A 121,896-nucleotide genomic window follows, 5' to 3' on the forward strand; every position below is an offset into this window, starting at 1 on the left:
ACCAGATTTCCTAATTTCTATCTCTGTATGATAAATAGAATTATTACCATCTACAGTACTTCACTGTCTGAGCAAAGTCTGATTATACCATTGGAGAAACTAATTCAGTTGCCTTTGAAATGACTTCCCCTCCTGTCTTCCATTTGCCATGTAGAAAAAAACTGACCCATAGTATTATGGGAGTGGATCAAAGGTACTCTGAGTTCACTGTTAATCTCTGGGACTGTATATGCAGGTATCTATATTTTTTTTCTCTCTTGTGTTCAGCCCATTTTGTTACCCTTTGGATAAGTTCAATCATAATGCCCTTAAATTATGATTGGATAGCCTGTACTTCAAATAATTTTTCATGGCATCGTAAGACCTTCAAAGGCCTCCATTGTTCATTGAATATTAAAAATTTTCACCCAGGACCTCAAGCCATACACAGCACATGGTGGCAAGAGGTCAGGTTTTGGAGCCAGACTGCCCAAATCCTCTACTCAAAGGTGTGGGAACTCTATGCTAGTTTTCTTATCTGCAGAACTAGGATAGGACCTACCTCACTGGGTTGTTGCCAGGATTAAATGAGTTAATACATGGAAAGTGCTTGGCCTACAGTGAGCACTCAATACATACTATTATCATCTGGTCCTGGCCATGGAGTGTGGTAAACTCCATGATGGCAGGGATTTGTGTCTACCATAAGAGAGTAGTCCCAGGAGGAAGTAATCTTTCCCTAGACAATACTCTCATGGTACATTGTGTGAACTACTCTTCAGCACTTAGCAGTCTTATCTCTTCTAATTTTGTGAGCAACTTGAGGAAGTTACCATACCATTTATTGCTCAAGACTAGAATATTACCTGGTAGTGTGTTTGCTGAATCTACGTATACATGATTCCTAAAAATGGACAGAAGACTTAATAACCTATTAGAGCATTGCCATTGTTGTGGCAATCTTTCTAGGATTACCTCTGTGTGGAAGGCACAGTCCCGTCTGCGGTGGGGCAAGGGATAGGGAAGAGGCCCCATGAGTATGGTTAGCCTGTACACACAGTTTCCCAGTTATGGGCTATGCCCTCAACTTCTACCAGTCACTTCACATAGTGTGGGATTTGGACCTAGGTTTGAGGCACTTAATTAGGAATAGCAGTAATAATACCTATAACATATCCTATAGGACTTGGAGTGATCAAATAAGGTAACATGTACAAATGTTTTGATAATTATTATAGAATATTCTTCATTATTGTTGAAAACAAACAGCATACTTACATAAAAATGGGAAGGGGTAGGTTACTTGCTGTGTATACTAACGAGAGCAGGCAGAGAGGTTCATGCACCTATGCAAGTACCCTGAGTAGACTAAGTTTGAAGGACCATTTTGAATTATCCAATAACAACATATTGTTGTTGCCATCTAAACAAGATGATGAGAAAGATCGTATTCATGTTGAAAAACAATATTGCTTTTAAAGAATGTCAATAGTTTACCCGTTATCCCTATAACATTTTGTTTTGGTCCGTATAACCAGTGTCAGAGGCTGTATAAATTACAGTATTTTCATTTTACCCTTGATAGCAAAAGTTTCAGAGTCTTCAAGCCCCACAGTAAGTGATGGCAGTGGGATGTCAGCTTGATGGGGAAGAACCTGCTTTTGAAATCTGCCATATTTAGCACGGTACAACGATGAAACTGTTGGAAATGTTCAGGCCTTGAGAACTTTGATGATTTTAGAAGACTGATCGGGATTCGGTCAATAGCTAATTTTTAGTTCAAATCAATGTTAAATTTCCTAAACAACATTCCAGATGTAGCCAGGGCTTTCCACTCCATTCCAGATCAAAGATGTGCCCTCAAAGGGGAGTTCGGAGCTGTTTAACATACACATGTCCCATGAGGCATCAGCTGTTTTTCGATTGGACAGTACATGGGCTCATGCTGTGTAAGGTTTCGATTGTAAAAGACAACTAAATCTCAAGTCCATATTCTACTCTGGCCAGTCTTGTTGAGGTTGTATTATAGGGCTCAAGAGACTTGTTGGTGTCCAGAAGAAACACTTCAGCAGATGGCCTCCTTCAGAAGATACTGCACATGTAGCTTTGCACAGTGTGACTTCAAGCTACTCAGTAGGCTGGCAGTTCATGAATATGATTCTTTGTATCTTTCATAAAATCTAAGGTCCTGATTCATGGTCACCCCAGTGATTGGAATCTCATACAGCTGTGATATTCTGATCATCATTCAGATCTTCATCACTGAGCCAATGAGATGCCTCTGTTGAACCCTGGCTATAGATACGCTTACCTCTTAATTGGTAGAAAGTGGTGCTTAAAAACAAGTTGCTACAAAGCTCACTTAAGGAGAAATGATCTTCAGCCCAGTTTCCTAGTCCATTTATCACTATGTTGGCTTTGGTAGCTCATAGAGATACTACTGAAATGCAGCAGTGCGTTTTCCTCAGATTCTGCCACTTAATCCACAGCTTTGAGAAAATGAATTTCTCTTCTAACTGGCTACAAAGAGCATCATTTTAATCCTGTGTAAATCCACTATACACAAGAACTTGATTTGTAACTGATAAAAACATCCTTAACTGGAACTGAGGTGTGATTTCTAATAATATCCTACAATGAAAATTATACTCAAAGGGTGATGTTTAGGGGCCTCTCTGGTGGCGCAGTGCTTGAGTCTGCCTGCCGATGCAGGGGACGTGGGTTCGTGCCCCGGTCTGGGAAGATCCGCTGAGCCTGCGCGTCCGGAGCCTGTGCTCCGCAACGGGAGAGGCCACAACAGTGAGAGGCCCGCGTACCAAGAGGAAAAAAAAAAAAAAAAAAAAGGTGATGTTTAGCTCACAGACTACTTTATAGGGACTCTGTGAAGGTCATAGGAACTATAGTCTCAACATAAAATATACTTGAGACATAAGGAAATATGGGTAAAGTTGTGTCCTAACCCTAAGAAATAATTTAACAGCCTTAAAAGTCACGTTAAGTAACAGGACATCTTCCTGATTTAGATGCTATTTTTTTCTTTTGTTGTTTCTTAGAGAGGTTTCCTTTAGTAAGAATTAAGCACTGTCCATTCATTTACTTTGCATATAAACCAGTATCAACTTCACAAAGTTACAGTAACTCTAGTATTTAATAGTTTCACTTAAAAAAAAAAAATTCCAAGTGCCAGGTTAGCTGCTTAGGAATTTTACATAATTAGACTCTTTGCTCAGATTATCTCCAAATAGCACACACACAGATCCAGTTTTGTTTCGAACTTCTAACAGGGTCCTCACAGCTTAGATATCAAGTCACCTAGTTCAGGAATTTTGTTTTTGGTTAAAATATGGCAGATTAAAAAATTCAGAGTATCTTTTCAATATCATCTTATTTGCTAGTGTCTTGATTCTGCAACTGTTTTCATTTGTGGTAGTATTAAGTTTGCCAGCTTAAGGCTATGTTTATGGTTAGAAAAATATTAATTTTACTTATATCAGAGCCTTTTGTATCCAAATATTGGAAAAAATATTCCATGTTTGATTTGGAAAAACTGTAGTACTAAATGTCACAGAATTCTCATCTGATATCTAATTCAGTAAATTTTTAATTGAAGAAGACTGTTCAAGTTTTTCAGGATTACTTAAATAAAGCAATTAAATGCCAACAGTTTAAAGCAGGATAGGGACAACATGGAGATACCCTGCCAAAGACATGGTTGATTCCAGAAGCAACAGTGCACATGCAACCCTGAAGCCCAGGGGAAAGCAGTATGTGAATTTACCCATAAATACCAAATAAAGCCAGATTTTCAATATAATTGACAGTTGCCAAGACCAGGGATGGTCTAGTTGCCATTACAGGAGGTAAGAAAATGTGATGGGGGTCCCTTGGGGCTGCTCTTCTTTTACAAGCTCAGCTGACAAGATGGAAATCAAGGGAGATTAAATGCAACTCACTGGTCTGCAGACCACCCCCTGCAGTTATCACCAATGTTTCCTTTTGTTACCAGTCCTTGTTCTCTCTAGAGGCTATTTCTCCTGAGTATTTTACTGACTCAGACTGACTAAATCAGTTACCTAAAAGGTTGTACAATTCTGGTTCACAGGCTCCAGAATGACTTCAAGTCATCCAACATAAAGCACACCACCTCTTAGAGCAACTCCCTAGTAAGAGGTGCAATGTCTATAGATACAAGGTATGGTTTTGAGCTAAAATCTACAACCACTACATTTTGCACAAGGGGGACGATAAATTTCAAGCTCCACAAAATTAGTGTTCTACTATCATAAAGAAATTATACATAATAAAACACTGTTTTCAGATTTGCCTCACCAAAAATGATGTGTCAATAATTGAAGATATTATATACACAAACACAGAAGTAAACCATTTTCAAAGACAATCAAATCTACCTCTTATTCAAAGTTTAGGACCTACCATTTAAATTTGTGTTTTTATTTATAAAATAATAACTGATAATTTTCACTAATATAAGTATTATATTTTGGAGATCATTAAGAGAATATTTTGGAGAAATAAAACCAAAGGCTATTTTGAAAGAAACCGCAGTTTCTTCTGTGCTGTTACATGAAGTAAAATCATTTAAGAATGAAGCTGATACAATTCAGCTTACACACACACACTATTATTGATGAGGATGGTCTACAGGAAGAGTACAGAACATAAAGTTCAAAGAATTATATCCATACTACAAAAGTTCCAAATGCCAAACCAACCTTAAGTTTAATCTGTCTACCAGTTACCACTGTAATCACCTTTTATTACTAATACTTGTTCTATTGGAAGACCATTAAGAAGCCAAAAAAGTTTTAAATATATTAATCGTTAAAAACAACAAAGAACAGTTTAAAGAAAGAATATATTTGAACCATATAAACAAAAAGGTATTACAATAAGAAAAAATAATGTAACAATTTATGTAAGTACCTAACATATGAGCATGCTCTTAACATCTAAAACAAAAAATAAAAAGGTAACATTGGTACTATATATATATATTTGACAAGTGTGCATTAAAGAATTCTCTAATATAAAACATTTAAAATGTGGAGAATACTTTTTCAAGATACAGAAAACAATTGTTAAGATAGGCACACCCACAACTCTTTTAAAACCGTGCTTATGGAAGATAAAATTGATCCGAGCATTCCTTCTCAGATGTGCAGAAGCTCTGAAATTGTAAATCATTTGATATTGCCTCCCACTTTTGCACTGTTTGAATTTCAACATTGATTGGTATGAATTACACAATTAAGTAGTTTTTCAGTGTTTCTGCCAAGGTTCCATATAGAATGCATCTATTTAGTATGAATACTTAAAACAGCAACATCGTTTGTATAAAAGTCACTTCCTTATATTTTTTCCTTTTTTTAAAAAGGCACTATATTTAGAAAATAGTAATTATAACAAATAGTGCTCTGGAAAATCTGAAACTCCAAATCAATGTGCTCCATCAACCATAAGTAGATCTAAGAAGCACTAACTAAAAAGAACACGACTGTAAAAAGCTGATAAATTTAAAGATTATAAAATTGGTTTATTGTAAAAGCAATTCAAGAATACCCAGTTAAAATCTTATCCCAATGCCACCCAATACAACCAAGAAGCAGTTAAACACGTTACATTAGGAATAAGGACATAAAACAAGGAAGAGCACGTCAAGGCTGTGATTCAAACTCAGAAAGAGAAAGGCTTAGGTCTCCTTCAGGTGAGTACAGAGGGTACGATAAGATCAAAGCACCATGTCTGTTAGGTACCACGGTGCTGCTTCAACACTGAGGTATAACTGGGTAAATTAAAGGTGAGAGGAAATGAAGAACTCCGTAGTTTTGTTTTGTGGGTGTACTTGAGTGATTAAAATTTTAGGAACAACTGACTTTAATGACAGCAAGATGCAAGACAAGTCTTTATTGAAGAAAAAGAAGCTTATAAAGTTCTCTATCAAGGTCCCACTAAGTCTTCACAACTCCCCTCCCACCTTCCCACCCTCTCCCCTAATCTAAAGCTACTCTGCTGATATATAAAATGCGATCTTAATTTGTGGCTTAATGGCAAATTGTAAGCACTCCTTCCAAGTAGCTTTGATCTTCTGCACATAAAAAAGCCAACATGCTGTATCATCCATCCATAAACTCAATTATGCATTCTAGGCAGAATTTCATTATTCCTCTAAAAAAATCAATACATCTGCACAGTGGCCATTTCCCCCCAGACTTAATTCAAGATTTAATCTTTCTTCTGTTTTCTTAATAATAGCCTTAGAGTCAATTATTATGAATGATCAACCTATGAATCATTATATACAACACAGTGATTGCATTTTGAGCACTGAAATTACTTAATATAAAACTTCTTACTTCCAACTTTTGCACTCCTCTAAATTGAAGGGTCAAAATGCTTAGATTCTGTAATCAGAAAGAAAAAAAAAAACAATACTTGTCTTCCTAAGCTGAGGCTTTTCATAGCAGTTTTAGCCAGGAAAAGAGATTTTATGTCTTATAAACCCTTGAAAATAAGGGCTTACTCTAGAAACACTGAAAGACCCTTAATCATAGAGGTGCTAGCTGATACCACTATAATTCACAACCAAGTATTACTTCATAGCTTATACTGAAGGTTTGATTCATGCTCATTTTGTTCCTTTAAAAATACTCTTTGGAAAACATTATTACTCCTGTAGACACATACTCTAGTTATATCTCTTCCAGTAAAAATAAAAGTATAATCATGATTATCTCTATTTCTTTGCTAAATTCAACTACCAATATACATTAATCTGATCACTTTACCAGCTAACTTATGACCTTACAGTATTCTATACACTATCCAGGGTCAATTCTCAGCATACAGAAGCAGAAGCAAGTCTTAGAAGAACGATTTTGTAGGTAATATTTCAATGTAGTCCTTAATGTGTTCATTACAAAAGAGAACTAGAGTACTAGAATTTACTTCCAAAACTAAGGCAAAGGTAAACTTTCAAAGCTAAAGGAAGGTAAACCACTATATAAAGCTTACTTCTGTCATGTACACTATGAACCTAACTCAGTGATTTCCCATCAAGACGTAAATTAGTCTGAGGGACTAACCAGGGGATAATAAAGCCATTTCTTGTTTGCTTCTTTCAAATTCATCAGATAATATCCATTGTGTGCCCAGAGGGCATACAGGACTCCGCTAGGCACTACCCATAATAACAGCCCTTTCTAGAACACTAAACTACCACCAACATTTGGAGACTGCCCCAACCAGATTTAAACTACCTGTGAAATATAAACTACTAGTCATGTATTCTAAATGCATACATTCAAAGCTACCATTTTAAAATAAATTGGAAAGTAGGGAAAACTTAAAAAAAAAAAAGATACATTCTGCTATCACACTATCATAAACATTATAAGTGTGTGTGTGGGTATATATAGAGAGAGCAGATTACCAAGATTTAAATAAGATGGTAAAAAAAACCAGGACATGTAGATTTACCAAAGGAACTACAATAACTGTCCCAAGCTACAAGTATAAACAGATTCACTATAATGGTAATTTGCCTAAGTTCTGAGAAACAACAACAACAACAACAAAAAAAAAAAAAAAAAGAAAAAAAGAAACCCCCAAACAATAAAAACCCCAACCAAGACAAAAAACAAACAAAAAAGAAACCAAAAACAACAACAACAAAAAACCACAATAAAACCCACCAAAACCTATACTAGAGTATGTGGCAATAATTAATATATTTCTATGGAAATTATCTCAAGCCTTATAAGCTCCTAAAATAAAATCAAGGTCACTATGTGACTAATGATAGCACTAGGAGGAAAAAAACCCACTGAAAGTAAAACAGTCTTCAGCCTTGGTTTCAGCTATCTCTTCAAATCAGCATAAGTACTTAATATCAGATACAACATTTTTGGCTTGTCAGACCAGTAAGTCATGTTTTTCCACTGGCCAAAGGCAGCTGAAGAAACAATTGCTTGAACAAACTAAATGCTGTGACGTGAAGCATTTGACTTCCAAGTCTGAGTATTTAGTTAAAATGACTGGTGAACGTCTAACTGGGCAAAAGGAATGGCATCCATCATCCAAACAGGCTCACTTCCCCCAGCCCCCAAAACAAACAGTAGTTATAATAGCAAAAGAAACAAAAAAAGTTTTTTTTGATTCTTTAGAGCCAAACATGGAAGAGGTCAGCAATATATTAACAGCAGCAATGGACAAGGAAGAGCAAAATAGTGGATGAAAGAATCTTGCTGGACGTTTGTTCATCTTTTTCTGTATTAGCCAGAAGATCACAACCGGCTTATCTGGAAATTTCAGGTATATCTCCTTAGATCCTTCACAGATTTAGAATTCAGTCTACCTGAGGGCTCTATAACCATGTAAGAAAGCTTTCTTTATCTAGCTTGGTGGCGGCCAAAACAGACTCCATGTCATTAAGGATGTCAGAACTCAAAGCTTCTTGTAGACTTGGCATCAACTCCTCTCCTTCTATGTTCATTCCATCTCCTTCCAGTGTTCCAAGGTCCACATTTGTCCCAGGAATGGCTTCAAGATAGTCTGGGAAACGGTTCTGCTGTGAGGGTAGGGTGCTTTGGTTGATAGTGTCACCTAGATGGAACAGGGAGAAAGAGAACAGGTCCTTTTTGAAAAGCTAACATCAGAGCCGTATCATGTGAGTATACATAAATGCACAGGGAAAGAAACGCATTCCTGACCGACCTCCTCCACTGGCCCACAGTTTACTTAAGGTCAAACAACTCACAGATAGCAAAGTAACAACGCAAGTTTCCTTTTGCTTCAAAATTGTTCAGATATTGAACAAGCTTGATTGCTTACTACTGTGTGCTGAGCAGTGAAGGGGGTCCTGAAAAGAAATTCCTTAAAAAATTATATACAGCAAGAGAGAAAGAACAAGTATGACACAACAGCATCACTACTTGACTCTCTTCCAGGTATGCACCACCATAATAAGATAAAATATAAAAATGAATGGTATAGACCTGTCTTTCTCTGAAGTACACACTGGGGAACAGAATAAAAGAACTGCACAAAACTATTCCACCCTTAGGAGATTCACATTCACAACAGTAAAAACAAGCCTCCCAAAAAGTCCTTGGATAGGTAAGTCTTCCTAGCTTTGCTTCTAGGTTTCCCAAACTTACCTTGCCAAGAAACCTTTTTGTCCATGACAATGTTAACATTCCTTAACACTTCAATGGAACATGCTTTCAGAAAAACTAATATAAACCATTAAGTGTTAAAGAGAGAAATGGGGGGACAGAGGAGTCAGGAAAGGTGTTATGAATGAGATGGGTTTGAAGCAACGCCTATGGATGATTTAAGATTTAGATGAAGAGAGGGCGCTGTGGATTCCCAGAAGCATCAAAGCCATAAGCTGGATGAGCACAGGTACAGAAGACTTGCCAAACACTTTTAGAAGCTGCTGGCTAAAGAACTAGCTAGCTGGAGAACTGCTTCATTTCCCCGCCAATTCGTGCCCTCTGAGAGCTGCCAAGGCCAGGGTCACCGGGTAAGCCACAGGAAAAAGGGTTCTATAATTACCCTGTGACGCAGGTACTTCTTAGCTTCTGCAAGATCCCTGAAACTATTCTAACAATAATGGAGGTAAGCCCCACCACCTAGCCTTTCCTACCTGGCTTCCTGAGCCCCATATCACTTAAGTTGGACCAAAGACCCTCACAAAAAAGAGGGAAGCAGACAATGAATCACATATAGAGACATATGAATCACATATAGAGATCTTCTCCAAAATTAAGAACACAAATCCAGGGGCTTCCCTGGTGGTGCAGTGGTTAAGAATCCGCCTGACAATGCAGGGGACACGGGTTCGAGCCCTGGCTCGGGAAGATCCCACATGCCACGGAGCAACTAAACCCGTGCACCACAACTACTGAGCCTGCACTCTAGAGCCTGCGAGCCACAACTACTGAAGCCCGTGTTCCGCAACAAGAAAAGCCACCACAATCAGAAGCCTGTGCACTGCAACGAAGAGTAGCCCCCGCTCGCTGCAACTAGAGAAAGCCCGCGAGCAGCAATAAAGATCCAACACAGCCAAATAAAATAAAATAAAATAAATTTATTTTAAAAAAAAGAAAAAAGAATACAAATCCATATAACAGAGACTTCTAATAGGGTCCTCAACTGCTCTGTCAATTAACTCAATGTTTTAAATGCTAAAATATAAAATAAGTCATGTCAAATAGAGCTGAGATATTCATGACATTTAAAAACTGGGAAGAGACTGAAATTACAAGATGCCAACAAAACAAACAAAAAAACCCCACAAAGCAAACTTAATTTGAATTGAAGTTTACAGGATCTCAATTGGTTTTCTTCTGAATAATTGTTTGCTCACAATAGTTTATTGCTCACAATAGTTTAATTTGCTCACAATAGTTTAATTAGACCTGGTAATACAATGACTACTTCTCACTGAAAGCTAGAGGAATAAAGAATACCAACCTGTATCCATTTCATCAACACTGTTCAAGAAGTCGTCTGGGGTCCGAGGGACACTGTAGCTGCTCATGCTTAGTCCGCTGTCTGTGCTCTCATCTCGAGAGTGATAGGTGCCACTACAAAGAATGAGAGTTAAAGACCAACACAAAAAATTTAAGAAATGATTTCAAGGTAAAAATATAAACACCTGCTGAGTACCAACATGATTCTCAAAGAGGATTAGTGAAAATTCTTGCCCTGCAGCATCTGAAACAAGCACCCTCCCTTCAGGGCCCATACAAAGCTCTTTTGCTATGAGGTGAAACAGACAAGTTAATCCTAATTGAAACCGGCAACTTTAGGGGGCCAAAATTTTCCTAAGGTTCTGGGGCTTGGTGGCAATAAGGGAAAAGAAAGATATTTCCAGTTTTCCTAGGTGACAGAAAATTCTCTGTGTAGATATTCTCTAGTATCATTTGAATCTAGGGGCTCCACATGGCTCATTTGTTTCAAGGTCTCAATTCCCCAAGTGGCAGTGGTCACAGGCATAGGTCAAAACACAACCTCCAGGTGGGTGGTGAGACAGGTCTGCACTAGATTCGTGCTAAATTCCTAGCTCTCATGCAGAGAGTTTAAGCCAGAAAAATCAAACCAAAATAAAGAACCAGAATTTCTTTTTCGACTGGGCCAAAACATGAGTCACTGCCGATAAGAACTGAACTCCCTAGCTTGATCTCGTTGTTTCTGTTTGGGAAAGGCGGGGAGCTGCAAACAAACACCTTAGCATGAGATAGGAGTCCTGAGAGTCCCAGATGAAGGAAAGATTAAAAACAAAAAACAAAAAAACTACAAGGCACATACCTTGAGAAAAACAGAAAACTATGAGCCAAGACAGATTTTTACTTTAGGCTAAATGAAAAGTATCACAGATTTACATACAAGTATGGTAAATATCCTTAGACTATTACTTTCATAAATACGACACTCTCCTAACCTAGTAGCACGCAGACACCAGGTGGCATCGCCTGTAGAATTGGGGGTTCTGCTAATTGTAGAAAAACTATGGCAAAGTGTGAAATAAAGACAATTGTTCATAATGGTCTCTGACTACAGGGCAAACTCTAACTTTCTCCACAGCTTGGACACTTAAACAGCTGTTTAGCTTACACAAAAGTTAAACAAAAAATAACTAAGCTTTAAAAACAAGATTTAATAGTTGCTCAAGGTCGAAAGCTCAGTCCCCTAAATTTCTTTCCTAAATTACTCAATGCACTTGCCTTGTTCTCCCTCCCCTTCACTCTGTATATTGCAACCACTAGTTTAATGCTTCTGTCAGATTTTGGCAAGATTCAAAAGCCTCACACAGATCCAAGAACACACAAATTTGCCTCTGAGACCATTTGTATACAATGCAGCTACTTCGGAGAAGGTCTCAGGATGTGGTTTGTTTTTATTTTGCCTGTCTTGATCTGGGACAAGGGCCTGGTCCTAGTCATCACTCTATTCCCACTGCTGAGAACGGAGCACGTATCAAGACACTCAAGACTCTGTTACAGAATAGCTGAATGTACACAGTTGTTCAGAGTTCTTTCCAAGCCCCAGGGGAAGCACATGGGCACTCCTGAGGACCGAGTTCACAAGGCCATTTCCCTGGTTAGGGACTGCTCCCTGCAGCCCCCCAACCTCCCTTCAATAAACATTCACTGAGCATCTGCTACTACGTGATAGGGATTAGAATAGTCTGAGGATACAACAAAAATCTACAACTGATGCTTTCTGAGAGGCTCACAACTTCAGGGAGGGAGGTGCACAAATACGTTAATGAATCATATACAAGGGCTACGTGAGCAAAGTGCTTTCAGAACAAAGAGGAGTAAGTTTGAAACGTACAGGGGAAAGGTTTCATGGAAGGGAATGTGGGAGCTGGCCTTGAAAGACCTCAGAGTAAAAGGGAGATGAGGGGATGTTCCACCACTACTAAGAGTCAACTCCATGGCAAGTTAGGGGAACAAGTGTTTAGGGCTTAAGGAATATGTATAAATCGAATGATGGGCAGTGGGGAAACCATCAAGAGTTTCTGAAAAGAAAAATGTTATAGTCAGATGTGTGTTTTAGAACCTGGGGGTACTACAGAGAGTAGACATGGAATTTTGCCCTGAGACTAACAACACGGGTAATGTTCCACTCTGTGATCTTTACCAGAAAATAGAATCTTAAACTGTAGCTCAGCTCTTATCAAAAGTTTTAAGAAACAATCTGCACAAATGACTATCAGGAGGAAATGCAGTCTATCCATTTTTTCCCAAATGGTCTAATTTTATCCCTGGATCAATACAGGCCTTCAATAAGACGGGTACTGGAATTATATTGATCTGAAATTTCCTCTGTGGAAAAGAAAGTTCTGTGGCTATGGACCTTTCCTAATTAACCTCAGTTTAAGCTTACAACTACAGTCTTATATAAATATACTCAATTTTTGGCAGAACTTTAAACTGCATATATCAGAAGAGTAAATACAAACTTAAATACCCTTTAGATGGCCTTTGAAACCAAACTTACCAATTAGGGCACCAGCACTAACTAACCTTAAGACAGAGCAAATGACAGAAAATTCTATTGTACTAAATATTTTGGTATGACAAGGTATTTTGTTTTTATCTTAGGATCAGGATGTTTTCAATTCAATTGGTGAGAATTGAAAGGGTAGCATTATAGCCTTCTTAAACAAAAATACCTTTAAATGTTTTAAAAAGTACACTGTTTAAAATTGGTTAAAAAAAAACAAAAGCAAAGACCAGAAAGCATTTGTTCCTTACTTTAAAAGCTGAAACTCCATAAATATTTGACAATCTAGAAGAAAGAATTGTAGTCAAATCTTAATTTTAAACGGCCTTCTAGGCAAAGAATATGTTCTGTCTCAGCTTGCAGTTTTCAACATAGCCCTCCCTACATATAATAACATCTTTGCAATATGCCTGAAACCCAAGATTTGTGGTAACTCACTAAAAATCATCCTTAAACTATGTTATTTTCAATACTCTTTAATATTAATACATTATTTGAAAGAGGCACAACCTTACTTTTTTATCTCCTTGACCTATAGCCCTTAAGAACATGAGGCCTTACAGTGCTCCTGCAGTGAAACTTCTCAGGCTGAACACTTACGTGGAAAATTCCTTCTAATGATCCTTACAATGCAGCCCTAAGTAGGTTTAAGACGCAGTTCATTTGCTTTTATAGAAAGGCATTCACATGTTCCTTCATGATTCTGCAAGTAACTGTTTTTCAACAGTATAGGCACAAGCAAACACGTGACTGTGAATAAGTATCCCCTCTACAAGTCTGAACAGCTCATTTCCTCTCACATGAGCCAGCTTTTAATCCTCAAGTTTTATTGTACTAGCCATTTATGGAGAGATTCATTTACAGCTATGGTTTTTGGCCCACAAAGATGTTCAAACAGCTTATTACAAGTACTAAGGAGAATCACCTTAAAACTATGATCTTTTTCAGATGTTGGCCAGTAGCAACTCTTACCAACCTGTTAAGAAAGGGATCTGAGCTATTGGTCGTCATTGTTCTCAATTCCTGAGACATCCCAGGAGAAGATACTGGATTTTGAGTCCCACCATCCTGCTCCAGTGTTGGTAACTGGCTACGGAGAGCTAATTCCTAGAAAAAAAATCAACACAAATGAACAGAATCAATCTATTGATTAACAAAGTTATCGTTAGGTTTAAAGTAATAAACTTGTACATATAAAGCTGAAGTATTAACATCTAAAAGTTAATGAGTTTCCCAATCAGAAGGACCAGGTTCTTCTATCCATTTCAAGTGATTAAACATTAAATTATATAAACTGAAAGTTTAATTAGTCTTATTAACCCCAAAACATATATACTTAACTACTTAGCTTCCTTTTGGTATTTTCCTTTTCTGGCAGACACTCCTAAATCCCTCCTTTGGGGTAGGATGGCAAGTCTGATCTTTATAAAAGAGAATTCTTCTTACCGTTTATTTTTACTCACCAACCCTCATATGGTTTTATATGTTTGGCACCAGTAATAAAAATAAAGTCAAAAGAACAAAATTTGGTGATTTACCAAGACACCAACACTCCTCACTGCCCTCCTGCATTGTTTTACACTTTGGTATCAAGTAACTCATTCTGACTTCAGGTTTTTCAATCTTGAACTGTCTTCGGGGGCATCCAACAATTTCTCAGCAAGATTCTACCTGGAAACTGAGCAAAAGCTATGGGCCATTACTACCCTGATCATTTCAGAAGGGCTGCCTCAACGTGCTTCCAAACATTCCAGGCCTCAGCTTTATATTTGCCTGGGGCTTCAAGGCTAGTTCACCTCACTCTGGCCAACTCTTACACCTTCATACCTCACCCCCTGCAGCCTTCCTGAGCCAAGCCTGCTCACTGAGGCACACACCATCTCCAGCATCCTCACTCCCAGTCACCACTGGGTCCAGAAGCAGTGGAGATATTCTCTGAGCTCTGCACCACCACTTCTAGACTATGCAACAACCACTTCTTTTTACTCAGGTTTCTGCCTCCTAGATACCCCATCCTTTAAATGGGTTTCTTAACCGGAGGATCATGACAGAATGCAGAGGGTATGTGAACTTGGATGGAGAAAAAAATTTACATCTTTATTTTCATTAACCTATAACTAAAATCTAGCATTTTCTTCAATTATAAATATAGGCAACAAACAGTAGTATTTACTATACCTTTGACTTTTCATCAATAGAAAACATTTTCATATCATGCTCTAGTTGTTGCAAATGTATCATAATACCATTTATATTCATTACTATTTCAATATTATATTAATTTTAAGACATGCCACTGTATCTTATTACTTATACATTACATAGATGATTCACTCAACATGAGTTCCTTGAATTTCTGTATTCCAGTGATCTTCATCCCTACCCTACCTCAATCACCCACTTACACAGCCAAGACCTTGTTATTCCAAAACCAAACCTACCTCTACAATCTTTACTCATGTTTGGGACAATGATCATTGTTTCACTTCATTGCAACTGCATCTATCACCCGGGAACTGTCAACATCCATGCACAAAATCTATACAGTAATGTAATGCTGAAATTCCTGGCTCTCTAAATTACAATGATATTGACCACTTTACCATTGTATTTCAGTCATTAACTTCCTCGGTCACACCCTGAGCTGGTTTAGAAACTTCTTCCCCAGAAATCTTACATGTACTCATCCCGCTTTCTGGAACCGTATTTTTTCTTTCCATCCAGTTTCTTCTGCCTCCTACTATTCCAATCTATTGGCTCTCCTTCCCTACAAGTTTAAATGCAGGGCTGATCATTTTAAATACACATGATTACCTTTCAGATTCCTGATACACACATAATTTTATTTCAACACAGCAAATTCCAACCATGAATCAATATTAAAAATGTGCTTGCTTCATTTCTATACTGAGACTGCTAAGAAATGCTACAGAAAAATCATATAACTATCCAGACTGTTATAAACTAATAGTCTTTGGCCTTGGCTGGGCCCTCCTTAGTACCACTCATTGTTTTTTTGTTTTTTCTTGGGTCCTTGGTTACTTTTTTCTCACATTCTCATGATTACTACTCCAAATCTGGCACACTCTCTCAAGACCCTGTTGACTTAAGTGCTTTTCCTTTTTCAAGCTCTCTCGCATTTAAATAAGAACACTGAGGTCATCAGGAACAATCTGTTGTTTTCTGGATCCTCCTGTCATCTCTTCCTGCTCCCCCAAAGCCATCTTCATTCATCACCTTTATAACTTTTCTTCCAGTCTCAGAAAATGGATTCCCTCCCGCTGTCTCCTGTTCTAGGCCAACCCACACTCCTAGCAGCTTCTGGGGATCCATTTTACTTGTTTTCTCTATCTTCTATCTTTGATGTGCCCCTTGCCCCCATTTTCACCTTACAAAGTGAGAAGTGACTTTAAAACAAAGTGCACTCCCTGCAGGTCTTTAATATGAAATGTTTTCTCTTGGTACCATGTCTTTCCATATACTCTTGACTAGAACACTTTTCTTTCTTATTATTTAAGACACCTTAACCTTTAACCTTCTCTATGTTAATTCTCCAGAATGATCCCATTTCCATCTTCGGATTGGATTAGATTAGACAGATAGATAATATGTCTTTCACACCCTGAGCATATGTATGTAACATGATCTTAGCACTTAACACATGATATTGTAATTATTTCTTCTCTGTCCCTTAAGGGCACAAAATGAATAAATGAATGACTATTCTGGAGCATAAAACAAGAGCTTCTAAATACTTTGAAGAATTTATGTTGCTATTAAAATATAAGGATGTTAAAAACAATAAATTTTATTTTACTTTAAAATATTTATTTATTTGGTTGGTTGGTTGGTTGGTTGCGCTGGGTCTTAGTTGCAGCATGCGTGTGGGATCTAGTTCCCTGACCAGGGATCAAACTCAGGCCCCCTGCATTGGGAGCACGGAGTCCTATCCACCAAGGAAGCCCCCAAAGCAATAAATTTTAAAATGAATAAAATTATAGGCTCTGGATGAGGCTGATGCCTAGGGAATGTATGCTCATGTTTCTGTGTACCTAGTTTTGAACCTTGCAGCACAAAGCAAATACATCATTACTGAAATAACTTAATAAATTGGCTATAATTTTCATATTGTTTTTACAACTTTTATTTTACCCCTTTTGATGGTTTCCACTTTTTCAAGGTTTTATGAAGTTAAAGCTAATTGTTATGTGCAAAATCTCCATGTTCTCGCTACTTGGAATTCTGCCACATTGCTTGTTTGAAGCTATCAGATTTTTACTTTTTGCTGCGTTTAACAACTGAATTTCTACTGTCAGCAGACAGTAAAGAACCAACTATCCACATTTACAGTGAAAGGTAATTTAGAGATGTGAATAAGAAGGCCAATGTTTACAAGTTGCCTAAGAAGACAGCCAACCCCCTGAAAGGCTATGGAAATACTTCTCATCAAATCCATATTTGAGCCAGGACTAAGAGTAACTAACCTAGAGATTCATGTAAACTGAACTTGAAAGGAATAAGGGGAAAAAAGTGCCACTTTATTTACTGGTGGTGGTGGTAGGACGGTGTTAGCATTATCAACCAAATAGTGAAGAATACGGCATGAAAACAAACGTAATGTGGTAAGGCCAATGATATAAATAACATATACATAGATTATAGAACCCATATACCAGGTATGGATATTCAGCTCAGGTTTGAAACTTCTAGTTACAGGAAAAACAAACAAACAAAACCCCAACACCAACCAACCAGGGTTGATTAGAAGTAATTTTTGAAGTATTATTGAGGTATAATTGATATATAATAACTTACACATACATCATCCAAAAATGGGTATATATTCTTACATAGCTCAGTATTTGCTAGAAACAAAATTACTTTAACTAAACTTGACTACTTGGTAGCCCCCTCCCCAGGGCATTCGTTCGTTCGTCCTTCCTTCCTTCCTTCCTTCCTTTCTTCTTCCTCCCTCCCTCCCTTCCTCCCTCCCTTTCTCCATCTCTTTCTTTTCTTTCCTTCTTTCTTTCCTTCCTTCCTTTCTTTTCTTATTAGTCATCCATTTTATACACATCAGTGTATATATGTCAATCCCAATTAATTCTTTTGTTAATATTTTCATCTGTGAACATAATTTATTTCACTGGGTTCAATAAGATGAAACATTTCTGTTGATATTTTAAGGAAATTGTCAAAAATTGGGGAGGAAAACCATATGTATTTTGTAGGAAAACAGGCCAACTTCCCCCTCCCCTTAACATATATCAATAAGTTCAGAGTTCAACTGAATATAAAAACAATAACATCCACTTCCACATAAACACACACACATGCATGCATGCACACACACCCCCACATAGAGATGTGGAAATCTGCGAAAGTATCCTACTCCATGCTTTACCTAGTCAGACTTTGAAGGAGAGTGAATGTGGAGTCAGAACTAACTGAAAGAGCTCCTCCCTAAGCTGTCCTGCTGCCAGTGAGGAATAGTTAAATCATGGGTTTCATTGTGAGTAAGCTTTGTAATTCCTTGTATCCTTAGCCAAGGATTGTAAATGTGAAAGTGAACACACTGCATAAAATTAATAATTTTAGAAGTAAAATATTTAAAATTTGTTTCAGAGTTGTACAGAGTTTTGGCCAGTGATTTTAGAGAAAAATAATTAATATGGATAAGTATGAAATGAATTTAAATAATCTGAATTTTTTAATCAAAAATATTTCATATAAACTTTCTCCATTATATGCATTTAAAAATAATTCCTGGGCTTCCCTGGTGGCGCAGTGGGTGAGTGTCCGTCTGCCGATGCAGGGGACACGGGGTCGTGCCCTGGTTCGGGAAGATCCCACATGCCGCGGAGCGGCTAGGCCCGTGAGCCATGGCCGGTGAGCCTGCGCTCCGCAACGGAAAAGGCCACAACGGTGAGAGGCCCATGTACCACCAAAAAAAAAAAAAAAAAAAATCCTCTATATATCTACATGTACCTATGTAGAATAAACCCATTCTGTTGCAATAAATTAATTTTGTCAAAACACATTTTGGATGAATATGAACATCATTTTGTAATTGAGTAAATCTGGCATAGCTGTTTTAAAAATCAGCCTTGGGACATAATTGTCTACAAAAACTGATTTCAGTTGAAACACTTCATGTTGAAAGTTATGTCTATCTCTAAGGAGTTTTTTATCCTGAACAAATGTCTAATATTAGAATACTGAGCTAAAAATACAAGTTCGTTAAGCTTCTCTTTTTCCCAAAGGTAGTCAGAATAAACAGTTTGACAGACTTTCAAAAATGGAGAAGTAAGCAAGTTATAGGAAATTCAGCCAAAATTTATCATGCTTCTGTATTTCAAAGGTCAAACAGTTCTTTTAGAGTATTTGACTTTTTCTAAAGGAAGCCAATATTTTTAGCTCATTTTCTTCTGTAATAATACAAAAATGTGGTGGCTTTTCCCATTGAGCTTGTAAATCTTAGCTAATCTGGGACGCATGTGGAGTCAGAGCTATCTGCAACTGTAAGTAAAACTGATGGTCCCAGCTTGGTCTGGAGGGAACTTTCCAGGATGGTTTATAAAGGAAAACATGATTTGCCTGGTTCACATAGTGGACTTTTATGGACTCAGGATCCAGCCATGAGCCATTGGTCCTTTTTGTATTTCTCTTCTCTCATTTAAATAGGAGTATCATTTCTCATAGGGTAAAAAAGATACTTTAAGATAATATATATCTGGTAGTAAAGTATTTTGGCTCCATATAAAACTGATGCTTTGGTTCACATCATTTAGAAAAATAAGGAGAAAGGCAGTAGAAGAAGTCAGTAGTCTGGAAACATTTAGAATATCTCTAGGTTATTAAATTCTTTAGAGTATCCAAGAGACATGGAAGCATATGTCTACACAAGTCAAAATTTAGAAACAAGTCAAATATCTATCAGTAGGTGAACAGATAAACAATTGTAGTATATCCCTACAATGGAATACTACTTAGCAATAAAAAGGAACGAACTATAAATACAACATGAATGAATCTCAAAATAATCATGCTAAGGTGAAAAAGTTATGATTCCATTTATAGAAAATTCTGTAAAGCTAATGTCAACTTTACTTTCTTAAAGCAATTTTATCTTCAGCAAATACTATGTAAGAGTGTTTCATTTCTGGATAATATACGGCACACAAATGAAGGTCCCCCCTCTCCAACCTAATCAATTTATTTAAGGTAGGTTAGTTTAGCGAACTAGAAATCCAAATTTAGAAATGAAGAATAACTCTGAAAATACACATCTTTTAAACAGTTTGTCTTAGTAACAGCAGTTTATGTCAACAATTTTAAAAACAAACAAACAAAAAGCCATTTCTTCCAACTGTTCAAGATAGGTCTTGCCATACCCCATTTTCCAACACAGCTTTAAACATTCACAGAATATTTAATTATGTTGGAAGTTATTAAAACATTTAGCCAATGTTTAGAATGCTTTTTGTTTTTTAATATTTGTGCCATTTGCCAAAGTATCTTCAACTTCAGAACAACCTTTTTGACTAAAAACATGTGTATCTATGATTCAAATTCATAGAATGATTCACAGAATCATTAGAATCTATGATTTATTCAATATTAGGACTTCAAAAAGAAGAGAGATAAACTTGGAAAAGGTATTAATTGGATTCTGAAAAAGCTTTTCTAGTATCTGCTAACATAAAAGAGTTTGGAGGGAAAAAAAAGCCAAAACTTGCTATTATTAAATTCAGAAAAAAAAAAAACTGTGGTGATTATTTTCACATGGCTCTGAACAGGGGTCCTGTACTATTTTGCTCTATTTGACTAAAACTATGGACATCTGAATCTCTTCACCATTTCGGGCTAACGGTGTAGTACAATATCCTCAACATTAATACTGTGGGTTTTATCCAGCATTAACCCAGTAACTGACCCTGGTGTGTATTTATTACTGTCCATAGGAATGGCGACTACACAATATTCATTAGTTGCAAAAAATTTATAGCTATAATTTCTATGAAGAGTAAAGCAATTATTTGCTCAGAGATAAGCTATCTATACACAGCAGTCTTGTTTCTATTTTCTGGGTCGTTTCAAGCATTCTGATGAGGGCACTTGGGGATGCGTTTTGACCTAGGCCTTATGAAGGAAATGGAGAATCTTTATCAGTAAAAGGGAAGGGGAAAAGTCAGGTACTCCTTATGGGGAAAAGCTCATGAGTGGAATCATGGCAACAAGACAGAGGAGTGCACTTGGCTGAAGGAAGGTAATTGGCTTAACCAGAATTGAGAGAGAGAAAGAAGGCTACTGACCACAGACCACAAATCAGCTAGGTTGCAGAGTTTAGGCTTGATCTCATAGGTATTAGGGAACCGCAGGTACTAAGAACCACATTCTTAAGCATAAGAGAAGGTAAAAACATTCACACTCAGGGGGAACTATCTTTCCTCAAAGTGTTAGTTTCAAAAGACTTTGAAACAGAAGCTGGGATGCATTCCTAACCCACTCTCTCAAAGGTCTCCCTCCAGTCACAGAGGAGAAACTGATGTATTAGTAAGAGTTATACAGAGAAAATTGAGCATTCCATACATGTTCAATCTCATGGAGCAAAGACGATGTTTATACTTTTAAAAAGTTTTTTTTTTCTTCTGAGACCAGAAATTGCTTTAGAAAGAAAAATAGTGAATAATCAAAATGAAATTTAAAAATTTAAAGCTCTATGAGGACAAATTTTTCCAAAATTCTGCCAACAAACCCTAACAAATTAAGGCAATAGTTTCCATTTTTAACTAAGAAAATATACTAACCCCTTTAAAGTTGTCTCAATTTTTCAGAATTTTGTATTAACCTCACCCATACTGACAGTAGTTTATAAGACCAGGAAATTCTACAACAGACAGGTTTTGTTAATCCTATGCAGAAGTACTTAAGGATAGCTTTTGAAACAAGTAATTTGTGAACATTCTGAAGTCTGGTACCTTCCCACAGCAAATGTGGTATATAATTACAAAACAATGCCACTGGTTTCATGTTGCTTGTTAACTTATCTGCACTGATTTCTATTAGAAAAGTAAAAACAAACAACAAACAGAACCCAACCCCCCCACAGCACTGAACAGGAGTGCCTTGCGCTCAAGTATTGAATGGATCCATCCCTTTTTCTTCATTATTCCTGTTTTTTGAGACTGGAAAGCTCTTTCTGGCTTTCTTGATTATCCTGGTAACCTTATTTAGAGGCATCTTCACTTAAGATATGACCCTTCTTTGTGGAATCTTTCCTGGCACCTACCTTAAGATAATCTAGAAAATATGTAGGATGAGAAAAACACAGATACTTGCTTGATACAAATACAACCATATTCTGGGTATTTGAGCAACTCCAAATTTAGCCCTATACTGGAATTTCATACATTTTCACAATTGTGCCAGGTAAATACATTGACAACTGAATCTTATATGACAAGGCAGTATTTTATTATCCACATATGCAAAGTTAAATTTAAAAAACCTTTTATAAAACCTATCTCTTTCAGGTTTTCTGCTCTGGCTTAGACAAATCTAAGGAATCAACTCTGTAATTTTAATACCATACAAATTTAATAGAAATTCAATTTACAAACCTTAACTTTTCTGAAGCTTTACTACTAAAAGAAGTATCTAAAAACTCCTGATAATTTTAATGAGCAACTGTTTACACTTATACTGATGTAAGAAATAAAGACCTGAAGGTATTTAATTACTTATCAAATTTAAAGTTTAAGATCTTAGTAGGAAAAAATAAAAAGGAAACAATTTCAAAACACTTTAACATGGAGAACCTTTTGCTTGATTCCGAATCTCATTTGAATTAATTTTTGCTCCTATGTTTCTACTTCATTTATTACAAATAAAAGAAACACTTCAGAGAAAAAGCAAGGAAAAATGTCTTCACTTTATATAAAGATCCAATGCTACAATGCTCTTCCCAGTCAAATGTGGTATTAGAGGTCCTCATTGTAAGAATGTCTGCTCTGCTTTAGCAAAGATGACGTTCATTAGTTATTCCCTGGATTTCCTGATTAAAGGAGGCATTTATGAGAGAGACAATGAATAGAGTTTTTCCTCTCACAAAGTAAACTGGTCTCTATGAAGATTCTATCTGGTGCTCCAAATGGACCAGTTAACAGTATCTAAAATGAGTGGAGTTCTGCCAATTCCCACACTTCCACAGCTCATTCTAACACAATGCACTTGTTAGCCTAGTGCAGAAGAGCTCCACAGAATATGAGGTGTTTCATGGTTGCTTCTGGCAATCTGAGAAAAGTGCAATAATCCCCCAGCTCCTAATTCCTTCAAATCTGTGAACCCTGAACAAACAGAATCTCTTTGGTTTCAAGAATGAGATTCTTTCCATGAGTCAGATAAGTGCCTATGTTATAGAAGGAAAAAATGGCCACAATCTTTCCATCTAAATAAGGTACCTTCACAACCAGTGTTCCTTTGGGTTCACCAGGGAGGAATGCTGATAAAAGCCAACAAAGAAACCCAAAACAGTACTCAGGTAGATCCTTTGCTCTTCTGATAATTTTAATATTCTTTCTTTGGAGTGTTCACTAAAAGAAACTTTTCCTTTCCTCGTAGTATGATTATAATTCTTAATAAGATTTCCTAAAGTAGCCTACCCAAGTAAATAACCTGTACTACCTTTGTTACTGTTCAAATTATTAACCTCTATAAATCATTGTAAGTACTATTTTAGGCTATGCAAATAAAAAATCAGGCACACTTCAAGGCTGACAGGGTGTATATACTACATATCAAATGTGGGGGAAAAAAAGACCTCGACGGAGTTTTGAATACTACTCTGGGAGGAGTGGGGAGGGAGCAGATAGTGTAAACTTTCTGGGAACAGCAATGTTAACTTAAGTATCATGGTAGAAAGATGCCTCAAAGTTACTCTGGGCTAATCTTCAGTGAGGACAGGCCCCTGGAGCACAAGTTTTTCTCTTTCCTAATTTAATATCTGTTTTCAATGCTAAAACATCAGATAAGAGCCTACCTGACATTTTGGAGAATTTGCTGTGCTGGGATTGATATTCCGCATTGCCTAAGAGTGAAAAATAAGATGGATAAAAATTACTTTAAGCCACATGGTTTGGCTGTGTAGGCTGACTTACAAATTGTATCCAGACATATCACCATAGCACAGAATTCCCAAGCTAGCCCAAGAAGAAGCAGACTGAGGACAGGAGCCAACGGAGTCGCCACATAACAAATGGAAACCTCAGAAGTGTTAAACAGCATTGAGGATAGGACAGTAAGACTTTAGGTGTCAGGGTTCAAATAAAACTGGATATTGGTCAGGTAGGTTCTTTACTTCTGAATATTAGATGAAGCAGGAAAAATATAATTTGATGCTTCAGTGAGAAGAGAAACTATCAATGGAAGAAGTTCACAGGAAGCCAAAAGGCTTAAGATATACTGAATTTATACTGATTGCTAAAAAACAAAACCAAAAAATCTTAGAAAACACACCATTAGTATAAGAATAGAGCAGATCTGTCACTTCAACAAAAGAAAAGACAACACAGTAGGTGGTAAAGAAGAAATAAAGAAGTTACCTTTAAAGGAAACTATTCTGTCTAGGACCCATCACCCAGAGTAAGAGTGAGAATAAGATTTAGAAAAATTCTTTAGAATGAAGAATTTTATAAGTAGCAGCATTTTGCCCATTGGGCGGGAAGGGGGTGGGGGAGAGCTGATCTACGGCAACAACAAAATGATGGATGGCCCATTCCCAGACTTTAACCTTTCTTATTAATAAGGTTTCTTTTTTTTTGGTAGTCTTTAATTCATATGTGAAATTATATACGCATACGCCATCTAGTACTCAGTAACAACAAAATGAAAACAGTCTGCGTAAAACATACCCTTAAATTGCTTTATTTCTTCTAAGAGCTATATAACTATAATTTTGATGGTGCTACCTTGTTCCGATGATAAAGTTTTATTTAAATGAAAAATATCTTTCCTTTATAGTAATATGTTAAAAAGTCCATCAGAGATACATTAATCTTGTTAATGTGCTTCCTTTCTCTACCTTCTTAAAGGCGGATGAGGGAATATTTCTTTCAAGACCACTTCTTGACATCATATGCTGGCATCATCTTTCTTACTCACTTTGGTGCCAACCACACTAGAATTACACTGGCAGGTTACTGATAGCACAAACAGTTTAAAGGTGTGCCTGTCTGGGATTCTATGGCTTAGTTTAATTCTTAGGTACTAGTTCTTCAAATCCCAAATCTGAGTTCAAAGACTGTATCAAGTTCATGTATTTCCATTAACACGTGACACTATTAAAATATAACACTCATGAAAAAAAGTACCTTGTTCAAATGTCTGCATCCTGACTACAAAAATGGAGAGTATAATGATATTTTTAATGCCTATACTTAGTATGCTATGACTTAGGTGAGGAAAAATAGTACAGATATGTATATTTCACGTTCGCAAACAGAGAGAATGTCTCTGGGGGAAAAAAAAAAAATACAAGAAACTGATAGCTACTTACAACCAGAAAAGAGAACTAGAGAAATGGAAAAGGAGATTTCATTTTCACTGTACGTTTACCTTTTGTACACTTTCAAAATCACATCATGTTTATTATCCAAAATATTTACATAAAAATTTAAAAATATACTGCTTTGAGAAGATCACACTCCCAAAATCTGAACTTAGATTTTATCACTCTGAAATAAGATAAAGTAAAAATTCATTTTGAGATGAGGGATTATATATTCTTATAGCACATAAAGACCAACAGTATTTCTGAAAGAAAACTGATAAAAATGGTCGTAAAGTTTTCCAGCTCTCTAACGTTAGAAACTACCCATCCCAACATGAAAAAATATCCATAAGTAGATAATTTTAAAGCACTGTGGGATCTTCTAAACTTGGGATAGCCTGTATTGTTTTAAATAAAACATCTTAGATTCAGCAATACTGAAACATTTATCATTTGAGAAATATCATATTGTGTATTCCCCTAGACAAATAATTCATTTAAAGTAAAAGATGTTTCTCCCCAAGTGATGTCCCAGAGTTTCCCCCTTAGTGAAATCCTCAGATATATAGTAGTCTGCAATTCCATGTACAGACATACCTCATCTTATTGCACTTTGCAGACACTGCAATTTTTGTTTTTAAACATACTGAAGGTTTGTGGCAACCCTGTGTCTAGCAAGTCTATCAGAGCCATTTTTCCAACAACATTTGCTCACTTCATGCCTCGGTGTCACATTTTGGTAATTCTCACAATATTTCAGTCTTTTTCATTGTTATTATATTTGTTATGGTGATCTGTGATCAGTGATCTTTGATGTTACTATTACAAAAAGATGACTCACTGAAGGCTCACATGATGGTTAATATTGTTTAACAATCAAGTATTTTAAAATTAAGGTATTTAATTTTACATTAAATTTATTTAAATTTACATTAAATTTTACAATAAACAATTTACATTGTTTATTTTAAGACAATGCTATTGCACACTTAATAGACTACAGTACGGTGTAAACATTAACTTTCATATGCAACGGGAAACCAAAAAATTCATGTGATTCACTTTATTGTAATACTTGCTTTATTGTGGTGGTCTGGAACTGACCGGCAATATCTCCGAGGTATGCCTGTATATTTGAGGAAAAGCACCCTTGCTTCCTTCGATTTTTGCTTGACTGCAATGAATACGACCAAAACATCTCTTTGTGATACAGGTTTACAAGTTATAGCCTATGTGATCAAAGGCCAGTTAAGAAACTAGAAACTAAGATGAAAGCTGGACAGAATGTTTCTGTGTCACTCTAGTTTCAGAGAAACAACATTCTTCTGTAACTAATAAATGTCAAAATGAAACACACCCAACTTTATGTAGGAAAACAAAACCCCAAGAGTGGAAGGCTGGTCTCTAACCTGTGGCCTCACCTGCCGAAGCAGTTCTTGCTGCTTCAGTCGCAGTCTCTCTTTCTCCATCTGCAACTGCTGCAGCCGCATCTGTTGCTGCTGGTTGGAATTGCCACCACCCATGACTCCTCCCTGAGGGCTCTGGGGGGCCAGGGGTGGTGGCTGTTTCACTGGAGCACTCTGACTGATTCTCTGGTTCATGGCTGAAATGAAACAGAAGATCTATCCTAAAAAACTAGCAAGAAAAAGGATATTTAGTTATTCAAAAGCAACTGGGGATATTCAACATAGCCTTTTCTGTAGTAACACTAGAAATAACCTAAAAATCCACCAATAGTACAATGGTTACATTAATTTATTATTATTGTAGTCATCCTCGTCATTATCCTAGGATGCAAGGCAGCCATAAGAGAAAAGAAACAAGTAACTCTAATAGGCAGTGACATGGAACAGTCTAAGACATACTAAGTTAAAAGCATAGTACAGAATAGATAGTATTAAAAAAAAAGGGGACAGGTGGAACATATATCACATGCATATCCAGAGAATCTGAACTGAAGGACAGCCAAGAAGCAATTAACATCTGTTGGTTCTGGACCTGGGGAACTAGATGACTAGAGGACCGAGTTCAAGAGAGACATTTTTTATAACTTTTCAAGTTTGAATAATGTGAATATATTGCTTATTATAAAATATAATATATATTTAATTTAAAATAAATCTCTCAAAGTAACTGAGACAAAGCATCCTAAGCATTAAAGCTCATCAAGATTATTAATCTTTAAATATAACTCTAATAAATCAAGTAGATTAAATGATCTGATGCATGCTCATAATAAATTAAGCCTACAAGAATCTGGATGGGACTTCCCTGATGGTGCAGTGGTTAAGAATCCGCCTGCCAATGCAGGGAACACAGGTTCGAGCCCTGGTCCGGGAAGATCCCACATGCCGCAGAGCAACTAAGCCCGTGTGCCACAACTACTGAGCCTGCGCTCTAGAGCCCATGAGCCACAACTACTGAGCCCGTGAGCCACAACTGCTGAAGCCACGTGCCTAGAGCCCATGCTCTGCAACAAGAGAAGCCACTGCAAGGAGATGTCCGTGCACCACAACGAAGAGTAGCCCCCGCTCGCTGCAACTAGAGAAAGCCTGAGCACAGCAACGAGGACCCAATGCAGCAATCAATCAATCAATAAATTAAAAAAAAAAAAAAAAAAGAATCGGCCTGACAATGCAGGAACATGGGTTTGATCCCTGGTCCGGGAAGATTCCACATGCTGTGGAGTAACTAAGCCCGTGCTCCACAACTACTGAGCCTGCGCTCTAGAGCCCGCGAGCCACAACTACTGAATCTCGTGTGTCTCGAGCCTGTGTTCTGCAACAAGAGAAGCCACCGCAATGAGAAGCCTGTGCACTGCAATGAAGTGTAGCCCCTGCTCACTGCAACTAGAGAAAGCCTGCACACAGCAAGGAAGACCCAATGCAGCCAAAAATAAATAAATAAACAAACAAATAAATTTATTTAAAAAAAAGAATCTGGATGGCATAGATTGGTCTCATTCAACAGCTCAGGTAGTCATTGTTATTTTTTTAGTTGAACATAGAATATACCATTTGACAATTAGAAACAGACTGGATTCCTACACTAGTGAATTTCTCTCACTGATACAACATTGACCAAACTGTGGATTGTGGTAACCTTGGTGAACAGATGGAAGTTTTATTATGTGAAAATGGCAATAAGAATGATGTATCACCTTTTCAGACACATATTCAACATTTTAAGGTGAAATTTCAGGTCACTGTTTCTACTAAATGTTTAATACACACTGACCAAAGAAAACCTCTGGCCCAAATGACTTCACAAACACTCGAGGAAGAAATAATACTAATCTTATAAAACCTTTTCCAGAGAACAGCAAAGAAGGAAACTCCACAACACCTTTGAGACCAGCATAACCCTAATACCTTACAAGGACATTAAAACAAAGAAAAATTACAGATCACGTTCTCTAATGAACCTTGCTACCAAAATCTGAAATGACATTCACTGACAGCTCTCATGACATACTGGCTCCCAGCCAAGTGGCAAACTCCTTCTGGTGATTTTTCACGTGTCCTCTGTTGAAGGCACAGAGGCTGCTTGGTAAATGCCAACTCTTCTTGGAGGCTACTTGACCAAACCTCCCCAGCCTTCCCCAGAGTCTGCCATGTGCATTAAGAATCATCTTCCTTCAGGGCACTGCCCTGGGACATTTGTTTACTGACATTTCTCACATGACTGTAATTTTTTATTTACAAATTTGCATCTGCTCTTAGACTGGAGTGCCACAGGAGTGGGGAGAGTATCCTAATTGTGTATATATTCTCAGTGCCTAGTCCAGCATCTTTGCACAAAACTTGTGCTGAAAAAAAACACTGTAATGTTTCTAAGTCAGTTAAGTATTCACTGACGCAGATATTTAACTATTTAATATACGATAATATAGAAATCCTACCAATTTCCCCTTAGACTGACCAACTCTTCCATGAGACTGCATAACATTGATATAGAACCAAGGATATTAGAAGAAAGGAAAATTACAGACCAACTCTCTCCTAGCATGCCTTAGTTCAAGTCAACCTACTGAGATAGTTATATAAGGTGATGGTATTTTTGTTCTTACTCTTCCCCTCAATTTTTTCTGTATTTCTTTTTCTAATTTCTTGACTTGAACTTACTTAGTTTAAGTCTTTTCTTAGAGCACTTAAGTCAATAAATTTACCTTTAAGTACAGTATTTCCTGCATGTCATACAGTTGAAATAGTACGTAAAATTCATGATTGTTCTACCCCAAATATCTGTAATTTCTATTGTGATTTCCATTTAACTCATGAGTTACTAAGGAGTACACTTTTATGCTCTCAAGCATACATTTAAATTTTTAAAAATAATTTCCATAAACAAATAGAGAAGCAGAAAAAATAATACAGATGATGAATCCTCATGTAGTCATCATCCGGGTTCCCAATGATCAATACATAACCAATTTTGTTTTACATCTATTCTCATCGACTTTTCCCTCAATTATTTTCAAGCAAATAATACAGCATTTCATCCATAAATAATCACAATATGTATCATTCGGGTTTTTGCTTAGATTCTTAGATCTTATAACTATATTTTCTGTCTAATGCTGAAAAATTTGCTTCCAATAACATTAATATGTACTATCCTTCTATACATATGCAAGTATTTCAAAATAACATACGACCGATTATTAAAGTTATGATCAATAAAATGATTATTAAAAGTCTGGTCCTTAAGATATTTCATTAGGTGTATCCAGCCAAATCACTGTGGTTAAGTGTCATCTGAAATAATTCTTTTCTGTGTGACTCGGCCAACTCAATATACAGGCTCACTTGTGGCGATATGCTTCTGAATTTCAGACACTGGCTTTACTTGCCACTCCCCACTGCTCCTAGCAGTTTGTTTATTCCGTTTATAAAAATCAAAGCAAACACACAGATATGGTAGCATACTTCTTAGATATACGGTGGCATACTCTTAATACTTAACTTCATTTTGCCTTTTTGCTAATAACATATCCTTGAGACTACTCCAAAGCAGTATATAGAGGTTCCCCCCCGCCATTTTCTTTTAAAAATAGCATAGTATTTCATTCAACTAATTTCCTATTAGGTACCACAGTTTTAATTATAACCTATATGTTTAATAGCTGGTAGAGCAAGCCATATTTTTTTTGAAGCTAACTTTTTATTATTGGGATCTAATTTTATTGCTTTGTGGTTAAAAGAATCTGGTCTGTATACTGATTCTTGAAATTTGTGACTTGACATGTGGTCAGTCGTTGGTTTTGTACCAGGTCAGGGGCAGACGGCTACACGCCTGGCTTTCACCATTGAGAGTGTTTCATGTATCTCTGTCTTTGTTCTTAACACTTTGAGTTCCTGATATCCTGACTGGCTGACTGGTCCCTAGCCCTGCCCTTGCTCACTGCTTTGTGTGGTTTTGTTTTCTGACCAGCAGAGACTTTTTCTAAATTTATGATCCCAGTTAAGTCTTTCTGGTTATCTCTTTTAAATGTTTTGTCTGGCATAGCAGAGAAGGGATGTCAAAAAAAACATGACTCGCTGCTTCATATTGTTCAAAGCCTTATTAATCTCTTTTATGACCAAAAACAAAAACACCCCACATTTATAAAATGTCTTTACAAAGAATAAATGGCTAAAACCTTAATAATTACGGTTTATAGTTAGTATTTTACAGGGGAATGGGTAGAAAAAAAGCCAAAAAATTTTAATGGCTAAGATTTGCCAATCAATAACCTCATTTAATACAATTGCTTATACTTTCCTGTCACCAACATTATTAGATGCACAATTGACAGGCCTCATAGTATGATATAAAAAATATGGCCTTTAGAGTCAAACAAACCATGATTAGAGTTGGGCACACCAGTTCGTGGTTCATCTAATCCTCAGTTTCCTCAGCTATACCTGCAGACATTAACATCACCCTTTTGGATCACTGTGGGGCTTATAAGTAATATGTAAAGCATCTATTATAGTCCTGGAATACAACAGATGCTCCAAAAATGTTAGCCTCCTCCCTTTTCCGAATAGTTCTTTCTAAACTTTAAGATTACCAGTCCTGCAGATAATCATCTTGGCTTGAATTCCCATACCTTCCCTCCCCCGTCCTTCCACTTCACCATGCCACTCACTGTTTCTAAGTATTCTATGATTCATAAAGATATGCATATTTATCTTTCCTGTAAGATCTAAACAGAAAAAAATAGGTGGGGGAGTTTGAGCCTTAGCTTAACCTCCCTAGGGATCCTTCTCTTTTGGTGAACATGTTCTTGGCATTCCCATAGGGCACTCCCTCAACATATTTATTTTCCCAAAGAGATGTTTTCTTACGTTGTGCTATGTCAAGTTCAATCATATGAGTTAAATATGAATTGGGGGACTGATCTGAGTATCTATCACATATGGTGACCATCTCACAAACTGAGGCCTAGTGCAAACAACTACTGGGGAAAAAATGTTTTCCATTCCAAGCAGTTAAATAAATTAAAAAATTTAAAAAACTGCTAGGAAATAACCCATTAGTAAGTGTTGAAATGATAAAATATGATTGATTTCAAAACAGATTCTACAGCTATACAGTGTTAAATATTTCATCTATTAAGAAACATTTTTAAAAAAGCTCTTGAGCTTTCCATACTGATTTTTATTAAGTAATATAGCATTTAACAAGTTAATGTAAATATTCCTTGTGAAAACTAATTGGACAATAACAGTATTGTATGAAAATAAACAGGTAAATATCCTCTGCTTCCCACCAGTTTCTCAGAATTAGATACCATTAGCAGTAATCATTAATGACAGTGACCACTGCTGATGGCACACTCAATTGGTTGGGAAAGTCTTTTTCAAATCTAAGCTTATCTGACTATTAAAAACCACAGAAAGGGAAAAATAAGCGTATCAAAAGATGGAGTAAGAACTCCACAGAATTAAACAGAAATTTGCACAAATTATGCAATAGAAATAGTCTCTCTGGCTAATAATGGTGAGCACTTTTGGTTGTGTTTACCTAAATGCTGTTACCTATGGATACAAGCAGTGCTACAAGCTTCCATATAAAGAGCTCACTTAAATGACCAATTCAAACAACCGAGTTTATCTACAGAAGCTGGGATTTCTTCTCTTCAGAAGCATCCTGTTCTTTACCTTCTGACTATCTCAAGCATTTCAACAAAGCACAGAGCAGTGCACCCACATGGGGTGCAGCAGAGACCTCACAAGCAGGCAAGAAACAAAACAAGCTTTGTTTCTTGGGGGAAGGGGGCAGGGCAGCTAAAAAAGAAAAGAACTGCATTACCACCTTCTTCCCCTCCATGACCAACTACCAAAATCTCAATGTTTCCAGTTTTAACAAAATTTCTAAAAGGTAAAGGAGAAAACAAATCCCTAAAATATGACAAATTTTTTTTTAAAATGCTACATTTTAAATTCAGCCTTTGCTGCCTGAACTATGAAATAGTAACTGTTTCAAGTTTTTCTTAACCGATCAGTCCTGACAGCTTTATGGTAGCAAATCATACACTCAGCAATTACTGAAAAAGAAGAGACGACCTTCTCAAAAACAAAGGAGGTCATCACCACGGGTTCTTTCCAGATTTTATTCTGAACATCTGAATTTTCAAACTTCACACAAATTTTAGATTTGCATAATTTGTATCTTCAACCTTGGAATATTACAAAGTACTACAGATGTGGTAATCAATCGTAGACTTCGAGATAATAAATTCAATCCTAGTAACCTCATTAAGTGTAAATTTAAAATCAGAAAATTATTTTGAGCTTTTAAAATAATAACTCACATCAAATCTCCCACAACACAAGAAAGCACCTTTTTACTTTGTCTAATATTTTATCAAGTTTCAGATATTACATGGTTACATGTTAGAATGGCTATAGTAGTTTGCTTATAACATTTAGAAACAAATTTTAGGTTTTTCCCCCATACCTACAAGGGTACTTAAGACTGTAAAATTAAAAGAAATGAATGTTTTCTAAAAACACAAACTAACAGGCCAACTCTGTCAGTCTTAAAACAGTAAAAACAAAACACAAAACACCCACTGCTAACTAAGTCTTTCAATATGACCTAGGGGATTGAATTGTCTACAAAAAGTTGCTACTAACTGGCACAAAAATTTATGTATTTAAATACAAAATGATGGTTTTTTCAGTGAAAATTACTTACTATTTGATTCACACTGAAAATCTGTCTCTTACAAAAGGAGCAAAAGGCCAGGGTCCTTATCTCATGACTGAATATAGCTTTTTATTATCAATATGCAAAAGACATCTCCCAACACTCAATTACGCTACACCTAAATGATAACACCATGCCCAGGAATGACTTTTTTAAAAAAGTTATACTGAGATATTTCACCCCTTTAGTAATTTTAATATATTCATAGAATTGTATAACCATCACCACTATCTAATTTCAGAACACTTTCATCATCCCCAAAAGAAACCCTGTATCCTTTAGCAGTACACATCCTATTGCCCCTCCCCCAGTCCCTGGTAACCATTAATCTACTTTGTTTCTTTGGATTTGTCATATATATGGAATATATATGACATGTCATATATATGGAATCAATTTTGTGACTGGCTTGTTTCACTTAATATATTTTCCAGATTCATCCATGTTACAGTATGTACCAGCATTTTATTCCTTTTTATTGCCAAATAATATTCCACTGTACAGATATACTACATTTTGTTAGTCTGTTAATCAACTGATGGATATCTGTGTTATTTTCACTTTTTGTTTATTATGAATCACGTGGCTACAAACATACAAATGTGCAGGTTTTTGTGTGGACATGTGGTTTCCTTTTTTGGGCACTATATATCTAGGAATGGAATTGCTAGGTCATATGGTAACTATATGTTTAACTTTTTGAGGAACTGCCAAACTGTTTTCTAAAGTGGCTGCATCATTTTTCAATCACATCAGAAATGTATGAGGGGATCCAACTGCTCCATATTCTGGTCAACACTTGTTAATGCCTGTCTTTCATTTTAGCCATCTTACTGAGAATAAAGTGGCATCTCATTGTGGTTTTGCTTTGTATGATGTGGTTACAGTTAACCTCCCCTAAAACTCTACCCCAGGTCTTACCATAAGCAAAATAATCTCTCCCTCCCACACTCTGTACTTCTCTCCCTTACCAAACATCAACTTCCAGGCCCCCCAACCTGGGTTAAAGTATTTTAATCTTTAAACTGTTCAAAAATACCAATAACACCTTTTTTTTAGGTCAATTCGACACTGTCTTCCTTCAACCACCTATCAAAAGTCTGGCATGAAAATTTATTATAATGGTATTTTTCAAACAATACAATTGAGAATGGAGCTTAAAAAACATTCAACAGAACATTTTCTCCTCATCACCTCATTAAGCAGTTTGGGGCAGGACACAGGAGTTGCTAAATGAGGTGAGGAGAAGGGAGAAAGCGGTCTAACTAGCCTTCGGCTCTCTCTGTCCCCCGGATATAACTGTGTTTTTTCCCTCTACTATGAAAATAAAGTTTAAAGGCTAGTTTGGAGAGAAAGTACAGATAATGAAACTATTAGTCTAAAGAGAAGGGGAATAACATTTTAAAATCTACCTGCCATCATGAATTCATGTTAATGAGCAAATAGTTCCATTAACAGCTTTATTCCTAATTACATATAATGTATTACTATTAATCCTCTTTCGCTAGGGGAATTTATAATTTAGAAGAGATGAATCCGAGTTCTGACTGATAAGCACAAAAACTGGCCCTTTTACATAGTGTAGAGCTTGACTGGCTTTTTCTTACCTTTTAATGTCCCTCACAGCACCTTATTTATGATCCCTCATTGTACTTAACACATTTTGTAATAATTATTTATTTTGTAGCTGACAACCCCATGCATGCCTGCTAGCATAGTACCTGGTACATAACTGGCATTCATCAGTTGAATGAGTAAATAAATACTCAAATAGTTTCTATCCCTAGTTAGTAGGATGCTAATTAGTAATACACAGGAGAATCTCCAAGCTGAAGCAAGTCCAGAATGAGTTCTGAAGCAACCTCAGCAACCAAGGTAGCAGAACAACAGGAGTATAAAACAAAGCAAAGAATATGAACCACTCCTCTTCTAAATCATTCCAATTTATTTCAGCAGAAATCTATTTATTTGACTTTTCCCTCAAGAAGTCTATAATCTCTTTTTCTGTTTCTTATAACTGAGTCTCTGGGTTGTCACAAAAAGCGACATCACCAAATGGCTCTCTTCTCCAGCACATTTTATGAGATATTTGCTATTAATGCAGAGTTGATACAAATATGACTTGAAACATAGTTTTCTTTTAAAAATGAATTAAGTTTTCTTGTGTTTGATGTGAGGGGCTTTAGTAACACAAATAAACCATTAATTTAAATTATCATTCAGTGACTTTAAGTTTTAAAATTCTATATGAAAAACTCATTATGTAAACAAAGAAAAATATTTCTTCACTGTATAATTATTTGTATCATTGAACCATCATCAAGTAGAAACTACATATTAATTTAACTTCATTAACGTATGTCTATTCACCCTTGGCAAGTAGGAGAGACTGCTTACCATGATTGATAAACTATTTTGACACCATCCTCCTGACTGTAACATAAAAAAAAAAAAAACCTAAAACTGCAAACCTCTAATACTGAACTAATTTTGATATTCTATAACCTTACGTATTAAAATGTTCATTTCGGCTAGTGTTTGTTTTTTAAGTAAAACAAAAAAAAAATGTAGTGAGGGCAACAATTAGTAACAATCTCCAACAGTATGTTTTAAATAGGACTTCACTAAGCACATGGCCTAGAAGTATACTTCAAATCAGCTTACATCAGGCTCCTAACATGGTAACTTTATGAGAGTTCTAAATTTTAGAAACAAAGCATACTAAAAATGCATCATCTTTAAGGCAGTTTAAACTCCTATATATGTCAGAGCTGATAGCGCGGACAAAACTTAACTATTCCATCTAGCGCTGCCCATCCCCCATCAGATTTGTTTGCCTGGGCATACCCACCATGTGATAAGGCTTATCTTTAAAGGTTGAAAGATTTCCTGGTCTCCTCTTCAAAAGTAATTCCCAGCTGTGACCAGAGGGCCAAAAGCTAAACTTAAGTGGTGCAATAAATAGTTCAAAAATATCTCTGAAAGCTCAGTGCACTCAAATCCATAAAGCTATTGAGAAGTAACCTTAAGCAAGGATCCAAAACAGTCACTGAAGAATTCATAATCTAGCATATTATATTAAATTAATTAAGGACTGGAAATATTCTTAAAAGCATCTAGTATATGAGTCCAATTAAGTCAAGAGAAGTCAGGTATCTTTCTGAATGAGTTGGTTACACTGTTGATACCAGAAGAACTTGGGTCTCTTGATTCCCAATTGAATAGGTAAATTTTTCTATGACACAATTTAATTCATTTGAATTCACATGTAGAAAAGAGGATGCTAGCTAACTTCTACTAATGGATTTTTGAAGGGCGTATAAAATGTCAGGTCAGAGCAATGTCATAACTATTTTTCTCACTGGATAATGTGCATTTAAAAACTACATTGAGTATCACATTTAAAGAGGCATCCAGAGAAGGGAAGTCTTAATGCATAAAAAAAAAACAAAACTCAGAACTCTTAATGCATAAAAAAACTGGAGAAACCACAGTTAAAAGAGAACACTCTGGGATTAGAAATGTATTCACAAATTTGAAGGGAAGTAAATTTCTGAGTAATAAAGGGACACATATTTTCTGGTCATTAGGACCTTCCTTAAATAGAATGGACTGCCTTGTAACGGGGTAAGCTCCTAGTCAAGGGAAAGGGAAAGGTCAAAGGTGAGGTTGGAAGGTAATCTCTTAAGGATATGGTAGAGGTGAGGCATGATAATTCATCTAGATGGCTTCACTTCTGTAATTAGAAACTCATTACCTTTGGGTAATTTCCTTAAGATGAGTCACAATACAGTATATAAGTAAATGCTTCAACCATTGTCATCTTCCTCCCTCTGAAATTTCCATGTGTTAGTATTGGTGACCTAGGTGTGCTTTTGAAAAGATTAACTGCATGTAATCTAAATTTCTTTAAAATTCTGGGTGTCAAAAGATCAAGTCCAGATTCTAGTTCTGTCACTCAACTATATAACCGTGGGTAGTCACAATTTCCCTAGATCTCAGAGAAACTCAGATTTGGGGCAAAATCCCTACCTCTACCAGTTATTTTATTTTATTTTTTTATTGCGGTACGCGGGCCTCTCACTGTTGTGGCCTCTCCCGTTGCGGAGCACAGGCTCCGGATGCGCAGGCTCAGCAGCCATGGCTCACGGGCCCAGCCGCTCTGCGGCATGTGGGATCTTCCTGGACCGGGGCACGAACCCGTGTCCCCTGCATCGGCAGGCGGACTCTCAACCACTGCGCCACCAGGGAAGCCCTCTACCAGTTATTTTTCAAAAAATATATGTTGGTGGCTTGGGGAGTCACAAGGACTGGGTGGCACTACGGCATTTAGTGGGCAACCGTCAGGGATGTTGAACGTTCTTCAGTGCCCAGGATACACCCTCCCTCCTCCTTTGAGAAATGTTGATTAGAAGAATTACAAATTCCTTTTCAGGGCCAAATTTTATGAGGTTTATTTGTTTTAAGAAGTTTTAGTTAGCAACAGCTCTATTTACCTAAAACACACTGAAACATCTTTTCCTCCCTACCCTAAGTAGTTAATAATATAATTCACAACCAAATACTGACATTTTAGGATCACCAGGCGAGATTTAAAAGAGGGTAAGGAGGGCTTCCCTGGTGGCGCAGTGGTTGAGAGTCCGCCTGCTGAGGCAGGGCACACGGGTTCGTGCCCCGGTTCAGGAAGATCCCACATGTCGCCGAGCGGCTGGGCCCGTGAGCCGTGGCCGCTGAACCTGTGGGAGAGGCCACAACAGTAAGAGGCCCGCGTACCGCAAAAAAAAAAAAAAAAAAAGAGGGTAAGGAAAACAAAACAAAAAACCAAAGAACTTGTTTTTAATGCACGAATATAAAGAGACTTGCTTCAATAAAATTCAAATGATTTGATGTTGGTATTCTAGCTACCCAAGACTCCATTAATGGAGTTACAGATTTAGTTTCTACAGCCTTTAGTGCTTTTTCCTACCTCTACCAGAACAGGCTTAGGTACATTTAGGTACATTTTCATCAAAAGTAAAATATTACTTATAACAGCTATCAGAAATATTTAGTCTTCAAGGAAAAAGGTTAATGAATGTCTAAACAGTTAAAAAATTTAACAGACCTTTAATTATTGATGCAAAATATTTAACTTTGATAAGAAAGATGTGAACAACTTTTGGCTTTTGACTTAATAGCAAGTTTTGGGAAACTTTGAAACCAAGGACCAAAATCAACACCTAGGTTTTAATTAGCTGTGACATTTCCATGCACAGAATTTCTATGCACAGAATTATTGATAGTAATTATAAAGGATATTCTGAATTCGCCAACTAGGTTGTTTATTACCTCCTTTAAGTCTCAAAAGATACACCTTTTAATCCAAATCTCTAGTTCCAGTTCTAGTTCTGTTTATTTTATTTACACCCAACGTGTTTTTAATCCCAGTGGTCCCATCAGCACTTATTTCCAGAAACACAGATTCTAACACTACTTATTATGTCCTTTTATATAAACAGGGACAACAACATTACATAAAAGATCAGTTCATTGACCATTAATATTCTGGAATAGAGTTTTCATTCTGAAAAACAGGAATTATAATTTTTGTGTATGTTTTCATTAGGGCTTTTACTGGAAAATATTCAAATGGCTATTATTATATAAAACAATAAATAATTTTACAACATACAAGAAAATATTTAAACCTGAGACTCTTCATGTTTGCAAGTATAAAATCTCTAGGAAAAAGAGTGTTAATAAGAAATAATTTAATGACCTGCATAATACTCAAGCATCAACTTTCTTTAATACAGTGTGAAAACATTCCTAATATGATTCCTTAAAAACAAACAAAAGCCCTCCTTTTTTCGAAGTCAGTAAATATCAGCTAATTCTTATTGGCACTGGATGTCACTTCATGATTTGTTACAAATTACTAATCAATGCTGTAAAATAATATGTCAACGATATATAGTTTTTAGGGAGGGGCAAGATAAGGGTATGGGATTAAGAGATACAAACTACTATGTATAAAACAAATAAACAACAAGAATACATTGTACAGCACAGGGAAATAGTCATTATCATATAACTTTAAATGGAGTATAAGCTTTAAAAATGTTGAATCACTGCTATACACCTGAAACTAATATTGTAAGTCAACGTAAAATAAAAACTTCAATAAAAATTTTTAAAAGATACATAGTTTTTAAATGTTAAAGAATAAAAAATCAGATAAAAAAGAAACAATGCATAACTAATTATTTAATTTCCTGAATTTATGTTACATGGATAATTTATTAACTTCATGTGGGATGTGAATTATTCTAAATATAATTATTCTAAAGCAGCTGATAAAGAACAGAAATATAAAAGAGGCTGGTGTTTGAAGGAGGTGAGTGATAAAGTCAAGCTTATCAGATGTAAGGTGTATCTTCTACTCTAAAATGTCAAAAGACATAGGTCAACTTGACTTAAGGTAAAAAATGGTAAATACTTTCATATAGATTTGGGGAATATAGGAAAACAAATTTCACAACCATGAAAGCAATAACCTATCATTTGTTGGTGTCTGCATGGTTCAAAGGGTCAGAAAGGGGATAGTCTATATTTTTTTGGCAGATAAAATGCAATCCACCATAGAACTTCAGATTTCAAGGAAAACTCCTTCAAATTCAGCAGCTAACAGCTTGTCTCTATTTGCTGTCACTCTGGATCAGAGAAACCCACACTTTTTTTTTTCCCTTTCCTGCTCCCCTTCAGTTACACTTGAGCTCTCTGACTGAAAAGGTCTGGAACAGATTAAAAGTCGGGCCACAAAATAAAAAGCTTTGGCATGTTGTCAAGCCTGTCTGGAATACACATACACAGTGGGCCCAAAAAGGGAAACTAAACGCAGTAAGAGTATTTTATGAAAACTTTTCTTGGCATAGCTAACTGTACGCTGTGTGTACATACGTGTTGAAGGTGGGAGGGAGATTATCATTATTTTTTTTTGGTACTTTCTCCCATTTAAAAAAAAAGACCAAGCTGTGTGTGTAATTAATGAATCTACTTAAGCTCACAGCCAAGTTGTTTTATTTCACTTTTTATTAACTGAAAATACTTAAAAAAAAAAAAAAAAGCTTTGTTCCAATTGCTGATTTCTACAGTTAGCTAAGGGTTAATCATCATTTTTCATAATCTCGTGTAGAGGGAAAAAAAATCCCACAGTACCATTTTTTAAAATTTCCAAAACATGGACAAGCAGAATTCATTTCATTAAAGATGATTTAAGGAAACATGTCTGTTATCGTTCTAGTCCATACAAATGGCAACATTTATTAAATTCTCTACCTTACTTGGTTTCCTGTTTCAACCACAAGGGCTTATTCAAGCATTAAATAGAATCTGAAGTTGCAAATTATTAACATGCCACATTACTTTTTTAACACTCAAATAGGTCTTGAAACTCAAAAGGCTAGCATTTAAGCCAAACCGGATACCTGTCAAAATGACAGTCTCTGCCCTGATCCCACCTTTGACTTGACTTGAATAGGGGATTCAATCAGTTCATAAGGCTGGCCAATCAGTAAGCTTGGGGCAAACCCAAATGTTGGGGGTTTAAAAAGGTATACATATAGATATAGGAGAACTGCTCAGAATGTTCCTGACGGGGAAGTTATTTTACCCAACCAGCTCTGGGTAGAGTTTTTCTTTCTCTTTTTCCCCCAGGACTGTGTTTTGATGGCATTCACAGAGTTAATTCCTCTTTCCCATAAGGGCCCCACAGTTGTTGTTAGGTCAACCCCTGTAAAGCTTCAAAGGTTCCGAGTTCCCTCAGTCTGACCTACTCAGTGATCTGCACATTGTTTTCATTTAGCTGCATCCAGTCCAAGACGAAAGCTTTAAAACCACAATGATCTGCTCCTTTTTAAATACATTTTTCCATGGCTTTGGAAAAATGTCTCAGAAACCCAACTGAAGAAACTGAAAACAGTGAAAAAAAATGTGTAAAAAGGCCCTAAAAAAAATGTATACTATTATCAAAATATGCACATTTGGGAGGCGAATATTTCTTTGTGCAAATGGTGATTTTTGTCATTTGATTTGGAGGGAAATATGGCTTATTTTGGGTTTGTTTCCTAAATGAAAAACAAAGGAAAAACCCCCTTTACTTAAAAAAGGGGGGGGGCAGAAGCGAAGAGAAGGAAAAAAAGGCTTTCATTGGTCTATCTCTAGGGTGACGGGGTACCCACCCCCCCTAGGATAGAAAACATTATAATACCCAGGCACAGGATGGTACTCGTTACTCTCTTAAGTTAAGCATAAGCAGACACCACGTTACTGACAAAAGTTGATATCCCAGGTTTTAGATGAAGCGACAGACTGATTATTTCTGTAGCTAGAAAGATCATTTTAAACACGATCACTGCGTTTTCCCAAAATGTGAACGGAACAGCGAGTCTGGTTAGTAAACCACCACAACATTCCTCCAACCCCATCCCAAGAAGTCCAAGCTAAAAGGCTGATTTAGACCTGAATTTCTCAAGTTTAAAGTGAAAGGTATAAAAACAGTACTTGGATAAGTTGGATGGGCAGTCATTTTTTAAAATTATGAAGCAGTGCAATTTAATTTAAATGTACCTTCCCAAATTCACATACCAAAAAACAGTCATCAAAAATATCTAAAAAGATTTTGAGATGAACCTTTACCAAAACGAGGGTCAAGCCTGGGGTCTAGCCAAGAGGTGGTCTTGTTCTTATGGTTTATATAGTATATTTCTCCATCCTGAGTCATGGCTTGTTCCCATCCATCAGGAAGAGGACCTATAAATACAGAAAAAAAATCACGGTTGGTTTTTAACTTGGTGCATCTAAAAAAAAGTGAGAGGGGTGCTAATTTAAAAAGAAAACACATCCTGACATAAAACAACTCATTAATGCAGAATTAACAATGTGCTCAGAGAAGAAAGGTAAACCTGTATACTTGATTCTTCTCCACTAAAAGGAAATTACCCAATAATAAAATCTATACCCCCAAAGACACAGATGTAAAAAAGGTCAGATTTTTAGAAAATGCTCTGGAAGTCATGACCCAAATAACTGTTATTAGTGTTAATATAAGACATGGAGTGCTGCAGCTCAGGGACCATCCCCCAATCCAGTCAGTTTTGGGACAGTATCTTCCTAGAGACCCCAAAAGGTTCTTTAATAAGGAATATATGTAAGTGTTCTCAGAGTACCTACAGTATCATAAACATTCTGCTTAATATAAAGCACAGTTTAGCTAAGACTGCCAAGTACCATTTATTTCCATTATTTATGTGACTGACTCACACCAAGAAAACTATAGTAGAGAAAACATGGTTCCAAAAAGCTTATTCTTAAGCAGACTGGAAGTTGCTAGGAGGTGGGGATTGTGGCTAGAAGTTTAAGTTTGTCAGAGACTTGGGAAGGGGGCAGAGTAAACACCACAACTGCCGGAAGGCAAATTTCTCAGGAAGAAAAAGAGAAAAGGTACAAATTTCAAAGCTACGGAGTGAGGAAGTAATACCTGGGAGATAGGGCTAAAGAATATAGAAAGTATAAGAAGATTATTCTATCTTTATGAGGGAAGGGAGGCTAGATAGTTGCTTTTAAGAGGTAATAGCAATGAAAAGAGAGGCCCAGTATAAACCACTAAATTCAGGCATATTTCCTCCTTGTCTCTCCCACTCCCCGGCTTCCACTTGCCACTCCCACCAGGAATCAGAAAAGGCAAAGGTAAATTGGGAGAGTCTGAGCAAATGCCTAAAATTTTCCATCTGTGGACCAACACGAATTGACTGCTTACTGTGTGCCAGTCCCTGTGCTAAGTATATTAGGTACATTAACTCGTTTAATCCTTACAATGACCAAGGACATAAGCAGTAGTACTATCTCCATTCTAATGGGGAAACTGAGGCACAGAGTGGTTTAGTCGGTACATCACAAAGCTAGTGTCAGAGATGATAAACTTAGCAGCCTAATTCCTGAGACATTTTTCTCATAACAACACTTCTTTTTATTCACCTCCCACATCCAAGATCAGAGACTAAGTATGTTTCCTGTGCAAAAATGGAACAAGTTCCTTCTTTCTATACTGGCAGTCCAACAGCCTTAAGAGTAATGCTGAAAGAGTAACTTTGGTTAAACAGACCACTCACACAGGCCCATGGGACCCAAGGCCCTAATTCTAGGCCAGTTTCATTTGTATTAGGAACAGACCAATTTGCTCCTATAGTATTATCAAAGATCTACTTTGATGGGGTCAAAATCCTGTTAGGGAATGCAGGCATGTGGAACCAGAGTGTTCTGTACTCCTAGACAGGCCACAGGGGGAAGACCCTTCTCCAATCCTGAATATGGAACTCTGCACACAATGCTAACCATGTCCAGAGTTGAACTTTGCTGCAGAAATCCTGTGTTTACTAAAAAGTGAATGGGAAGCAGATCTGTTTAACACATGTAAATCAAACAAACCACTTTTCTCAGCAGCCTTCAGTGTCACTTTGGGTTCTATTTCCCCACTAGGAAGACAGAACCTCCAGAACTGAATATTAAGGGTTTGTTACTGACTTTAATTGCGAAGATGGCTCAATTGTAAAATGCTTCTGAAAAACAAGTAATTAAAATTCTAACTTCCTAAGATATCATGATGATGAACAAGTCAACAAAAGTCACTGGATGCCTTTGGAAGCATCAACCCAATGGCCCTAACAGACCTCATTATAGCCTCCAAACCTGCCTCCTGAGTAAATGGATTCCCTACTTTTTTTTTTTTTTAAACAATATCACTCTCTACCTTTGTTGTCTGAGTTAGAACCAAGAACAGTATCTTGGATACAAATCAACTTTCCCTTTCTGCTCCACCCACTCCATGCTGTAGACTCCACTTAACACTCTGACTGATCTGCTGCAGCCCGTCTCTAAGAATTCAACCATCAATAATTTTCAGCTCTTTTTCTTAACCACTACAGATCTTTGTTCCTGGTGTCTGACTTCTTGTTTCCTCTCCTCATTCCAGTGTCTCCTATCCAGCAGCCACCAGGGTTTTCTTCTTAAAATACTACCCAATCAACATTTATATGTTACTCACTGATTTTAAAAACGTTTCCCTTGCTCTCTACCATCAAAAGGAAAATGCCAGCTGGACTCATTTCTTAATAAGTCTTCCTCACACACCCAACCCTCACTCTACTTCCCCAAGTTTTCACAAAATCATGCCATCTCCTTGTATATACTATTCATGTTATCACAGACAGCCTTCTGCCCCATCTCTTATAAACTCTTATTCACCTTAAAAGAGAAAGCTCAGATGTCACCCCTTTGATTCAGCCTTCCCTGATTACCCCACATAAAATCATTAACTTCCTCTTCTACTCTGTATTAATGTTTTAACAGATAGAGCTGTATTTATTTGCTTACATGTCTGCCTTCCTGACAATGACCAGGCCACTTATCTTTTAACTCGTGTCCAGTATCTGAGTAATTGCTCACTAGATATTTAATGGAAGAATGAACATCCTGCCTTCTAATACTTTGAACTTTCTATAAACAAGCTTAAAATCATATAGTACATATATGGGGTTGGCCAAAAAGTTCGTTTGGGTTTTCCCATAAGATGTATACGGAAGATAAATATCACAAATATATCAAAAGTTTCAAATTGTCTATGCATTCACACACTGACATGAGCCACAAACATTCCTTCACAGCGACTGTACTCATTAGCCTATCACAGAACCAGATTTTGTCATAAACTATAAAACTTTTAATACAAAATTGTATTTATATATTTATAATTCATATACATGCCCTATCTGTGATTTTAAAAAATAAAAGCTACACACTGTACAGACACTCTTAACTCATAGCTGTAGGCAACATTTTTGGATGGAATTTCTCCCCCAATAAAATCAACGGCATATTTTATGTACATGAAGGCTAAACTGCATAAAGACAGTTCAGTTTCCCAGATATGCATCTCCTTTTAGGGCAGGTTTATAAATTTTAAAAGGTGGGCTTCCCTGGTGGCTCAGTGGTTAAGAAATCTGCCTGCCAATGCAGGGGACAGGGGTTCGAGCCCTGGTCTGGGAAGATCCCATATGCTGTGGAGCAACTAAGCCTGTGGGCCACAACTACTGAGCCTGTGCTCTAGAACCCGCGAGCCAAAACTACTGAGCCTACGTGCCACAACTACTGAAGCCTATGTACCTAGAGCCTGTGCTCCGCAACAAGAGAAGCTACCGCAATGAGAAGCCCCATGCACCACAACAAAGAGTAGCCCCGCTCACCACAACTAGAGAAAGCCCATGCACAGCAACGAAGACACAACGCAGCCAAAAAAAAAAAAAAAAAAAAAAAAAAAAATTAAAAAGGCAAGACAAATGTACACCTCAGAATCACTTTCTTAGCTACAAGAGTTGTCATGTAATTTCTGTGAAGTTTCTGATACATGCATTTATGTAATACTGGTATTGAAGGCAGTAAAGCAATATATACTTTTAATGTCGTGGCCTAATAAAGGCTTCATTGTCATTCCAATCTGATTCTTGATATAGTGATTCGTAACTTCTCTAAAAATTAAAATTTCAATGGGACACTGTGTTAAAGAGACTCTAAATAGATTTCTTAAAATATTTCCCTGAAATATCCTTTTACATAAGACAAATTTCACTAACATTAGATTAAGTAAAAAGGGAAAAAAAAGAATTAAATATGGCACAAGATGTTAAGGAAAAACCCAAAACAACTTTTTTTCAATTAATAAGCTTATAAGCAGAATATGTGAATGACGTTATTAATGCAGTGTTTTTTGCACCTTAAAGCTTTTGTTCATAAGTGTATTTCACTTTTACAGTTCATCTGAAATTTTTAAAAAATGTTTAAGATTTGTAGAAATGCATAATGGAAAAGTGAAAGTTTCTTGTAATCTATTCCCTGGGGGAAAAACTGAACAACTTTAGTTTTGTGATATGTTCTGGATTTTTTTCTTGTGCACAGTTTGTGACACACATGCATAACCACTGATGTCATGCTCTACCTGAACCATACTTGCTATATTCACTTAATATATATTACAGACATCTTTTCTTAACACAACACATAAGTCTCTCTCATTCTTTTTAATGGCTTCACAGATCTTACTGCACAGATATATTAGAATTCATTTATCCCTTTTCCCAGTGTTACATATCAGTTCTTTGTAAATTTTTTTGCTCTTATAAATAATAGTGCAATGCACAACCTCTGGGGGGCAGCAATGGCAGCAACACCTCTACCACTAACTAGCTCCATTAGTACCATCACACACCATGTTCTTAGCCATATCATACAGATGAAACACAGTTACATTCAGACAGATCACTTGCCCAAGGTAAACAATAAAGTAAACTTCCCTAAGGTAAAGATTTAAACCCAGGCAGTCTGACTTCAGAGCTTCTGCTTTTAAACCATACAACACACTGCTTCCCAAAGATATAAATACATTCCCCAAAACTTATGCAGGTGTTTCCATACATTAAATTTGCAAACAATCAAAAACAAAGCTCTAACTAATTTTAGACATGAGGATATAAAGGAGAGACAAGCCCGGTATACAAATAAAGAGCATAGTGATTTCTGCCTATTTTCTCATCATATTTCTAATTAAAGAATTAAATAATGTACATATGAAATACAATAATTACTATATAATTAATTTTATAAGCACTCAAATTGATACCAAATATACATACTAAACACAAAAGAATGCTTTTATATTCACTTATGTTGTTCATTTAACATTGGATAAAAATTTAATGTTGTGTGTAAAGAGACTGTCTAAAATAGGATGTCCGGGCTTCCCTGGTGGCGCAGTGGTTGAGAGTCTGCCTGCCAATGCAGGGGACACGGGTTCGTGCCCCGGTCCGGGAAGATCCCACATGCTGTGGAGCGGCTGGGCCCGTGAGCCACAACTACTGAGCCTGCGCGTCTGGAGCTTGTGCTCCGCAACAAGAGAGGCCGCGGCAGTGAGAGGCCCGCGCACCGCGATGAAGAGTGGCCCCCGCTCGCCGCAACTAGAGAAAGCCCACGCACAGAAAAGAAGACCCAGCACAGCCAAAAATAAATAAATAAATGAAATTTAAAAAAAATTAAAAAAGAAAATAAAATAGGATGTCCGCTTTATAAAAAAAGAAAGCTACTACTGATAAAGGCAAAGGAGTAGAGGAGGAAAGATTACCTTTAAACAGCTTTGCACCACAATCGAATTCTTAGTAATAGAAAAAAGAAAACTGAAAAGAAACAAATCTTCAATCTTAAATGTGAACTAAATAAACAACAATCGATCTGGGCTTTATTCACCCACAAAAAGAATTTTCAGTTAAATGCTCTCTCTTTAGAAGAAATTTGGTGACCTGATAATGCAAGGTTTCTATGTCATTATGGTTAAACTAAGCTAACTGCCGAATAACCATAAGAAGGTGAGAAAGCAAGAGTGATATATTTTCTGAATCATCAAGCTGCACAGGCTACTGAAAGTTTGATGCAAGCATCTGTTTGGTCTAGAGTTGGAATGGAGTAAGGTCAGTAAGTCTAAGGGGAAATCTAGGCTTCTCACAAAACTAGATTTATAATAAGAGGAGACTACAGGGACAGATCAAAATAAATGTAGAATACCTTTGAGTTCAATTTACATCTTGATTTTAGTGTCATAAATATTCTAACTTCTCCAAGAAGGAGTATATAAAATGAAGCAAACAGAAGTAGCAATATTTTATTTACTTAAGATAAATACAAGCTGAGCCCCACCCCTAGAATTTCTGACTCAGTAGGTTTGGGGCTGGGCCTGAAAATTCCCAGATGATGCTGATGCTGCTGGTCCAAGGAACATACTTTTGACAAACACTGACCTAAAAATAACTACTTAGAATTCTTTGGCTGGTATAGAACTGTTTCTTGAATTTATGTAACTTGTATAAAACTATAATTATTCACTGTTAGGCATCATGGGCAGTTCAGAGGCCGAACTATCAAGCACTGCATGTCTGAGAATGGCACACAGCCACATCTGCTAGAATAAGATGAGGCAAATGGCTCAACATCTATCAGGATAAATAAAGTCATAAGAAGGGCGATGCTTCTTTTTTTAAAAAACTGAAATGGCTCAAGCAACTATCATGGAGAAGTAGACCAAAATACATTATCTTGTTTGTCCTCTAATGACCAGATGGAAATGAAGAGTAGGACTCTGGAGGCAAGTAAACTGATGTGATCCATGGGAACTACTACTCGTAACTTAGCTTTAAACCATTTTTAGCTGAGAACTCTTCACTTTCTCAATTCAAATGAAGAGTCATCTCTCTGTGCTGGCAAAATATTTTCTTTATTAACTAATGCCATAAAATTTATCACATAGTATTATTTGTTTATATGCATTTTCTTCCAGGCTAGACTGTGAAATACCTAACACAGGAGTGTATATTTTGCATTTTTCTATTTTACTGTCGAGTAGGATGCCTACTACTCAGCAAGGGCAGGAATTTACATGTTGGCTGACATTAATGTAATCAAAACAAAATTCAATTAAAATTCTTTATTTATGCTTGTCAGAGAAAAATATCCCGTTTCATCCTCTCCACGTAAGTTCAATTTCTCCATTATTTGGTATCACTTAAATTGAAGGCACAGGGATATAGCAAATTCTTTTATTCAGTTAAGTATTTATTGAGTCCCTACTATATTCAGGCTCTAATCTAGACCCCTGGACATACAGAGATAAGCAAAACAGTTCCTGTTTCATGGAATTTATGTTCTAGCCAGGAAGACAGGCAGATATGTATAGTACAATGTTGGCTAACAATAAGTGCAGTGAAAAAAAAAACAAAAAACAAAATGAGTGCAAAAAAAACAACAACAAAAAACAAACCAGCATGAGTGCAAAACCAAAACAACCAAAACAACAAAAACATAAACCTGGAAATGGTGTTTTTAAAATGTGGACTAAGAAGGGCCAAACTGAGAAAGTGACCTTAAAGCTGAGACTCGTACACAATGCAAGCCAGCGTGTGGTGATGTGGGGCATGAGCATTCCAGTCGGGGAAACAGCGAGGAGGCCAGTATGAAGGGGGTAGAATAAGCAAGGAATGAGGTACGGTGATTCACTTTGTTTTTATGATCCAGACTTGATCAGAAAACCTCTCAGCATTTTAACCAGTAAATAGTTGAATGGGTTATACCTAAAGGGGACCACCAATACTAAAGGATAATAACAACGTCTCCAAACTCATGGACAACCTCTAAACATGTGAGAGTGGGCAATAAACATTTTCATCCCAGATTATGCTTACATACACTAAAGGCAGGCCCTTTGACATGGGAAAGATATGGGAGTTTTCCAAGGCTGGGCTATCATGCCTAACCACCACATCAAAGTCTTTTGGAAAAAGGAGGAGATAAAAAATAAGCCCTGGATCAAGAAGGTAAACAGAAAGAGGTCATCATTTTAATAAGATGTAAAGAGGGTGAGAAATTTGAATTAGGACAAGCAAGAGAGAGCGGTAGGCTATAATTAAAGTAATTCATAAATTAGAATTACTAACCCTTGGGGGAAATAAATTTTTATGTAGGATTTACTACTATTGGTTGAATGATAACTACTATAACAAATACTAACTTCCTGCAATGTTTTGAAAACAAATAAAATACTCTATGTCATAATACTGAAGGTGACTCAACATCAACTTCCTGCTCTTGCCTAAGGACCTTCTTGCATTAGTAATGACTAACAAACCATTTGCAATGTCTAATCAAGCCAGAAAGTCTTGATTATGCCACAAGATGAACAACCTCTCCCTCTCACCTGCCCCACAATTCAGGAATAAAGATGTCACCCAGGACACTGAAAGTTTACTAAACACACCCCTATCATGGTTCAAAGTACAGGGCTATCAAGAAGTCGTTTCCTTAGAATGTAAGAGGAGTAGCTGGAGAAGTAGATGCAATACATCTTTCAAAGGAATCTAACTTTGAAGAATTTGTTTTGAAATTCTGGTCTCTTACACTTATGATGAATCACAAACTGTATTATTATACGTAAAGCATTGTTCTAAGTTTTTTGCAAGCAAATTAACTCATTTAACAGTCCCATGGCATAGGTCCTATTATTATTCCCACTTTACAAATGAGGAAACTATTGCCTCAGATCACTTAGCCCAGACTAGTAACTGGCAGAGCCTGGATTCAAACCCAGATAGTTCTAGCTCTCCAGAACTCATGCTCTTAAGTACTACACTGCAAATACGACAAACATTAATGAAAAGTAGTGTTTTTTAAAATTTCTTTTCCTAGAACTTTCATGAAATCCCATTGCTTCAGTCATATTCACATAGATGGCTCCTACATCTTTAATGCTTCTCACAAGGTCAACACTAGTCTTTCTTCTCCACCAACTGGACACCAACACTTCAAAAAACATGTCCTCATATTTTGAGTTGACGTTACTTTAAAATTCAATTGCCCCTGTTCCTCAAATCAAACTTTACTGTAGACTTTCGTATTTCCATGACTAAACTTTAGCAGTAGCCTACCAATTGGTTTTTTCTTTTTTTTTTTTCGGTACGCGGGCCTCTCACTGTTGTGGCCTCTCCCGTTGCGGAGCACAGGCTCCGAATGCGCAGGCTCAGCGGCCATGGCTCACGGGCCCAGCCGCTCCGCGGCATGTGGGATCTTCCCGGACCGGGGCACGAACCCGTGTCCCCTGCATCGGCAGGCGGACTCAACCACTGCGCCACCAGGGAAGCCCTACCCATTGGTTTTAATCAACTGCAACATTAAACATTATATGTACCTTAAGAGCATCTTGCCTCACACCTTCTCTGGGGAAGTAGCTCTATGACTCAGGGCTCCCTAAAGCCCACAGGAAAAATTCTCAAATCTTAATTGGGTTATTCAAGGTCCTCTGTTGTCACGCATTACATAGCACAGTGCACAGGTTCTGAAAGCATCACCACTACCATTCATACCTCTCCTCACCCAGTCTTCTTTCAGTCCTTCAAACTCTTCCTCCTCTCCTCTCTCCAGGACCACCCTGCAGGCACCTTTCTCCCTGCCCTCCTTGCTTAGCTAACGCCTTACTCGTCCCTCCCCAATGTGAATGCCCCTTCCTCAAGAGGGCTTTGCTTGCATATACAGTAGTTTCCTCTACTATTGCACCCGGTGCTCTCTCTTTGGTAAGATGATCCTATCACATTAGTAATTTAGTAATCCATTCAAAGTTAGTCCTCCTGCTGCATGGCCTGTCTTTCCAGTACTTAGCAGGGTCATGCACTTTTCACCTCCACACATATCCCCAATGTACACACCCCAGCCTGTCTCCTCCTAGCCTCCACTATTTTTACCCACTGAAATTCCACTCCATTTTCATGCTGTATCTTTGCAAAGCTTTTCTCAATTCCTATCCCACTAGTAAGAGTCCTCCCCACCTGTGAACTGAAATTGCACTTGTTTTTGATTTCGTGGATGCTCACTGAAGATTGTCTTGTATTTGTTCTTTTACACTGAGTTTAATTCAGAATTTATCATTCTGCCCTAGAATACAGAAAAAGAGTTTTCCTTTTTTTTTTTTGAGTGGGTATGTTCAATTTTGCAAGGTTGCTCAGGACAAGGATGGCATCATTCATCAGAAACTACCACCAGGTTAGACTGTGATTCTTTGATCTTGCAGACGTGTGGTTTTTAAAGTATTTGAGAACTAAAATATATGCACCCCTGACTCTTCTGCAGTTTTGCTTCTAAGGGAGTCTTTCATAACCACTAACATCTGAAATTCATATGCTTGACCTCATAAGTCCTAAACAATCCTTAACAAAATTCTGTCCACACTACTAAAATTTTTAGGTAGACTCAATGGAAAAGGTTGTCGTGTATAATAAACCCTATAATATCACTGTCACTAACTTTTTTTGTGGCTTCAATAAGCAAAACACGGGACAAGCGTGTATAAATGCATTTGTTGAAGAAAAAGCAGGTTATAAAATCAAGGTTTGGTAAAAACAAATGATTTCTCTTCTGGCTTCCAAAGTAACTGTTTTATTTTCAGGGTGAAAACTGATTTAAAGTGTGCAGCTCTAAGTTATGAGTTCAGGTTTTGTCATTTTTGTGTACTGACCTAGAGGCTGGAAACTAAAAAGATTATAAATATACCGATGAAAATCTGCTTCAGGCAAATAAATGCAAGAGTGGTAGCCAAGCCATTTCTTTTTTTTCCCCCTCGAGTTCAGGTGTTCTCCTATGTCATAAGTAGCTAGAAGATTCTTCTGCCCAACTACTAGAACATACTGATGAGCCCAAACCCCCTGTAGATCACAATGCAGTGTAAGAGGAAACTCTGGCCCATACATCTGCAGGCTTAGATTGGAATTCTGGCAATGTTACTTATCTGTATTCTACTCACTAGCATATACTGTGTCCCCAAGCACCATGCTCATGTCCTGTTTTAGCAGATGCCTCACTGAACTCTACTCATTTGCCTACATCCTGACATTTCTCCCCATCAAGCTCTAAGTCTTGAAGGAATCACCTTGATTTTTTTGCTCTTTATATCCGTAGAGCTTAGCACTACCACCAAATACAACCGAAGTTTGTTGAGCTGAAATGATTAAGAACTTATCTGTGAAAAGAAGGATTGATTGATCTTGGTCAAGTCAGTCTCTCCGATCTTTAGTTTGTGCTTTTATAGATGACAGACTTTTTTTATAAGTTGGTAACGTTTTGCAGCTTTTTTTTTTTTTTTTTTTTGCAGCACGTGGGCCTCTCCCGTTGCGGAGCACAGGCTCCGGATGCGCAGGCTCAGCAGCCATGGCTCACGGGCCCAGCCGCTCTGCGGCATGTGGGATCTTCCCGGACCGGGGCACAAACCCGCGTCCCCTGCATCGGCAGGCGGACTCTCAACCACTGTGCCACCAGGGAAGCCCCTGCAGCATTTTTATATTAAATGAGCTCTCATATGAAATGGTGGAGTCATCCATTTGTATTAGGCACTTAGTAAAGGTTTTTTCCCAACTGAAAATAGAAATATTAATAAAATAAAACAAGGAATAACAAAGTGGATCTTTAATAACATTTCTATGGTTTTAAGTTCACCATTCTAGAGTCTTCTATCTGTGTAGTCCATGAACCAGCATTATAGCACCTCCTGCAAATCTGTTAGAAATGCAGAATTTTACATCTCACCCCTGACCTATGGAATCAGAATCTGCATTGAAAAAAAATCCCCAGGCGATTCCTTTATACGTTACAAATTGAGAACCACTGATTTAAAATATGGAAAACTAACAATGCTTACTTTAAAACTCTTTTATAGAACTACCTACCACTAACCCAAATTTTACCAGTATAGCAAAAGTACCATTTGATGTTACTTGGTTAAAAAAACAAAAACCAATCATCTTTGATGCATTATAAATGAAATTAAACTCTAGAGACAGCATACTTTAAAGAAAACTGTGAAAGGTTTGGATTCAGACAGACCTGGTTTCAAATCCTGAATCCAAGATTTAATTATTAGCCTTCTAACCTTGGGCAAGTTACTAATCTGCTTGATGCTCACTTTCTTTATCCAGAAAATGGAGACAAAGATCTTCTCAATTAATTGTTGAAAGGATTAAAGGAGAAAGTGCTTGACAAAGGGAAGGGCTTATAGTAGGTACTTATAAAAAAAAAAGTCGTTCCCTACTCTTTCCTGGAAGTTTTGCCATTTTGTTCTAACAATATATTTAACTTATGAAAACTTGTGTATAATAATATTGAGATAGGTTTATGAGAAAATAAACCTGGATCTCAAAGAGGAAATGACTGAATAACAACAATAGGGAACCCATAGAAGGTTTTCCCTTAGATAGTGGAAGAACCCTAGAGAGGAGTCATTTTTAATGGGCTCCCAAATTTTTCAGGATAAAGCTCAAACTTCTTAGTTGATCACACAAAGGCCTTCTTTAGATGTCTTTAGTCTCATCTCCCCACCATTCCATCACTACTTATATGGTGCTGGGGGGTGTCAGGCTCAGTAATCTCTCACATGATGCTATCTTTATCTTCCCTTTTCTTCCGTAAACTTAACTCCCACTCATCTACTAAAATTCAGGTTCTAAATTCAACCACTTCTCACCACTTCCCTTCCACCACCTTCGTTCACTGTTTCCCCTGAGTTATTGCAATTGCCCCCTAACTAATCTCCGTACTTTTAAAAAACTTACTCAGATCGTATCACTCCTCTGTTCAAAACCTACAAGTCCCTATATAACAGGGCTTCCGTGCTACCTTTCAGTGACTGTTCCAGTTGCAATGGCCTTCTTCTTACTGTGCCTCAAATGTGCCTCAGCAACTCTAAATCAGCTGTTGTGTTATGCATGGAACATTCCTCCCCTTTTCCTCAGATATCTTCATGGCTCTCAGTTCATTCAGATCTTTGCTCAAAAATCATCAATTATAGAGGCCTACACTGGAGAAACTATCTAAAATGATCATTTCCCTCCTCCATCCCCCAGTCAGTCACTCTCTGGCCCTTAACTGGTTTACTTTTCTTTTCTCTTTCCATTTGTAACTACCTGACACATTGTGTACTTGTTTCTATTCTGTACTCTCACGATTTAGAATCGTGTCCTGCACATATTTTCAATTTTTGTTGAGGGAACGAACAAACCTCTGGCTCCTTAAAGATGTCTGCTCTACCCTCCCGACCACTTATTCACTTGTTCCTCCTCCACTTTCTCGGCACTTGGTGCATGTCTCCCATAACATTTATTGTTATAATTATATGGGAAAAAAATTGTTTTACCTTGACTCCATAATCTGAGGCCATTACAATGATGTCTAGTACAAAGTAGAGCATTTGATATTTGTTGAATGAATGATGTGGAAAGAGAACAATTCAATTGTCTCAAGGTGAATAATAAGACTGTTAAAAATCATCTGTCTCTTTGTCTGTTATAGCTAGATGAACTTCCTAGAGGAAAAGGCCAAGTATAAGTTCAGAGAACTTTCTAATATGCAACTCTTCAGATTTTCTTCAGCGTAACTTGAGTGTTTTAGATTTTAACTTAATAGCTTACAGAGTTTTAGTATGTAAATTTATAAAAGATTAGCTTTCTATAAAGTTCATTTAGACTTCAGACATGTTCAAATAAAGCAATGACCTTTTGGTAAAATTTTAACCTAAAGTTTTATCACCTCTTTACCTTATTGACATCAAAAGAAAATATTATTTTGGAAAACTCTATTGTTGCAGGATTTTTTTCATTTCACTGATGCTGCCTATATATGGTAGTCTATGGATATCATTTTTAAAGAATTAGCATCTTAATCTTTCACACAAATATTTCTCTTATGAGTCATAAAATTATTGTAGCAAGAGAGTAGCCAGAAGGATTTAGAAATCAGTAGGAAAGACAAAAATAATATTCTAACACTTATCAAGAGAAAAAACAGGCATTTATTTGGTTCTTAAATGTAAATAATTTAATCTCTTTCTCATCCTTTCTACTCCAAAGCTGAGCAAAGTTTCCAAATAATCACTACAAATAATCACTGGAGAAAAGTTGAACATGGACACCTATATTTTTAAACACCACTATCTAATAACTCATTATACTAAGAAAGCTGGTGGCAAGGATACGTATCAAATTTTTTTCTTTATACTCTTTACAATATTATCCTACTCTTCTAAGTTAGTCTCTTGGTTAACATAACAGAAATAAGCTTACATCCTTTTCTTCTTCATTAGGTTCAGTATTTACAATAAAATCTCAGTAACTTTCAGAATTCAAATGAACTTTACTTTCCCAAATGATTACTTAAGAGACTTCTAATAGATTTTTTAAAATATTTGTTATTCATGCTCTAAGATCAGGTCAAGGGACATCAACAACCTTGAGTTTCTATATATCTCCCTTTGCTTTAGAAGAAAACCCCTAAAGTAAAGCAAAGACAGAAAGGAATTACCTTGTCTGAAATAATAGGGCATATAACTAAATGTATGAATACGGTACTGCCTAACACACTTGAGATTTAGATAATTATTTGGGATATCACAATTCCCAAGTGGACACAATCTTAGGAAAATGTTGACACTATAAAAAATGCTGTTCTGAAGGTACTGAAAAACCAAGTAACTATATGTCCACTTTTCAACATGATTATTTTGGGCTTCTTTAATAAAGGAATGAAGAAATGAGTACTACTTTAAAAATAGTTCTATATCGTACATGCCAATAGCTTAAGTAATACATAAACACACGCCTCGATTCCAGAATAACTGAATTTAAAGTTCTGCTGATATATTTGGGGTGAAGGGTGTCTTGCTCTGGGAGTCATTTTAGAAGTGTAGCTGGGTAGAATCAGAATAAAGAATGATAATTTATCAGCCAACATCTATTGTTCCATTTGCTAAATGTTGCTGCCTTGCCCAGGTATTCTGAGTTTTAATATTATTTAGAAAATACTTTTAAGTTAAAAATCATGACTGGAATCAGTTAATATCAAGAGTGATCCAGGGGGACTTCCCTGGTGGCGCAGTGGTAAAGAGTCCACCTGCCAATGCAGGGGACATGGGTTTGATCCCTGGTCCAGGAAGATCCCACATGCCGCGTCACAACTAAGCCTGTGCGCCACAACTACTGAGCCTGCACTCTAGAGCCCGTGAGCCACAATTACTGAGCCTGCGTGCTGCAACTATTGAAGCCCATGCACCTAGAGCTCGTGCTCCACAACGAGAAGCTACCACAATGAGAAGCCCACGCACCGCAACTGAAGACCAGCCCCCGCTCGCCGCAACTAGAGAAAGCCCGTGTGCAGCAACAAAGATCCAATGCAGCCCCCCCCTCCAAAAAAAAAAGACTGATCCCCAGTATAGAGGGAGCGAAAAGCTCTCGCCATCAGAGTAAAGTAGAGGCCATTAGCTGCTCGGACACAAGTGGCATGTTTCATCAAGCAGCAAAGTCATGAAGCCATCAAGATTTTAAAATACCATGTGTAGGGCATCACGGGGTTTAACAAAGACTTCAGAAGAACTCCTATATACTGAAGATATGATAATTGCAAGCTATGTCATCTGCAACTTGCTTGGACATTCTCACTGAATTATTTTTTCTATTTCACAAATAAATATTTTTACCTTCATAATCCCTATATATTGTTTACTGATAACTTTTATTAAAATGAAATGGACTGGTCCATATTTTTAAACAGGAAAAATGGTTCTTGTTTCCATATTACTAACCATTTTTTCAGGAACTTAACAAGTAAATCAAGATACAAACTAAATAAAACAAACAGTTTCTTAAGGATTATATTCATTTGGATTATGCTTTTGCTTTTTACTATTTTCCCTTTTCCTGTGGCCATCTTTTCTTAATTTACCAAAATTTGCAGATGAGAAAAAAGCAAGCACTAATTCTGGTTTCAAAAAGATTATTTGGGATAAGAGATTGAGAGTAATAAAGTATACTGCCTCCGTCTCATACTTCATTCATTGCTTTGACTTTGGGCTTTATTACAGTTTTATTCCTGTTTGGTATACTTAAGTGTTGTTCCATATATTACAATTTCAGACTGACAAACAATTTCCATCTTACAATAATAAAAAACTTTAAGAATCAGAAAAGGTTTGACCCATGAGAAGAAAACCATATTTATATTTAACACTCTTATCAACACTCTCACGCTTGGAGAATCTATGTGAAACTAAAAGCCAGAAGACAACGCATGACTTGCGTAAGAACCAATGATGCATATTTGATGATAAAAAGCTTACAGAGATAAACATAACCCTAAAAAATAGTGTGGTAACAGATTTAAAAACTTATTTTAAATGAAGTAACAGTAATTACCAGGCAATGTAAACTGATTACACTGTAAAATATCAGATCAGATCACATTTACTTTTATATATTCAATATATTATACCAAGCACGGTATATTGTTAATACTAATTTCTATGTACCCATCACTTTATATAGATTGTGTCATTTAATCTTCACAATAGCCCTATAAATTTAGTGTTACTATTATTATTGTCACCCCGTTTTCCAAGTGAAGAAATGAGGCACAGGTAGATATACTCACTTATCTAAGATCTCATAGTCAGTTAAGTGACAGAGCTGGGATTCAAACCCATGTCCACCTGACCCCAGAGCCCTTGATCTTAACCCCTATTCTAAATTCCTTCTCAGTTCACTCCAAAGGTGAAAAGTAGAACTTAGAAGTTTGTGAACTACAACACATGAAGTAAGAATTATCAACTCCTAAAACCTGTGGTCCGCTGTGCAACTTCCCATACATCCTTACCTCTTCTGTGCTTTTTAAAGTTAAGAAACTCATATCAACTTTCTACCTGTTATTTTCACATTTCACATCTGTCCTATGTCATATTTTCCTTGGTTACAATCTCTCTTTCCCATTTGGTCTTTGGTCCTCTGACACAGATTACACAAAGCAGAAGTAATACGGCAGGCAAATATCAAGGAAGCTCTGTACTACCCACTCTGCTTGCTTCTGAATATTTTCCCCACTGCAATGGAGGTGCTTAGCAAATTCTTCCAACACACATCACCTTCCATGATCAAGAGGGCATTTTCTCCACCCATCTTGATATATTTCCTAGGAATTCCATGCAGGTTTTCATAATGGGGAAATCAGAAAGTGCTGCATTGGTAGATCTGGGCATTAGTCAAAAATAAATGCCAGACTTAAAACATGAAAATAATGAATCCCTTAAAATGTATCTGTAACAAGACATCTGACTTTGGATTGTTAGCAAAGGTAAATTTTAAAAAAGCAGACAACTGGTCTCATTGATTTTGTATAATTTAAATCAAGGTTTACACAATTTTTAATGGTCTTAAACAGTCACCAGTCCTTTGGCACCAAGTTATTTCTGGATTATCACAGAGTATATTTTCTTGACTTTAATGCTGCTTTAAGATTCAGCAATCTTGTGGGTCACTGTTAACAAGCTACTAATAAAAAACTTAACATCTTCATATAAATAGAGCTGGTTAAAGGAGAATTACCACTTTTCTCTCCCCAAGTCCTTATCTTCTAATGTCTAAAACAAAAACCACTACTGTTTACCCAACTCTTAGTATGCAGAACTATTTTATATAGATCCCAAGCATGCATCAAAAGGCTACTAATGTGCTATAAGCATAATACATTTTTAATATAACTTGTAAAGGGCAACATCAAGTAATTTAACAGAACAGGGTTTGTGTATACTTTTATATGTGTGTATATAGTATTATATATTTTAATGTAAAGTAAAATAGAACTATTATCTTACTAAATTATTCAAATTTCCTTTAATAATTTTCTTTTCCTCACTTTTCAAATTCCTTTCACAAAGTTCACTGTCTTGTCAATTAAATGGACAGTTAAAGAATATAAATTTCTTCCTAGGATCAAGTAAGGAACCCTTTCCAGGTGCAGCTTTGTTTTAAGTGATTTCTCAATTACATATATTTAGAAATTTGGCCAATTACAAATCACACATCTCCAGTCTAGCAATGAAATTCATCATTTCAACCTCATATTTTGAAAAAGGACTTATAAAAAGCAAAAGTAAACTAATCATTTTTGCTAAACCAAATCTGAGTGAAATAAATTGGATTTCATAAAATCTTAGAACTGGAGGAAATCTTAAAATATTATTCAGTTCCATTAAAAATTATGCAGAAAACTGGAGAGTCTGGAGAAAATACAGTATTTTAAAGGAAAGTGGCCTGATTAGAAATAATTAGAACAGAACACAAAGCTGGACTCAAATATTTGAATGAGGAGAGTTTTTTAAAAAGACTAACACTAGAAAGTTCTTGTTAAAATAATTAATGATAAAAATGTAAATCAAGCTGCATTTAGCTTGATTAACCCAGTAAAGTGCTTCAAAAGAGCTGTGTACCTTCCTCTTTTATTCAAAGGCTTCAGATTACCAGGTTCAGAAGGCATTCCCTTTAGGGTGAAAATTGTCTGTAGACACGCTGCTTAACTGGAAACAGGCTTGCTGCTTTGTTACAGTAAATACCCTGGAAATTTATTTATATACCCTCACAATTCTTGCTCACTGGCTCCAGGCTCTAAAAACTCAGAAGATTATTTTCCAAGCACAGAGGAGCATCAATTTTGCTGCTTTTCTCAAGGAGAAATCCTTGACTGAGAGATAAGATCATTTTCTCTTAAAGCTATTTGAGAAATCATGCTGTGTAACCTCAGTGGAGAATGCACAGCCGCCAAACTCCATGGGTTTGTTACAGATGGATAAGGACAAGACCCTGGGTTGAACCCTTATTAAAATGACATTATGGCTATAACTTTATGTGAACATGAGGTTATCAAGATTATAGTTCCCATGACATTCATTCCCAAGCATTTCAACACCATGTAGAAGTCTTCTATTTGTTTTTAAATAGTCACTCAATGTTTCTCAGATGTGAAGTGAGACTAATAACAGCACCTAACTTAAATGACCATTATGAGAATTGAATGAGATTGTACAAAATGGCCTCATCAGGAAGCCTGACATATAAACAGGGCTTCCTATTATTATTTAATACCTTCTACTACCATTTAAACATGCTCAAGTCTCTTTCGGGGTGGCTTTTCCCATTTCAGGTCCTCCCTCCAACTCTCTCTGTCTCATACAATGCTACCCACCCACTACAATCGTGCTTCTTGCCACTTTACTCAAACTGTTCCTGCCAGTCACCTCTTTTATTAATATACAGCAGTAAGCATGTCTATTAATTTGTATGCAGTATATAAAAACACATTTCATATTTTATAAAACGCAGAGCTGAAATAAAAGATACACAAATATTCTAAAATCCATTAAAACCAATTTGATATATACTTTTGGTTTTAAACATAAATCTGAACACAAATTCTCCCCATTTCCTTAGACCATTACTATTAGAAAATTTAATAGGAAAAACATAAACAAACCAATGTTCTAAAAGAATCATAATCAACCTTTTAGATGCAAAATGCCTAATCTTTCAAAATAAAATTTATATTAATGAGTTGTTTGTTACTAATTTCCCAGGTATAGTTTTTGATGGATTATGACAAAATAAAAAATGTGCGTCATCTTCTTCGGATTATAAATACGAAGCAGCTTTCAGAACTTTTATTTGGAAATTTGATAATTAAAAAAATGGTTGTCAAGTAAAAATATCAGTCAATAAATACTTGCATAATTTTTTGCTTTTGAAAAATTTTAACTCAAGTGTCACACATAAAACAGGTTCTGAGGATAAGTAAATGTACTGATATTAAAATTAGCTAAAATGGAAGATAAAATGGAAGATTATATAAACTCTTCAAGAGTTTATATAAAGAAACTTTATGATAAGAGAAGCTCAGTCACGAATCTTGCCTTGACTTTCATTTTCTTGAATCCTTTCAAGTGTTCAACCCACCAAAGGCAAGAACATAGAGTTAATGCAACAGCAAAAACATTCTCACACATTGTCACCATCTTTAGGGGCAGAAGGACATTTCAAATTTTGTGACCTTTCCTGGTCAAGGAATCCTTGTGACAATGAACTGTACCACCCTCTCCAACTCTACCAGTCCCTTTCCAAAGGCTGCTGTTTAAGAAAATCTACAGTGCAGCTTCCAATAATATCATGTTGATCAGTTTATTGGGTAGGGAAGATGGATGGGCTGTGAAGGAGGAAGCCATTAAGGCCACTAGGGCTGCCAATTACAGCTGCCATCTGTGCCCTGACCCAGGACACTCAGTAAAGGGGATAAAGTGTGTTTGTGTGTGTTTGGGTGGGGTAGGGGAATGGTCAGAAATCCAGCCCAAATGCTCAATCCTTGATGCCAGGCATAGGGCTGCATCTTCCCAGAGGAAGGGGTACCTTTTCCTAACATGCACAAAGATGCATAATGGGTAGCTATGGCCTTGGGCCCATGTAACAAAGAAGAAGCCAGACAATTATCTAACTGACCTAGGGAAGAAGGAACTAAAGATTTACTTAGTATCTACTCCGTACTAGAACTGTAATATAAATGCTTTATATGTATTATATGATTTCCTTTAATATCTTCCTCTCTATAATAAGGGGCATGACCACTACCCATTATATAGATGAGAAAAACGGCAGATTTAAGTAAACTGCCAAATAGGAGACAGAAAAAAAATTTATACTCAGGTTTATCTTCTGTGAAAAAGGTGGAAATGTGTTAAATAACATGTACCAGCCCTAAGAAAGATGCTTTGAGCTTTATAAGTTGCTACCTTCCAGTTATTCTCAAGGTAGAACAAACATCCACTTTAAGAGGTGAGTTAAGAACACCACAGCTTGGCTTCCCATCCAAACCACAAAAGGAAGAGGGAGGAAACTTCAACTCTAAGAGACACAAGAAAGCGGCACAATAAAACACAAGCATGTCAAAGTTAACCAAACTAGGAATTTGAGATATTCACTTCAGAACTGAAACTTTAAAATCTGCTGGCTTTCGGCAGGTTATTTGAAATAAGATAAGTTTCCCTTATGAAAGTGGATAGAAAATAACCATCATCCATGCTCCAGTTTCCTTAAAAGAATAACTACTATTTTCCACAGAAAGTTTTATCAATGCACGAGCATTACTTGGTGTGCTCTAATTACAGCATTTCACTCACCTGAGGCTGAATTCATCATGTTCTGCTGCACTGGTGGACTGGTAGGGGATGTAACGTTCATCTGGGAGAGCATGGCCTTCCTGGGGTCCTGCCATGTTGTTGTTTGATCTATGTGACTGAGACAAAACATCCACTGCATTAGACAACAAATACGAGGCCCTAAAAACAACAACCTCACTTATCAACATAGGGTAGCTCTATGAAGCAGTAGGCAAAGGATTCTAAATTAGCTCTGTAAAAGCATACAGTCTTGTCACCTCACTGCTCTCACCCTTCCTCTGCAACCTTCTGTCATCCTTATATCTCTGAACTTTCCCCTCTTAGATCTTGCAAGTGCAAAATTTGAAAAAGTTATGTCTGGAGTTTTAAGTGAAGGGAAACCATTTTCACCTAGCAGACAATTATTATCTGCTTCTAATTTAAAGATAAAATGTGATTTATAAATTAATCATCTATAACAGTAGTCATATGAGCAAAACCCAAAATTCATAAGGGAATCACCCACTTTTTTCCTCCTAGAGCTATAATTGCCAATTAACATATAATTTTAAGACCTAAAACCCTTTACACTGAACAAATAAAACATGAAAAGATGAAGTCTTATTATAGTACATATTCCAAAGCCAAAACAGAATTACAAACTTGATTGTTTCCTGTGACTGCTGAATGCCTTTGTTATTTGCTAAACAAAACATTTAAACAGTTTCTACATACTGTTAACGTACTGCAAAATATCTTACACACATGCATATAGATGTCTTCATCTATAAAAATGGGGAAGAAAACAGCTAAAAATTATATGAAATATGTGACTACAAGGCATCTTGCACAGTATTTGGCATATGAGCATTCAAAAAATATAGTTTTCTTCCTCCAGCAAAGAGTAATTGTTTCGCTGAAACAAAAACTAAAAATATTATACCCATGAAACCACCTGAAAATTTATCTTGAAGAAATAGCCAGGGAAGTATTCAAAGATTTATGCAACGTTCTCTTCTGTATAATTAATAAAAGCAAAAATCTAAAAGTAGATAACAACATCTAACCAGAGGGACTAATTAAATCTTGTTACATATAACGTACTATATTGCAGCTATTGAAAATATTTTAGAATAATATTTAATAGCATAGAAAATATTCATAATACAGCTTTTAAAAGTAGATTGTAAAACAATTGAGGCTAATTGTTTAAACGTGTGTGTACTGAAAACACATGGGAAGGATAGACATCAAAATGTTTTAAGTGTTTAGATGGCAAAATTACAGAACTGTTTAATAATAGGAAAACCTAGAAAGACAATCATGAACTCATTATCTTTGAAATGGGGGAGGGAGGGCATTAGAAATAAGTTATTAAAAAAAACCCTCAAGGGCTTCCCTGGTGGCGCAGTGGTTGAGAGTCCGCCTGCCGATGCAGGGGACGCGGGTTCGTGCCCCGGTCTGGGAAGATCCCACATGCCGCAGAGCGGCTGGGCCCGTTGAGCCATGGCTGCTGACCTGCGCGTCCGGAGCCTGTGCTCCGCAATGGGAGAGGCCACAACAGTGAGAGGCCCACATACCGCAAAAAAAAAACCCCACAAAACCCTCAAATCGTTTTCTCTATGGCTATTTAAATTTCAAATCTGATTTCTCTCTTCCTGACTCATCCCATGATAAATACCCATGTAAATAGTAAAGGAAATGACATCCTGTCGTTAATTTTCCTGAAATGGAACCAGAATGCTCTCTCATCAATAATGTTACCATATCAATAACACAGTAAGAAAGGATCTTAGACTCTGGCTAGAATGGACCTTAAATATTATCTACTAGAGATGGGAGAATTCTTTTTCCTAAGCAAGCAGAAAGAAGATGAAAACAGGGGGGTAAAAAATGTGGAAGATTTGTACACTTGGGAATGACAATTGAAGGCTATCACAGACCAACTAAAAATGCTAAGAGAGAATATTTATTTAGTAGAGTATATAGTCTCTCAAATATCACCTTATCAGCACTTCTTTACCAGTCATATATGCTTTTTAGCAGTTGCACTAGCACTGCTCAGGTCTAGACAATACAGGCAAAACCTTGTACAAGTGTATATGTAAACACCTCATTCTAAAAGATCACATCCTTATCAAGCTCAGTTAAGAGTTTATTCCTTTTCCATCCTCCATGTGAGCCACTGAACAAATTAAACCCTAAAATGTTTCCTATTCAGTGCTTCTCATGCTTACAGATATAAAGCAATACACGATAATTAATACAGTCATACTGAAGGAAAGAAACTTGAAACCTGTAAGACAACCAAAATTTAGGGAAATGTTTCTGTTTCTCACTGCCTGTTACAATGTTAAGAAACCAGGAAAAATGGCCAGTGATTCATTATTATTGGCTCTTAAATATGAATGAAATTGTGTGCCACCTGCCTACTCCTTGTCTCCAGTACTTCTTTTTTTTTTTTTTCCGGTACGCGGGCCTCTCACTGTCGTGGCCTCTCCCGTTGCGGAGCACAGGCTCCGGACGCGCAGGCTCAGCGGCCACGGCTCACGGGCCCAGCCGCTCTGCGGCATGTGGGATCTTCCCAGACTGGGGCACGAACCCATGTCCCCTGCATCGGCAGGCGGACTCTCAACCACTGCGCCACCAGGTAAGCCCTCCAGTACTTCTTAAAATCTGTTACCTTTATGAGGGGTAAAAGAGAAGAGAGAAGCAAGTTCTGGATTCTGACTGTTGAAGGTTTTCTAAATATCTAAAAGGTTTCTCTGAAAACTAACCAATTATGTAAATCATATTAATCCATTTATAACTAGCTTGCAGTCCACTTGAGGGTTTAGGACCCTATTCTGATGACTAAATGACCATATTCCAATAACAAGCACATGAATCTTCCCAAATAGTGGAGCCAATCTGTAAGTCTGTTCTTAAGGCGTCTTTCTCCTTTAAATAAATTAGTGTTTTGAATATAATGCAGAGAATGTATAGTTTTACTGCTCTCATAAAAGTGATTATTTTGCTGAAATACTACTAAGTGTACAAATGCTAAAATTTCTCCTCCTGAAAAGGCTTCTGTTGAACCTCAGTAAGATAGTTTAGAGCCCTATAAAGCTACCCTATGTTACTTCAGCTAATGTCTCACTTACTCAAAAAAGATATACATTTTTTTAAGGAATAAATATGCCATTATTTAAACTGTCCCAACTCTAAAAGCATGCAACCATCTAGATGCTAAAGGGAATGTGAAATAAAATTAGCTTTAGAGTTTTTGTCTTCACTTTTTCTATAAGATTAAATCATGAATACTGTTTTATCCTAAAAAGTCAATTTGCAGAAGTATACCCCAAAATATCCAGTCTTCCTTATCATAAGAATGAAAATCTTTATAAAAACATTTCATAGGACAAAGAACTATTTTTGCTTAGACAAAATAAATAGTTTGCTAGGCCTACTCTTCCCCCAGATATTTGCACGGGACCTTCCCTCATCTCCTGGTCTTTGCTCAAATGTCTTACTCTTAGTGAGGCCTTCCGTAGCCATATCATCTAAAATCCACCCTATTTAAACTTCTACTCCCTCTTCTTTGCTTTATTTTTGTTTGATAATCCTTTATCATTATCTGACACATAATTTACTTATTTTGTTTGTCTATTTCCTCAAACTAACAAGCTCCAGAGAAAAAGGGACTTTTATCCATTTTATTAACTACTGTATCTTCAATGGTTAATAAAGTGCTTGATAAATATTTGTCAATGAATTAATGAAAAGAAAGCTGTTTTCTTTTTGCCCTAAGAACATCAAACTTTCTCCCAAAGTCCTTGTCGCCTTACTGACTTTATCAATACCCACCTTCTTTTCCAAAAATGTAATTGCAGGTAAGGATTCTAGACCCACTAGAAATAGTAATAAGGAGATTATTGGTGACACTGGCAAGAGCAGCTTCAGTGGCATGATGGGGGTACAGTGCATAGGAGGTAAGAAAACAGACAGATTTAGTTGTGTACAAAACCACAAATGGATGGATATGAATTTTTGTTTTTTTCCGGAGGAAGAAACTCAACTGTTTAAATGTGAATGAAAACAGAGTAGCTGAAGATGTGCTAAAGGATCAATGAAGAGTTATAGTCATCCATTAGAGAGTGAGAAGGAACAGAATGTAGACACTGCTTCCACTGTAAGGAGGTGAGGAAGAAAGGATAGGGTAGAAGCAAATAATTTCACTGGTTGGTCAAAGTTGATCGCATTCTGGTGTGAGGACTTCTACTCTCTTATCGAGAGATATAGCATTAAGAGGATTAAGGAGGCTGGCATTATTGGTACCTCCACTATGAAAAAGTGAGGGACTTGCACAAGGTCACATATCCAGTACACAACAAGACTACATCTGGTACCCAGGAATTCTGAAAACAATTTCTGTACTAGACATACACATGAAAAGGACAATATTCAAAAATGTAAATTCTTTGTAATATACATTGAATAACAAATAATTGCATAAATACTAAAGAGGGAGTATAATAAAAAGGCATGGTATTGAAGATTCAATAAAAGAATTTACAAAATTTACAAAATATTACAAAACAGAGTTTCTATTACTACTAGAATATAAGCTCCTTGAAGAAGGTGTACCTGGGAGAGTGCCTGGTACATAGTAGGGCTCAATAAATAGTAAACGCAATGAATATTAGAGCAGTGTGCATTATTTAAGAATGTAGGTGATTAAGAGTTCACATAAATGCTAATCAGAGAATGGGCTGAAAAGAATTTTCACTTAAACTACAGATTCTAAAAAAGGTCAAATTATAAATAACAGAATCAAAATATACAAACCAAGGAGAGAAAATTAAGCAAAACTCATAAACAGTATTTTCAGAGTTAAAAATATGAGTGGTTATATATAACATAGAAAATAATTTAAAATTTAGTTTATCTTGCTCCTAAGAATAGTCTAGCTGCTGAACTTACTACAGGAAAATAGATAAGTGTGAAATTCTCCAGCCCCTTCAAGATATGTAAATAAATTATTCTTTCCTATTACTTTGGAAAAGAAAAGGTGATTGGATTTATGACCAAGATAAACCCTATGATCTTACTCTGGAGCAGCTAAGACTGGGAAACAATGAACCTTTCAAAGTTTAGACTGATGAAACATAAGCAGCTGTACTTTGACCAAGGTCCACGTCCAGCAGCAGTCTCTCCTGCGTATACAGAGCCACCTCTCCTGTTGGCTTTTGTCTTTTACTTTATACTACAGAATCTGGCCTTACGTATTAGATGACTTAGCAGAATCCATGTAGAACCAAAAAAGGGGCAAAAATCTAAAGTGAATCATTAGTAAACTGACGTTTTGCATAATCCCACAAAAGTTAATTGAGGCTACAGTATATAGAAATATTTGAAGCGCTTTATATCCTCCTGTGAGATGTGAACCTTATGAAACTCAAACGTGGGCAGGGAATATAAGGAATTCTGATCTTATAAAGAATAACAATATTACTGTCACATCTTCAAATTATGGGGAAATCCATAAGATCATGAAATGCTACCTGAAGAAGCTACAATGGGGAGACCCAAAGATCTCATCTCTCCAGGACCGATGTTCAACAGGAAGATGATACCATGCTATTGTTTCATGAGTCTCTCACAGAGATTGAACAAAATAATCACTTACTACAATTTATTTTTATTTTTTAAAAATTTATTTATTTGTTTTTGGCCACACTGGGTCTTCACTGCTGTGCGTGGGCTTTCTCTAGTTGCAGCGAACAGGGGCTACTCTTCGTTGCGGTGCGCAGGCTTCTCATTGCGGTGCCTTCTCTTGTTATGGAGCACGGGCTCTAGGCGCTCAGGCTTCAGTAGTCGTGGCTCGCGGGCTCTAGAGAACAGGCTCAGCAGTTGTGGCGCACGGGCTTAGTTGCTCCGTGGCATGTGGGATCTTCCCCGACCAGGGCTCGAACCTGTGTCCCCTTCATTGGCAGGAGGACTCTTAACCACTGCGCCACCAGGGAAGTCCCTTCCTACAATTTGTTAAGATTAAGTGATATGCCCAAGAGCAGCGGAATAGTATGCAGCAGAAATGGGATTTAAACTCAGGAATGAGAACTGATGCAAAAATCTGCACTCTTTGTACTATATCAGACTTCCTTTTGCTGTGAGAGTATTTTGGATGTTGTTTAGATTTCTTAAGACTAACCTCTACATCACTACTTACCTGCCTCTAATCCCTACAATAATGAAGTACAAGGAGACAAAAATCTCTGCAACAACACTCAGTAGACCAAACACCCAGTCACACATAGCCAGGATTAAAATAAATGTTTTTTACCTTCTGGCTCAGTGTTCTTTTCACTTTACCTTATTGGTCTCTAAAGAGGAAAAGATTTTCTAAAATGATAATCTGCCATTTGCAGAATAAAATTTTTTCAGGGAATGTAATTCAAAAAGAGAATCAGAATCCTTTTAAATGCTTCCTTGTTTAATTCGCCAACTATTAAGACTATTCCAAGACCAGCAAATGAGCTCTACCATCAGAACAGAAAGTTGCCTTTATTATAAAAATGCACAATCATTAGAGGTGTTAATGATCAGTTACCTGATGGCACTCGTAAAGAGACAAATTGGTTATGGGGATATTATGCCTACCATTTCTACTCACTTAAATTGGTGGACTGCAGCTCTAAAGTTACACTGGTTTTTCTCCTTCCTACTTTGTTTCTTACTTTAGAAACAAGAATATTGGCACCGGTATAAATTAATATACAGATATGATAATCTGCAAGTTGCTTCCCTATCTAGGCATTGTCTTCCTGTTATAATGTAGTGTCTAATCTCCTAAGAAAGTAATTCCTCAGAATCTAATAAAAGTAACTCTCCCTACTATTAACTTCAACAGATATTGTCACAATGGCACATAAACATTTTAAGAAAGGAGTGAACCCACTTTGGAAGTGGGTCATGGAGAGATGGCTTAGATAATGTATTACTAAAAAAAAAAAAAAAATCCTTTATGCAAATCAAGTGTTATCAACGCTATAATCAACAGCTATATAAGCTTAATATGAGTATCTGATTCTTTTGAAATATCTGCTACATTTCTTAAGACTACTGTTCTTCCTCAGGTAATCTTTTCCCCAGCTGGCCCATAAAACACCTAATTTCTACCTTACCTTTTCAAGACCCAGATCCCTCCTTTCAGAAGTCTTTGGAATAGTAAGAAAGCAGACATAGATTCAAATCCCAGTCTCAAATTTGCCAACGATAAACTGGGTTGTACAGGCAGGTCGTTTAGACAAATGGTTTCATCTTCGTTAAAATAAGACTGATTTATTTACTTACTTCCCAGGGTTTTGAGAATTAAATTCAATAGCATACACAAAAGCAACTAGTACTGTGGCTCCCAGTACACAAAAGGCTCTCAAATATTTCTCCAGACTTCATTCCTGTGCTAGTCCAATAGTATTTAAAATAGGAAAAACTTCATGGTAGACAGGTTAAGTCAAGAACATGTTTAAGAACGAGATGACTTCAGTTAAGTGAGAATGACAGGTCTGGGGCTTTAAGAGCTCTGAAAAAGAGTCTGGTTTCCCCTGATAGACGATGAAGAGATGCAGCAGACACTATAGGTTTCAGGGTAGGAAACAATGTTTCCGGACCATTAGTTCAACTTGCACAAGGCCATCAGCTTAGAATAAGAAGGAACCATGCAGGTACGACCATACTGGCTCCCAGGAAAAGAGCAGCAAAATAATTTGGGAGTAAAAGAATAATCTCATTCATATAACCAAATGTCTTAAAATATTCATTGTGAAAAATCACTCCATACAAATTTTTTTTTTTATTTAAGCCATAAAATGGTCAACTCTATCCACCTAAACCAAGGCAAAGAAAAAGCTACACTTCTTATGAACCAGGCAAAGCACATCCCAACAAATGCTAAGGTGCTCTTCAAATTCTTTGTTGTATGTTTCATCTATCAAATACTAAATGCATAACCCTTACTTAAGGGATACAGAGCAACGTAATGGGAAATGAGTTTTGTAGTGATAGAAACTACTGATGACTATCTCTACCCTCAAAATTTAGGATAACCTTATGCTACTCATTAGTGAACGTATTAGAGAATTAAAGTAATGTAGTTTTAGTAAAATAATTTTAGTGATTAACATTGATACTGACAAAGTTTACACACCTCAAGGAATGGATAATTAACAATTTCCCTTACATCCCTACTCCTTAAAGAGTGTGGGCCTTGAGCCAGCAGAACTGACAAAACCTGTGAGGAAGCCTGTTAAAAATGTCAGGGTCTCCTCAGGCTCCACCCAACACACTGATTAAGAATCTGTAGCTTAACAAGATCCATAGGAGATCTGTATGCACATTAAAAGTTTGAGAAACACTGCCTTAGACACTACTTGATCACCTATGCTGTGTTTTAAGTATGACTAATGCCTGGAGGGTAAATATTCTGTATATGTATATGAAGAACTACATGGTGTAGATATTACAGTTAAAGCAAAACCAATAACCTGTGGTAAAAATTCAAAGTTTAATTTGCATCATTACTGCAGAAGGGTACACTGAAATCTACTAGCCACTGACTGTAGCACTGTAAGTGTATTCATTTACATCACAAGGAAACAGCATTCTCACTGTTACATCACTGGTGATAGTTCTCTACTCTTTCATGCCTACTCTGAATTTAAAACAAAACAAAAAGCACTGCAGCTTTTCAAAAACTGATTTGGTGTTGTACTGATAATTTTTATTTAAAGCAACAGTTCTCAATTTAGAAATTGGGGGAAGGGCATTTTTCGTTATCACAGTCTTACAAATATACAATGGGGAGAGGGTACTGGATGCTAGGTTTCCTGCAATGCAGTAGATGGTCTTCCACAACTTTGAATGTCATGCCACACATTCTAAAAAGCCAAATTTTACACAGAACTCCATTTTATACATAGACAAAGTATGTTTTGCACAATTTTAGTTACATACCAAATTTTTCTGGAAGGCAATCAATTACACTTAGTTTTGTTTGGAAATCTGTTAACAGTATATACTTTTTGGATAACCACATTATCACAGCAATGCCCTCTTGGTATTTTAGTTACCAACTCAACACACTTGATCTTTATTCAAAACTGTCATGTTCATGGCAATTTTAGGTACAGATGCAGGCACTTGACTACTTTATTATAGCTTCAAATATAGAATACCCAAAGCATTTATAAATTAATATACATGTTATTTTTATCATAAATTACTTTATTTCTCCTCCATATTGCATAATTCTGATATAATGTTGACTTTTAAAAATTATGTATGTAGTTAAATTGTTACATATGAATTTCATTTTAGGATACTTTCCCAAATATTTATTACTAAAAGAGGCTGATGAGACTGACAGGGATAAGAGCCACTGCATTAAGAGACCATTAAACTATCAATATAAATAGAGAGCATTTTTATATCATAAGTCTAAGATGTCTTTCCCATCAGATCATGAATTTCTGGAGGGTAAACGATCTCAGCCTCCCTTTCTACATTTCATACATGAACACAGTGCTTTGCATAAGTGCTCAATAACCTGTCTGATGAATTGAAAGCTTATTCTACCGGGTTATTCTTTAACCACCAAGGAATACTGTGACCTAAATCCTAAATGGAGTCAATATGTATGGTTTATCCCCTTTTCATAATCCACTTTTGAAAATGTTTTTCTTCTAAACTGTAAAACCTACTTTTCACAAAATCCCAACAATGTAGTCCTAAATTGGTTGTACTTCACAGTTACCTAACAAATTGGTTCTTTCCAACTCTGCCAAGATTCTGTGACATCAGATGGCACAAACTGGTCATAAGAATTTAACATAATTTACAAACTAAACCAACAGAAACTTTAAAAAATTACATCTGACAAATGTTTAATCCCTAACACACCTTTCAGACCTTGTGTTGAAATAGGGGAAAACCAAAATTAAAAAAATTTTTTTTGGCAATAGTGACTTGCTTAGATAGATCCTTTGACAAAATGCGTCTTTGTGAACTTATCTTTTGCTGCTTGGGCCTGTAATTGTGGGAACTGTGAGAAGTTCCTAATTCTTCCCAATAAAGCTAAACAAAGATGAAATGATAGAAGTGTGCCCTGTTTTTATGCTTATAGAAAACTGGGCAACCAAATCACCACCATTCCTCAAGAAGGTGAGAACCTTTGTACTGAAGTATATGTAAGACCACAAAACCTAAGTATCTAATGAGAAGCCAAGTGACCAAACTAAAGAATTCTTTTTATCAAGCAAAGCTGACTTTTAGGAAACAACAAAAAATAAGAATAAAACCGGATAACCAGGAATAACACAAAATAGATATGAAAAATCTTTTCATTTAAAAACTTCTGTTACTGCTGTCATGCCCTCTAAATACTATGATGGCAGGACTGGTTCTAAAATTTAGAAGCATGGGCAGTCAGCCCAGATTTATTGCTCACTTACCAAGTCCATGTTTGTTGTGCAAGTGTTATTTATAGAGTCACATGCTAGAGGCTGTTCCCAAGCTAGCCAAACCTACACGCTTAATTGACCCTAGGAACAATGATACATTATTCAAGCTAATCCTTCTATGAGCTACAGTTCCTAAGCCACAACCATATGCTTTTTATATTTGTATATGTCTACCATGAACTATTTTTAGAACCCTCAAAAGTTAAGAGATATACACATACTATAATTTCTTGATAAGGATGAGAAAACTTACACACTTTGCTTCTATGACAACAGTTTTTATAATTACTGGAAACCAATATCTTATATTGAACTGTAAATAACTGGACTATCACTAAAGGCTTAAAGATGGGTTAAAATTATGAACAAGTGTAGGCAGAAACACATAAAAGCAAACGTGACAATTGATTATACTCTGCTCTACAAATTGTATAACCACACTGCAATCTGACCCTATAGCCTTAGGTTGAATAAAATTAGTATTTGCTCACAAGTATGAAATCAATTTAAACACAAACTTAACCATGTTGCCATATAAGAGTGACATGCTTATATACATCTCCCCTTGGAAATTATTCCCTAAGGAAGGGATAGGATGGAGCAGTTATGAGAATAATGCCAAAGCTACAGTGGAGGCTTCTTAAAACACACACAGTTCTTTCAATCTTGATCCCACATGGCTTTTATCTGTAGTTACGTTCAGCAACATTCTTTCAATAATGACTGAGAACATTCTCCCCAAAAGTTCAAAAAAAAGTGTTCGTCCTTATTTCATGTTATAGAAAATGACAGATGTCATCACAGTATGAATTGAGGCTCATAATTTTGTTAATAGAACAAAGACCAGAATTCAAGTCTCTTGATTCTCAATTATAAGGTCTACCTAGATTCTTTCATAAGAGTCATCTTAAAAAAAGAAAGGAAAAAAGAAATGGCTGAATGGCAGAACTATGACCAAAAATTAAAAACAAAACAAAACAAAACGCTAAGAAATATTAAGACACAGAAAATCTATAAACATTATTCAAAATACAGTCCTGAAACCACTTGCATCACAATTACCTGGAAGACTTATTAGCTCCTCAGTATTTTTAAGCACAATAAGATTGGAGAATAATTTATCTAACATCTTTACATATTCTTTCATTATCTGAGATCCTTACATACAATAAGACATTTATTTACCATAAGAACTAGATGAGGAATACAATCTCTTCTAAAGATGGTTGATAATTTTCTCACATTCCACTGTTATCCTTAAAGTGATATTCCTCAGCAAATACTGTTTCAAATGAAACTATATGTCAGATGTCAAAAAGAAGTAACTTTCTTATACATGTTAAAGACCTTGGCAGTATCATCCTTTCATTTTATAATTGTCAGTCTAGGGGTAAAAACAAAACAAAACAAAACCCTGTGAAGGTAAGGAAACAAATCTGTTGAGTACCAACTCTCACCTCATCTACCACGACGTGACTTAGGCCTGAGGCCCTCAACCAGGGACCAAGGAAGACAGGTTTAGGCAGTCAAACAAAGCTATAATCAGCCTTCTGCATCTCATCAGACGCAGTTGGCTTCCAAATAAGGATCTGTTCAGTCTGTTGGCTCATGTGTCTACCGTGAGGAAATCACATTAAGTTACAAAGCTGGAACCATATTCATTGCATATTTATGGCTACATTCAAATTTTCAACTGTTATCAACAGAACAGGGTTTCAGCCACCCAAAACATTAACACAGGATGAGTCTAACAGCCTAGGAAACATTTCCCAAGTGGTAAATCACCAGGAAAGCAGTTAACAATATCCACAATAAACACTTTTAAGCAAAGTAGGCAAATGGCACGACTTTTAACATAAACCCCAGGACCTCCTACCACCACCATTTTGATGGAAATGATACAATGAAAGAATCTTATATATATATTTTATTCTTATATATGTATTTTCTTTTAATCACAAATTGCTTTAAACAATAGTTGGATAACACTGTAGAATGTCTTCAATCATCTAAAAACAATCTTACTGAAATTAGCAAAATAACTTGGGGAAGGACCCCAAAATCTAAAGCAGTTAAATTTATATACTCTACACCCCATTTTCAGAATGAATACATATAATGCACGTTGAACAATGAGAGGTGGTTTCTATACAAATAAATAGTAAGCATAGAGTCTTAGTCTTAACTGCATTTCATTAAATGTTATATAAAACCTTTTAATTTCATGTCTTGTTATTTAATTGCAAGATGTCATTTTAGGGCATGCTGGTTGCTCGGATAACTGAAATTTTAGTAATGCCTTCAGGGGTTCCACAAGGGGTTTCTCAGAACAGAAAGCAGGACACTGGTGGAAAAGTGCTACATTTATTATTTAACTTGAGACTTAAGGTACCCAATCTCAGTCAAGTCATTCAACTTTTCTGGACCTCACCTTCAGTAGCTGTGATATATGACAGGCCTCCATTTAATAAGAACCAATACTTCACTTTTTGAACACCTACTGTACAAAAACCAAGCATTTTATCCATATGACCATTTTCAAAGTAAATAAATATCTGATAGCAAACTTGGAAAAATTATCTTGAATGGAGTGATAGAACCACTTAGCTACATTAAGGTTACTGGTAAAACTAATAATAAATAAATGAATAAATTTTACGTGAAGGACTTTTGCAGGTACTAATAAGGTGGTTTGCCAGGCCTGTGTATTTTAAATGTGGCAAAAGGGAAGTAGGACTCTTTCATTCACGGCCAAGTAGACACCCAACCTTTCTTGCATCCAGTAAATTCTCTTTATATGGTCATGCCATGCTGCTAATTTTTTTTTTTTAATTAAAGAAAATAAATGCTAGACAGTCATCCAACCCAGGTTTACCTTATTAGGTAGAGCTGACTTACATAGAATACTCAGTAGTCTATCTACACTAAATTTATAAATACAGATTAAATGTCTCCTTTCTGTCTCCTCTGGGCTTACTAAAAGAAGAAAAAAAACCCCACTTTATAAATTGCCTAGTTCACCAGAATCAGAACATTTTTGCTCAAGCTGAAAACTGGGATTCAACTTGGTTTTTCTAAGTTGCAACTGAAATGTGATCCTGTCAGTGCAAATACAGTTTTCTTCTTTGAACCTTCCAAGTTAAATGACTATGAAATTCAATTATACTATGAAATATATTAATACCTTTTTGAAGCCGATTTTTATGGATATTTGTAGAAAATGTTTCAGTCATAGTCATTAAAAGGAAATTAACAAAAAGGTTATACTGTAAACACTAAGTAACATGGTCACTTAGGGACTGTCTCAATCTGAGCCATGCCCGTAGGTCGAATCCTCACTTTCATGAAACATGCCCAAAGAGTAGTTTCTTAGGTATCTAGTTTTTAGGTATTTTTTGTTTGTTTGTTTTGTTCTTTTCTTTGAGAGTTCCTATGTACTCCCTCTACTCTGATTAAGATGAGAAATGCCCACCAGCTTACTGAGAAAAAATCCAAGGTCTAGGAATCTAAAAAGTTAATGAAGAGACTACTTACTAGATTAGGAGTTTTACTGAAATTCTCCTTCAATAACTAAAATGATTAATAACTAAAAAGGGTCCCCAAAGCAGGAACTTAATTTGGTTATCTGTGGAACTCATTTTGTTAAACTTCTAATTCACATATAATGGACATATAGAAAATAACTGATTCTTTAACACAATATCAGAACATACTATTGGATTTTACGGTAAGACTGAAATACCTAAAGTATAAAATAAAGGTTTCTTTGTATCTTAAAAACAAAAACAAAAAAACTCCACCTCTATACAAGAGTTTTCATAAAACATTTTGTCCACTACAAGTTTGGGAAGGAGCAACAGTTGAGTGGTAGAATGGGCTATAATGTCTGCATATTATGAATCACTTATATCTGTGAAATTGTGGAAAGTTTTTGTCACTATTGCTTAAGACTGACAAAACGGAGCTGTTGGACAAAGACAAACTATATAAATGGTTTAAAGGATGGAACAGACTAGGCCTATTTGGAATGCTTCAGTCTATAAAGACGAAGTCCAAGTGGAGATATGATTAAAATCACAAATGGAAAGGAAAATTCCAAAGTTCTCAAAATATGAAAAACACTTCACACCTAAAGGAAAATTTCAGCCACCAATCACTATTTCATGCCTCCATGCCTTTGTTCATATAGTACCTTGGCCTTCAATTCCTTTTTCTCCCCCACTCCTCTCTTGTCAAAGGCCTTTGAGCTGGCTCAAATGTCAGCTCCTAGGAAGGTTTCCCTGGGCTCTCTCTGCCTCCACTCGACCCCTTAACAGGTCTAACTGCCCCCTCCTGCCTTCATGGAAATTTCTTTAGAATTACTACTATACTGATCAGAGGGGTTATTATGCGTACATGTTCTTCAATCTCCACTGTAATATACATTCATAAATGTTTTAAGGAACAAAAGAGGACATACATGGAATTTTGTACATTTATGAAGCCCTATGAAGTGTGAGGCATTATTTTTTTTGAAAAAGTACTAAACCACCATAACAAATATTATATTAAGGCAGAGAAAACATCTAAGAGTCTAAGAGTTTAGTTTCATTAGCATTAGGCCAAACTCTCATTCTATGAACATTTCAGATGCATAAATTGAAGTGGAAACACACCTGTATCAAGAGTTTTTATGTGATCAACCAAGTGGCATCAGCCAGAAGACCCAGTACTTGTCTAGAAGAGTTCCTCAAGATCTCAGAATTACTTAATCCAACAGACTCATATTACAGATGAGGAAAATGGCAAACAAAAGAAAAGAAGAGAAGAGAAAAGGAGAGAAAAAGGAAAAGAAAGAAATGCTGCTAGCTCAAGCAATCTTCAAAACCATGTAAAAGCCTTGCAAAAACCATCAACATTAGGCAGCATAAAAGATCCCAAATCTGCACAGCAAAAGACACTAGCAACAAAATGAAAAGACACCTATGGAATGGGAAAAAATATTTGCAAACCATATATATCTGATAAGGGGTTACTGTCCAAAATATAAAACTCAATAGCAAAAAACACCTACATAATCTAAATAAAAATGGGCAAAGGACCTTAATAGACATTTGTCCAAAGAAGATATACAAAGGTACATGAAAAGATGCTCAGCATCGTTAAACATTAGGGAAATGCAAATCAAAACCATGATGAGATATCACCTCATGCCTGTGAGAATGGCAAGCATTAAAAAGACAAGAGAATGCTGGAGAGGATATGGAGAAAAGGGAACCCTTGTGCACTGCTGGTGGGATTGTAAATTGATACAGACACTATGGAGAACACTATGGAGGTTCCTCAAAATATTAAAAGTAGAACTACCATATGATCAGGCAATTCTACTTCTGGGTATTTATCCAAAGAAAGCAAAAACGCTAACTCAGAAAGATATATGTACTCCCATATTTATAGCAGCATTATTTATAATAACCAAAATATGGAAACAACCTAAGTGTCCACTGATGGGTGAACAAATAAAGAAGGTGTGGTGTGTGTGTGTGAAAGGATATCCTGCCGTTTGCAACAACATGGATGAACCCTAAGAACATAATGCTAAGTGAAATAAGTCAGACAGAGAAAAACAAATATTGTTATGATCTCACTTATATGTGGAATCTTAAGGGAAAAAAGTCACAGAAAATTACATCAGCTTGTGGTTATCAGAGGTGGGGGGGGAGAATTGGATGAAGTTGGTCAAAAGGTACAAACTTGCAGTTATAAGATAAGTACTAGGGACGTAATGTACAACATGGTGACTACAGTTAACACTACTGGATGACACATATGAATGTTAAGAGAGTAAATCCTGAGAGTTCTTATCATAAGGAAAAAAATTTTTCTTTTTCTTTTCGTATCTATATAAGATGATGGACGTTAAGTAAACTTATTGTGGTAATTATTTCACAATATATACAAGTCAAATCATTATGCTGACACCTTAAACTTACACAGTGCTGCATGTCAATTATATCTCAATAAAACCGGGGAGGAAAATCCCAAATCTTTTGTTCTTTCAATAACCTGTTTAGGTCTGCTCTGTCTCATAAAACCTTCTTAACTACTTCAGCTCTTAATGATATTTTATTTTCCAAAATTGTTACAGTAGTTATAGCGTGTTACTTATCATCCAATCATTTAAACATTCAACTTCTTAACACTAAGCATGGTAGTAGGTGCAGGGTAAACATAGATGAATAGAAATGTTTCATGGTTCTGAGGGATTCTATGTCTACTATAGGTTGTGTGTTTGGTATGTTTTAACTCACCAACCAGATGATGTTTAAAATGTTTACAATTGTTTGCTTATTGTTCATAAACAAAACATTTATTTTCCTTTCTTGTACACTACATCAAGGCAGAGAATAACAAACTCAAGTTACTGATTGGGAGGAAAGAAATCCAGAATATTCATTTTATACACACACACACACACACACACACACACCCCAAGATTGGCTGCTAAAATTTCCTTTTAATTACCCAAAGACAGCACAACTTGCTTCTACTAATTGAAGCAAACCCTGACTTATATTCAGATCATTCAGTTATGTTCTAGGCATAACTAGAATCTTTTGAATCACTAAATTGGTGATTAAGTCAATACAAATAAAAGAACTGCTGAAATCAAAGGGCAAACTTACATAGACCAGGACAATGTTAGAACTAAAAGGAAACTTGAGGACCATCTGACCAATTTTTTTTTTTTTTTCAGTACGTGGGCCTCTCACTGTTGTGGCCTCTCCCATTGCGGAGCACAGGCTACGGACACACAGGTTCAGCGGCCATGGCTCATGGGCCCAGCCGCTCCGCGGCATGTGGGATCTTCCCGGACCGGGGCACGAACCCGTGTCCCCTGCATCGGCAGGCGGACTCTCAACCACTGCGCCACCAGGGAAGCCCCATCTGACCAATTTGTTTAATTTTATAGATGAGGAAATGGACAGATAAGAGAGTCATTTAACTCAATGCGTGCAATGGCACTATTACACAGATTTTCTAACTCACAGAGTTAGTATAGTTTCCTTTCTAACTCACAGAGTAGTATAGTTTCCTTTGGCAACACCCAGACTGATCTCTTAAATCAAGGAGCTTGGCCTAGAGAGGCCAGAGTGGAAAGGTACATGGGCACTGCCTTACCTGTCCAACAACTGCTAACATCCAGGTCACTGGCAGAAGCATCTACAACTGCTTTGGTGCCTATGACTCAGAAGATGAAAAACAATTCAGGACAAAGCCATTTCATCAGCATCTTATGAGTTCTTCATTAGCCAGGTGCTTACTGAAGACTGAATATGACCAGATTGAGTATAATACACTTCCCTTATCCAGGTCAGTGATAAAGAAGAAAGCGTACCCTAAAAGTTACTTCACAGGTAAGTGCAAGGCCCTCTTTATTTGGACTCTCAGTTTTGGGTATTAATTTACTATTAACTACTATTTATAATCCCCTACCTTAAATTACAGGGAAAATGTCTGGAAGTTACACTAAGGCCTCTTCTGTTTACTCCTGGACACACAGCTGTCTGGCCTCCAGGTAAGTGGGCTGTGATACACTGCTTACAGGTTGAGCACTATTCTTGATCTTCTTGTAAGTCCAATTTTCCCTCACTTTGTAAATGACAAAATTGAGACTCCTGATGGTCATTCAACCACCTGCCTGAGATCATGACACTAAGTGGGTGGTAAAGGGAGAACTAGAATTCAAGTCTCCTGTCAAGCAACTTTTCTCTCCACAACCCCAACCCTCTCTCATACCACAAAACAAAACAAAACAAAAACAAACAAAACCTAAACCCAAGCCAAACAATACTGCCTGGACTACAGTTCATTTGAAACACCTACTGAACACTACTAAGTCAAGGTACTGCTGACATCAAATGAACAGGACATGGTCCCTGACCTGGAAAAGTCTCCTTTCAGTGGGGAAGATCCACTAAGATAAAATTTTAATAAAAAATGATAGAAAGGGAGGCTCATGGTGTTTGTGGAAAGGTTCTTGGTCCAACCTAGGGATACAGAGGACACACAGAGGAGATAACCTCTGACCTGAGTGCTGAAAAATCTATAAAACTAGCTTGTTGATGAGGCTGGAAAAGCATTCCACAAAGAGGGGGGAAACACAGGCTAAATCACATAAGTGTGGTTTTTGTCCACTTAAATAAAGAGCTGGAGTAGATTTTAGTTAAACCGCTCTGGCTGAAAAAGATTTAACATGACTCTAGCAATCAAATATGTCTCCAGACATTACTAAATGCCCCATGGGAGAGAGGGGATAAAACCTATCCTGGTTGAGAAGTACTGCTCTAGACTTAAGAATAAAGATCATGTTCTATTCAACTCTGTAGTACCTCTAGTTCCTAAGAGTCCCTTATATGTTCGATAATGTTGATTCAGCTAAGCTTTTTTGTACCTGTTATATTAAAATGTTATCATTTAACAAATACTAGGCTAATGGATATAAATATATACATATATGTGCATGTATATACACATATATACATATATACACATATATACATAAACATGGAAGAATTTTAAAAATAGATCTAGGAATACATGAATCACCAGGATAAGGATGGCTATATACCTCTAGAATATACACAGAACATCTATATTATTAATAAGAACAGATATGGTTCAATGTCCATTGCAGGAGAGATTATTAGAAAACACTAATGATCTTAATACTTATAAGTCCCTATTAACTCTACGTGGCAGATACATTTATTGATCACCAAAAAAAAATCCCCAAATGCTCCCCCACGCTTCTATGCCCCTTACAATGAGGAGCAGTCTAGTAACTTGTTCTTGCCAGTAGGCTATGCTAAGTTCCGTGTTTCAGGCCAAAGCATAGAGCAATATGTATGAATTTTCCATGTTTCTCTGCCCTTTGTGTGATAACAATGAAGGCAATGCGTCATAATGGCAGTCACAAGAGAGATACATATTGGGATGCCTGAATCACCACTAAGAAGGAAGCACCCTGGAAAGCACCAAATCAAAAAATATCTTGTGAGTGAGAAATAAAGCCCTTAGACACTGAGATTTTTTGGGTCATTTGTTACCCAGCATAACCTAGCCTGTCCCAATACAAAATACAAAAAAGCGCTGCTAGTATCTACATGTCCATTCAGATGTTTGAGACATGAGAGTATGTAGAAGAATCTTTATGGGCTCTAAACTCATATGACACACACATAAAATAAGTGTTCAAAAATTTTCACTGTGAACACTATCTTTAATTTAAAAGATAAGGAAGGACATGAATAGACATTTCTCCAAAGAAAAAATACAAATGGTCAATAAGCACATGAAAAGATGTTCAACATCATCATTATCATAGCCATTAGGAAAATACAAACCCAAACCACAATGAAATACTACCTTACACCCATTATGATGCTTATTATCAAGAAAACAGCAAACAAGTATTGGCAGGGATATGGAACAATTAGGAACCCTTGTGCATTGCTGATGTGAATGTAAAACTGGTGCAACCACTGTGAAAACATTTGGCAGCTCCTCAAAAAATAATTAAACATAAAATTACCGTATGATCCAGCAGTTCCACTTCTGGATATACACCCAAAAGAACTGAAAGCAGGGACTCAAGCAGACATGTGTATATCAATGTTCATAAGCAGCATTATTCACAACAGCCAAAAGGTAGAAACAACCCAAGTGTCCATCAACACATGAATGGATAAACAAAATGTGATGTACGCGTACAGTGGAATATTATTCAGCCATAACATACAAAAAAAAAAGGACAAATATTGTATTATTCTACTTATAAGGCAAGTTCATAGAGACAGAATGCAGAGTAAAGGTTCCCGCACTCCCACCCACCATGGGGAGAATGGAGAGCTACTGTTTAACATAATAGGTACAGAGTTTCTATTTGGGATGATGAACAAATTCTGGAAATGAATATTGATGATGGCTGCATAACACTGTGAATGCACTTAAACACCACTGAACTGTGTACTTAAAAATGGTAAATTTTATGGTATGTATGTTACATACCACAATTATAAAAAAACATTTTTAAGGTAAAAAATTAATCATGCAGGCTATTTGCCGTTTCTTTTTCCTTCACAACCTAAGGCCTGGTGAAATTCTTCTAAATGTAGTAATGAACCACAGTTCCAATCCTGTCTACCAAGAACTGCCTCAAAGGAAGTTCAGTAAACTTGCAAACAGGGAAAAATTCATGAAAAACAAGATCTCTATGCAATCTCTACTGACTTCATAAATCCACTTGATACCACTGGCATTGGTAGTAGCCTTTGACAGCTAAAAACAAGTATGACAAGCAAGTAAGGCATCAGAAATTCTTGATGAACTAAAGTAGAGCTATAAACAATGAGCTCTAGCCACAAAATTAGAAAAGTAGACACAAAACCAGAAAGACCAGCCTTGTGGACAATCAACAATGAGATATGCTCCCTTCAGGTAAAGGTTTCAGGCTCGTTTCATACCCAAGAGGCATAATTTTAATTGACTCTGAAAACAGTGGATTTGGGCACAAGACAAAGTAGAATATTAAGCTGTGTAGGGTGAAAGACTGGGTACATAATTCTGTGACACTCCCACACAATCATCAAAATCAAGTAATAAGCATCTCTTAATAGAATCCTAAAGCCATTAAAAGTGATAAATATACTCTATGTAGATTGAAAAAATGGTTTGATAATTTCATCAAAATAAAGAAAACAAAATTTCACACTGATTACAACTACTGTTTAGACATGTTTTCATAAGGAAGCGTGGACAAAAAATACGCATGTGTAAGAATTTTTCAAGGATTAAAGCATACATCAGACCAGTATACAGTATACAGGTATTTTCAATTACTGCAGGCCATGCACAACTATAGACACTGTGGGAACTACAAAATAAATACCGCAAGATAGAACCTCTGCTCTCGAGGATGTCATCTAAAGGGAGAAAGAGTTATCTAAAGGAAGAGAGTTGGATGAAACTATTAAATAACCAAATACATTGTTTAACTCAGGCTTAACTTGATAACTAAAGTTATCTGTCATTAAATTTTATATCTCAACAATTTGCAACACAGATAATTGAGCACTAAGCCATCATTTTTAAAGTTCCCAAAATACTGGTTGGCAATACTTCAGTTGGCCAAAGATCAAAACATCCTGAGACTTCTTGTATGACAGACAAAAGACACTAAAATGACACTTCTAATTTCTCTGGAAAGAAGTGAGCACACTGCTTGCAATCTCTTTCTTAGCAAATAATAGCAGGAGTTAAAAAACTGAAATGTAAAGAAAGCTAGTTTGTGTTCTCCAGTCTCCTTGTGTCAAGATTCATGAGTTCTCCCTGGCACTGATCAGCTGGCCCCGTGGCCATTTTCTTACATCATTTCTGACAGCTTTTCCTATTTATTTAGCCTTGAGAAGTTGTATGCAGTGATAGCCTCATGTCCCTCCACAGGATTGTCCTGGTGTTGCAATATCGCCCAGTAAAATACATTCTTTCATCTGTGCAATTAGACAATGAAGGTTCCTGAGCACCAATTACAGGCAAAGCCATCATGTGGGAGTGACATACGGTACAGAACAAGGAAGATTCAGTCCCCAACCAGAGTCCTAATACTCAACAGAATAAGGGTTAGGAAGGAAATAAATTTAATGTTTTATATAACTGCAAACAAAAGCAATCATTTTAACTTCCCCGAACAAATTCTTCCCACTTTTCCATGATCACAAAAGCAATATTAAATATTTACATGCCCCCGCCCCCCTTTTTAACCTCCTATACTCAGCAATAACAAGTTTGGCCAGTCATTTCACATCCATCTTAATTAAAAGACTTAGACTTGACTCCCTGCCTCACAGGTCACCTTCCATACAAGTTGCTAGGCCAGCTTCCCTTAAACACAATTCATATCTGTTCTCTCCCCTTCCTTTACAACAATAAACCTGGCTCCCCCTGTCATTATCCCTTGGCTTAACCCTTAATTTGACAACCCACCCCGGCAATATCTCATCAGCTTCTTTTCTCTCTTGAAGATATAATGTCAATTTCTTATCCAGCACACACACAGGTCATGCTCATCTTATTCCATCTCTCTGTACAAACCATGCCTCTTCTTTCTATCATCCTATAGCACCTTCAAATTCTGACTCCAAAACAGCTCCACTACCTGTGCAATAAAAAATGTAATTTGTTTTTGTTTTTAAAAGTGGATTTATACAATGATCAGGAACTGGCAGAAGATGAGTAAAGACATTTAGTAAGATAGTATTTTAAAAAGCATATCAAATACTAAATACTCTAAAATGGTTCTAGTGTTGCACAGCTATCCCAAAATTGACACCAACAATGAGTAGGTACCATTAACTCTTATGGGATCCTTAAACCTGGCACATTTATGCCATCCTAAAATCGCCAGTGTGTGGTACACAGGGAGCACACGGGATTTACTGAACTGAATAAACCACTGCTAAACCATGTCTTAGTTGCAGGTCTTGTTTTTTCAGTTCTTTTCTATTATACAAGTTCTTTCAGAGAGAGAAATTAAATCTAAACCTATTTTCCTTTTGCAGAAACACAGGCTATCATAAATGTACACTTATGTCAGCTTTGAAACCAACGGCCTTCTTAGGCTCCCAGAAAGTCCTGAAACCAGGTATTTACAGATAAGTCAGACATTACTTGCAGTTTTAGAGATCAAAGCTGCCCTCTCTTAGGAGTCAACTAAGAAATACTAAGATTCCCAAGTTTAAGCATGCTCTATTATTTTCAGATGTTATGAAATGGGCTAGAGTTTAAAACACACTAAAAACATTCAAAACTCATTTTTTCCCAATACAGACTGAACGGTATTTTAATTATTCTAAATAATCAAGGGTAGCCAAAGTTAGTACAGACTTATAAAATTCACAAGAATGCTTTAAAAGCTTTTATAAGACTTTTCTAAAGCTTTATTTTGCTGAAATTCCACAATATTCTCACGTAATTTCTAAAACATAAATGTAAATGTTTTCCTTCTCCTTTTCATGACTATCATTCTAAGTTTTTTTGTTTTTTTTTTTTTAATAATCAGTTTTTAAAGTCCACGGTATGGCTGGCAGAGATACTATGTGGCTAATATTAAATATAAATACAGGTTATAAAATTTTTGGTAATAGCTGTTGAGTGAGTTTTAGGATAATTCTTTGGTGGAATAAAAGGATGGTGGAGAAAAAAGAGCTTCCTAAAAACCTGAAAAATAAAAATAAAACACCACCACAGATGTTCTGCCTGTTCAGAAGTCATTCTCAGAGTCAGAGATCCAATGCTAAAATTGAATTCTGCCTGTATTTCTTTTTTTTTTTGCGGTACGCGGGCCTCTCACTGTCGTGGCCTCTCCCGTTGTGGAGCACAGGCGCTCATGGGCCCAGCCGCTCCGCGGCATGTGGGATCCTCCCAGACCGGGGCACGAACCCGTGTCCCCTGCATCGGCAGGAGGACTCTCAACCACTGCGCCACCAGGGAAGCCCTGCCTGTACTTCTTATTCAATCAGTTGGTCAAGTTACTTCATCTCTTTGAACCTTATTTTCTTCATTTGTAAAACAGGAATGTTGCCCACCTTCTTTAAGTGTAGCAGGTGTTCAATGTTAGTTCATTTCCTTTCAGGTCTGGATTTATTTCAGCAATTTAATAATTTCAAAAGGTGAAGAGACCTAGAGAGATCATTTTATTAACACCAGTACTCTAGTATGTACACTCCTTAACAGTAAGAAATCACTTTATCTTGTTTATCTCTCTACAGTGCCAAAACAGGGACTAGAATTTACATCTAGAGATGACTAGACGGAGTGTTCTACTATATTACATTATAAATCCTCACGGGTCTGTGTTGAGGATTACATGAGAAATGCAGCTAAAGCACGTAGCATATAGTGCCTGGCTAAATACTCGATTATATTTCAGTATAGGGTAATGGTTAAGAGTATGGCCTTTGGTGTCAGACTGACAGAGCTATAATGCTGACACAGCCATTAGCTATATAATCTTGCTTGAAGTGTGCCTTAGTTTCCTCATTAATAAAATGGGGATAATAAGAGTTGTTGTGAGAATTCACTGAATTACTCCATATAAAGGATTTCAACCAATGCCTGGCACATAATAAACACTCAATAAATGCTAGTCATTACGGTTACTATTGTTGGTATAATTCAGAACAAATCATGGCCTTGAAATTCACCTAAATACATTAAAAACCAAATGAATGGATAAAAGCCAATTTCGTTGAACAATATTTGAACATAAACTATTGGGTGTTATATTGGAAGAGAAATGAAAGATACAGCCCCAACAAAGGGTACAAGTTTCAGAACGGAGGCAACCACAGAACCTCAATTCTCTGTAATATGTAACAGAACACAAGTACCTTACTTAATCAAACCTAGGATCCCATGAATTATAAGAAGTACCCTAATTTCAGAGGTTAAAATGTGAAAAATATACATACTAGAATTGAAGAATGCTACACGAATAAAAATGAGTGAAGTTAATGCTACAGAAGTTTAGATGGGAAGGTTCAAATATTGTCAATGCAAGCTACACCAAAAAATTTGCACCAGTATCTGAGCTGGAGCCGAGTCTTAAATGATAATAATTAGGAGAAGTTGGGGAGACCAGAAGGGTAAGCAGCCCAAATAGTGGCAACATGCCATGCAAAGTTACAAATGCATGAACAAGCATGGTCTCTGCAGTGCTACTGATTGGTGGTGCGTGATGGGTAGGGGGAGAGGGTGAGCAGAAGAGGTGGTAGATAGAGATGAGTCTAGAAAGCAGATCTGGGGCCAGGCTATGAATCTTAACCTCTAGGCTGGTGGTTCCACTGATTTGTACAAGGGCATTACTTATATGTGACTTAACTAATTTAACTAACCAAACTAATTCCTTGACATACCTGACTCAACTAACTCAACCTAACTGACTTTTGATTAAGTGACCTATCTTAACTACCTGGGTCAGGGAAAAGGGCTTCTCTTCTCTGTCTCTCTGGTGGACCATGGCTTTGCACAACCACTTTTGTCCTGAAAGACTCCCAAATATTCAGGCATCAAAACACCACAAATTTTGAAAAGCATAAAGAACAAGAGGAGTAAGCAGGAGAATAGGAAAAGTAGAAATACATATAAGGCAGCTTGGACATGAGAGTAAGAACCCTGAATTTATGAAGTATTATTAATCTTGTCCACCAACTGAAGACCTGTAAGCCTTGCTGTGCTTTGATTTTGAACAGTTCAAACAAATATGGTCAACAGTTTACAAATATTTCATGACTCACAGATGAACCTATTTCTTCATGCTTCCTAATAATCTTTCTTTACCTTCAATTTTTTTCTCAGTTCAATATTTATGGTTTCTAGGGCTTAACTTTCCAAGGTGAAAGACTTAGATTATCCATGTATTACATGTTTCTTTTCAAGTTGGTTATATTTAACATAAAAATGGACACTTCGTTCCACATTTGAAGACAACTTCTATGGGGTCCCGGCTGAGACAGGTCTTAGGTATCAGTGGTGTTTCTGGTACACTAGAACTCCTTCCCAAACTCTTTGAAGAAATTACTCACATTTTCCCTCTCCTCCTCCCTACAAAGAAATACTTGCTTGTCCACTCAAAAGACATACAAAACCAACATGTGTATTTGGGATTCTGACCAATTATAGGAAAACACCGTAAGCGCTGAGTCCTACTCCAATCATTAAGCAGAGTACTTCTATTCTTAGGAAACAGCAGGGTTTGGTTCAGTTGGCAACACTCCTGGCCTCTGGATCAAGAGGTCACAGTCTCACGTTTCAAATAAGAACTCCAGTTTACAACTCTTGCTAACACTACTGCAGAATAATTCAAGAGGGATTAAACGAAATGACAGTTCCATCAAAAACCAAGTATCCAGTAAAACTTCAAATCTAGAAATATAATATGGAAATAAAATGAACACACTAATCTTTCTTTTAAACAAAAGACTGTAACTTAGAAATAGTAGAAAGGGAAAGGAGGAGAGAGAGGGAGGGAGGATGGGAGGGAGGGAGTGTGTACGTGTGTTTTGGTCAAAGGTAGGATAAATGAATTATATTTCATAACTATATTGACATTTGCTTTTAACACTGCCCTGTTCCAAAAAGGGTAGGGCAACATCTGCAATAAAAAATTCATTAAAAGTAAGCTTCTGGTCTTTAAATATTTCTATTAAATAATTTAGATTTATACTAGGGTTGTGGGCTAAAAATATAGGAAAAACTTTTGCAGAAATGAGAGGCCGTATCAAGTTATTTCATGTAGACAATCCACAAGCACACAACTGAGACAGGGTGGCACCAAGTGATTAACAGCCCTTTACAAAAATAGATAAATAATGTTGCAATACATGAGCTCTCATTTGAAACACTAGGCTGTATTCCTGAGAGCAGAAACTTATTCTGTACTTTAAAAATAGGCATCCCAGGGCTTCCCTGGTGGCGCAGTGGTTGAGAGTCCGCGTGCCGATGCCGGGGACGCGGGTTCGTGCCCCGGTCTGGGAAGATCCCACATGCCGCGGAGCGGCTGGGCCCATGAGCCATGGCCACTGAGCCTGCGCGTCCGGAGCCTCTGCTCCGCAACAGGAGAGGCCCGCGTACAGGAGGAAAAAAAAAAAAAAAAAAGGCATCCCAGTAAAATCAATAAGCCTTACTTAAAATTCATACACCAGGTGTCTTAATCTAAACATTAGAGGTCCTAATATGGCACAAGGTAAATTTCCTAAATAAAACTATTTTTTCCCCTACTTAAAATTATGTAATCAAATATTTTACTCCCAGGTAAATAATTCCGCCCTAGGATAAAACTATATAACTTGAACTAATTTTGCACATAGTTGGGAAAAAATTATCTATGTGTGTGAGTGTAAATAATCTTTTATAATGCCATGAATTTGCAGTTTTCATTTAAATAGGTTTGTCTGGTATCATTATTTTCAGCATTCAAACAGCTTTAGTTATGAACTCTTGATCACAGGTCTGGAGCCAGAAGGCATCCATAAGGTCATCGTGCCTCTTCTCACACTGGGTTGCCAATGCTGGAATGCCCTCTATCACACACTTGCTTATTCTTTAAACGTCTTTATAATAAAGGCCACTTTATCTTAATCAGGTACTATAGAAGAAATGAATCCTATTGCTTAACATCCCTAGATGTGGGAAATTCCAACTAGGACAATTCCATTAAGAAAGTTATAATAAATGAGTGTCAATATGAATTTGCTACTCTTTTCACAGTTATTACATGAAGGCAGAGGAACATGAGCCTAACTCAAATCCTTACCAAATTCTAATCCAATGTGTAAGTACTAACACGTAATTTGTTCAACTAAAACACTATTTTTCAGATAATGCAAGGTGTCTAGGTAACCTCTTCTCCCTTAGTATCTATAGCATGTGACCTGCTCTTAGCAATAAACAAAGCTGGGTAATAAAAGACAACATTTATAAGGTCCTTTACAGCTTATGCAGTACTCTTGCATGCATTATCACAAACACATAAACTAATAAAGGGACCTTAAATCAGCAGCAGCTGGGGGGTGGGGAGAAAGTGTGGCTAAACTTCAACATCTGTAAAATGAGGATCCACTCATTTCACAGATTGATGTATGTATTTAATGATATGAAAGAGTACAGTCTCCCTCAGTATCCTCAGGAGACTGGTTCCAGAACCCCCTCAGATACCAAAATCTGAGGAGGCTCAAGTCTCATTTAAAATGGCATCATATTTGCATATAACCTACACACATCCTCCTGTATACTTTAAGTCATCTCTAGATTGCTTATTAATACCTAGCACAATGTAAATGCTAGGTAAATAGTTGCTGATGCATGGCAAATTCAAGATTTGGTTTTTGCAACTTTCTGAAAAATTTTTTTCTGAAAATTTTCATTCCTCAGATGCTGGAACCTGTGGATGTGAAGGGTCAACTGTACGTGTATAAGAATACGTTCAATCTGAAAAGTCTTTTCAATTAATTCAACAACTATTTAATAAGTAGAATCATATATCAGAATCGCTCTGGAAGCTTTTGAAAGAGTAGATAATTCATCCATTCTGGTGTCATTTCTTTTAAGGAACATGGTAAAGAAATTAAAACATCCTAGTTTAATTCAACAAGTGTTTACTGATCACCAAATGAGTATAAAATATTGAATGAAACTCTGTGATAAATACAGTGTAGATTTAGCTCAGTCTACAAAAAAAAAATTGTAGGACAAAAACAAAAAAAGTTTATGATCGTAAAGAGATTTAATAGGAAGAGCTCACGCAATGGAATGACACAGGCCTCGAGAGGTGAATCTGTAAGTTACTTCAACTCTTCAAGGCAGAGGCCCAATCTATAAAGTAGGAAACACCTACAGGATTATGGAGAGGACTAAATGAGATAAAGTATGGTAAGTATTCATTGTTAAGTATTCACACAGCAAGTACTGAAGGCATGTAACTTTAAAGCACTAATATCAAATGTAGTATATAAAAAATTTTTGCATGCTCAAAAGGAAGTTTCTGTAACTGTTTTTCTTTGAAATTTAATATAAATATAGATCACTAACCTACTCACAAAATATTAACATCCTTCCATACAGTGGAACAAATAAATCAAAACACTGCTGACGATGGGCTAAAAAAAAAAATTCTAAGTTGTATTTGACAATCAAAACAGTCTGGGGCTTCCCTGGTGGCGCAGTGGTTGAGAGTCTGCCTGCCAATGCAGGGGACACGGGTTCGAGCCCTGGTCTGGGAAGGTCCCACATGTCGCGGGGCAACTAGGCCCGTGAGCCACAACTACTGAGCCTGCGCGTCTGGAGCCTGTGCTCCATAACAAGAGAGGCCGCAACAGTGAGAGGCCCGCGCACCGCGATGAAGAGTGGCCCCCACTCGCCGCAACTAGAGAAAGCCCTCGCACAGAAATGAAGACCCAACACAGCCAAAAAAAATTAATTAATTAAAAACAGTCGAAAATTAAAACTGACTATAAAGAAAAGATTCTGAAAATATGGCAAGTGTCTGGGACTACTATGCTGTGACTCTGACAAACAAATTGGCTCTTCTCTCAGAGGCTAAAGGCTTTTTTTTTTTGGTTCTAAGAGACAGTGACTGCCTCTCAGTTTTTGTGCTACAGAGTAGTTACAAATGAGAAAGAGCTGATTTAAATCTTGAATTTCTTTTTTCTAATATTTATTTTAAGTTTAATAGATAATAAACAATTAGTGATATGTTAGTATTTTCTCATACAAAATATTTCTTAGAATCAGTTTGTGTTCTTAACAAAACCATACCCCCAAACTAATCACTGATTCTTTATCTAGAAAGGTCAGCCCTCTCTTTTCTAATTCTTTTCTAACTCCTTTGGCCCTAAATACCAATTCCATCTTAAATTTCTACCTACATCCCTTAACGTCACTGTTAGAGCTCTTTTACTTTTCATTTTCCTTTACAGTTAAGTCACAATAACAAAAATCCCTCCTTTAAATATACCCCTCCTATTGCCAACATCACTAAGTGTTTTTGCTTAATGGTGGTATTTATATATTAAACTTAGTATACTTTATGCTAAATGTAAAGCACTGTAAATACAACATCACATCAGGAATTTGACATTTATATATAGATTGGGAATTTATGTGAATTTTTTCATTGATTTTCACAGCATCTTAGAAGTGGAAAAGTTCTTAGAAATCATATATTCCAATCCAGTAATTTTACAGAGGAGGAAACCAAGGCTCCTGAGTAGGTAATTAGCCACCCAGCCATATTACTAAACATTTATTATATGCCAGACACTAAGCTAAGTGCTTGAGACATGATGGTGAACTGACTGGGCCTTGTAATATCCAGTGGGGGAGACAAGTAACGAGGTAACTAAAATTCAAGTGGGAAATTTTTTTTTACCAGACATAGGATTTTACTAAAATCACATGTTGTCAAGTTACAAAACCATTCACAAATAAAGCAAAGTCAAAAAAGGACTCAATATTCAGTACAGAATAAAATCCTCTCTATCTAATCCTATCCATCCCATCCTTCAAATACAACCAAAGACCAGACTCTTCTACAAACCTCTAACAACTCAGCACAACAATCTCTTTTTTCTGGGTTACTAATCTAGACTACCCAGGGCTTACCATATTGCTTAGCAGTCAACTACACATTTCCTTGTACCATTTTTACTTCACACACCTTGCCTCCTAAATGAGACAGGGACCACTTGGTTCTCAATCTGTATGTTCCGTAGCTCCAAGCACGGTGCTGAAGCTTTCTGAAGGCATCAAAACAGATGAAAATAAATCAGTGCTTCCAAAATGACTGGGAACGACACTGAAAAGCAATTCTCAACATTTTCTGGTGAGCGGTTAGTAGGTATGTGCTGGCACCATGCTAGGTGCAGGGGGATACAATATCAACAGGTTGTAAGTGAAAACATACTCCTGATGCAAAAAGGTTCATGGGAGGCCAGAAGAGGGGACTCCAAGGCAGACTTGGGGCTAGGAAAAATCTAGGAAGACACTCTAGGGGAATTAATTAACATCTTGAGCTGAACCTTGAAGGAATTTGTGTTTCATTTAAATAGTTCTTGGGGGACTTCCCTGGTGGTCCATTGGTTAAGAATCCATCTTGCAATGCAGGGGATGCCAGTTTGATCTCTGGTCAGGGAACTAAGATCCCGCATGTCGCAGGGCAACTAAGCCCGCATGCAGCAACTACTGAGCCTGCATGCCACAGCTAGAGAGAAGCCCGCGCACCGCAACAAAAGATCCCGTGTGCGGTAACTAAGACCTGATGCAGCCAATCAATCAATCAATAAAAAGGAATGTGTGGCAATATTTAAATAAATAATAAATAAAGTTCCTTGAAAAGGGCTAGGGGGTCGGAGGGCAAAGAAATACAAAAAGCAGTTTCCCAAAAGCTACCATTCAGTAAAATATAGAAATGTCCTAAAACTCAACTTAGGTCACAGAACTAGGAAATTTCTCTCAATTTTAACTACCACAATTAAGAAACTCATTATTTCACTCAATCTAATTGTGAAATTCAAGAGGATTATTCAGCGATTAGGGTGCCATTTTTAAAAGGCCTAGTAATTTGGAGGTCACCTTATAACGATACTGTTCTCTTTTTCCTTTTAGTCTATGTTGTTGACTATCATGGGTTGTTTTGCGGAGGGGTTGGGGTTGAGGGGAGTTGTAGAGATATAGTAAGTTAGGAAATAACTCACCTTTTATAGATAATGTCTGTGACTAGAAAACCATTTCAAATATCCTAGATCAGGGGTCCCCAATCTCCAGGTACTGGTACTGGTCTGCGGCCTGTCAGGAACCAGGCCGCACAGCAGGAGGTGAGTGACAAGTGAGCAAGCGAAGCTTCATCTGCTGCTCCCCATTCATTGCTCCCCATCGCTCACATTACTGCCTGAACCATGCCCCCAACCCCATCCGTGGAAAAACTGTCTTCCATGAAACTGGTCCCTGGTGCCAAAAAGGTTGGGGTCCACTGTCCTAGATTATCATAGTTCCAAATGTCAGTACTTTCAAAGAATTTGAATTAAAAGCAGATTTCAATTCTTATAACATAATTCCTGATTTTATCAACTGATGCTTTCTTAAAATTATAGGTATTGCTAAAAATGATTTTTCTCATTTAAAATTTTCCTGAAATTGAATCCAGAACAGTGGAAAATACATTTTTTTTGTTAAAAAGATGAAGACAATTGTGGAACAATGTCTAAATATTTTAAGACATCAGACTATAATACAGACAAGCTACTAAGTTTTAAAAGTTTGACATCAAAGAGTGGAAAGTTTGCAAAATTCACATATTAGAAGTGTCCTGTTTAAGATAAAACGGCTACTAATTTTACCCCGAGTGGACTGAAGCTTAGTGGTTTTCAATTAATCATTTGCTGTTAACTAATCAAACATAATTTCCAACCACAATTAGACAATCCAATTTCATCCCTTGATGACAAAAACCCACAATGAGACCATTTTGTTTTATTTTCTATCACTATTAAAAAAACAAAACTCTATAGAGAAATGTTGTTAGGTAGGCAACAAGGTTACCTAAACTTTGAAAATCAAACTCCTCTCAAACATAGACTCCAGATCTAAAGGCTATATACATTATCGTGGAATTCCTGTAATAGTTATCTGTTTCTGTGAGCTTAAGCAAAACTGCTGGACAAGTTCTGCATTTGATAAGGTGACCTGATTTTAACTAACTAAAAGGGAGTGGGGGATGGAGGAGTCACTCTATTCTTGGATGTTGAACTATTTCCTGAAAACTTAAAAACTAGCTTCTGTTCTACAGTCCCTTAATAATCTGTTAAGAAAGTAGGTTGAGAATGCTTGAAACCTTCCTGCTCTTTAAAAAGTAAGCAATTGACAATAATTGAAGAGGGCAAACTCCGCACGGCAGCAGTCCTGAACTCTTACTCTGCCCAGGCTGCAGGGTGGGGGCCTTAGTGACTGCTGGCATGTCATCACCGACTTGCTCAGCAACTTTGCTGTAATGGCTTCAAATTGCAGGCCTGAGGAAATGCTCCATAAATAGCTGCTCTTTTTTCTTGTAAAGCCTCTTCAAAGACCCAATAGAACTTCACTACCAAAAATGGAGGAGTAACCATGGACATTTAAAAAAAAAAAACAACCCTCAAGAGAACAAGTAGGAATATCCTGCTAACCAGGTTACTCATTTTGGGAGTATGAATCACAGTGCTGAAATCTGATCCACTGTTTAAATTCAACTTTTAGGTAACAAAAATTACAAGGGATTAAGTCAGTTTTTATAATCATGCAATTTCATGAAAAGGAAAAAGAACTGTTGTTTTTATAGGCCTTTAGAAAAAGGGATGTATACTAAGTTTGAAATTAAATGTTTGAGAATGTCTTTATTAACTCCCAGTGGAGCAGTGCTCCTTCATGTCCATTCATAAGCAACCTGGAAACCTAGACACTTGTGGTGTGGTCACAGAAAACACTTTGGGGAAGCAGCAACCCCATAAATATAAACTTCTAAGGTAACTGAGCACTCATACCTCCTGCACTACTTATGTTTATAGATATTTACATATATGTAACTTGATAATTCAGATAACTTACTAGTCTGTAAATCAACAAAAATTCAACGATCAGTCAATTAACAAACTCAAATCTATTTGCAATAACAATGAAGATTGTTCTTACTTGAATTCAAGTAGGGAAAGAAAGCAGCAATGTAGTGTTTAAATCAAACACAAGTAAGTACCAGGAAATCCAGGTTCCATTTCTGCTACAATTTTCCATGTGAGTTCATGCCTTAGTTAATTTAAACAAGGCAGTTTTTAAAAATAAAATACCAGAGTCAAGTTTTAGAAGAGAGTTACAATTAGATGTCAATTAGAATTCATGGTCTTAAATATAAATGCTGACATGTAATCAAAAAGCCCATATTCTGTCTAACTTACTGAATGGTTTATAAATAACTTGACTGATTTGATGGCATCTCAAGAGGAAACACTTACCAACTTATATTATTCACCAAAAATGAGATTTTACATGTTAACGGTATAAACTGTTTTCCGGTGACATGCTTTACCCTGAGATTTTCAGGCCTCAGGTGATAACTCACCAATCTTGAACATTATTTTTTAAAAACTTCCAATCCAAGTGTGGTAGGCTGAAAAACATGGCCACCATATTTTGCAGTACCTCCCATCAAGAGGCAGTCTACTTCCCAAGCCCTTGAATCTGAGCTGAACTTGTCACTAGCTTCAACCAACAGAATGTAGGAGAAGTGACATTATGCAATGGCCTCAGAAGGCTTTGCAGCTTCTGCCTTCATCCCCCTAGAAGGCTCCCACCAACACATAAGGAAACCTCTGTGCCCAACTGGGCAACCACCTACAAGCCAAGAGGACAAGCCTCAGAATGAAACCTAACTTGATCTTAGACTCCACAGCCTCCACAACTGTGAGAAGTACTAGGTGGTAGTTTAAGCAACCCAGTCCGTCGTTTTTTGTATGGCAGCCCAGTTTAGTAAGTCAACCAGTGAGAGCAAATGACCTCCATGTGGCTTAATATAAAACAGCTGAAATCCTGATGGCCTAATATGTTGCTGTCAAATATACTCAATTCTTAATTACTGGAATTCCTGAAACTCCCAACATCCTTCCAAACCCATGTTAAACTGAGTTTTAGGTAAAGAATTCTGGCTGCTCTGTGTCCCATAGAAGTTTTATTAATAAATTTAAAATAGGAGTGTTTTAAAAGACACAATTTAGCTTATAATAGTGATAGGCAGAATATTAGATTTGTTTTACAATTTATTTTAATAAAATTAATATGCACTCAAATGTTTATTTGGTTTTGGTAATGTACAATGGACTAAATTATCTGATTCTGCCTGTCTAAAATAAATTCTAAAGCTTAATTTAAAAAATTCTTTAAATCTCTGAAAGAAAATGTTTCAGCAGCTTTCCTACCAACTTTAAAAAGTAAAAATTGTAACTTTTTACAGCATATTTTACTATTAATTCAATTTGTCCAGCAATAATATCAAGGAATGAAAAGGGTTTATATTCATTTTGCGAATTCTAATAAAGTTTACTTGGTAAACAGATAAACATTAAGCTAAACTTAAAAGTACCAGAAAAATGAAAACAATCCCTTTTAACTAGCATTTCCTGACAAATAATATTGTCAAAAATTAGCAAAAAAAAAAAATCTTAAATAGGCTGTAACATGAAAATAAAGTTAAAAAATGCATACGGGATACAACTATATTTGACAATGTTCATGTAATGATGGTCTGTAATAGATGGTCTTCACTTTTAAAACTTTGTTTTTTCCCAAGCAGTGAATAAAACCATGCCATTTAGTGGTTTTTCAAGTGTTTTGATATTAGAATTGTTTTTTTTAAATGCCCAAGGTCAGAGTGCAGATTTAACCACAATTAATAACTTAATTTTGATGAAAGTAAATGCAAATATAATTTATATATTGTATAATATATTATATTAGAATACATTAACATTACATAATATGTTAGATGCAAACATAATTCAAAACGGGAAGGGCAAGCACTTTGGCTGTTACCAGAAAATCTTTTTGCAGCTGTCTTTTGTTTCCCCACTTCCTATGCCCCCACATTCATTGAGCTGAAAATGCTAATTCTATAAGCATAACTTGAGTACTGTCTCTTCGAGGTCCCAATGCCACAACCTCATTACTTCTCCCCTGAATTCCCATAGTAATCTACTCACTGGTATCATTTTTACACCTACGTAATTTTATTTCTTATTCATTTAATTCTAAAGCAGTCAAATATTCCCTGTCCATGGAACAAATCTGTAACCCTAAAGTAGAACTATTATTCATTTATACCCTAAAAATAAGCAATTATCTTTCTTTTTTAAAAAATTAATTTATTTATTTTTGGCTGCATTGGGTCTTTGTTGCTGCGTGCAGGCTTTCTCTAGTTGTGGCAAGTGGGGGCTACTCTTCGTTGCGATGCGAGGGCTTCTCATTCCGGTGGCTTCTCTTGTTGTGGAGCACGGGCTCTAGGCACGCGGGCTTCAGTAGTTGCAGCACGCGGGCTCAGTAGTTGTGGCTCACCGGCTCCAGAGTGTAGGCTCAGTAGTTGTGGCACACGGGCTTAGTCGCTCTGCAGCATGTGGGATCTTCTCCGACCAGGGATCGAACCCGTGTCCCCTGCACTGGCAGGCGGATTCTTAACCACTGCGCCACCAGGGAAGTCCCACAATTATCTTTTTTAATAGTTGTAGTTATTTGAGTTTAAGAATAATCTCAAACTTACAAAATTAACTTTAAAAATACACAGGTAAATACTCTAGCATCTTTTTAGCATGGAGTTACACAGCAATAATAATTAAGCAGGGACTATAGGCATCAATCAGGGTGACTATCAACCAATAGACTGAAATAAATGAGCAGCCTAAGGGACATCATCTACCAATAAATATATCAAGAGCTACATACACAAGGCTGAACAGAGAAGACAAAATCTATCTTTATTGAGCTTATAGTTAGTTAGCCTCCACAGCTTCTCCATTGAGAGATAGTTAGCAATGAAAAGGTAAACAAGATGACTTGCAATGAATGGTGTCTTGAGACCCACCTGGTCTATCAAGACTGATATATTATTAATATTGTCCCAACTCTACAGAGGGGAACTCAGTGAACCCTTAAACAATGCCTGCTACATAAAACCAAGAGGTTAAGTGTTTATGAAATGAAGAGACCACTAAGCACACATACTGAATTCAAAGAAGCTAACTAAGAATAAGCAGGGTGAAAGAAACCACAACCACGTTAATGTAAGTGACCCAACACACACCACCCAGAACCAAGTGGGTCTTTTTTGAGCAAAATCACCCTGTGTTTGAGGGAGTAGAGGGAGCTGGGCAAATTCTTATCTGTAGTGTGATGGGCATTAACTGAAAACTGAAGAATAGACAGGTACACAAAGGGCATGCTTTGTCTTCTGTGTCTGAAGGACAATATTGTGTTTGAGGACAATAATATTAATTTCACATATCATTGTCTAGAAACAGTGATTATTGTATCACCCACAAGAAGAGATTTGTACCAGTCTTAACAGGAAAGTCTGCACACCCTCCGGCTGGGAGGGGTTAACAGATCCTATTACATCATCTGGAGCTCATCCAGACTACACGATTTCAGAAACATAACCTGTATCAGTCTGAACATGTGTAGAGGAAAAACAGAAACATCTGTATTTTGGCCAACTCTTCCACAGATTTTTTTTTTTTTTCCATCTTAGAAAAAAAAAATTAGCCAGGAGAGCTTGGTAAATCTTAACTGTGACCCTATCACTGGTAAGGATTAGTACCAGGCAAGGTCTCAGAAATCTCATTTAGCTCATTTCTAACATTAGTACTTTGCTATTTTAACATACTTCTTTACTTGTTTAACTAAGTTGTGTTAATTCTGTTCCATTCCTCTACCCCATTCAACTTAATACCTTTTACAACCCCCAGGTATCCGCCTTTTCGGTATCATTTAGCACTCTTCTCTGATGTTAGAGTGTTCTGGTCTGATTTTGCATTGGTCAATTAAGATTTTATGCAGATTTTAAAAGGTTTGCTTCCTCCTCTTCTATAAAAAAATGTCCATATGTAACTGCTTTTTAACTACTCAAGGAAGAGATTGCTGGAAAAGTGGATCTGAAGAAATTTCACTTGAGATCAACAACAAAGGGTCCTAACACATCTCTGTTACTACCTATAGTGAATCCATTTTAACCTAAACCCAGTTTTCATAAAATTCTAACTACTTACATCTCCATGGTTAGTTTATATGTAAAAAACACTCTATTACTATTACTCTATGACATCTACAATGGCCTACTGAAGACTGCACAGGCTACTTTTCTGAGCTATCAAAAGAGCACTTGCTAGGGAAAGCAACAACCTAAACTAAGATAAAACCAAGTTATACACCTCTGGGGGTTAACCTACATAAGTATACCAATAACTATTTAATGAACTTAGATATGCATAAATATTTTCTTTATCCTACCATCTATATTGATGAAAACCAGCTGAAAGGAAGGAATGAAAGAAAACAGATGCACTGATTTCATAAGGCTATTTTACTTTAAAGCCCAACTTTTTTAAGTTGTGTATACTAAACAAAAAACTTGAAAATGACATAAAAACAGATAGGATCAGCTCCATTATTCTATGTACAAATAGGAATTAAGTCTCCAGTCTCTCTGCCGCTTCACACTATTTCAGAATCCAAACCCTCTGAACAAATTCATACACTGCTGGATGCCAAGCACCCCAGTGTCAAAGTACACAGTTCCCCCCTTTAAGAAAATCTAACATATGAAGATTTAAAGTAGCAAAACCGATGCTGAAGACCAATGTCATTGAAGTAATCATTTGCCTGGTAAAAGCATTTATTTAAGTACTGATTTAAAAGTGATCCTGTAGGGACTTCCCTGGTGATCCACTGGCTAAGACTCTGTGCTCCCAATGCAGAGGGCCCAGGGTTTGATCCCTGGTCAGGAAACTAGATCCCACATGCCTCTACTAAGAGTTGGCACGCTGCAACTAAGAGTTCACGCGCTAAGACCCAGCGCAGCCAAATATATAAACAAACAAAGAATAAATATGTTTAAAAAAAAAACTAGTTAAAAAAAAGTGATCCTGTAATATTTAAGTCAAATAATACGAAATTGGCAGTAGTTACTGTTTGGGGCTTAGAAAACTGGTAACTTTATAGAGTCAACCTAATAATTGCAAAATTGGATTCACAAAAATCAAGCCTACAAAGAACTTTTAAAAATCTATTGCACACCCCCTCCCTGGCCTAAGCAGGAAATGGGAAATTCATGTTCCAGAGAAGTAGACTAAGAGGATCTGGATTCACATACCTGGCACAGCCAAGAGCAAGGATGAAACCCCACACTCTCAACCCTAAAACACTGGCTCTCCATCTTAACACCCATTACCACCAGCAATGCTCTCTAGAGAGGGGACTGCCAGATTTTTATCTGGAGAAACTGACCACTACAAGAGAACCTAACAAAGATAATGACATTTAGGGCCTCCCACAACTTCAGGGCCTGGTTGGTTCCTGTTACATTACTCTCCAGTGAAGCCTACTTAAGACATTGAAAGCAGAAAAAATTTAAAAAGAAACACCCACTATAATATCCTTAGAGAGATATTATATTACTACATCCATGAAATAAGAACAGCATGTTATTAAAAATAACAAAGGAACAATGAACTCAGAAAAGATTCCCTGGAAATTAAGAACGATAAATACCTTTTTGGGGTGAAAAAAAAAACTGAAAAATTAAAAGCTAAAGTTGAAGGAATCTCCCAGAAAGCATAACAAAAGGCGGGAAAGATAAGAAAATTCAAGAGTTATTCTGACAAGCAGGAATTCCAGAAACAGCGAAAAGATTAAAAAGACTGGAAGAAATTATCCGGGAACTAATAAAAGAAATCTTTCCTAGGACCAAAGGACAGTTAGGGCAACTATACTGCAAAACTTTAAAGGGCACCACTCACACTGAAGACTGAGTTTCCAAACAATGTAATCTTTACAATGAATTTTAGGGCTTCCCTGGTGGCGCAGTGGTTGAGAGTCCGCCTGCCAATGCAGGGGACACAGGTCCGTGCCCCGGTCTGGGAAGATCCCACATGCCGCGGAGCGGCTGGGCCCGTGAGCCATGGCCGCTGAGCCTGCGCGTCCGGAGCCTGTGCTCCGCAACGGGAGAGGCCACAACAGTGAGAGGCCCGCGTACAGTAAAAAAAAAAAAAAAAAAAAAATTTAAATGGTAGTGTAACGTGTTCTATAAATATGGAATTTTTAAAAGGGGGGAAAATCTCAAAGGAGCTGGAAATGTTTGCCTCTGGAGAATGCAAGCCATAGATAAAGAAAAGTGAGTTAAAACTGCTCTTTTTCATTATAACCCTAATAGCACTAAGGGATTTTCTGAATCTATGTATATGTTACTCCCCTAAAATTAAATTTCAAAATATATGTTTATAGATAAGACTATATAAACAAGTATGTTCAACCATCTCTCCTTGGCAGAAGAATCTAGGTGCTTCCTCCCAAACTTTCTCCTTTCCTGTATTTTCCAATTCTCTCTAATGAACATGTGTTACTTTTGTAATTAAAAAAATACACCTTATTAAAAATCCACAAAATCAGATACATGGGGAAAGAAGCGAAGGAAGGAAGAACTTTTATAAATATAAAACAAAAGAACCCCACATTCATGCTTGTACAGAAAAAAAAAATCCACCTCTTACCCCCACCTCCTAGATAGGGTTTAGCTCCTTCCCAAAACCCTGCTTCATACTACAGTCACTTCAGGATATGTGAGAAGTTACATTTCAAAGAACTTCGTAAATCCACATTCAATTGTGTGAAAGCACAAAGTAGCACTCTGAAGAAAGCCATTTTTACTCTGAAGCCCAGATCAACTAGTCTATAGTAAGTTTTCATGCATGTATCAAAAAGCTCATTCTCTAAAACGTATATTTACTGGATAAAGAAAGACCTTACTTTAAAAATAATCAAAAATCTCCTCACCTTGGGTTAAGTAAGAAATTGAAAGAGGAAGAAAGGAGCTTTTAACAAAATGTACCCTCACCACCCGCAAAGCAAGACCCAGCTGAAAAATCTGAAAAGTCTATTGACTAACACTATCCTGTGAAGAAAAAAAGAAGCACACTAAAGTGAAAATAGGTAAGTAACAGCACTAACCACAAATAAAGCACTGAAAATATTTGGTGGAAGAAAACAGCAATATTTTAAATAGATACGCCTATTTGCATTATTTTGTTAATTTGCAACATTATTCAGAGAAACAACATCTTATTATTTGATGTGTTAAAGATTATGATGCTTCTCATGCTAAAAGCCAAATAAGGATTAAACTACTGACCACTTTTGTGTAAAATATTAAAGAGAAGGGAATAAAAAAAGACCATTGTGATTTATACCAAACTTCTTTTGTTTGCTTTTAGAAGGGGTGAAGCCCTACGCAAATAGAAGTGCTTCCACGGTAGCAGTACTTGTTCCCAGGAAACTTGGTGCTACAGTACTTGAGCAGAACCACGAAGCAATTCTTCATAAAAACAGCAACGTCCCTTTCGTGGCTTGAAGTTCCGATCAATCCTCGAATCAGAAGCCTTTCTTGTAAAAAGTGCATCACTTAGTAACCATAGTTATTGAACCACACAGCTCTTTAAGACCCTCCTTTATACAATGCTACTCAACTACTATTAAACTTTCAAGTCATAATTAATGGCTAAATTATGCTATTACTGAAGGTAGCAAATTAAGTTTGAATAATCTTAACTGATTTTTAAAACAACTTCACTTTGATTTGCCCTAAGCCTAAACTTCACTAAATATTTTGACAACTAAAAGGTTAGATTTAGAGTTTACCTCTTCCCAAAAGTCTTAAGATAAAATACATTTCAGAGTCATACTAGCATTACTATTTGGGGATGCTAATTTACATTATTTTTCCAACTATACTGTAAAGCATTCTTCTACATTACTAATGAAGACTGATCTCAGGGTTTCAAAAACTTTTTAAAGTTTCAACTATTTGAATATTACCTAGGCTTTTTTCTTTATAGTTAACATGAAGCTTTGGGGGAGAAATATGCTTTCAATGTTACTTTTTAAAGAAAATTTGCCTACCATCTTGCAGCTAATTGAGTTTGCTGAAATTAAACATCTAGTTTGATAAAGGTTAAGTACTTTTTTAGTTCACTCTAAAAATACTCATTATTTCCCCCAGTAAATAAACTAATCTCTATGTTCTATTTACTGTCACATCCACTATCTTCCAACTGTTTTGTTTTTTTTTTTTCTACCACTGTATCCAACAGATTCACCAGCATTTTTCTACCTAAATCACTGTGGCACCATGGGCCATTCTTCCCCGGGGTGCCCACCCACCAAGCAGAAGCAAGCATTTTTTCTGAGAGCTGAGGGCATACTTTTATCTCCTTTCTCCACTCAGCCTCAATCAGCAAGATAAATGGGCAGGGACAGTCCTTCCCTCAAATAGGGAAATACTCTGCTTTCGGATTTTTAAAACTGAAGTATAACTGACTTATTATATTAGGGAAATGTTTTGTGATTGCAATTTCAACTGTTTATGGTTATTTTTTTCTTTTGGCAGCTTAATCAACAGTTAAGGGCAATATTACAAGCGTTTCATTCTTAAAGGGAAATCATTTGGATTACGTTTGATATAACAAGAAACCAAAAAGAGAACAGCCTTATTCTCAATGAAACTGTTCCTTTTTAAAACATCTAGTCTTTATTACGGTAACAATGTATACACTGTATGTGTTCATAGTCTTCTGCTGGGCAAGTGTTTGGGAGAAGAAGCAAGACCAAATTATGATAACAAGAAACAGTTTAATTCATCTCCTTTAATTGATACACGTCTGAAGTAGCTTTAATTAGGGCAGTGGAGCATTCACTTCTGAAACAAGATACATGGTCAATAGAAAAAGAATCAAACCATTTGTAGCAATTAATAACACCTGCAAGGTAAGTTCATTTAATGTTGGAATATTGGCTGAGTTATATGTTGCAGAATGCAAAAAATCTCTGAAAAACATACCTTTTTAAACTGTGAATCAAGATACTCAATAATTTTAATAAAATCCCAGCCACAAGAAACCTTGAATCTTCAAGGATTAAAAACACTGAGGCCAGTTATTCAGAAAATGATAGATAGTAGAAATGAAACAAAAATGACTTCTTAAAAATTAGAAGATTATTAAAACAATGCAAATCTCCACACTTCTAAAATTACTGGATGAGATTTCTAAAATCAAATTATAAGGTCCTATATGGTACATTTTACACAAGAAGTTCTTTGTATGTGGTAATAGTTGCAAGGCATCAGAGTCAATAAAATAAATCTGAGAAGTAAGAGCACTCCTTGTAACAAGAAATATTATAGAATACTAATTCAGGAAGTTATTCAGCAGCTTATAAAGAAATAGGAAGTTGTTGACCAACTACTTGAAGAACTATTTCCTGTAGGAAAACTATAAGACAGATGAAGAAAGCAATAATTCTCAGAGCAATAAAAGAATTCTTTTAAAATAAAGCTCAATACACAATGTTGAAGAAATTAGTTTTAAACAGTAAATTCAGTAGAACAAATATACCCAATATACAGACTAAGCTTTTTAAAAATACTTCACAATCATACCAGAACTTGAATATGTGTCATTGATAAATGTAGCCAGTACCATACTTCCTCCTTATCACTTGCCAACCTAAGGTACAAGTCTTCCTCGGAAAATCTCACTGACCTAGGCAGGGCTTTAAAAATCCCAATAGTTGCCTACCTATAATCCTTCAGTAATTATGCTGCCTTGAAACAATAGGATGGGCCAACTGACTTCAAAGTCATTCATCTAAGGTCGCAAGACAACAACTAGTTGTTTCCCTGCATTTCCTGACACGTACCAAATAATCAATGATTTTGCCTGCTTTTACTGACCAAGACACATCTAACAGGGAAAACATTTCTATTCCTGAAGGTTTGATATGAGAAAATTATTCCATGGTGTCAAAAATCTTCATGTTTCTCATACAATAAATCTACTTTTACTTCCACGTGAGAATCCCTCAAAAATCTTAAAGAATAATCATGTTTATCTCTCTTCTTCCCAGTTTTTCATTTCCATGGTAACCATTATCCACATGGCATAATTTTCGTATCATTTTGTCCTGGTTTACCTTTGCTACAGGCTCACTTGAGCGGGGTGCTTGGGGTGGTGTGGTGTGTGCGTGTGTATACCCTTCATTAATCCATCTTTGAGAGAAACACTTCTCAAAGGAAGAACCATTGGAAACTAAAAAATAAAGTATAGAACATTTCAGGTCAAAACAAAAAGATCATTCAAAATAATAAAAATGTAGGCCCATGTCACCTAGAAGCAATTATTACAAGATACAAAAGACTAAAAGAGGAGCATAAATGTTGCTCTTTAATCATAGACTTTTAGCTATAACATCAACCAAAGAAGAGAGGCAAGCCAGCTATTAAGCTGTTTAAAAATCTCCCCAGGTCAGCATGTGACCCAGCAGGGAGAGGTTCAAAAAAGTACAGCCTTTCTTTTTCCTAACAACCTGGTTTGTTTCCACTCCTTTCCCTTCAAGACACATCCCTCACAGCTAGTAGCTCTTTCAATCATTTACTCTGGATGTCTGCTTGAGAACAAATAATCTTGCTCATGCAGATGAGTCTGCCAGACTTGTGTGTACTTTCCAGTCTCAGGCCCTTTATTGTTCTGGTTGAAACCTGACCCTTTGAAATGGATACCAGGACACCAGAAAACGAATCTAAAATATAAGAAAAAAGTTGGAGGAAAAGGGGCAAAAAAACTGCAGAAACTTTTTAAGATCAAACTTTTTCCTCTGCTCTTCTAAATAAGCTTGTCACAAAACTGTATCTTACACTGCAAAGTAACAATCTGCCCCAAAAGACAATCAATATAAAATACTAAGACACACAACAAAACAATATCATTATTGTATTATCTGATCTAATGAATAAATGTTACATTTCCCTTAGGAGTAGACTGTCAGGACAGATCACAATCAAAACTTGGACTGTTTTTTACTTTATTATCTCAACATGATCAAACAATACTAAGTAAGCAACTTTTTGAAAACATCAATTTCAGTCTATAATAATTACTTTTAGGAAACATTTTGTATATACTTATTCCAAACACACCAAGTAAAAATATTAAGGTCCTACCTATAATTTCAAAACAAGAAGGGACGAAATTCTATTTTGATCTTTTCAGCTTCAATGAAATTTTGCCATTTTTTTAAACACACAAAAAAATAAGGCTGATAAAAACAAATAACCCAATGGCTTTGTTTTTGTTTTCCCAGAGAAGAGAGATTCTGTTTTGAAGGCCTGCTAGCTCGAAGAAGTTTGACACTGAGCTTGTATATAAAGCGGGAAAATTCATATTTCTCTTTACCCTTTGAGGGAAAAACAAACTGGTAAATCACATCAAACTGCAGCTAAAGGGTCTGTCATCTCACAACCTAAAGTACTATAATATTAGACTCCTAGGAAATTCCTCCTTATTTTTATAGTTCTCTTCTACCAGTAAAATGGTAGAAAAAGGTAAGTAGTACTGCACATACTCATAAACCTATGCCAGCCCCAAAACTCTCACAATTTGAAATTCTTCATGGTATCCTTTCAGTTTTGAGCTAGGCTAGTTAATAGGTTTGGCACAAACTCAAAAGGAGAACATCCAAATTGCCACAAAATAAAAGATTATTAAAAGGTTATGAACCAGGAATCCATAAAGCTTTCAAAACATTACCTAAAGAAGGTATTTAGCTCATACTGAACTGAAAAAAGAATTATGGAAGATATAACTGAGCTTGACATAAATATTAAGTACAATATAAAAATAAATGACGTTTTATATCTTTGTACCAGAAAATTATCTCCTACCATTATTTTCACTTACTTTAAGAAGTATCTCTGACCAGAAGATGTCTTTGCCATCTCCCAGCCCGCTGGCAGAGGTACGTCATCAGGTATCTCAAAAGAAGACTGTCTAAGGTGTTGAGCAGTGGGTGTAGCTGCTGGGCCAGAGACTACTCCCGTGGGTGTCAATGTCCCAGGAGATACGGCTCCCAGCTGCAGGGAAGCTGGAGAGGAATGAGCTCGAACATGCTGTGGAGTCAGGGCCCCTGCAGTGCCTGCATCAGTACTGGCCTATTAGGAATATTAAAACAAAGATTTCTTAAAATTTGTTTTCAAAGAGAGTCCCTTTAGATTTCTTAGATAGATATTTGGTTGCAATGAAATTCTAAATCCAAAGGCACATTTCAACATTTAATATTTGACACAGAGGAATACAGGTTTGCAGATGGATACTTTTAAATGTTTACGTGAAGGCCAAGGCAGTGTGGGTGCTTTTCCAAGTTCTAAAATGTTCTAGGTATAAACAAAACCCAAGGAATATAGCTATGGATTCTTTTTCTTTCTTTTTTTTAAACTAGGTTTTACATAGTGAATGTTTTTTCCAAGCCAAGTCCTAAACACACAACAGTTGTCATTTTTTTCTCACCATGGACAAATGTCATCAATAAAGCAACCATCAAAATTTATACAACTTTTAAGGAATACAAAAGATCCAGAAACATCCGAATATTCTTAAAAGCCTCCTAATGAATGAAATAAAAACCCAGCCATATATTTGTACCTAGATGATAAAGATGCCAACAATTCCATTACAATATAACTTAAGAATTTACAAACATATTTACAACTGTGTAGTAGCAGAAAAAATCCTGAACTCAGACCCTAAAGTTCTGGGTTCCAGTCCAAGCTGTCTAGTGTGACACTGAACAATATCATAATCTCTGAGCCTCAAGTTTTCTCGTTTGTTAAATAGCTTTTTTTCATGATGGAAAAATGAGTATATGAATTTATATCCAATAATTTGTGAACAATAGTATTTACAACCCACATTTGTAGTATTCATAATCTAGTACAGTTATTTAAATTCCTTAACTGAAGAGTTAGGGTTTATCAAAAAGTTAGAATTTCCTAGATTCATATAGGCAAGTAAGGAAGACTAAAAGCAATCAGCAGATGCATCTATGCCTTGATGTTAAATCATGTACATTCTGAGTTTCCAATCAGAATGAATTAGGACTCATTAGCAGAAATAAAAAGTCAAATTTATAGATGCACGACATTTGGATAAAAAAGGCATTAAAACAAACAAAACTACAATAGATTATGAATCGTATGAATCCATAAACTGCTGATATAAATTACTGTGCAATTATTTACTAGAAAAATAAGTATTGCAACTTTTAGTTGCAATTCTTTACGGCTTATAGATGCCACAAAATGGGGAATTCAATCTCCTATGGGTATTATACTTTCAAAACATATTAACTAACAGCATAGTCGTGTAGACTGTGGGGTGCAATGCCAACACATTTTTACCCATAATGAGTCCAGAAACTCATTTCCAGGGGTAAGAGAAAAAAGCATACCTAAGTCTACTTCTTACAAATTGAAGTATTTGGGGCAAGCTGCTAAATTGTTTTTCCTTCCTCTTCCTTAACGCAGGTTTTTGTCAGCAGGTTAAGTGAGTTTTTCTGAGTTCCAAAACCCCTTGGTCTGAGGCAGGAGAACACACCACAGGCCTGCTGCAAATAGGAGGGGCGATGGGAGTGGGGCGATAACTGTTCTTCCCACTCAAGTTACAGCCGAATGGACTAACTACATCGCAGTATTTGGAAAACCAATTAACTTCTGGACAAAGTTCCTATGCTGAAGTTTAGCCTGAAGCAAGCTCTTTTTAAAAAAGTAAGGAAAGGAATAAAAACCTACACTAAACAAATCTTCTGGGACAGGTCAGAATGTTAACACTTTCATAATAGTTTCACTTTAATGTTGGATCACGTTGACAAAGTAATCGAACGTTGTGTATGTGGAACAGCCATGTTCATATCCTCAATAAGAATTAAAGAGCAATGGCGAGCCTCGAATTAGTCATCACTTCCCAAACATTAACTTCTAATCACAGTTGAACTAGGCAGGACTCGGCCTATGAGTCAACCTGCAGTGCGTTATCAAAGGCTTCTGTTAAAACCAAAGCACGGTAAAGCTCAACTCAGGTCCTGCGCAACGTGTAGATGTGGCTAATTTAAAAGCATTTCGGCAAACTGTAAATAATAGTCTCCAACGGGGAAGCCAACACGTGAACCAACTAAGTTTGATAAGAGTAAGCCTGCCTGACTTCCAAGGCGCTAGGTAAGGGCAGGGGTGAAAGCACTAACTCCATAAACAACTTCCAGGAAAGTCTGGATCCTGTATTCAGAAAGCGCCGGGGCCGCGAAGAAAATAAATGCTTTTGGGAGGGGGAGGGGGAGAAAGAGCGAGAAACTAAATGGACTGGTTCAACCCCCACCCCTAATCAACACTGGAAAACAAGAGAACAATTATTTGACTCCCTAGGAGACTGAAGTGGACCGAGAGGCCCCGAAGGAAAGGGGGCCCAGGGCTCAACTTCACAAACTCGGCCGCCGCTGGCAGCTCACCCACACACAGATGCCAGAGGCCCCCCTCCCCCTCCCCGGCCCCGCGGCGGCGGCGGCGGAGGGAGCGAAGGTGCGGAGCGCGGCGGCGCGCGCATTGTGCAAGCCCACCGCGGCCCGGGCCCGACTCTCCCCACCCCCTTCCTTCCTCCCCACCTCCCCTGCCACTCCCGCCAACCTCCCGAGAACCCCAGGAAGAAAGAAAAGGCAGGGAAAAGCACGCCCCCCGGGGCTGCAACCGCAGAGAGAAACTACAAGGGGAAAAACAAATCTCGGCCCCGGACTCCGGGAGGAGTGGGGAGCCCGTAGCCGCGGCCGGCGGGCGCCTCCAGTCCCCCCGCCTCTCCGCGAGCCCCCATCCCCACCTCTCTAGCGCTCCCGGAACCCCCCTCCGCGGCCAGGGCTCGCGGCCGCCGCTCCCGAGCGCCCCCGGGCCTGGGGCCCGCCCGACGGGAAAGTGGGGAGAGGGGCGGCCAGGTTACCTGTCGGGAGTGGGACTTGGGCTCTGGAGGCTTGAAGAAGGAGTCAGGCAGCTTCCGGAGCCTCATGGGCACAGTCTGGGGCACGTTGGCCGTCTTGGGGTTCATGACGGCGTTGAAAAGCGCCTCCAGGTCGGTCTCCGAGTCCCCCCGGACGTGCACGATCTGGTGCCCGGCGGGGGGGGCCTGCGGTGCCGCCTGGGACCCCGGGGGTGCCGGCTGCCCGGGCCCGGACGGCGGGCCCTGCCCCTGGGGGGGCTGCGCGGGCGGCTGCCCTTGGCCCTGGGGGGCTGGCTGAGGCGGCGGCTGCTGCTGCCCGGGATCCATGGTTTCTCCCTCCCCCGACGCGCACCCCGACCAGGCGGGCAAGGGCTCCGCCCGGGCGCCCCGGCTCGACGGGCCGAGATGGGAGAACCGGCGAGGGTGGCGGGCCGGCGGCGCTGGGCGGCGGGAGCGGCGCTCGCCTTGCTCTCAGCGCCGGGGGGCTGCGCCGCGGCCCCGCATCCCCCGCCCCGGCGCCTCCGCCCCCGCCCTGCGCCCCGGCTCCACTGGTCTGGCGGCTGCGCTTCGGGAGGGGCTGCGAGAGACCCGGACCTGCGCGCCCGAGAACTTTTTTCCTTCACGCCCTTGACGGATGCCGGACAGCTAGTTGCCTTTCCCCTCCCCCTTTCTCTCTTATTTCCTCTTCTTGTTCCTTCCTTCCTTCCTCCCTTTCTTTTCCCCGGCGGCGGCTGCGCCCGACTGAGACAGAAACTCGCCTCAGACGCCAAAACTAAAGTTGAGAGAACCGCCCGCCCGAGCCGCTCGCGGCTCCGCCTCCTCCCGGCTCTTCCTTCCTCTGCGCGCCCGCCCGCACAGGATCCGCGGCCATCCGCGGAGGGAAACTTTCCCCTGCAAGTTAACTACATTCCTGCAGACTCCCGGCCTCCAACGCCCCTCCCGGCCTCCAACGCCCCTCCCGGCCGCACGTGACCAGCCCGCCAGCGGGCCGGGCCTCCACAGTGCTTCATGGGGCTGGGGCCTGGGGGCGGCCGCGGCGGGGAGCGTGCCTGGCGGTCCGCGCCGGGAGGGCGGCCGGCCCGACGACCAACGTTGGGTCTGGTCTGGGTCGGAGCTCTGATCTCTGCGGCGAACGCGGCCGCCCTTGGCCGCAGGAAGTCCTCCCTCCCAGCCCGGCCCCTTCCCCGCCAGTTCTCAGGAAAGGCTGAAAGGTTTCCAGCTCGCCCCGAGATGCGAAACAGCCAAGGCCGAAAGAAGTTGGGAGGGGACGTATAAATCCACTTAAACCGTCCCCGCTTTTGCCCGACTTGACCAACTGGAGTGTCAGTGTGGGCTCAAATACTCAAACTAGGTTGAATTTAAAATGGTACCCATAACAGACATTGATTTTAATAAGGGTCCATTTTTTCTTAACATTAACTTGATTTTCTTTCCACTCAATATTCAAAACCCACTTGAAAGGGATAAATGATTTCTGTAATTTGAAGCTTTAAGACTAGATCTGTGACTCAGTGTGATTTACTAAATAACCAAAAACTGCCTTTTTTAAAAGTGAAAACTTTTTTAGTGCTCAGACTTGAAACACAGTCTTGAAAATCTCAACGGAAAAACTCAGTGTTTAACTTCAGTTGCAAGCATTCCTCGGTGTACCTGTCTTTCATCCTTGAGGGGATGGGAGCCTACCTCTCTTTGTTATCCCTGTGCCTGGCACAAGGGTGGATTCTCTTAAAGTTGACCGAATAAGAAATGAACGGGTGAGGAGCTCACCCCAGGCACCTGGTTCTCTTTGCGGCAGTGTCATATATGCAAGGAGTTCACTTGAAATCACTCAAAAGCAATGAAAATTTGTTGGGTTTTTTTTGTTTTTTTGTTTGACGGCGCCTCTTGCGAACCCGTGCCCCCTGCAGTGGAAGCACGGAGTCCTAACCACTGGACCGCCAGGGAATTCCCCAAAATTTGTTTTTTAATTCATACATTCTGATTTTTTAAAAAGCAGCTTTACTGAGATATAATTCCATACCATACAATGCGGCCATTCACGCAACCCAGTATTTTTCGTGTATTAAAAGGGTTATGCAACATCACTCTGATTTTAAATCCATTAGTTCATTCTAAAGAAAACTAGCTTCCTGTTTTAATGATTTTGTCTGCAACGCTAGTGAAACAGATGTGTAAACAGGATTAAACAAGGAAAGGTCCCCTGAGCAAAAAAATAAACTCTTCCTCCAGCCAGGACATGCCCTGGATAAATCTGAAGAGGGATCTGTATCACTCGGTGTGGTGGGGCAGGCCAGGGAAAGAGCCTCAAGATTTTACGGCAAGATTCTAATCAACTGCTCTGGATTACACTTTCATCTGAAGAAAGGGATCTGCCTCCATGATGCCCATGACTGCTTTTTATATTTATCCCCACCCCCATCTCCAAATGTCAAGTGCGTTTAACCACAAATTTATAGGTTCTGGAGTTCCAGAGATCTGAGTTCAGATCCCAGTTCCACAATTTACTAGCTCTGTGACATCGGACAAGTTACTTATTTCCTATTCTTTAATTTCTTTAATATTGGGGTCAGGTAATGACACCTACTTCATATGTTGAGACAAATGAGTCAATGGACATAAAGCAAGTACTTAGTGCAGTTTTGGGTGTGTGGTGAGATCCACATAAACGTCAGCTATCGTTGTTTTGCCGTGTTCACAGATTACTTCACATGTAGTGACATGGCCTCTCCTTTGCAGCAGTCCCCCTCAGGGACCCTGTTGGCAGTCCCTTCCTGTCACATCTAATAATCAATCCACACAAACAAAGCCTTTGGGCAGAAACTATGCATTAAAATTTCCAACTGAAAAAAAAATTTTTTTAAGAACCAAAGTTATTGAAAACCTGGGATTGTAATGGAAGCTGTCCCTTCACTAGAGTATTTATTACCATGAACACTATAATTAAAGGGCTTAGCGTACAGCAGAGGTTGCTTTGTTCAATATTGTTTCACCTGCCATTCAACTGAGAACAAAATTACTTTGATAAGTGGATTTAAAGGCTGTCTGGAGTGATGTTATGTTCTGTAAGCACCTCTGTAGCATCAACCAAGATTTTGTAATTGAATATTCCTGATCTACAAAATTTCAGTCACAGGTTAGTAAGGGATAAAGATAACATAGATTCAATCCTTCGTCCCCTCTCTTCCTCTCCAGCCCCACTTTTAGAGCAATTATCAATCCAAGGCACCTTGAGGTACAGAGTTGCCTTCTTCATACAAAGACCCAGGTTATCCTGGATCATTTTCAAGTCCATGTAGATCACTATCTGAAAACACTAGTGTTACAATGACTTGCCTTCTCAACTACAATGGCCCCTCTTCTCTACTTTATCTGTCCACACCCCACCATCATCCAGAAATACTCCAGTTGTGAAATCAAACTATGTTATACCATTCCCTTAATTACTCACACCTCATTTATTATTAACTTCTCTCTCTTCTACGAACCTATCACTCCTGTTTTCACTTCCTTCCCAATTCAGTTTAGAAATCATAACTCATTGCTTCAGCCTCTCATAATCATCTGTGCCCTCAATTCTATTGCCCCATGTATTTCTGTTCACTCATGGCTTCAATAGCCTCAAAGCTTCTGCTTATTCCCTTCTGTTTCTGGATCTTCCTACTGTCTGCTAACTATAGGAGTGGATGAAATTGAGATGAAACATTTGTGTAAGTACTTGTAGAGTGCTGATTATGTGCCAGGCATTGGTAGTAATTGGTATAATGATGCCTATTTCATAGAATAACAAAAATTAAATAAGTATGAATAAGTTTTTATTATTGCATCATGAGGATTAAGAAGGCCCAAGATACAGTTGACTTGGTATAATTGCATGAAGAGAAATTAAGGAACAGCTTGCTGAAGAAAGTTCTGCTTGACCTGACAGTACTTCATTATTCAACTCAGAGACATTATTTCAGAGTTCTCCACTTTAATATTTAGAAGATAATTTGTGTGTATTTGTGAATTAACATAGTCCTGACATTATTCTTTTATTCTAATTCATGTTCTAAATACTCAAATATAAAATGTTTATTGCCACAGCCTTTGTTGATTGTCATGTGTGTTCCACATTAGACACTAATCAATAATTATGAGATAAGTCTCTGGTTTGAAGGAGATTCTTCTACAATAGCAAGAAACAACTGTGAACAATAAGTGGATATGATAATGATCAGGAGCCTGGCTGGTTTTGAACACTGTTTCAGTCTAGTTGTGGATAGAAGGGATTCCCAAATCTTGTAGCCCTACCTCTACTTTAGAGCTGTAAGCTACCCACTTCTTAAATAGTACAAATTACTGATCTTATTATTGAACAGATATAAGCAGAATTGGAAAAGGGATTTAGCACACAGGTGTTTAAAGGCAGGTCACTGCAAAGCTATATACTCAGCTAAAGGGTATATGCTGCAACGCATGGGGAACTTCATTAATTCGGAATCCATTATTTTGAGGTATGTGACAATAAGCGGTGTTAGACTGAGGTTTTTTCCCCTAGGTTTCAGCTATGATAAGCCTAAGCAAATAAGAAAGACAAAGTGTCATTTGTTTACCAATTTTAGAGAACAGGCCATCTTAAAGCACTTTAAAAATGGACATCTATATGCAAGTAATTACTTTAAAAACCCAAATCATGTTCACCCCTGTTTAGTTACACAGTATCAGTTGGGGTAGAGAGCTGGGGAGCTGGGATTAGAAAAGAGATAAGCCACAGCGTGTGACAATACTTCTTTGTAAAATTTATAATGCCAACTTTTCACTCATTTCAATGGGTTTTTCTGACACTGGTTGTATAGTGGACACTTTTCTCTGATAGCAGAAAAAATATTTATGAGCAATTATACTCCCAGTTCCTATCCATGTGAGCTGGTTGCCTAAACTAATAAACAATACGTCAAAGGTATGACACCATCCAGAAAGGATTGGGGGCATGAGTAAATTGCTCAATCCTGTTTTGTGTTAGAGGACATGTCAGGCCTATTACAGAAGGACCACTCCTTTCAAAATATATATTATATATATTTTTTTCATATTTCAGCACTATAGATGCATTTTGGTTAATAGGCTCCTTTTTTTTTAATGTAAAGTCATATATACTGTAGTAAAAAAATCATTTAAAATCAGATTTCTTTTTCTTCTAAAATCTAGCTAAAATTATCCATATGGGAGAAATTAAAGTTTGGTCTGAGATCTGGCTGTGAAGAATTTTGGAGTATGAAGCCCTTCAGACTTCGGGCAGAACTAAGTGGGGTGTGTAATGGAGGCCCCAAAGCACCTTTCCAGTGCTTTATGCAATACAGGTTATCAAATTCAGGCTTGTACTTTCCACATCTATGCTTGAACGTAAAGGTTACTAGTCTCCTCATTTACTATACTTTTCTGAATTATATTAAAAATGGAAAGGTGTCTTCTAAAAATACTAAATATATTCTCTATCAATTGTTCTCAAGGTGTGGTCCCCAAATCAGCAGCATCAGCATCACTGAAAACTTGTTAGAAATGTAAATGCTTAGGCCATAACCCAGACCTACTGAATCAGAAACTCTGGAGGTAAACGGCAATCTGGGTTTTAACAAGCCTGCGCTAGGTGATTAACATTTGAGAACCACTACTCTATATGATATTCCACATTCTGTTTTTATTTTATAAATATTAAATATGTTTTGTAAACATTATGCTTCACCATTTATAGATAAGTATCCCTTTAATTTCATCATTTATTCTAGAAATATCTATATCTAGTATATAATATGTATTTGAGAATTGAAAAAATCTATTTATTTGGTAACATATTCATGGTGTAAAGGATCTCAAAAGGTGATGTCTTGATTCTTACCTGAAAGTTAACCACTAATCCTATTTTAAAAGCTCTGTTAAGCAGTGATTCCAACTTGTTTATAGTTTTAACATCTTGTGACTATTACTTTGACATATGCATACCTTCAACGATGTGGCACAAAATTGTTTTAAAACAATTTAAAATCTAAATGTCTTTTGAGAATTTGATATACCAAACTCTGAAAGTGCCTCTTCATTTATAACTTATTTCCTCTTTAACTTAATTTTCTAGTGTTCTATCTAATGGAAAATATCTGGATACCATCTCTAATAATTCTTCATATACCTGAATACATTTATTAAGTCTCCTGACAGTCTTTTTTTTCTAAACTATCCCAGTTACTTAACCTTTACTCAATGTCTTGTTTCTCAACACTTTTATTCTTCTCTTGTAGTCCTCTGACTCTTCTCCAAGTACCCCATGTTCTTCTTCAGTTGTTAAGATACTATATACGCTACATAGTGTCCCAAACATCATTTATACACATTTGATTTAAATTTGTGAAGGTCATTATTTACATACTTTCTATGTGTAAAAGGGTATAATTTATTCTTTAGAAATATAGTTTTAGGGAGTCAAAATTTGAACCCTTATAACATGCACATGAATTTTTTATGCTGAATTAGAATGACAGCATTTTAGAACTAAAAGGCAAAGGAGATCACTTAGCCCAACTTCCTTCTTTTACACAAGAATTTATGGTCTTGAGAAGTTATTCTGCACTGTCCAAAATGGTAGCCACTAGCTGCATATTAAATAGAAAATTCAGTTCCTTTGGTCACACTAGCCACGTTTTAAGTGCTCAGTAGCTACACATGTGGTTAGCAGCTCCAGTATCAGACAGAACAGATATAGAACATTCCCCTAACCTCAGAAAGTTCTACTGGCTAGCACTGGGTAAATGACTTGCCCAAAGCCATACAGTTTCTGTGTGACAGAGCCAGAGCTTCTAGTTCCTGGTCCCAAGATATCCCACCATACTACTACCTTTTTAAAAGGACAAAATATAATAGATTACTTATCCTATCTACAATGCTTATTAAGTTTTATAAAAAGCATTGTGGGAGGCATGGATCCTGACCCCAAGAAGGTTTGAAGGAAATTACTTTAGGTGGGCTTACTGCCTATATAGAAAACGGCAGGTGGTTTAGTTACATCTCCCTTCTGGCCTCCGGCTATTTAATGTCTACAGTTCACTCTTGAACAATGCTGGGGGAGGCGCAGTCGAAAAATCCACATATAACTTCACACTTGTCCCTTGATTTTGCATCTGAGGATTCAACTTATCTCAGATCATACGGTACCATGGTGTGTATTTAGTGAAAGATATCTGGGTGTGAGTGGACCCAAGCAGCTGAAACCTGTGTTGTTCAAGGGTCCACTCTATATGTATGCAAATGTACATTCACTGAATGTTTACTGAAGTATCTTCAGTTCCTTTGATTTTCCCAGAGACATTGGACACTTCTCAGCTCACACCTTAGTTCCTGCAGCCCATTGCTGGCTGATCTCCTAGGCTCCATTTGTTCTTTCCTGCTTCAATCAATTTTCTATAATTCGAAACCCATTTCCCTCAAGTGCCATTTTCACCCTTGATCTCCTACTCAAAACTCTAGTAGAGGGCTTCCCTGGTGGCGCAGGGGTTGAGAGTCTGCCTGACGATGCATGGACATGGGTTCGTGCCCCGGTCCGGGAGGATCCCACATGCCGCGGAGCGGCTGGGCCCATGAGCCACGGCTGCTGAGCCTGCATGTCCGGAGCCTTGCTCTGCAATGGGAGAGGCCACGACAGTGAGAGCCCTGCGTACTGCAAAACAAAAACCAAAACAACAACAACAAAAAACTGTAGTAGATTCCTAGTGTGTATCATACACTAACAACAACTGTGATACAATGACTTACATTTGCATACACAAAAACTTCCCCACACATTATCCCATTTAATTTATTCCCATCTTTCTAGAATTCAAACCCTTTTGTTTCAAAAGATTGTTTCTTGTTAAGTATTTTAAGTAGATTTTTTTCTAAAAGTTCTAAAACCAGGAACTTGAGAGTCAACCTTGACTTTTCCAATTCCCATTCCCCATCCCCCAGTTCAATCCATCTGCAAGTAATGTTGGTTCTGGGTCCAGAATAACATCTGGAATATATCCACTTCCCTCCATATATTAGTTTGCTAGGGCTGCCATAACAGAATATTCCAGACTGTATGGCTTAAACAACAGAAATTTATCTTCCCACAGTTCTGGAGGCTAGAAGTCTAACATCAAGGTGTCACCAGGGTTGGTTTCCTCTGAAGTTTCTCTCCTTGGCTTGTAGATGGCTGTCTTCTTCTGGAGTCTTTACATGGTCTTCATTTGGTGTCCGTATCCTAATCTTCTCTTCCTGTAAGGATACTAGTCATATTGAATTAGGGCCCATCAATATGACCTCATTTTACCTTAACTACATCTTTAAAGGCCTTATCTCCAAATACAGTCATATTCTGAGGTACTGAGGGTTAGGACATCAACATATAAGCTTTGGGGAAGACACAGTTCAGCCCATAACACTCCATATTCACCAAAACCATCCTTGCCCACACTGCTTCATTTCTCATCAGACAGTGGTGGTAGTTTCCCCAACTCTTATCAAATCCATTTACCATTCAATAGCCATGGTGATCTTTTGATCTTTTGAAAATATACATCACTCCCTTGCTTCAAAACTTATAGTAGTTTCCCATTGCACTACCGTTAAATTCCACACTCATTTTATTGGCTTATAAGATATGCATGATCTATTTTCCCAGTTTCAACTCATGTCACTCTTTCTTGCCTGCTATACTCTGTTCACAATGACTTCTGTCAATTCCTAGAACACACTAAACTCATTTCCATTCCAGGGCCTTCACATATGCTGTATTTTTCCTGAGAACATTCTCAGACTAACTACTCTTGATATATTCCCTAGAAAAACCATAATTTGTAATTACTTTATGTATTTTACCATATTTTTTGTCACTAGATTGTATGTTTTTTGGAAGCAGCGATTTTGTGTTTTGTTTACACTGTGTCCACAGGCTTAGCATTGTGCCTGGTACACAGTGGACATTAGGTGAATAATCTACTTTTCTAAGCATATCTGCTGCTCTATTCAGGGAAGTTTGTAACCCCACATGTATTGATACTTTCTACCTCTATACCATAGACTGAAACATTTTCTCTGCCTAGAATTCTTTCCTCCCCTAAGCCAATCCATAATTGTCCTTTCTTTTTTTAAATTTTTATTGGGATATAGTTGATTTGCAATGTTGTGTTAGTTTCTGCTGTACAGCAAAGTAAATCAGTTATACATATACATATATCCACGCAGTTTTTAGATTCTTTTCCCATATAGGTCATTACAGAGTATTGAGTAGAGTTCCCTGTGCCATACAGTAGGCCCTTATTATCTATTTTATATATAGTACTATGTATGTGTCAATCCCAATCTCCCAATTTATCCACCCTCCCAAACTCTTTCCCCCTTGGCAACCATAAGTTTGTTTTCTACATCTCTGATGCTTGTAAATAAGTTCATTTGTACCATTTTTTTAGACTCCACATATAAGCAATATCATATATTTGTCTTTCTCAGTCTGACATACTTCGTTCAGTATGACAAGCTCTAGGTCCATCCATGTTGCTGCAAATGGCATTATTTCATTCTTTTTTATGGCTGAGTAAGATTCCATTGTATATATGTACATCTTCTTTATCCATTCACCTGTCAATGGATATTTAGGTTGCTTCCATGTCCTGGCTATTGTAAATAGTGCTGCAATGAACATTGGGGTGCATGTACCTTTCTGAATTATGGTTTTCCCTGGATATATGCCCAGGAGTGGGATTGCTGGATGCCCTTTCTTTTAAAATGTACCTCAATCCCCTTCTCAGGGAGGCCTTTCATTATGGATCATCCTTGGCTCTGATCTCT

General features: G+C 37.2%; 1 protein-coding gene across 6 annotated transcripts; it reads right to left on the reverse strand.

Moving 5' to 3' along the window:
- Window positions 1-5,508: 5,508 nt before the first annotated feature.
- On the reverse strand, window positions 5,509-112,389 carry YAP1 (Yes1 associated transcriptional regulator; the record flags this gene model as incomplete). Of its 6 annotated transcripts, none has more annotated exons than XM_082659622.1 (9): window positions 5,509-8,601; window positions 10,477-10,589; window positions 13,994-14,124; window positions 24,056-24,103; window positions 26,986-27,167; window positions 42,440-42,553; window positions 63,408-63,523; window positions 108,991-109,241; window positions 112,066-112,389. In XM_082659622.1, the coding sequence occupies 9 exons, from the start codon at window positions 112,387-112,389 to the stop codon at window positions 8,363-8,365; spliced, it is 1,518 nt and encodes a 505-aa protein (XP_082515748.1). In that variant the 3' UTR covers window positions 5,509-8,362. The 6 variants fall into 6 exon arrangements, with proteins under 6 accessions (XP_082515748.1, XP_082515747.1, XP_082515752.1 ...); XM_082659621.1 differs by having other exon boundaries at window positions 42,434-42,553; XM_082659626.1 differs by lacking the exon at window positions 24,056-24,103.
- Window positions 112,390-121,896: the final 9,507 nt, after the last annotated feature.

The sequence above is a fragment of the Grampus griseus genome (assembly GCF_964374135.1).
Source record: "Grampus griseus genome assembly, chromosome: 8".
NCBI classification, from domain to species: Eukaryota; Metazoa; Chordata; class Mammalia; order Artiodactyla; family Delphinidae; genus Grampus; species Grampus griseus.